Below are 104198 nucleotides of genomic sequence, written 5' to 3' on the forward strand. Positions count from 1 at the left end.
ATCACAAAAAATAATTTCTTCCCAAGCATGGGCATTCGATAACTCCAGGAATATTTATTTTTTTATTTTTGGTTTTGCTATTTTTATTGCCTTTGTAATTACATTTGTTTTATATTCACCTGCAGTGAAGAATGAGATTTTTCGGAGGAGGAAGCTACTCCAGAGAAATGAACACTTTCATGAATATTTCATTGTCCTCTTTTCCCATCTGAAAAAAAATTGAGAAAATACGAGAATATTATGTTGCATGGTGCATAAGCTTATAAAAGCTGGAGGAAAACACCGGAATTCAGTTGTTTACTTACTGCTGTTATTGACTGTAGCGATTTCGCGTTGAGATCGGATTAACTTTTTCTACTTTGAATTTTGTTCCGGCCAACGTTTCCGTAAAACGTCCAATATAACTACTGTAAGTTATTGCGATATTGTAGAAATATCTGTGAGGATATTTCAGCATTGTGGTTCATTTGCTGTAGTAAGAATAAAATTTGCAATTGAATCTTGAATGAAATGAACTTTTGACGTCCTTGGCTTTTTAAAACTAGCCCCGCCCAAGGAGGAGGGGACTGACGCCTCCAGAATGGGAACATTAGAAAGGACCGCAAAATGATCCACTTGACTAGACAGAAGTTGGTCATCCTTGTACACCTCTTTTTTTGTAACACAGGAGGAGGATGAAATAACGACATATCATAAAAACCCCCCAAGCAGCACTCGCTAACCTGAGTCTTCTGCACCCCCTTCTCCCCCTGCACGAATGCTCAGGACTTTTGAAATATGAAAAATTGAAAGTGAATTCATCACGCCACAGAATTCTGCATCGCTTCTCGGCCTTTTGGCTAAGATCAAAGTGTAGTATCTGTTCTTATAAGCTTAATCTGACGTTTTATTTTGTTTTTATTTTTTAGATGTGCAGACCATGCTGATGGAGTAGTTTACTCGTCTGGTGGACGGAGCTGAAAGCGGAGCCGAGGTGGACCCTACGTAATTTTTGCTTTCTTTCTCTCTCTCTCTCTCTCTCTCTCCCCTGTCATTGACGCTTGATGGTTCGAACACGTTCTTTACTTGCGTTTAATGGGGCCCTTTCACCTGTGAGCGTGCAGGTTGCCTGTGAGCGAGCAGGTTCTTTCCCGTCTACACTGAATATACTGCTTGCAGTATATTACGGTGCTGGGCGGTGCCTAACTTTCTCTTCACCTTTATTACTGCTTCGGCTGTTTTGCAGTCGTTTCTAGTGAGAAATGGTTTCTTTTCTATCTCTTCTCGCTTTTCATTTCAGAAATACTCCGTTTACTGTGTGTTTCCTGTTTTGATAAGCCCTCAAATTTCCTTTCCGCTACCTCACTCTTTTGGGTGGGCGTGGCTTCTTCTTTGCTCTTTCCTTCCTTTTCTTTTTGCTCTTTCCCTTCTTTTTTTCTTTCCTCATCTTTTTTTTTCCTATTTCTCGTTGTTATTTTCCTTTCCCCTTCCTCCTCTTTTTTTTTTCCACCAAAGCTCCAATCGAAGCTCCTCCCACTGCCTCGCTTTGATCTTGCCTCTTCAGCTGAAATTTGCCTCTGTTTTTGTTTGCTTTGCCTTTGCTTGCCTTTTAGCTCTGAAATCCAGCGATGCCAGGACCTTCGTCTACACCGTGCCTGCCACTTCCTGAAAGACCGCCACGGATTCCCTCCCCTACGACTCCAGGACTTCCTGAGATGCCATCCACTTTTCAGCTAGCGCCAACTGCCTCACCTCTCCGGGACTCTACACCACGGCCCGTGGCCTCTCTCCTGGCTGCCTCTCCTTCTCCTGTTGGACCACTGTCTACGTCGGGTACCTCTCCTGCTGCTAGTTCGTCTGCCCGGCCTTTACCTGCTCGTCATGTTGCTGCTGTGGTTACACCTCTTGGTCCTCCGCTACTAAGGAATGGTCACATGAGACAACTCCTGGCACGGATTACCGCCAAGTCGCCTCCACCCGTTCGCTCCTCTCCTGATGGACTGCCTTCTGGTTCGCCTCCTGCCTCCACCATCGATGTGTCTCCTGGCCAGAGTTCTTCCCGCGCCTGCTTGAAGGACGACAGAGATCCCTCTGACAAGCGTCGACGCTTCTCGTCGTTCCCTTGCTATGTCTGTGGGCACATCTTTTCCAAAAGGAAGCGCCTCCAGAAACATGCGCTGACACACGGCTCCTCGTCTGACAGTCCTCGACGTGTGAATGCTGATCACACACAGGACCTACCACCTGACCCACCTGCTGAATCTCCGGTATGCCACCATACTCGTGCTCGCATCGCTGCCGGCCATGCCTGTGCTTCGATATCTGCTCCGCCGACTACACCTGGAAGAACGTATGCCGAGATTCTTGCTGATTCGTCGAATCCTTTGCCTGTGCCGTCTCCGCTCCAGTCCAGACCTGTAAGTCCTCTGCCATCGGATGTCTCTCCTGCTCTGCTGCCTGCCACCACCATGTGTTCGCCGAGGAGCGACTCTGTTAAGCCTAGTCATGTGCCCCAGTCTCTCTCTGGCCAGCATCCCGCTGCTGCACCGTCCCTGGACTCCTCTGTTTCCACCGATGATGTACCTGCTGCCATTAGACCGCCAGATGTTCTGCCCTCCCTTCCTGACGTGCCGATGATCACCGAGAGACCTGCGGATGTTCCTCATTCTGCTGTCTTCCCTGAGACCACGTGCCGCAAGGACCGGACTGTCCACCTGGTATTCCCTGTCTCGGACACGCTGCATTGCACTGAGACCAGCTGCATCCGGACGTTCCATGCACGGCAGTGGTCCCAACTACGCCACTCACTCTGCCGCCACCTACACTACTCTCATGGAGTGGATGTCTCTAGCACTACTAATTGGTGCGCTCACTGTCGGCAGTCCATCGCTACGAAGGTATCTGCACACTCCTGCTTTCGGGACCACCCTGTCATCATCACATCTGGCATCGCTCACCGCTGGATGTGCACTACCTGTGATTTCTCCTGCCAGACCAGAGGTGGCTTCCTGAACCACCAGGCCCGTCACCGTCGGGAGCGCCAGCGCCAGGCCCCTGCTCAGGTCCAACCTCCGGAGCGTACTACCTCTTCACGTCGACGCCGTCGCCCACAGACGTCGCCTGCTGTCAGCGTGCCTCCAGAACCTGCTTTGCCGATTCTGCCTCATCCGTCTGCTACGCCACCTGATGCCGCTCGTGTCCCCAGTGCTTCTCCTGCCTCGGGTAACCCTGCTGCCTCTTGCCGCCCACCGGATGACATCGCCGCTGTTCCTTCGTCTGCTGCTAGTTCCTCTCCGCCTGGATCTTCACCTCCAGTGTCGCTGCCTCTCAACATCAGCCCTGCAGTTGACATTGCTGCCGACTCTGACGACGAGCTTCCGCCTGAGGACCCCACCACTGCTGACGTTCCTGCTGAGGATAACTTCCCTCTACTCTCCTTCCGACCTCGTCTGCTCTCCATCCTCAATCACGGTCCTTCGCCTAACTGGAGGGAATTTGAAGAGCTGCTTGAAGAAATCTCCTCCTTTGCGCATGAGTTCCTCAAGCTCCCTCCTCGTACATCTGGGTCTGCCCGCCGCCCTCCGCGTCCTGCTCCATCAGATACGAAGTCGCTGCAACGCCTCTACCGCAGAAACAGAAGAAAAGCTCTTCGTGTCATCACTGCTGGTGACTCCCCTTCCTCTCCCTTTGATGCTGAGTCTGTGTATCACTTCTTCTCCGCTCCGCCTCCTCTCGCCAACATTGACACCTCCATCTATGATGCCTCTGTACGCCCCGAGTTCGAAGTGGACTGCTCACAGTTCTCTCCTGCGGAAGTGTGCAATCGTCTGCGTGCTGCTGAGAACTCGGCACCCGGCCCTGACCGCCTGACCTCTCATCACTGGCGGACCCTTGATCCAGAAAGTAAAGTTCTGACGGTCATCTTCAACACCTGCTTAAAGGCCCGACGTGTCCCGGACGCCTGGAAGAACACCTCGTCGATCTTGATTCATAAGAAGGGAGACCAGCAAGAGATCACCAACTGGAGGCCCATTGCCCTCAGCTCGACGATCGCCAAGCTCTTCTCTGGATTCCTTGCGCGCAGGCTCACTGAGTGGATCCTGGAGTTTAACATCCTATCTCCCTCACAGAAAGGCTTCCTCCCCTACGACGGGGTGTTCGAGCACAACTTTGCTCTTGAAGAGCGTATTAGATCTGCTAAGAGCAAGAAGGCGGATGTCTGCATCGCCTCGCTGGACCTGTCCAATGCTTTTGGCTCGGTCCCGCATTGCGCCATCCTCGCCGCCCTCCGAGCTTGTGGTGCTGGTCAAGCTCTGGTTGACATTTTTCGCTCCTTTTACTCCGACTCCGTCACTGAGTTCCTCTGCCCAGATGGCCCCTCTGCCCCTGTTGCCATCACAAGTGGTGTCAGGCAAGGGTGTCCGCTGAGTGGACTGCTTTTCAACATTGCCTTGGACCCAATTATACGTGCCATCCAGTCATCTTCCGTCTCTCACAACATCTTGGCCTACGCGGATGACCTGCTGCTCCTCGCCGACTCCCCTGCCTTGCTTCAGGAGCACATTGACAAAGTTGTGGACCTTGCGAGCAAGATCTCTCTGACCTTCAACCCACTTAAGTGCTTCTCCTTGCACATCTCTGGACGACAGCCCGTGGGCACGCGCGCCTCCTCCTTCAAGATTGGAGACACGCCATTTCGTCACCTTTTGGACGGAGACCATGGGCTTTTTCTCGGAAAACCCATTGGATTCCAGCTTCCACCGGACAACAATGCTCTCCATGGGTACTTGCGAACTTCCAACGCCATCCTGACTTCAAAGTTAGCTCCTTGGCAGCGGATTGATGCACTCAAGTCCTTCTTCTTCCCAGCACTCATGTTTGACATGAGGACCCGCCGTCTTCGTAAAGGTGACTGGGCTCGTATTGACGACTTTGCACGCCCCCTACTGAAGGAGACCCTTAACATCCCTCCTGAAGCTGCAAATGAGTACCTGTACGGGGCCTCATCTGCTGCATGTCTTGGGATCCCGCTGGCCAAGGAAGACTCCGACATCGCCCGCGTGGACGGCGTGTTCAAGCTTCTATCCTCACGTGACCAGGGTGTCAAAGCCCTCGCATGGGATGACTTCAGCCGGTTCCTCGCTGCTAGGATTCGCCACGTGCCCTCTACTGAAGAGATGGCTGCCTTCCTGTCTGCCTCGGACTCAGGCCCGTTTCATGGCACCTGCAACACCTCGTCTTCTGCCTGGTCTGCCGCCCGTGCTGCCTCACGCCGCCTTGGTGTTCGCTGGACCATTGACAGTGACCACTCCATCTCCCTCTGCCTCAATGATTGTGTTCTTGGCCCATCTAAGAGGCACCTGGTTTTCCACACACTGAGAAATGCTCTCAGAGCTGATCGTGCATCCAAGCTCAGTGCCTATCCCAATCAAGGGAAGGCTATTGAGTGTGCTGCGGCGTCGAAGGCCAGCTGTCACTTCTTCCGTGAGGGGACTTTCACAAGGTTTGCGGACTGGAGGTTTATCCACCGGGCCAGACTCAACCTTGTCCCGCTCAATGCCGCTAGACGAAGATTCCGAGGACAACGCGGATGCCGCCGCTGCAACCATCCTGCCGAGACCCTTCCACATGTCGTGTGCCACTGCATGCGGTACAGTCGTCTGTTCCAGCAGAGGCACAATGCCATTGTGGAAAGGATCAAGAAAGCTGCACGAGGACGCTGGACTATTGCCAGTGAAAACCAGAACCTCGCTGACCTTCCCCTCCGTCCCGACCTTGTCCTTACACGTGATGATTCTGCACTTATCATCGATGTGACAGTGGCCTTTGACAATAGGCTCCAGGCCTTTGACAGTGCTCGACGGGAAAAGGAATTGAAGTACACACCGACTGCCGAGGTTCTCCGTCAGCGGTACAGCTAAGTTAGAGTTGAAGCAATCGTGGCCGGAGCCCTGGGTGCCTGGGACACTAAAAATGACCGTGTGATGCGCCGCCTCTGCTCGGACAAATATACCAAGACGTTAAGGAAACTTGTGGTCAGTGACACCATTCGCGCGTCCCGCGACATTTACGTGGAGCACCTCACTGGTGAGCGACAAGTTCCATGGCAATACCGGCAAAATCCGCGACAGCACACAACCGAAGCTCCGCTCTGATCACTCCCAGATGTAGCCGTGACTTCCCTACAGTCAGTCCTCCACGTTTATTCATTCATTCATTTATTAGTCTAATCCCAGTGACTCTCTATGCCATCAACGACATAATCCAGTGACTCTCTATGCCTGAGACGACATATACCTTTGACTAGCTGATGTATGGCAATGTACTATTTCACACGTTATGTATATACCTGTAAATATTCCTTTGTCCATCAAAAATTTCATAAACTCATTTGTAAATAAAATGTAGAAGAAAAAACCGCACTGCGTGCATTATTGGGTTACTTGTGCTGGTGACTTCAATATCTCTGTAAATAGCACATATCATTTCCTGAATAAAACGTTTTACTCTGTTCTTATCAGCTTAATATCTGATACGACGTCGACATGACGTCAAGATATTAAACTAATTTTTGCAGATAGGCTTGTGGTTAGGAATTTATTCCGCCCTCGCCACGGGTTGGCCTGCTATGGCACTACTTGCAGGATACGGCCCACAATATATCCAAAAAGCAGAAACTTCACTCACCCACTGCATCCTCAGGAAAACGTCCTTTTAAAATGGCCCCTTCAAATTTCAGAAAACCGAAGGTCTGACAACATCATACCTTTGTACGAGTGTGCGGCGACCTGCCTTTTTTAACTTGCTATTGCTCGGGCCCCTCGTTCTTTTCCTCGGAATGGGAACATTCTGGAGCCTCGGGTTTAACCCTCGTTCTTTTCAGTGTCAAGTTCTGGTTTCTGTAAATACGAAGTTTTATTCGTATTTACAGAAATCCCATAAAATCCACATTTTTTTCCCGTACTGTTAACAACTTACTCATTCTGTCTGACTGATTGAAGGAAGATCGGCCTCGAAATATCACTCAAATTTCATTTGCAGTAACATTTTTGTCTCATTTCATGTAAGTTTGAGAGAATTCCTATTCACATTTGCCAGATCTTTCCCACTACAGCGCGCGTATACGCATTGCTTCTTTCAACACACGAGCCTTTTTATTGTAAATAACTCTCAAAAGGGTGTAAAATGTTTGTAGGCACACTGCAGCAACAAAGATTTTTCTGTCTGTTTCCTAATGTTTTGTTTGTTTTGTTTGTCTCTGTATGATTTCTAAACGCCAGCTAATTGTAATGGTCTACAATTATTGTTAAGGATTGTTGTATTTATGTTTTTATTCATTCATTCATTTATTTTGTTGGCACATTAATATTAACAAACGGGAAAATGCCAATAGATGGCTGCACTATGCAGGAAGCAGTTTATTCTGAGTTTTGAGATGGCTTGCCCGCCACTAGTGTGGAAGTGTAGAATACAAAGTAATCATTAATTGTAAATTAAGAAGTACTGTTTTATTGTACATATTACAAATTAATTTGTAAAGTGTTTTTTGTAATTTTTCTGTTTGTTTAATTAAGTTCCTAATATTTCACTCTGTGTTTTCAAGTGCAACGTTTGAACTGAAGAGAGAGAGAGAGTATCTCTGAGTTGGAAACCATGTGCTGGACTGTGCATGTCGAGTTTGTGTCAATCAAACTCTGGCATTATGTAATGCAGTTTTGGCTGATAAATTTTACTGTCTCAATATTTGTTTAATCACAAAAAATAATTTCTTCCCAAGCATGGGCATTCGATAACTCCAGGAATATTTATTTATTTATTTTTGGTTTTGCTATTTTTATTGCCTTTGTAATTACATTTGTTTTATATTCACCTGCAGTGAAGAATGAGATTTTTCGGAGGAGGAAGCTACTCCAGAGAAATGAACACTTTCATGAATATTTCATTGTCCTCTTTTCCCATCTGAAAAAAAATTGAGAAAATACGAGAATATTATGTTGCATGGTGCATAAGCTTATAAAAGCTGGAGGAAAACACCGGAATTCAGTTGTTTACTTACTGCTGTTATTGACTGTAGCGATTTCGCGTTGAGATCGGATTAACTTTTTCTACTTTGAATTTTGTTCCGGCCAACGTTTCCGTAAAACGTCCAATATAACTACTGTAAGTTATTGCGATATTGTAGAAATATCTGTGAGGATATTTCAGCATTGTGGTTCATTTGCTGTAGTAAGAATAAAATTTGCAATTGAATCTTGAATGAAATGAACTTTTGACGTCCTTGGCTTTTTAAAACTAGCCCCGCCCAAGGAGGAGGGGACTGACGCCTCCAGAATGGGAACATTAGAAAGGACCGCAAAATGATCCACTTGACTAGACAGAAATTGGTCATCCTTGTACACCTCTTTTTTTGTAACACAGGAGGAGGATGAAATAACGACATATCATAAAAACCCCCCAAGCAGCACTCGCTAACCTGAGTGTTCTGCACCCCCTTCTCCCTCTGCACGAATGCTCAGGACTTTTGAAATATGAAAAATTGAAAGTGAATTCATCACGCCAGAGAATTCTGCATCGCTTCTCGGCCTTTTGGCTAAGATCAAAGTGTAGTAAATCGGTCGAGTTGCCGATACTTTTTCATCTTTTTTGGTCACTTCTTACTGTTTTTACAGTTAGACTGGTGGCTAAAGATGTTTCCTGTTTCTAGGCCTCGCCCACCGCCGAGGCCCCGCCCACCGCCTGGAGTTCGGAGCCCTGGAAGACGCTCACCGCCTCCTGAAGCCAGTTTTGGAGTCCTGGATGCCGGAGCAGGTTCCCATACGGTGCATGGAGTCCCTGGAGACGTTCCTGTTGTAGCTGTTGACCGTGGAGTGCCTGTCGTTCCCGCTGGAGGTCCTGTTGCTGGATCCATTGGAACCTGTTCCCGTGCTGTTCATGGAGTCCCTGGAGCAGCTGTTGACAATGGAGTGCCCGCCGTTCCCGCTGGAGCTATCCCTGGATCCAATGGAGTCGTCCCTCTTGCTCCGGGATCAGCCGCTGATGCTTCCCAAGCCATCCCTGGATCTATTGGAGCCTCTCCTGGTGCGCCTGATGCAGAAGCTGAGGCCCCCGGATTGTCTGAGGCCATTCCTGCCTACCCTGGAGCTTCTGAAGACATCCCTGTGACGGCCGGAGCCTTCCCGGTTGCATCTGTCCCTGGATTGATCCAATCCGTTCCGGCTACTTCCCAAGTCGCCGCTGCAGACCATGGATCCTCCGATGGAAACTCTTGTGTCGTCGCTGGAGACCCACCGAGAGTACCTTCACCAGAGATCTTCCCCGATGTCACATGCCGGAATGAAGCGACGGTCTACCTTGTCTTCCCATTGACTGATACACTGGCTTGTACAGAATCCAGCTGCAATAGGACTTTTCATGCCAGGCAATGGTCAACGCTGCGACACTCCCTGTGTCGTCACCTGGAGTATGCCCATGGAATTGCGATTTCCACCAGAAAGAACTGGTGCGCCCACTGCCGATGTTCCATTGCCACACGTGTGTCGAGACACCAGTGCTTCAGAGAGCTCCCCGTTATCCTGCCATCAGGGATCACTCATCGATGGAGGTGCAATATTTGCGACTTCTCTTGCCAGACGCGTGGGGGTTTTTTGAATCACCAAGCCCGCCATAGACGTGAAAGACAACGGCAGATGACTCCATCCGTCCCTCCTCCTGAACGCCCCCGACGAAGACGAGTAAGATGGACGACCCCTGCTCCGTTACCTCCTGATGCTTCGCTACAGTCTTCAATGAGGCCTCCTTCCATGCCTCCTCACCCTGATCCTGCAACGACCGCCAGTGGCCTTACTGTGGAAATTACGCTACCTAGAGATGATGCTCCCACGGCGGTAGTTTGCGACACGCCCTCTGCAGCTACCTTGTCTGATGGTCGTGCTAGGTCTACACCTCCGGAGGAAAGTGATCACCCTGTACGGCCTCACAGTGCTGGTTCTCCTACCACCTCGGTTGACTCTACCCCTGATGCCTCACAAGCACCACCGCCTGAGGACGCTGGTGATGATGGAGCCCTTGACTTCGCCGACGACGTTCCCGCCTTCTCCGCAGAGCCGCAAGATAGTTCGCCTTTGGACTGCTTCCACGAAAGACTAGATGCTCTCAGTGATGTGGATCCTAGCACCCTTTGGAATGATTTTCTTGCCCTGCTGGATGACATCTACAAGACAACTGCCGTTACCGTGCGACTGCCACCTGCATCTGATGCCCCGCCCAGTGGACGCAATGCACCTTCTTCCTGCAATGTTCCCAAGTTTCTGCAAAAGCTCTACAGGAGAAATCGACGCAGAGCGGTCCGGTTACTGACAGAAGGCGAGTCTAATAAGTGCGCCATCAGCAGACAAGAACTACAGGACTATTTCATCGCCTCCCAGAGACGTTCACACATCGACATTTCACTCTTCACTGCAAGTGAGTCTCCTCCTCCCTCCTTGGACCTTACACCATTCTCCGCCTCCGAAGTGGCGAGACGGCTATATGCTTTTGAGAACTCGGCCCCGGGACCGGATCGATTGACCTACAACCATTGGAAGTCAGTTGATCCGGAGTGTACGGTGCTTGCCAAGATCTTCAACGTCTGCTTACGGGCCAGACGGATTCCTGAGAACTGGAAAGCCACACGCACCTTGCTACTATACAAAAAAGGCGACCCTAGTGCTCCTGAGAACTGGAGACCCATCTGCCTAAGCACCACCATCGCCAAATTGTTTTGTGGTTGCCTTGCGCGGCGATTCACCGACTGGCTGATGTCCAACGAGATTCTCTCCACTTGCCAGAAGGGCTTCCTCCCGTTTGACGGCGTATTTGAGCATAACTACGTTGTCCAACAACGGATTCAGCTAGCAAGGACTTCCAAAACTGACATCTGCCTGGCTTCTCTGGATCTCAGTAATGCATTTTGATCCCTGCCTCATGAGGCCATCTTCGCTGCACTCGATACTGCGGGAGCTGGAACTGCATTCATCGACCTCATCCGGGACCTTTACACTAACTCCTCAACTTGCATCTTCACTCAAGAAGGCCTTACAGATCCTATCTTCTTTGAATGTGGAGTACGACAGGGATGCCCACTAAGTGGTCTACTTTTCAACCTGACGATTAACCCGATTCTACAAGTCATCCAAGCACAGAGTCCTACCCACCGTGTTCTAGCGTATGCGGATGACATTCTACTCCTGGCTTCATCACCGGAAGAATTGCAAATACAGCTTGACCTGGCGGTCACCCTCATCAAGAAACTCGGCCTCTCCCTAAATCCAAGGAAGTGTTTCGCCCTTCACTTGTCTGGACGCCAACCTGTTGAGACAAGAGACTCTACCTTCCACATCAATGGTGTACGGATCAAGACTCTTGGTGACGGAGAAGAAGGTGAATTCTTGGGCAAACCCGTCGGATTCCAACTTCCTCCGGATAACAACGCACTAAACACCTATCTCCAAAAATGTGACCAGCTGCTACGATCGAAGCTTGCGCCATGGCAGCGTCTCGATGCCCTTAAGGCCTTCGCCTTTCCTGCCATGAACTTAGACATGCGAATGGCTCGCTTGAAAAAGACAGACTGGGCCAAGATCGACGCTCACATTCGTCCCTTAATTAAAGAGACTCTAAATCTTCCACCTGAGGCCTCAAACGACTACATTTACGGTGATAACAAAGCTGCTTGCCTAGGCATTCCCCTAGCCGCCGAAAACTCTGATATTGCTAGGATAGACGGGGCCTTCAAGCTACTTACCTCCAGCGATCCTGCGATCCAACTCCTCGCCTGGGAAGATCTGAAGTGCCTCGTCTCGAGAAGGACGTCCATCACTGCCACGCCCCATGTGTTAGCTGCCTTTCTGTCTGGATCCGACGAAGACTTTCTCCGCACCACGTCCAATCCCATCTCTTCAGTTTGGACTGCTGCTAGAAGTGCATCACGTCGCCTGCATGTCACCTGGGAAATCGCCGACAACAACACCGTGTCACTCATCCACGAGGGTATTACTCTCCCACAAGGAAAACGCCACCTCATTTTCAAGACCCTCAGAACTACTCTCAAAAAGGCAAGGACCACCAAATTGCTTTCCTACCCAAATCAAGGAAAAGCGATGGAATGTGCAGCAGCAGCTAAGGCCAGTTCGCATTTCTTCAGTACTGGCTCATTCAATTTTACTGTCTCAATATTTGCCGACTGGCGCTTCGTACATCTTGCAAGGTTAAACCTTGTGCCTTTAAATGGTACGCGACGCACGAACAACGGCTCTAAAGGCTGCCGCCGGTGCAACAACAACTTGGAGACTCTTCCTCACGTCCTCTGCCACTGCATGAGGTACAGCCGCTCTTTTCAAGCCCGCCACAACGCAGTGGTAGAGAGGATCAAGAAGGCCGCAGCTGGGAGATGGGCAGTACTCACAGAGAACCAGATCCTACATGGACACGCCCTCCGACCGGATCTCATCCTTGTTCGAGACGACTCGTGCCTCGTTCTGGACGTCACGGTTCCATTTGATAATCGACGTGCCGCCTTCGACGCTGCAAGAAGGGAAAAGATTGAAAAATATCGCCCTCTTGTTAACACTCTTCGCCGGAACTACTCTGATGTCCGTGTCGACGCCATCATCGTTGGGGCATTAGGGTCTTGGGACCCGAGCAATGATCGTGTTGTGAACCGCCTCTGCTCCAGAAAGTACGCCTCCCTGATGCGCAAGTTGATCGTGAGCGATACCATCAGCTTTTCACGCGATATTTACGTAGAACACCTCACAAACGTTCCTCAGGTGCGCCAACAAAGACACGCCCCTACTGCGGAAGCTCAACGCCCGAATGATTCTGAACAACGTTCAAATCCAGTGCAGACTCCAGAAGGAAATGAATAGGTGGGCATTCAAGAGTGGACTTCTCCCCGACATTTGGACTATTTCATATGAGTTAAAAAGGAATCGCTTTTTAGGTGTAATTGAACTTTAAAAAGAACATTTGCTTTGCGGTTATCCAATTTTGTAGCAGTGTGATGCGAAGTACAGTTGTAATGTTTTGCGGGTGCATTGAATATGAAAATATCTTCTTATGTAAATATCGTGAAAAGAATATGTAAAATCACTATGTGAAAATGATGGTTGCTTCTGTATATACTTATGTAAATAGCTGTAAACATCCTCTAGACTCAATAAAAAGTTTTTCTGTTCTTATCAGCTTAATATCTGATACGACGTCGACATGACGTCAAGATATTAAACTAATTTTTGCAGATAGGCTTGTGGTTAGGAATTTATTCCGCCCTCGCCACGGGTTGGCCTGCTATGGCACTACTTGCAGGATACGGCCCACAATATATCCAAAAAGCAGAAACTTCACTCACCCACTGCATCCTCAGGAAAACGTCCTTTTAAAATGGCCCCTTCAAATTTCAGAAAACCGAAGGTCTGACAACATCATACCTTTGTACGAGTGTGCGGCGACCTGCCTTTTTTTAACTTGCTATTGCTCGGGCCCCTCGTTCTTTTCCTCGGAATGGGAACATTCTGGAGCCTCCGGTTTAACCCTCGTTCTTTTCAGTGTCAAGTTCTGGTTTCTGTAAATACGAAGTTTTATTCGTATTTACAGAAATCCCATAAAATCCACATTTTTTTCCCCGTACTGTTAACAACTTACTCATTCTGTCTGACTGATTGAAGGAAGATCGGCCTCGAAATATCACTCAAATTTCATTTGCAGTAACATTTTTGTCTCATTTCATGTAAGTTTGAGAGAATTCCTATTCACATTTGCCAGATCTTTCCCACTACAGCGCGCGTATACACATTGCTTCTTTCAACACACGAGCCTTTTTATTGTAAATAACTCTCAAAAGGGTGTAAAATGTTTGTAGGCACACTGCAGCAACAAAGATTTTTCTGTCTGTTTCCTAACGTTTTGTTTGTTTTGTTTGTCTCTGTATGATTTCTAAACGCCAGCTAATTGTAATGGTCTACAATTATTGTTAAGGATTGTTGTATTTATGTTTTTATTCATTCATTCATTTATTTTGTTGGCACATTAATATTAACAAACAGGAAAATGCCAATAGATGGCTGCACTATGCAGGAAGCAGTTTATTCTGAGTTTTGAGATGGCTTGCCCGCCACTAGTGTGGAAGTGTAGAATACAAAGTAATCATTAATTGTAAATTAAAAAGTACTGTTTTATTGTACATATTACAAATAAATTTGTAAAGTGTTTTTTGTAATTTTTCTGTTTGTTTAATTGTTTTAAGTTCCTAATATTTCACTCTGTGTTTTCAAGTGCAACGTTTGAACTGAAGAGAGAGAGAGAGTATCTCTGAGTTGGAAACCATGTGCTGGACTGTGCATGTCGAGTTTGTGTCAATCAAACTCTGGCATTATGTAATGCAGTTTTGGCTGATAAATTTTACTGTCTCAATATTTGTTTAATCACAAAAAATAATTTCTTCCCAAGCATGGGCATTCGATAACTCCAGGAATATTTATTTATTTATTTTTCGTTTTGCTATTTTTATTGCCTTTGTAATTACATTTGTTTTATATTCACCTGCAGTGAAGAATGAGATTTTTCGGAGGAGGAAGCTACTCCAGAGAAATGAACACTTTCATGAATATTTCATTGTCCTCTTTTCCCATCTGAAAAAAAATTGAGAAAATACGAGAATATTATGTTGCATGGTGCATAAGCTTATAAAAGCTGGAGGAAAACACCGGAATTCAGTTGTTTACTTACTGCTGTTATTGACTGTAGCGATTTCGCGTTGAGATCGGATTAACTTTTTCTACTTTGAATTTTGTTCCGGCCAACGTTTCCGTAAAACGTCCAATATAACTACTGTAAGTTATTGCGATATTGTAGAAATATCTGTGAGGATATTTCAGCATTGTGGTTCATTTGCTGTAGTAAGAATAAAATTTGCAATTGAATCTTGAATGAAATGAACTTTTGACGTCCTTGGCTTTTTAAAACTAGCCCCGCCCAAGGAGGAGGGGACTGACGCCTCCAGAATGGGAACATTAGAAAGGACCGCAAAATGATCCACTTGACTAGACAGAAATTGGTCATCCTTGTACACCTCTTTTTTTGTAACACAGGAGGAGGATGAAATAACGACATATCATAAAAACCCCCCAAGCAGCACTCGCTAACCTGAGTCTTCTGCACCCCCTTCTCCCCCTGCACGAATGCTCAGGACTTTTGAAATATGAAAAATTCAAAGTGAATTCATCACGCCAGAGGATTCTGCATCGCTTCTCGGCCTTTTGGCTAAGATCAAAGTGTAGTAAATCGGTCGAGTTGCCGATACTTTTTCATCTTTTTTGGTCACTTCTTACTGTTTTTACAGGTAGACTGGTGGCTAAAGATGTTTCCTGTTTCTAGGCCTCGCCCACCGCCGAGGCCCCGCCCACCGCCTGGAGTTCGGAGCCCTGGAAGACGCTCACCGCCTCCTGAAGCCAGTTTTGGAGTCCTGGATGCCGGAGCAGGTTCCCATACGGTGCATGGAGTCCCTGGAGACGTTCCTGTTGTAGCTGTTGACCGTGGAGTGCCTGCCGTTCCCGCTGGAGGTCCTGTTGCTGGATCCATTGGAACCTGTTCCCGTGCTGTTCATGGAGTCCCTGGAGCAGCTGTTGACCATGGAGTGCCCGCCGTTCCCGCTGGAGCTATCCCTGGATCCAATGGAGTCGTCCCTCTTGCTCCGGGATCAGCCGCTGATGCTTCCCAAGCCATCCCTGGATCTATTGGAGCCTCTCCTGGTGCGCCTGATGCAGAAGCTGAGGCCCCCGGATTGTCTGAGGCCATTCCTGCCTACCCTGGAGCTTCTGAAGACATCCCTGTGACGGCCGGAGCCTTCCCGGTTGCATCTGTCCCTGGATTGATCCAATCCGTTCCGGCTACTTCCCAAGTCGCCGCTGCAGACCATGGATCCTCCGATGGAAACTCTTGTGTCGTCGCTGGATCTGCCGGAGCTATTCCTGCCCTTGGAGCGAGTGCCTCTCCCGAAATTGCCACTGGAGGTTCCAGAGCTGTTCCTGCATCTTCTAGTGCCGCTGCTCATCCTGGAGTCGCCGCTGTGGTCCCTAGTGCCACGCCTTGCCTGCCCGGAGCCGGCTCTTCTGCCAGGAGTGTGCCCACCTACTACTACGGGAGTATCGCCACTAGTGAAGCCACGCCCACCGGGTCGTCCTCCTTGCCCAGACACGTGCCAGCTTTCGTTACACCCTCTGGACCGCCCCTTTCCAAAGGTGGACACTTACGCCAACTGTTGGATAGAATTCAAGCCAAGACTTCTGGCTGCACACGGCTCCTACCTGTGGTCACTTGTCAACCTAGTGAACGAAGGACACCAGAGGGTTCATCACTCGCCGAGTCTGCTCACACGTCCTCCTCTGCCAAGGACACGCCCACCACACCCCAGTCTACATTCGCATGCTACGTCTGCGGATTGGAGTGTACGAGCAGAAGGGGCCTCAGAAGGCATACAAGGACGCACGTGCAGGAGAAAGACAGTCAGCTCCACCCACCTCCTGACAGAAGGGTAGCTGCGAGCATTCCTGGGTCATTGATCTCGCCCGTATGTCATCATACACGGGCTCGGACGGCGGCTGGTCATGCCTGCTCATCGAACACACTCACGATCTCACCCCCACGCACTTACGCTGAAGCTCTTTCTTCGCCATCCATGAGAGTGAGTTCTGCTCATCCTGCTTCAACCGGTCCTCTCTGCGCAGTGATCACCTCCACCGCGGGGACGGAGTCTCTGACGTCCAACGTACCTGCTAAATCCAAGGTGTTTCCTGCGGAGAACACAAGGAACTTGCTGCCACCTTCGGAGACGTCAATCCCGTCGACACCATACTCCACCCTCCCGGCCAGGAATTCTACTCCCACCGTCATACCTGGACCAAAGACTAATGCTTCCACACCTCAACTGGCGTCTGCCGTCACCTGCCCGGATTGTGGTCGCTCCTGCCTGAATAAGAAACAGCTGCGGCCCCATCGTCACCTCCGTCACAGACAGGCTCCGCCTCCCACCTCTCCTGGAGACGATGACTTTACCTCCTCAACTCCTGAGACACTGACTGACGCCGCTTCTTCACCGCCCGCTGCTCCTGCACCAGGCCCCGTCCACACGGACTGCACTGCCTCTGGCTCAACAGACGCTGCTCCTCAACCTGCTTTAACTGCCACTGTCCCGGTGACCACTTCGCCTAGTAAAGACCTACCTGGTGAATCCGATGTCGCACCTCAAGTACCCTGCCAGACACGCTTGGATACTACCTCCAGCGCTGGAGACACGACTGATGCGGACGTCCTCATCCTATGCCTCACTCCCTCAGAAAGGACTGATCTGCTCTCTACTGAATTGCCCGCACCAGACAGCAATGTAATACGCTCACATGCTGCTACGACTTCTACTGAGCAAATTGCACCTGGCCCACGTCCTAGCAGGCCATTGCAGAACCTGTCAGTGAGGGAGCCTTTGCCTATGCCCACTCATGTGGAGAATCATGAGTCCTGCCCAGAGACATCCTGCCGACGTGACTCTATTGTCCATCTACTCTTCCCGATGCAAGACACACTCCACTGCACCGAAAGGGACTGCCATAGGACATTCCATTCGAAACGCTGGACCCAACTCCGCCACTCGCTCTGCAGACACCTCTTGTACACACATGGCATAGATGTTGCCAGCACTCGGAACTGGTGTGCACACTGCCTATTGCCCATCGCCGTTAAGGTCTCGACCCATCAATGCTTTAGAGACCGTCCCGTAGTCGTCGAATCGGGCATTCAACATCGTTGGAGATGTACCCAGTGCGACTTCTCATGCCAAACACGGGGTGGATTCCTTAACCACCAAGCACGCCACCGACGTGAACGGCAGCGCTTACTCCAGCCACCTCTAGTGACGCCTCTCCTTCCCTCCACCTCGGCAAGACGACAGGCACGGACTGCACGATTCCGTACATCTCGCCAAGATGATGCTAGAACTGATGGACCTTCCACTGCCTACCAATCGACAAGTGCAACAGACCCTAATACCTTGCCCTATCAAGAGGATGCCGCACCTCCAGGAACAGACATGAGGACTACCCCACAGGTTGATGCGCCTTTGACTGACAATCTGGGAACCAACCCTTCCTTTGAAGAACACTTCCCGGAGTCGTCCTTCCCGGATTCGCCTTCACCTACCGGTCCTACAGTTACACCCGACTCACCGGTTCCAGAAGCCGTATCGGATGATGCCAAGAGATCTCCACTGGGTGGTGTAGAAATACAAGTCACGTCCCCCCTAGAACACTTCGTAGAACGACTGGAAGAGTTGTCCGACCCGATGACCACTGAGCAGTGGGATGCCTTTTCCACGTTACTTGACGAGATCTTGATGGCCGCCGCGAGTGCAGTTCGTCTTCCTCCCGCTAGCGAGGATGTAACTGAAAACAACAACAATTCCGCCAAGATACGTGATGACCCAAAGTTGCTCCAGAAACTCTACCGTCGTAACCGACGCAGAGCGGTCCGACTCATTTGCGGGGATGATTCACAGATGCCCAATTGGAAGACAGGATATACAAGATCACTTTGCTGCTGCCCTATGCAACAACCGAGTTGACACCTCAGTGTACACCTCACCATCCCCTCTCCCCAGAGAACTTGACCTCTCTCCATTTTCTCCTGCAGAGATCGCAAGGAAACTCTATTCAGCTGAAAACTCGGCACCCGGACACGATCGACTCTCATACAACCATTGGAAGGCCGTTGATCCGGACTGTACAGTACTCGCAGCCATCTTCAACATCTGCTTGAAAGCTAGGAAAGTCCCTGCAGCTTGGAAAGACTCTCGTACTATCCTGCTACCCAAAGGGGGTGACCCGCATAACATCAAAAACTGGCGTCCTATCTCGCTGAGTGTTACGATTGCCAAGCTGTTCTGTGGTTGCCTGGCACGAGGGTTCACTTCTTGGCTCATCGACAACTGCATCCTCTCCCCGTCACAGAAGGGATTTCTACCCTTCGACGGGGTGTTTGAAAATAACTTCGTTGTTCAGCAGAGAATCCAGCTAGCACGGACCAGCCAATCTGACATCTGCCTGGCGTCATTGGACCTATCCAATGCCTTCGGATCCGTGCCCCACGATGCAATTTTTGCTGCGCTTCGAGCCTCTGGATTTGGGAATCATTTCACCGAGCTGATACAGGAGCTGTACACGGATGCGTCCACACGCGTCTTCACAGAGGAAGGCCCCACGGATCCAATTCCAATTGACATCGAAGTACGTCAGGGTTGCCCCCTAAGTGGGCTGTTGTTCAACTTGACCATCAACCCGATACTTGTCGCAGTCCAAGGGCAAAGTCCTCTACACCGCATGCTGGCGTATGCCGACGACCTACTGCTACTCGCGCCCTCCCCTGCGGAGCTGCAAACACAACTCAATCTGACGCACAACCTGGTTGGAAAGCTTGGCCTCTACATCAACCCCAGAAAATGCTTCTCCCTACATATCTCCGGAGCTCGCCCAACGGGTGTCCGCCACTCTCAGTTCTCGATCGACGGCACTGCCATCAGGTGTCTTCGTGAGGGTGAAGGTGAGGAATTTTTGGGGAAACCAATTGGATTCAAACAACCACCGGACATCGAGGCACTCAATACTTACCTACAGAAATGCGAGATGATCCTGAATTCGCCACTTGCTCCCTGGCAGCGCATTGACGCGCACAAATCCTTTGTGTTTCCATCAATGGATTTTGATATGAGGACGGCCCGGTTGAAGAAAACCGACTGGGCAAAAATTGACTCACATGTGCGCCCGCTACTAAAGAGGACTCTCAACCTACCTCCCGAGGCGGCAAATGAATATCTTTACGGCGCGAAGGAATCTGCATGCTTTGGTATCCCGCTGGCTGCCGAAAGCTCAGATATAGCAAGGATTGACAGCGCTTTCAAGTTGCTCACTTCATTGGACCCTGGGATACAACAGCTCGCTTGGGAGGACCTTACGCGACTTGTAAGTGGACGACTGAAAAGGGTTCCTTCCTTCTCTGAGATTGCAACTTTCCTTTCGGGATGTGACGAAGACTTTCCCAGGAGCACCTCCAACCCAATTTCATCAGTTTGGTCCGCGGCCAGAAGCGCAGCCCGTCGCCTAAAAGTCACGTGGACAATTTCTGACGACCACACTGTGGAGATCTCTCATGACGGTACCACCATAACAGCCGGCAAGCGACGCCTTGTATTCCGCACCCTGCGGAATGCCATCAAGAAATCCCGCGCAGAGAAACTCATCACTTATCCCAACCAGGGCAAGGCGATGGAATGCGCAGCGGCTGCCAAAGCAAGCTCTCACTTTTTCCGGAACGGGGCATTTACACGATTCGCCGACTGGCGATTTATACATCGTGCAAGGCTAAACCTCGTCCCCCTGAACGGTGTTCGTCGCAATGTGAATGGCTCCCGTGGCTGCAGAAGATGCAACTTTGAGCTCGAGACCCTCCCGCATGTCCTCTGCCACTGCATGAGATACAGCCGTCTCTACCAAGCGAGGCACAATGCAGTGGTAGAGAGGATTAAAAAGGCAGCCAGTGGAAGGTGGCAGCTCCTCTCCGAGAACCGGCCAGTCAGAGGACTCCCGCTACTATCATTCTTCTGTAAAGTGGCCAAAAATATTGTTCAATAAAAAACATCTGTTCTTATCAGCTTAATATCTGATACGACGTCGACATGACGTCAAGATATTAAACTAATTTTTGCAGATAGGCTTGTGGTTAGGAATTTATTCCGCCCTCGCCACGGGTTGGCCTGCTATGGCACTACTTGCAGGATACGGCCCACAATATATCCAAAAAGCAGAAACTTCACTCACCCACTGCATCCTCAGGAAAATGTCCTTTTAAAATGGCCCCTTCAAATTTCAGAAAACCGAAGGTCTGACAACATCATACCTTTGTACGAGTGTGCGGCGACCTGCCTTTTTTTTAACTTGCTATTGCTCGGGCCCCTCGTTCTTTTCCTCGGAATGGGAACATTCTGGAGCCTCGGGTTTAACCCTCGTTCTTTTCAGTGTCAAGTTCTTGTTTCTGTAAATACGAAGTTTTATTCGTATTTACAGAAATCCCATAAAATCCACATTTTTTCCCCGTACTGTTAACAACTTACTCATTCTGTCTGACTGATTGAAGGAAGATCGGCCTCGAAATATCACTCAAATTTCATTTGGAGTAACATTTTTGTCTCATTTCATGTAAGTTTGAGAGAATTCCTATTCACATTTGCCAGATCTTTCCCACTACAACGCGCGTATACACATTGCTTCTTTCAACACACGAGCCTTTTTATTGTAAATAACTCTCAAAAGGGTGTAAAATGTTTGTAGGCACACTGCAGCAACAAAGATTTTTCTGTCTGTTTCCTAATGTTTTGTTTGTCTCTGTATGATTTCTAAACGCCAGCTAATTGTAATGGTCTACAATTATTGTTAAGGATTGTTGTATTTATGTTTTTATTCATTCATTCATTTATTTTGTTGGTACATTAATATTAACAAACGGGAAAATGCCAATAGATGGCTGCACTATGCAGGAAGCAGTTTATTCTGAGTTTTGAGATGGCTTGCCCGCCACTAGTGTGGAAGTGTAGAATACAAAGTAATCATTAATTGTAAATTAAAAAGTACTGTTTTATTGTACATATTACAAATTAATTTGTAAAGTGTTTTTTGTAATTTTTCTGTTTGTTTAATTGTTTTAGGTTCCTAATATTTCACTCTGTGTTTTCAAGTGCAACGTTTGAACTGAAGAGAGAGAGAGAGTATCTCTGAGTTGGAAACCATGTGCTCGACTGTGCATGTCGAGTTTGTGTCAATCAAACTCTGGCATTATGTAATGCAGTTTTGGCTGATAAATTTTACTGTCTCAATATTTGTTTAATCACAAAAAATAATTTCTTCCCAAGCATGGGCATTCGATAACTCCAGGAATATTTATTTATTTATTTTTGGTTTTGCTATTTTTATTGCCTTTGTAATTACATTTGTTTTATATTCACCTGCAGTGACAATGAGATTTTTCGGAGGAGGAAGCTACTCCAGAGAAATGAACACTTTCATGAATATTTCATTGTCCTCTTTTCCCATCTGAAAAAAAATTGGGAAAATACGAGAATATTATGTTGCATGGTGCATAAGCTTATAAAAGCTGGAGGAAAACACCGGAATTCAGTTGTTTACTTACTGCTGTTATTGACTGTAGCGATTTCGCGTTGAGATCGGATTAACTTTTTCTACTTTGAATTTTGTTCCGGCCAACGTTTCCGTAAAACGTCCAATATAACTACTGTAAGTTATTGCGATATTGTAGAAATATCTGTGAGGATATTTCAGCATTGTGGTTCATTTGCTGTAGTAAGAATAAAATTTGCAATTGAATCTTGAATGAAATGAACTTTTGACGTCCTTGGCTTTTTAAAACTAGCCCCGCCGAAGGAGGAGGGGACTGACGCCTCCAGAATGGGAACATTAGGAAGGACCGCAAAATGATCCACTTGACTAGACAGAAATTGGTCATCCTTGTACACCTCTTTTTTTGTAACACAGGAGGAGGATGAAATAACGACATATCATAAAAACCCCCCAAGCAGCACTCGCTAACCTGTGTCTTCTGCACCCCCTTCTCCCCCTGCACGAATGCTCAGGACTTTTGAAATATGAAAAATTGAAAGTGAATTCATCACGCCAGAGAATTCTGCATCGCTTCTCGGCCTTTTGGCTAAGATCAAAGTGTAGTATCTGTTCTTATCAGCTTAATCGGTGGGCTAGTTGCTTGTGTCCCTGTGACAGCCTCATAGCACCGGTTGAGCAGATTGAACGCCGAAGGCCGAGTCGCCTTCTATTAATTTTGTCGGTTTGATCTTTTTTCAGATCCAGAGTGGTGGATATTCTGAAGAACGGATGAGTTCGCCGCCCCGCCTTGCTGCCCGGCCAAGGCCCCGCCCACCTCCAGCTGTGAGGAGACCCGGTTCCTGTTCTCCGCCTGCTGTTCCAGAGGATCCAGTTCCAAGCCCGGAGTTCCTGAGGAAGAATCCGATGTCCAAGGTTCCTGAGGACGATGCTGCCCTAAGCAGGTTCCTGCCCATGATGTCTGGAGCCACGAGAGGAGGAGCCTGCAATGCCAAGGACCCTGCTGGTCGCCGTGTGGAGGTTCCCGGTGCCGCCGAAGATGGTGCCAGCCCTGAAGGGCTACCACAGGCCTGGATTGACGCTGCCGCTGCCAGTGGAAGATTCCAGTCTCCCAAGTTCACCCCTGGATACCGGGATCCTGTCTCCGCCACTAGGGAGGATGGAGCCGTCACCAGAGGACCTACGCATCCAAGGATGAAGACTGCCGCAGCTAAAGGATGTCCGCTCACGTCAAGCGACTTTGCTGGACACAGAGATGCAAGCCACGCCCAGACCGCCGCACCAATCTCCGGACACCAACAAAGCTCTCAAGGAATGCGCAAGCCTGAAGCTGGCCCAAGCAACGTCCCTCCTGTGTTGGGCACGCCCACCCCGTCTTCACAGATGCGCCACGTAGCTGCTTTCGTTACTCCTACGGGTCCACCGTTGACTAAGTGTGGCCATTTAAGACAACACCTGGACCGCATCACTGCTGTTGTCCCGGCACGCACTGCTCTACAGCCTGGTGCTTCATGTTCTACGCCCGGCACAGCTGAGAAAGGATTGCAAGCCACACCTACCTCAGCACCCTCCACCTCGCCTGCTCAGCTCGACAATGCACAAGGTTCCGGCTCCAATCGTGCCATGCTCAGAGACGAAAGGGACCCATCTGGCCGCTTTGTGTATTTCCCGTGCTATGTATGTGGATACGTCTTCAAGAAGAGGAAGCGTCTACTGAAACACGCCTTGACCCATGGTTCTGACACTAATGAATACCAACCAGCTCCGTTGAAGCACACGCCTATCGCCATTCCCTCTATCTCCCCTGTGTGCCACCATACTAGAGCTAGGACTGCAGCGGGCCACGCCTGTGCCTCTTCCTCGACTGGTATCTCGTCGAAAGGAAGGTCGTATGCTGATGTAGCTGCTTCCACTCCCACAGCCCTCTCAGCCGCGCCGTGCACCTCTACGAGTACGCATAAGCTCCCAGCGACTACGACTGCTCCTGTTAGGCCTTCGCTCCTGGATGCTGAGGAACGCCACAACGCTCCCGCCTACTCTCCTGGGACTACTGATGGCCGTGATTCTTCTACTGACGATACGTACATCTCCCTGGATCTGATGTCTCCACTCTCTGCCTCTCCTGCGTCTCCGGTGTTGCACAGCTCCCGACTTCAGACTGCCGCGAGCCACGCCCACAGTTCGTCCTCTGCCGTTTCCTCGCCGCCTGAGATAATGGATGCCGAAAGAACTGCCACCTCTCCCACTGCCTGTTGTGTCTCTACGCCGCCGTCAGCCTCGTCTACAAGATCTGGTGTTACAACTGCTCCTTGCACCCGTGCAGTCACGCCTCCTGAGTTAGGTTCAGTTCCACCTTCACAGAGTCCATCACCTGCTGTAGAGTCCCCTGCGGTTCCCTCACCTAATAGTGAACTGCAGCCTTTCATGCCATCTCCGGAGATTACGCTGCCCAGCTCAGCTGTCGACCCACCGAGAGTACCTTCACCAGAGATCTTCCCCGATGTCACATGCCGGAATGAAGCGACGGTCCACCTTGTCTTCCCATTGACTGATACACTGGCTTGTACAGAATCCAGCTGCAATAGGACTTTTCATGCCAGGCAATGGTCAACGCTGCGACACTCCCTGTGTCGTCACCTGGAGTATGCCCATGGAATTGCGATTTCCACCACAAAGAACTGGTGCGCCCACTGCCGATGTTCCATTGCCACACGTGTGTCGAGACACCAGTGCTTCAGAGAGCTCCCCGTTATCCTGCCATCAGGGATCACTCATCGATGGAGGTGCAATATTTGCGACTTCTCCTGCCAGACACGTGGTGGTTTTTTGAATCACCAAGCCCGCCATAGACGTGAAAGACAACGGCAGATGACTCCATCCGTCCCTCCTCCTGAACGCCCCCGACGAAGACGAGTGAGATGGACGACCCCTGCTCCGTTACCTCCTGATGCTTCGCTACAGTCTTCAATGAGGCCTCCTTCCATGCCTCCTCACCCTGATCCTGCAACGACCGCCAGTGGCCTTACTGTGGAAATTACGCTACCTAGAGATGATGCTCCCACGGCGGTAGTTTGCGACACGCCCTCTGCAGTTACCTTGTCTGATGGTCGTGCTAGGTCTACACCTCCGGAGGAAAGTGATCACCCTGTACGGCCTCACAGTGCTGGTTCTCCTACCACCTCGGTTGACTCTACCCCTGATGCCTCACAAGCACCACCGCCTGAGGACGCTGGTGATGATGGAGCCCTTGACTTCGCCGACGACGTTCCCGCCTTCTCCGCAGAGCCGCAAGATAGTTCGCCTTTGGACTGCTTCCACGAAAGACTAGATGCTCTCAGTGATGTGGATCCTAGCACCCTTTGGAATGATTTTCTTGCCCTGCTGGATGACATCTACAAGACAACTGCCGTTACCGTGCGACTGCCACCTGCATCTGATGCCCCGCCCAGTGGACGCAATGCACCTTCTTCCTGCAATGTTCCCAAGTTTCTGCAAAAGCTCTACAGGAGAAATCGACGCAGAGCGGTCCGGTTACTGACAGAAGGCGAGTCTAATAAGTGCGCCATCAGCAGACAAGAACTACAGGACTATTTCATCGCCTCCCAGAGACGTTCACACATCGACATTTCACTCTTCACTGCAAGTGAGTCTCCTCCTCCCTCCTTGGACCTTACACCATTCTCCGCCTCCGAAGTGGCGAGACGGCTATATGCTTTTGAGAACTCGGCCCCGGGACCGGATCGATTGACCTACAACCATTGGAAGTCAGTTGATCCGGAGTGTACGGTGCTTGCCAAGATCTTCAACGTCTGCTTACGGGCCAGACGGATTCCTGAGAACTGGAAAGCCACACGCACCTTGCTACTATACAAAAAAGGCGACCCTAGTGCTCCTGAGAACTGGAGACCCATCTGCCTAAGCACCACCATCGCCAAATTGTTTTGTGGTTGCCTTGCGCGGCGATTCACCGACTGGCTGATGTCCAACGAGATTCTCTCCACTTGCCAGAAGGGCTTCCTCCCGTTTGACGGCGTATTTGAGCATAACTACGTTGTCCAACAACGGATTCAGCTAGCAAGGACTTCCAAAACTGACATCTGCCTGGCTTCTCTGGATCTCAGTAATGCATTTTGATCCCTGCCTCATGAGGCCATCTTCGCTGCACTCGATACTGCGGGAGCTGGAACTGCATTCATCGACCTCATCCGGGACCTTTACACTAACTCCTCAACTTGCATCTTCACTCAAGAAGGCCTTACAGATCCTATCTTCTTTGAATGTGGAGTACGACAGGGATGCCCACTAAGTGGTCTACTTTTCAACCTGACGATTAACCCGATTCTACAAGTCATCCAAGCACAGAGTCCTACCCACCGTGTTCTAGCGTATGCGGATGACATTCTACTCCTGGCTTCATCACCGGAAGAATTGCAAATACAGCTTGACCTGGCGGTCACCCTCATCAAGAAACTCGGCCTCTCCCTAAATTCAAGGAAGTGTTTCGCCCTTCACTTGTCTGGACGCCAACCAGTTGGGACAAGAGACTCTACCTTCCACATCAATGGTGTACGGATCAAGACTCTTGGTGACGGAGAAGAAGGTGAGTTCTTGGGCAAACCCGTCGGATTCCAACTTCCTCCGGATAACAACGCACTAAACACCTATCTCCAAAAATGTGACCAGCTGCTACGATCGAAGCTTGCGCCATGGCAGCGTCTCGATGCCCTTAAGGCCTTCGCCTTTCCTGCCATGAACTTTGACATGCGAATAGCTCGCTTGAAAAAGACAGACTGGGCCAAGATCGACGCTCACATTCGTCCCTTAATTAAAGAGACTCTAAATCTTCCACCTGAGGCCTCAAACGACTACATTTACGGTGATAACAAAGCTGCCTGCCTAGGCATTCCCCTAGCCGCCGAAAACTCTGATATTGCTAGGATAGACGGGGCCTTCAAGCTACTTACCTCTAGCGATCCTGCGATCCAACTCCTCGCCTGGGAAGATCTGAAGTGCCTCGTCTCGAGAAGGACGTCCATCACTGCCACGCCCCATGTGTTAGCTGCCTTTCTGTCTGGATCCGACGAAGACTTTCTCCGCACCACGTCCAATCCCATCTCTTCAGTTTTGACTGCTGCTAGAAGTGCATCACGTCGCCTGCATGTCACCACGGGAAATCGCCGACAACAACACCGTGTCACTCATCCACGAGGGTATTACTCTCCCACAAGGAAAACGCCACCTCATTTTCAAGACCCTCAGAACTACTCTCAAAAAGGCAAGGACCACCAAATTGCTTTCCTACCCAAATCAAGGAAAAGCGATGGAATGTGCAGCAGCAGCTAAGGCCAGTTCGCATTTCTTCAGTACTGGCTCATTCAATTTTACTGTCTCAATATTTGCCGACTGGCGCTTCGTACATCTTGCAAGGTTAAACCTTGTGCCTTTAAATGGTACGCGACGCACGAACAACGGCTCTAAAGGCTGCCGCCGGTGCAACAACAACTTGGAGACTCTTCCTCACGTCCTCTGCCACTGCATGAGGTACAGCCGCTCTTTTCAAGCCCGCCACAACGCAGTGGTAGAGAGGATCAAGAAGGCCGCAGCTGGGAGATGGGCAGTACTCACAGAGAACCAGATCCTACATGGACACGCCCTCCGACCGGATCTCATCCTTGTTCGAGACGACTCGTGCCTCGTTCTGGACGTCACGGTTCCATTTGATAATCGACGTGCCGCCTTCGACGCTGCAAGAAGGGAAAAGATTGAAAAATATCGCCCTCTTGTTAACACTCTTCGCCGGAACTACTCTGATGTCCGTGTCGACGCCATCATCGTTGGGGCATTAGGGTCTTGGGACCCGAGCAATGATCGTGTTGTGAACCGCCTCTGCTCCAGAAAGTACGCCTCCCTGATGCGCAAGTTGATCGTGAGCGATACCATCAGCTTTTCACGCGATATTTACGTAGAACACCTCACAAACGTTCCTCAGGTGCGCCAACAAAGACACGCCCCTACTGCGGAAGCTCAACGCCCGAATGATTCTGAACAACGTTCAAATCCAGTGCAGACTCCAGAAGGAAATGAATAGGTGGGCATTCAAGAGTGGACTTCTCCCCGACATTTGGACTATTTCATATGAGTTAAAAAGGAATCGCTTTTTAGGTGTAATTGAACTTTAAAAAGAACATTTGCTTTGCGGTTATCCAATTTTGTAGCAGTGTGATGCGAAGTACAGTTGTAATGTTTTGCGGGTGCATTGAATATGAAAATATCTTCTTATGTAAATATCGTGAAATGAATATGTAAAATCACTATGTGAAAATGATGGTTGCTTCTGTATATACTTATGTAAATAGCTGTAAACATCCTCTAGACTCAATAAAAAGTTTTTCTGTTCTTATCAGCTTAATATCTGATACGACGTCGACATGACGTCAAGATATTAAACTAATTTTTGCAGATAGGCTTGTGGTTAGGAATTTATTCCGCCCTCGCCACGGGTTGGCCTGCTATGGCACTACTTGCAGGATACGGCCCACAATATATCCAAAAAGCAGAAACTTCACTCACCCACTGCATCCTCAGGAAAACGTCCTTTTAAAATGGCCCCTTCAAATTTCAGAAAACCGAAGGTCTGACAACATCATACCTTTGTACAAGTGTGCGGCGACCTGCCTTTTTTTTAACTTGCTATTGCTCGGGCCCCTCGTTCTTTTCCTCGGAATGGGAACATTCTGGAGCCTCGGGTTTAACCCTCGTTCTTTTCAGTGTCAAGTTCTGGTTTCTGTAAATACGAAGTTTTATTCGTATTTACAGAAATCCCATAAAATCCACATTTTTTTTCCCGTACTGTTAACAACTTACTCATTCTGTCTGACTGATTGAAGGAAGATCGGCCTCGAAATATCACTCAAATTTCATTTGCGGTAACATTTTTGTCTCATTTCATGTAAGTTTGAGAGAATTCCTATTCACATTTGCCAGATCTTTCCCACTACAGCGCGCGTATACACATTGCTTCTTTCAACACACGAGCCTTTTTATTGTAAATAACTCTCAAAAGGGTGTAAAATGTTTGTAGGCACACTGCAGCAACAAAGATTTTTCTGTCTGTTTCCTAATGTTTTGTTTGTTTTGTTTGTCTCTGTATGATTTCTAAACGCCAGCTAATTGTAATGGTCTACAATTATTGTTAAGGATTGTTGTATTTATGTTTTTATTCATTCATTCATTTATTTTGTTGGCACATTAATATTAACAAACGGGAAAATGCCAATAGATGGCTGCACTATGCAGGAAGCAGTTTATTCTGAGTTTTGAGATGGCTTGCCCGCCACTAGTGTGGAAGCGTAGATTACAAAGTAATCATTAATTGTAAATTAAAAAGTACTGTTTTATTGTACATATTACAAATTAATTTGTAAAGTGTTTTTTGTAATTTTTCTGTTTGTTTAATTGTTTTAAGTTCCTAATATTTCACTCTGTGTTTTCAAATGCAACGTTTGAACTGAAGAGAGAGAGAGAGTATCTCTGAGTTGGAAACCATGTGCTGGACTGTGCATGCCGAGTTTGTGTCAATCAAACTCTGGTATTATGTAATGCAGTTTTGGCTGATAAATTTTACTGTCTCAATATTTGTTTAATCACAAAAAATAATTTCTTCCCAAGCATGGGCATTCGATAACTCCAGGAATATTTATTTATTTATTTTTGGTTTTGCTATTTTTATTGCCTTTGTAATTACATTTGTTTTATATTCACCTGCAGTGAAGAATGAGATTTTTCGGAGGAGGAAGCTACTCCAGAGAAATGAACACTTTCATGAATATTTCATTGTCCTCTTTTCCCATCTGAAAAAAAATTGAGAAAATACGAGAATATTATGTTGCATGGTGCATAAGCTTATAAAAGCTGGAGGAAAACACCGGAATTCAGTTGTTTACTTACTGCTGTTATTGACTGTAGCGATTTCGCGTTGAGATCGGATTAACTTTTTCTACTTTGAATTTTGTTCCGGCCAACGTTTCCGTAAAACGTCCAATATAACTACTGTAAGTTATTGCGATATTGTAGAAATATCTGTGAGGATATTTCAGCATTGTGGTTCATTTGCTGTAGTAAGAATAAAATTTGCAATTGAATCTTGAATGAAATGAACTTTTGACGTCCTTGGCTTTTTAAAACTAGCCCCGCCGAAGGAGGAGGGGACTGACGCCTCCAGAATGGGAACATTAGAAAGGACCGCAAAATGATCCACTTGACTAGACAGAAATTGGTCATCCTTGTACACCTCTTTTTTTTGTAACACAGGAGGAGGATGAAATAACGACATATCATAAAAACCCCCCAAGCAGCACTCGCTAACCTGAGTCTTCTGCACCCCCTTCTCCCCCTGCACGAATGCTCAGGACTTTTGAAATATGAAAAATTGAAAGTGAATTCATCACGCCACAGAATTCTGCATCGCTTCTCGGCCTTTTGGCTAAGATCAAAGTGTAGTAAATCGGTCGAGTTGCCGATACTTTTTCATCTTTTTTGGTCACTTCTTACTGTTTTTACAGGTAGACTAGTGGCTAAAGATGTTTCCTGTTTCTAGGCCTCGCCCACCGCCGAGGCCCCGCCCACCGCCTGGAGTTCGGAGCCCTGGAAGACGCTCACCGCCTCCTGAAGCCAGTTTTGGAGTCCTGGATGCCGGAGCAGGTTCCCATACGGTGCATGGAGTCCCTGGAGACGTTCCTGTTGTAGCTGTTGACCGTGGAGTGCCTGCCGTTCCGGCTGGAGGTCCTGTTGCTGGATCCATTGGAACCTGTTCCCGTGCTGTTCATGGAGTCCCTGGAGCAGCTGTTGACCATGGAGTGCCCGCCGTTCCCGCTGGAGCTATCCCTGGATCCAATGGAGTCGTCCCTCTTGCTCCGGGATCAGCCGCTGATGCTTCCCAAGCCATCCCTGGATCTATTGGAGCCTCTCCTGGTGCGCCTGATGCAGAAGCTGAGGCCCCCGGATTGTCTGAGGCCATTCCTGCCTACCCTGGAGCTTCTGAAGACATCCCTGTGACGGCCGGAGCCTTCCCGGTTGCATCTGTCCCTGGATTGATCCAATCCGTTCCGGCTACTTCCCAAGTCGCCGCTGCAGACCATGGATCCTCCGATGGAAACTCTTGTGTCGTCGCTGGATCTGCCGGAGCTATTCCTGCCCTTGGAGCGAGTGCCTCTCCCGAAATTGCCACTGGAGGTTCCAGAGCTGTTCCTGCATCTTCTAGTGCCGCTGCTCATCCTGGAGTCGCCGCTGTGGTCCCTAGTGCCACGCCTTGCCTGCCCGGAGCCGGCTCTTCTGCCAGGAGTGTGCCCACCTACTACTACGGGAGTATCGCCACTAGTGAAGCAACGCCCACCGGGTCGTCCTCCTTGCCCAGACACGTGCCAGCTTTCGTTACACCCTCTGGACCGCCCCTTTCCAAAGGTGGACACTTACGCCAACTGTTGGATAGAATTCAAGCCAAGACTTCTGGCTGCACACGGCTCCTACCTGTGGTCACTTGTCAACCTAGTGAACGAAGGACACCAGAGGGTTCATCACTCGCCGAGTCTGCTCACACGTCCTCCTCTGCCAAGGACACGCCCACCACACCCCAGTCTACATTCGCATGCTACGTCTGCGGATTGGAGTGTACGAGCAGAAAGGGCCTCAGAAGGCATACAAGGACGCACGTGCAGGAGAAAGACAGTCAGCTCCACCCACCTCCTGACAGAAGGGTAGCTGCGAGCATTCCTGGGTCATTGATCTCGCCCGTATGTCATCATACACGGGCTCGGACGGCGGCTGGTCATGCCTGCTCATCGAACACACTCACGATCTCACCCCCACGCACTTACGCTGAAGCTCTTTCTTCGCCATCCATGAGAGTGAGTTCTGCTCATCCTGCTTCAACCGGTCCTCTCTGCGCAGTGATCACCTCCCCCGCGGGGACGGAGTCTCTGACGTCCAACGTACCTGCTAAATCCAAGGTGTTTCCTGCGGAGAACACAAGGAACTTGCTGCCACCTTCGGAGACGTCAATCCCGTCGACACCATACTCCACCCTCCCGGCCAGGAATTCTACTCCCACCGTCATACCTGGACCAAAGACTAATGCTTCCACACCTCAACTGGCGTCTGCCGTCACCTGCCCGGATTGTGGTCGCTCCTGCCTGAATAAGAAACAGCTGCGGTCCCATCGTCACCTCCGTCACAGACAGGCTCCGCCTCCCACCTCTCCTGGAGACGATGACTTTACCTCCTCAACTCCTGAGACACTGACTGACGCCGCTTCTTCACCGCCCGCTGCTCCTGCACCAGGCCCGGCCACACGGACTGCACTGCCTCTGGCTCAACAGACGCTGCTCCTCAACCTGCTTTAACTGCCACTGTCCCGGTGACCACTTCGCCTAGTAAAGACCTACCTGGTGAATCCGATGTCGCACCTCAAGTACCCTGCCAGACACGCTTGGATACTACCTCCAGCGCTGGAGACACGACTGATGCGGACGTCCTCATCCTATGCCTCACTCCCTCAGAAAGGACTGATCTGCTCTCTACTGAATTGCCCGCACCAGACAGCAATGTAATACGCTCACATGCTGCTACGACTTCTACTGAGCAAATTGCACCTGGCCCACGTCCTAGCAGGCCATTGCAGAACCTGTCAGTGAGGGAGCCTTTGCCTATGCCCACTCATGTGGAGAATCATGAGTCCTGCCCAGAGACATCCTGCCGACGTGACTCTATTGTCCATCTACTCTTCCCGATGCAAGACACACTCCACTGCACCGAAAGGGACTGCCATAGGACATTCCATTCGAAACGCTGGACCCAACTCCGCCACTCGCTCTGCAGACACCTCTTGTACACACATGGCATAGATGTTGCTAGCACTCGGAACTGGTGTGCACACTGCCTATTGCCCATCGCCGTTAAGGTCTCGACCCATCAATGCTTTAGAGACCGGCCCGTAGTCGTCGAATCGGGCATTCAACATCGTTGGAGATGTACCCAGTGCGACTTCTCATGCCAAACACGGGGTGGATTCCTTAACCACCAAGCACGCCACCGACGTGAACGGCAGCGCTTACTCCAGCCACCTCTAGTGACGCCTCTCCTTCCCTCCACCTCGGCAAGACGACAGGCACGGACTGCACGATTCCGTACATCTCGCCAAGATGATGCTAGAACTGATGGACCTTCCACTGCCTACCAATCGACAAGTGCAACAGACCCTAATACCTTGCCCTATCAAGAGGATGCCGCACCTCCAGGAACAGACATGAGGACTACCCCACAGGTTGATGCGCCTTTGACTGACAATCTGGGAACCAACCCTTCCTTTGAAGAACACTCCCCGGAGCCGTCCTTCCCGGATTCGCCTTCACTTACCGGTCCTACAGTTACACCCGACTCACCGGTTCCAGAAGCCGTATCGGATGATGCCGAGAGATTTCCACTGGGTGGTGTAGAAATACAAGTCACGTCCCCCCTTGAACACTTCGTAGAACGACTGGAAGAGTTTTCCGACCCGATGACCACTGAGGAGTGGGATGCCTTTTCCACGTTACTTGACGAGATCTTGATGGCCGCCGCGAGTGCAGTTCGTCTTCCTCCCGCTAGCGAGGATGTAACTGGAAACAACAACAATTCCGCCAAGATACGTGATGACCCAAAGTTGCTCCAGAAACTCTACCGTCGTAAACGACGCAGAGCGGTCCGACTGATTTGCGGGGATGATTCACAGAGATGCCCAATTGGAAGACAGGATATACAAGATCACTTTGCTGCTGCCCTATGCAACAACCGAGTTGACACCTCAGTGTACACCTCACCATCCCCTCTCCCCAGAGAACTTGACCTCTCTCCATTTTCTCCTGCAGAGATCGCAAGGAACTCTATTCAGCTGAAAACTCGGCACCCGGACACGATCGACTCTCATACAACCATTGGAAGGCCGTTGATCCGGACTGTACAGTACTCGCAGCCATCTTCAACATCTGCTTGAAAGCTAGGAAAGTCCCTGCAGCTTGGAAAGACTCTCGTACTATCCTGTTACCCAAAGGGGGTGACCCGCATAACATCAAAAACTGGCGTCCTATCTCGCTGAGTGTTACGATTGCCAAGCTGTTCTGTGGTTGCCTGGCACAACGGTTCACTTCTTGGCTCATCGACAACTGCATCCTCTCCCCGTCACAGAAGGGATTTCTACCCTTCGACGGGGTGTTTGAAAATAACTTCGTTGTTCAGCAGAGAATCCAGCTAGCACGGACCAGCCAATCTGACATCTGCCTGGCGTCATTGGACCTATCCAATGCCTTCGGATCCGTGCCCCACGATGCAATTTTTGCTGCGCTTCGAGCCTCTGGAGTTGGGAATCATTTCACCGAGCTGATACAGGAGCTGTACACGGATGCGTCCACACGCGTCTTCACAGAGGAAGGCCCCACGGATCCAATTCCAATTGACATCGGAGTACGTCAGGGTTGCCCCCTAAGTGGGCTGTTGTTCAACTTGACCATCAACCCGATACTTGTCGCAGTCCAAGGGCAAAGTCCTCTACACCGCATACTGGCGTATGCCGACGACCTACTGCTACTCGCGCCCTCCCCTGCGGAGCTGCAAACTCAACTCAATCTGACGCACAACCTGGTTGGAAAGCTTGGCCTCTACATCAACCGCAGAAAATGCTTCTCCCTACATATCTCCGGAGCTCGCCCAACGGGTGTCCGCCACTCTCAGTTCTCGATCGACGGCACTGCCATCAGGTGTCTTCGTGAGGGTGAAGGTGAGGAATTTTCGGGGAAAACAATTGGATTCAACCAACCACCGGACATCGAGGCACTCAATACTTACCTACAGAAATGCGAGATGATCCTGAATTCGCCACTTGCTCCCTGGCAGCGCATTGACGCGCTCAAATCCTTTGTGTTTCCATCAATGGATTTTGATATGAGGACGGCCCGGTTGAAGAAAACCGACTGGGCAAAGATTGACTCACATGTGCGCCCGCTACTAAAGAGGACTCTCAACCTACCTCCCGAGGCGGCAAATGAATATCTTTACGGCGCGAAGGAATCTGCATGCTTTGGTATCCCGCTGGCTGCCGAAAGCTCAGATATAGCAAGGATTGACAGCGCTTTCAAGTTGCTCACTTCATTGGACCCTGGGATACAACAGCTCGCTTGGGAGGACCTTACGCGACTTGTAAGTGGACGACTGAAAAGGGTTCCTTCCTTCTCTGAGATTGCAGCTTTCCTTTCGGGATGTGACGAAGACTTTCCCAGGAGCACCTCCAACCCAATTTCATCAGTTTGGTCCGCGGCCAGAAGCGCAGCCCGTCGCCTAAAAGTCACGTGGACAATTTCTGACGACCACACTGTGGAGATCTCTCATGACGGTACCACCATAACAGCCGGCAAGCGACGCCTTGTATTCCGCACCCTGCGGAATGCCATCAAGAAATCCCGCGCAGAGAAACTCATCACTTATCCCAACCAGGGCAAGGCGATGGAATGCGCACCGGCTGCCAAAGCAAACTCTCATTTTTTCCGGAACGGGGCATTTACACGATTCGCCGACTGGCGATTTATACATCGTGCAAGGCTAAACCTCGTCCCCCTGAACGGTGTTCGTCGCAATGTGAATGGCTCCCGTGGCTGCAGAAGATGCAACTTTGAGCTCGAGACCCTCCCGCATGTCCTCTGCCACTGCATGAGATACAGCCGTCTCTACCAAGCGAGGCACAATGCAGTGGTAGAGAGGATTAAAAAGGCAGCCAGTGGAAGGTGGCAGCTCCTCTCCGAGAACCGGCCAGTCAGAGGACTCCCGCTACACCCGGACATCATCCTAACAAGAGACAACGCATGCCTCATCCTAGACATAACAGTTGCTTTTGACAACCGTCGGTCTTCATTTGATGCTGCTCGCCGAGAGAAGATGAACAAGTACCGTCCGCTAATCGAAGCACTGAAATCTACATACAACGATGTGCGCGTAGAAGCAATTGTAATCGGAGCACTAGGATCATGGGATCCAAACAACGATAAAGTTCTCAGCAGGATCTGCAGCAGGAAGTACGCATCACTTATGCGAAAGCTCATCGTAAGTGAAACAATAAGTAAATCAAGGGATATCAATGTGGAGCATCTCACGGACGTCAGACAGGAGAACTGGTAAATTTAACATGGACTCAATGAACTATCCGATTAAGTGTTCACAAAGTACAAACCCCCGAAATATGTAAGTAGAAAGAAAAACCTAGTATGTTGTACATAAGTGCTTGGTTCTGAAAATAGTTGTTGTACATATCTGCTTCGCTCTGTAAATAATTGTAAATAGAAAATTAATGTATAATAGAATTGTAAAATGATATTTCTGCCACGCAAATATCATTCTTCTGTAAAGTGGCCAAAAATATTGTTCAATAAAAAACATCTGTTCTTATCAGCTTAATATCTGATACGACGTCGACATGACGTCAAGATATTAAACTAATTTTTGCAGATAGGCTTGTGGTTAGGAATTTATTCCGCCCTCGCCACGGGTTGGCCTGCTATGGCACTACTTGCAGGATACGGCCCACAATATATCCAAAAAGCAGAAACTTCACTCACCCACTGCATCCTCAGGAAAACGTCCTTTTAAAATGGCCCCTTCAAATTTCAGAAAACCGAAGGTCTGACAACATCATACCTTTGTACGAGTGTGCGGCGACCTGCCTTTTTTTTAACTTGCTATTGCTCGGGCCCCTCGTTCTTTTCCTCGGAATGGGAACATTCTGGAGCCTCGGGTTTAACCCTCGTTCTTTTCAGTGTCAAGTTCTGGTTTCTGTAAATACGAAGTTTTATTCGTATTTACAGAAATCCCATAAAATCCACATTTTTTTTCCCGTACTGTTAACAACTTACTCATTCTGTCTGACTGATTGAAGGAAGATCGGCCTCGAAATATCACTCAAATTTCATTTGCAGTAACATTTTTGTCTCATTTCATGTAAGTTTGAGAGAATTCCTATTCACATTTGCCAGATCTTTCCCACTACAGCGCGCGTATACACATTGCTTCTTTCAACACACGAGCCTTTTTATTGTAAATAACTCTCAAAAGGGTGTAAAATGTTTGTAGGCACACTGCAGCAACAAAGATTTTTCTGTCTGTTTCCTAATGTTTTGTTTGTTTTGTTTGTCTCTGTATGATTTCTAAACGCCAGCTAATTGTAATGGTCTACAATTATTGTTAAGCATTGTTGTATTTATGTTTTTATTCATTCATTCATTTATTTTGTTGGCACATTAATATTAACAAACGGGAAAATGCCAATAGATGGCTGCACTATGCAGGAAGCAGTTTATTCTGAGTTTTGAGATGGCTTGCCCGCCACTAGTGTGGAAGTGTAGAATACAAAGTAATCATTAATTGTAAATTAAGAAGTACTGTTTTATTGTACATATTACAAATTAATTTGTAAAGTGTTTTTTGTAATTTTTCTGTTTGTTTAATTGTTTTAAGTTCCTAATATTTCACTCTGTGTTTTCAAGTGCAACGTTTGAACTGAAGAGAGAGAGAGAGTATCTCTGAGTTGGAAACCATGTGCTGGACTGTGCATGTCGAGTTTGTGTCAATCAAACTCTGGCATTATGTAATGCAGTTTTGGCTGATAAATTTTACTGTCTCAATATTTGTTTAATCACAAAAAATAATTTCTTCCCAAGCATGGGCATTCGATAACTCCAGGAATATTTATTTATTTATTTTTGGTTTTGCTATTTTTATTGCCTTTGTAATTACATTTGTTTTATATTCACCTGCAGTGAAGAATGAGATTTTTTGGAGGAGGAAGCTACGCCAGAGAAATGAACACTTTCATGAATATTTCATTGTCCTCTTTTCCCATCTGAAAAAAAATTGAGAAAATACGAGAATATTATGTTGCATGGTGCATAAGCTTATAAAAGCTGGAGGAAAACACCGGAATTCAGTTGTTTACTTACTGCTGTTATTGACTGTAGCGATTTCGCGTTGAGATCAGATTAACTTTTTCTACTTTGAATTTTGTTCCGGCCAACGTTTCCGTAAAACGTCCAATATAACTACTGTAAGTTATTGCGATATTGTAGAAATATCTGTGAGGATATTTCAGCATTGTGGTTCATTTGCTGTAGTAAGAATAAAATTTGCAATTGAATCTTGAATGAAATGAACTTTTAACGTCCTTGGCTTTTTAAAACTAGCCCCGCCCAAGGAGGAGGAGACTGACGCGTCCAGAATGGGAACATTAGAAAGGACCGCAAAATGATCCACTTGACTAGACAGAAATTGGTCATCCTTGTACACCTCTTTTTTTGTAACACAGGAGGAGGATGAAATAACGACATATCATAAAAACCCCCCAAGCAGCACTCGCTAACCTGAGTCTTCTGCACCCCCTTCTCCCCCTGCACGAATGCTCAGGACTTTTGAAATATGAAAAATTGAAAGTGAATTCATCACGCCAGAGAATTCTGCATCGCTTCTCGGCCTTTTGGCTAAGATCAAAGTGTAGTAAATCGGTCGAGTTGCCGATACTTTTTCATCTTTTTTGGTCACTTCTTACTGTTTTTACAGGTAGACTGGTGGCTAAAGATGTTTCCTGTTTCTAGGCCTCGCCCACCGCCGAGGCCCCGCCCACCGCCTGCAGTTCGGAGCCCTGGAAGACGCTCACCGCCTCCTGAAGCCAGTTTTGGAGTCCTGGATGCCGGAGCAGGTTCCCATACGGTGCATGGAGTCCCTGGAGACGTTCCTGTTGTAGCTGTTGACCATGGAGTGCCTGCCGTTCCCGCTGGAGGTCCTGTTGCCGGATCCATTGGAACCTGTTCCCGTGCTGTTCATGGAGTCCCTGGAGCAGCTGTTGACCATGGAGTGCCCGCCGTTCCCGCTGGAGCTATCCCTGGATCCAATGGAGTCGTGCCTCTTGCTCCGGGATCAGCCGCTGATGCTTCCCAAGCCATCCCTGGATCTATTGGAGCCTCTCCTGGTGCGCCTGATGCAGAAGCTGAGGCCCCGGATTGTCTGAGGCCATTCCTGCCTACCCTGGAGCTTCTGAAGACATCCCTGTGACGGTCGGAGCCTTCCCGGTTGCATCTGTCCCTGGATTGATCCAATCCGTTCCGGCTACTTCCCAAGTCGCCGCTGCAGACCATGGATCCTCCGATGGAAACTCTTGTGTCGTCGCTGGATCTGCCGGAGCTATTCCTGCCCTTGGAGCGAGTGCCTCTCCCGAAATTGCCACTGGAGGTTCCAGAGCTGTTCCTGCATCTTCTAGTGCCGCTGCTCATCCTGGAGTCGCCGCTGTGGTCCCTAGTGCCACGCCTTGCCTGCCCGGAGCCGGCTCTTCTGCCAGGAGTGTGCCCACCTACTACTACGGGAGTATCGCCACTAGTGAAGCAACGCCCACCGGGTCGTCCTCCTTGTCCAGACACGTGCCAGCTTTCGTTACACCCTCTGGACCGCCCCTTTCCAAAGGTGGACACTTACGCCAACTGTTGGATAGAATTCAAGCCAAGACTTCTGGCTGCACACGGCTCCTACCTGTGGTCACTTGTCAACCTAGTGAACGAAGGACACCAGAGGGTTCATCACTCGCCGAGTCTGCTCACACGTCCTCCTCTGCCAAGGACACGCCCACCACACCCCAGTCTACATTCGCATGCTACGTCTGCGGATTGGAGTGTACGAGCAGAAAGGGCCTCAGAAGGCATACAAGGACGCACGTGCAGGAGAAAGACAGTCAGCTCCACCCACCTCCTGACAGAAGGGTAGCTGCGAGCATTCCTGGGTCATTGATCTCGCCCGTATGTCATCATACACGGGCTCGGACGGCGGCTGGTCATGCCTGCTCATCGAACACACTCACGATCTCACCCCCACGCACTTACGCTGAAGCTCTTTCTTCGCCATCCATGAGAGTGAGTTCTGCTCATCCTGCTTCAACCGGTCCTCTCTGCGCAGTGATCACCTCCCCCGCGGGGACGGAGTCTCTGACGTCCAACGTACCTGCTAAATCCAAGGTGTTTCCTGCGGAGAACACAAGGAACTTGCTGCCACCTTCGGAGACGTCAATCCCGTCGACACCATACTCCACCCTCCCGGCCAGGAATTCTACTCCCACCGTCATACCTGGACCAAAGACTAATGCTTCCACACCTCAACTGGCGTCTGCCGTCACCTGCCCGGATTGTGGTCGCTCCTGCCTGAATAAGAAACAGCTGCGGTCCCATCGTCACCTCCGTCACAGACAGGCTCCGCCTCCCACCTCTCCTGGAGACGATGACTTTACCTCCTCAACTCCTGAGACACTGACTGACGCCGCTTCTTCACCGCCCGCTGCTCCTGCACCAGGCCCCGTCCACACGGACTGCACTGCCTCTGGCTCAACAGACGCTGCTCCTCAACCTGCTTTAACTGCCACTGTCCCGGTGACCACTTCGCCTAGTAAAGACCTACCTGGTGAATCCGATGTCGCACCTCAAGTACCCTGCCAGACACGCTTGGATACTACCTCCAGCGCTGGAGACACGACTGATGCGGACGTCCTCATCCTATGCCTCACTCCCTCAGAAAGGACTGATCTGCTCTCTACTGAATTGCCCGCACCAGACAGCAATGTAATACGCTCACATGCTGCTACGACTTCTACTGAGCAAATTGCACCTGGCCCACGTCCTAGCAGGCCATTGCAGAACCTGTCAGTGAGGGAGCCTTTGCCTATGCCCACTCATGTGGAGAATCATGAGTCCTGCCCAGAGACATCCTGCCGACGTGACTCTATTGTCCATCTACTCTTCCCGATGCAAGACACACTCCACTGCACCGAAAGGGACTGCCATAGGACATTCCATTCGAAACGCTGGACCCAACTCCGCCACTCGCTCTGCAGACACCTCTTGTACACACATGGCATAGATGTTGCTAGCACTCGGAACTGGTGTGCACACTGCCTATTGCCCATCGCCGTTAAGGTCTCGACCCATCAATGCTTTAGAGACCGGCCCGTAGTCGTCGAATCGGGCATTCAACATCGTTGGAGATGTACCCAGTGCGATTTCTCATGCCAAACACGGGGTGGATTCCTTAACCACCAAGCACGCCACCGACGTGAACGGCAGCGCTTACTCCAGCCACCTCTAGTGACGCCTCTCCTTCCCTCCACCTCGGCAAGACGACAGGCACGGACTGCACGATTCCGTACATCTCGCCAAGATGATGCTAGAACTGATGGACCTTCCACTGCCTACCAATCGACAAGTGCAACAGACCCTAATACCTTGCCCTATCAAGAGGATGCCGCACCTCCAGGAACAGACATGAGGACTACCCCACAGGTTGATGCGCCTTTGACTGACAATCTGGGAACCAACCCTTCCTTTGAAGAACACTCCCCGGAGCCGTCCTTCCCGGATTCGCCTTCATCTACCGGTCCTACAGTTACACCCGACTCACCGGTTCCAGAAGCCGTATCGGATGATGCCGAGAGATCTCCACTGGGTGGTGTAGAAATACAAGTCACGTCCCCCCTTGAACACTTCGTAGAACGACTGGAAGAGTTTTCCGACCCGATGACCACTGAGGAGTGGGATGCCTTTTCCACGTTACTTGACGAGATCTTGATGGCCGCCGCGAGTGCAGTTCGTCTTCCTCCCGCTAGCGAGGATGTAACTGGAAACAACAACAATTCCGCCAAGATACGTGATGACCCAAAGTTGCTCCAGAAACTCTACCGTCGTAACCGACGCAGAGCGGTCCGACTGATTTGCGGGGATGATTCACAGAGATGCCCAATTGGAAGACAGGATATACAAGATCACTTTGCTGCTGCCCTATGCAACAACCGAGTTGACACCTCAGTGTACACCTCACCATCCCCTCTCCCCAGAGAACTTGACCTCTCTCCATTTTCTCCTGCAGAGATCGCAAGGAACTCTATTCAGCTGAAAACTCGGCACCCGGACACGATCGACTCTCATACAACCATTGGAAGGCCGTTGATCCGGACTGTACAGTACTCGCAGCCATCTTCAACATCTGCTTGAAAGCTAGGAAAGTCCCTGCAGCTTGGAAAGACTCTCGTACTATCCTGTTACCCAAAGGGGGTGACCCGCATAACATCAAAAACTGGCGTCCTATCTCGCTGAGTGTTACGATTGCCAAGCTGTTCTGTGGTTGCCTGGCACAACGGTTCACTTCTTGGCTCATCGACAACTGCATCCTCTCCCCGTCACAGAAGGGATTTCTACCCTTCGACGGGGTGTTTGAAAATAACTTCGTTGTTCAGCAGAGAATCCAGCTAGCACGGACCAGCCAATCTGACATCTGCCTGGCGTCATTGGACCTATCCAATGCCTTCGGATCCGTGCCCCACGATGCAATTTTTGCTGCGCTTCGAGCCTCTGGAGTTGGGAATCATTTCACCGAGCTGATACAGGAGCTGTACACGGATGCGTCCACACGCGTCTTCACAGAGGAAGGCCCCACGGATCCAATTCCAATTGACATCGGAGTACGTCAGGGTTGCCCCCTAAGTGGGCTGTTGTTCAACTTGACCATCAACCCGATACTTGTCGCAGTCCAAGGGCAAAGTCCTCTACACCGCATACTGGCGTATGCCGACGACCTACTGCTACTCGCGCCCTCCCCTGCGGAGCTGCAAACTCAACTCAATCTGACGCACAACCTGGTTGGAAAGCTTGGCCTCTACATCAACCGCAGAAAATGCTTCTCCCTACATATCCCCGGAGCTCGCCCAACGGGTGTCCGCCACTCTCAGTTCTCGATCGACGGCACTGCCATCAGGTGTCTTCGTGAGGGTGAAGGTGAGGAATTTTTGGGGAAAACAATTGGATTCAACCAACCACCGGACATCGAGGCACTCAATACTTACCTACAGAAATGCGAGATGATCCTGAATTCGCCACTTGCTCCCTGGCAGCGCATTGACGCGCTCAAATCCTTTGTGTTTCCATCAATGGATTTTGATATGAGGACGGCCCGGTTGAAGAAAACCGACTGGGCAAAGATTGACTCACATGTGCGCCCGCTACTAAAGAGGACTCTCAACCTACCTCCCGAGGCGGCAAATGAATATCTTTACGGCGCGAAGGAATCTGCATGCTTTGGTATCCCGCTGGCTGCCGAAAGCTCAGATATAGCAAGGATTGACAGCGCTTTCAAGTTGCTCACTTCATTGGACCCTGGGATACAACAGCTCGCTTGGGAGGACCTTACGCGACTTGTAAGTGGACGACTGAAAAGGGTTCCTTCCTTCTCTGAGATTGCAGCTTTCCTTTCGGGATGTGACGAAGACTTTCCCAGGAGCACCTCCAACCCAATTTCATCAGTTTGGTCCGCGGCCAGAAGCGCAGCCCGTCGCCTAAAAGTCACGTGGACAATTTCTGACGACCACACTGTGGAGATCTCTCATGACGGTACCACCATAACAGCCGGCAAGCGACGCCTTGTATTCCGCACCCTGCGGAATGCCATCAAGAAATCCCGCGCAGAGAAACTCATCACTTATCCCAACCAGGGCAAGGCGATGGAATGCGCAGCGGCTGCCAAAGCAAACTCTCATTTTTTCCGGAACGGGGCATTTACACGATTCGCCGACTGGCGATTTATACATCGTGCAAGGCTAAACCTCGTCCCCCTGAACGGTGTTCGTCGCAATGTGAATGGCTCCCGTGGCTGCAGAAGATGCAACTTTGAGCTCGAGACCCTCCCGCATGTCCTCTGCCACTGCATGAGATACAGCCGTCTCTACCAAGCGAGGCACAATGCAGTGGTAGAGAGGATTAAAAAGGCAGCCAGTGGAAGGTGGCAGCTCCTCTCCGAGAACCGGCCAGTCAGAGAACTCCCGCTACGCCCGGACATCATCCTAACAAGAGACAACGCATGCCTCATCCTAGACATAACAGTTGCTTTTGACAACCGTCGGTCTTCATTTGATGCTGCTCGCCGAGAGAAGATGAACAAGTACCGTCCGCTAATCGAAGCACTGAAATCTACATACAACGATGTGCGCGTAGAAGCAATTGTAATCGGAGCACTAGGATCATGGGATCCAAACAACGATAAAGTTCTCAGCAGGATCTGCAGCAGGAAGTACGCATCACTTATGCGAAAGCTCATCGTAAGTGAAACAATAAGTAAATCAAGGGATATCAATGTGGAGCATCTCACGGACGTCAGACAGGAGAACTGGTAAATTTAACATGGACTCAATGAACTATCCGATTAAGTGTTCACAAAGTACAAACCCCCGAAATATGTAAGTAGAAAGAAAAACCTAGTATGTTGTACATAAGTGCTTGGTTCTGAAAATAGTTGTTGTACATATCTGCTTCGCTCTGTAAATAATTGTAAATAGAAAATTTATGTATAATAGAATTGTAAAATGATATTTCTGCCACGGAAATATCATTCTTCTGTAAAGTGGCCAAAAATATTGTTCAATAAAAAACATCTGTTCTTATCAGCTTAATATCTGATACGACGTCGACATGACGTCAAGATATTAAACTAATTTTTGCAGATAGGCTTGTGGTTAGGAATTTATTCCGCCCTCGCCACGGGTTGGCCTGCTATGGCACTACTTGCAGGATACGGCCCACAATATATCCAAAAAGCAGAAACTTCACTCACCCACTGCATCCTCAGGAAAACGTCCTTTTAAAATGGCCCCTTCAAATTTCAGAAAACCGAAGGTCTGACAACATCATACTTTTGTACGAGTGTGCGGCGACCTGCCTTTTTTTAACTTGCTATTGCTCGGGCCCCTCGTTCTTTTCCTCGGAATGGGAACATTCTGGAGCCTCGGGTTTAACCCTCGTTCTTTTCAGTGTCAAGTTCTGGTTTCTGTAAATACGAAGTTTTATTCGTATTTACAGAAATCCCATAAAATCCACATTTTTTTTCCCGTACTGTTAACAACTTACTCATTCTGTCTGACTGATTGAAGGAAGATCGGCCTCGAAATATCACTCAAATTTCATTTGCAGTAACATTTTTGTCTCATTTCATGTAAGTTTGAGAGAATTCCTATTCACATTTGCCAGATCTTTCCCACTACAGCGCGCGTATACACATTGCTTCTTTCAACACACGAGCCTTTTTATTGTAAATAACTCTCAAAAGGGTGTAAAATGTTTGTAGGCACACTGCAGCAACAAAGATTTTTCTGTCTGTTTCCTAATGTTTTGTTTGTTTTGTTTGTCTCTGTATGATTTCTAAACGCCAGCTAATTGTAATGGTCTACAATTATTGTTAAGGATTGTTGTATTTATGTTTTTATTCATTCATTCATTTATTTTGTTGGCACATTAATATTAACAAACGGGAAAATGCCAATAGATGGCTGCACTATGCAGGAAGCAGTTTATTCTGAGTTTTGAGATGGCTTGCCCGCCACTAGTGTGGAAGTGTAGAATACAAAGTAATCATTAATTGTAAATTAAGAAGTACTGTTTTATTGTACATATTACAAATTAATTTGTAAAGTGTTTTTTGTAATTTTTCTGTTTGTTTAATTGTTTTAAGTTCCTAATATTTCACTCTGTGTTTTCAAGTGCAACGTTTGAACTGAAGAGAGAGAGAGAGTATCTCTGAGTTGGAAACCATGTGCTGGACTGTGCATGTCGAGTTTGTGTCAATCAAACTCTGGCATTATGTAATGCAGTTTTGGCTGATAAATTTTACTGTCTCAATATTTGTTTAATCACAAAAAATAATTTCTTCCCAAGCATGGGCATTCGATAACTCCAGGAATATTTATTTATTTATTTTTTGTTTTGCTATTTTTATTGCCTTTGTAATTACATTTGTTTTATATTCACCTGCAGTGAAGAATGAGATTTTTTGGAGGAGGAAGCTACGCCAGAGAAATGAACACTTTCATGAATATTTCATTGTCCTCTTTTCCCATCTGAAAAAAAATTGAGAAAATACGAGAATATTATGTTGCATGGTGCATAAGCTTATAAAAGCTGGAGGAAAACACCGGAATTCAGTTGTTTACTTACTGCTGTTATTGACTGTAGCGATTTCGCGTTGAGATCAGATTAACTTTTTCTACTTTGAATTTTGTTCCGGCCAACGTTTCCGTAAAACGTCCAATATAACTACTGTAAGTTACTGCGATATTGTAGAAATATCTGTGAGGATATTTCAGCATTGTGGTTCATTTGCTGTAGTAAGAATAAAATTTGCAATTGAATCTTGAATGAAATGAACTTTTAACGTCCTTGGCTTTTTAAAACTAGCCCCGCCGAAGGAGGAGGAGACTGACGCGTCCAGAATGGGAACATTAGAAAGGACCGCAAAATGATCCACTTGACTAGACAGAAATTGGTCATCCTTGTACACCTCTTTTTTTGTAACACAGGAGGAGGATGAAATAACGACATATCATAAAAACCCCCCAAGCAGCACTCGCTAACCTGAGTCTTCTGCACCCCCTTCTCCCCCTGCACGAATGCTCAGGACTTTTGAAATATGAAAAATTGAAAGTGAATTCATCACGCCAGAGAATTCTGCATCGCTTCTCGGCCTTTTGGCTAAGATCAAAGTGTAGTAAATCGGTCGAGTTGCCGATACTTTTTCATCTTTTTTGGTCACTTCTTACTGTTTTTACAGGTAGACTGGTGGCTAAAGATGTTTCCTGTTTCTAGGCCTCGCCCACCGCCGAGGCCCCGCCCACCGCCTGCAGTTCGGAGCCCTGGAAGACGCTCACCGCCTCCTGAAGCCAGTTTTGGAGTCCTGGATGCCGGAGCAGGTTCCCATACGGTGCATGGAGTCCCTGGAGACGTTCCTGTTGTAGCTGTTGACCGTGGAGTGCCTGCCGTTCCCGCTGGAGGTCCTGTTGCCGGATCCATTGGAACCTGTTCCCGTGCTGTTCATGGAGTCCCTGGAGCAGCTGTTGACCATGGAGTGCCCGCCGTTCCCGCTGGAGCTATCCCTGGATCCAATGGAGTCGTCCCTCTTGCTCCGGGATCAGCCGCTGATGCTTCCCAAGCCATCCCTGGATCTATTGGAGCCTCTCCGGGTGCGCCTGATGCAGAAGCTGAGGCCCCCGGATTGTCTGAGGCCATTCCTGCCTACCCTGGAGCTTCTGAAGACATCCCTGTGACGGCCGGAGCCTTCCCGGTTGCATCTGTCCCTGGATTGATCCAATCCGTTCCGGCTACTTCCCAAGTCGCCGCTGCAGACCATCGATCCTCCGATGGAAACTCTTGTGTCGTCGCTGGATCTGCCGGAGCTATTCCTGCCCTTGGAGCGAGTGCCTCTCCCGAAATTGCCACTGGAGGTTCCAGAGCTGTTCCTGCATCTTCTAGTGCCACTGCTCATCCTGGAGTCGCCGCTGTGGTCCCTAGTGCCACGCCTTGCCTGTCCGGAGCCGGCTCGTCTGCCAGGAGTGTGCCCACCTACTACTACGGGAGTATCGCCACTAGTGAAGCCACGCCCACCGGGTCGTCCTCCTTGCCCAGACATGTGCCAGCTTTCGTTACACCCTCTGGACCGCCCCTTTCCAAAGGTGGACACTTACGCCAACTGTTGGATAGAATTCAAGCCAAGACTTCTGGCTGCACACCGCTCCTACCTGTGGTCACTTGTCAACCTAGTGAACGAAGGACACCAGAGGGTTCATCACTCGCCAAGTCTGCTCACACGTCCTTATCTGCCAAGGACACGCCCACCACACCCCAGTCTACATTCGCATGCTACGTCTGCGGATTGGAGTGTACGAGCAGAAGGGGCCTCAGAAGGCATACAAGGACGCACGTGCAGGAGAAAGACAGTCAGCTCCACCCACCTCCTGACAGAAGGGTAGCTGCGAGCATTCCTGGGTCATTGATCTCGCCCGTATGTCATCATACACGGGCTCGGACTACGGCTGGTCATGCCTGCTCATCGAACACACTCACGATCTCACCCCCACGCACTTACGCTGAAGCTCTTTCTTCGCCATCCATGAGAGTGAGTTCTGCTCATCCTGCTTCAACCGGTCCTCTCTGCGCAGTGATCACCTCCACCGCGGGGACGGAGTCTCTGACGTCCAACGTACCTGCTAAATCCAAGGTGTTTCCTGCGGAGAACACAAGGAACTTGCTGCCACCTTCGGAGACGTCAATCCCGTCGACACCATACTTCACCCTCCCGGCCAGGAATTCTACTCCCACCGTCATACCTGGACCAAAGACTAATGCTTCCACACCTCAACTGGCGTCTGCCGTCACCTGCCCGGATTGTGGTCGCTCCTGCCTGAATAAGAAACAGCTGCGGTCCCATCGTCACCTCCGTCACAGACAGGTTCCGCCTCCTACCTCTCCTGGAGACGATGACTTTACCTCCTCAACTCCTGAGACACTGACTGACGCCGCTTCTTCACCGCCCGCTGCTCCTGCACCAGGCCCCGTCCACACGGACTGCACTGCCTCTGGCTCAACAGACGCTGCTCCTCAACCTGCTTTAACTGCCACTGTCCCGGTGACCACTTCGCCTAGTAAAGACCTACCTGGTGAATCCGATGTCGCACCTCAAGTACCCTGCCAGACACGCTTGGATACTACCTCCAGCGCTGGAGACACGACTGATGCGGACGTCCTCATCCTATGCCTCACTCCCTCAGAAAGGACTGATCTGCTCTCTACTGAATTGCCCGCACCAGACAGCAATGTAATACGCTCACATGCTGCTACGACTTCTACTGAGCAAATTGCACCTGGCCCACGTCCTAGCAGGCCATTGCAGAACCTGTCAGTGAGGGAGCCTTTGCCTATGCCCACTCATGTGGAGAATCATGAGTCCTGCCCAGAGACATCCTGCCGACGTGACTCTATTGTCCATCTAGTCTTCCCGATGCAAGACACACTCCACTGCACCGAAAGGGACTGCCATAGGACATTCCATTCGAAACGCTGGACCCAACTCCGCCACTCGCTCTGCAGACACCTCTTGTACACACATGGCATAGATGTTGCTAGCACTCGGAACTGGTGTGCACACTGCCTATTGCCCATCGCCGTTAAGGTCTCGACCCATCAATGCTTTAGAGACCGGCCCGTAGTCGTCGAATCGGGCATTCAACATCGTTGGAGATGTACCCAGTGCGACTTCTCATGCCAAACACGGGGTGGATTCCTTAACCACCAAGCACGCCACCGACGTGAACGACAGCGCTTACTCCAGCCACCTCTAGTGACGCCTCTCCTTCCCTCCACCTCGGCAAGACGACAGGCACGGACTGCACGATTCCGTACATCTCGCCAAGATGATGCTAGAACTGATGGACCTTCCACTGCCTACCAATCGACAAGTGCAACAGACCCTAATACCTTGCCCTATCAAGAGGATGCCGCACCTCCAGGAACAGACATGAGGACTACCCCACAGGTTGATGCGCCTTTGACTGACAATCTGGGAACCAACCCTTCCTTTGAAGAACACTCCCCAGAGCCGTCCTTCCCGGATTCGCTTTCACCTACCGGTCCTACAGTTACACCCGACTCACCGGTTCCAGAAGCCGTATCGGATGATGCCGAGAGATCTCCACTGGGTGGTGTAGAAATACAAGTCACGTCCCCCCTTGAACACTTCGTAGAACGACTGGAAGAGTTTTCCGACCCGATGACCACTGAGGAGTGGGATGCCTTTTCCACGTTACTTGACGAGATCTTGATGGCCGCCGCGAGTGCAGTTCGTCTTCCTCCCGCTAGCGAGGATGTAACTGGAAACAACAACAATTCCGCCAAGATACGTGATGACCCAAAGTTGCTCCAGAAACTCTACCGTCGTAACCGACGCAGAGCGGTCCGACTGATTTGCGGGGATGATTCACAGAGATGCCCAATTGGAAGACAGGATATACAAGATCACTTTGCTGCTGCCCTATGCAACAACCGAGTTGACACCTCAGTGTACACCTCACCATCCCCTCTCCCCAGAGAACTTGACCTCTCTCCATTTTCTCCTGCAGAGATCGCAAGGAACTCTATTCAACTGAAAACTCGGCACCCGGAGACGATCGACTCTCATACAACCATTGGAAGGCCGTTGATCCGGACTGTACAGTACTCGCAGCCATCTTCAACATCTGCTTGAAAGCTAGGAAAGTCCCTGCAGCTTGGAAAGACTCTCGTACTATCCTGTTACCCAAAGGGGGTGACCCGCATAACATCAAAAACTGGCGTCCTATCTCGCTGAGTGTTACGATTGCCAAGCTGTTCTGTGGTTGCCTGGCACGACGGTTCACTTCTTGGCTCATCGACAACTGCATCCTCTCCCCGTCACAGAAGGGATTTCTACCCTTCGACGGGGTGTTTGAAAATAACTTCGTTGTTCAGCAGAGAATCCAGCTAGCACGGACCAGCCAATCTGACATCTGCCTGGCGTCATTGGACCTATCCAATGCCTTCGGATCCGTGCCCCACGATGCAATTTTTGCTGCGCTTCGAGCCTCTGGAGTTGGGAATCATTTCACCGAGCTGATACAGGAGCTGTACACGGATGCGTCCACACGCGTCTTCACAGAGGAAGGCCCCACGGATCCAATTCCAATTGACATCGGAGTACGTCAGGGTTGCCCCCTAAGTGGGCTGTTGTTCAACTTGACCATCAACCCGATACTTGTCGCAGTCCAAGGGCAAAGTCCTCTACACCGCATACTGGCGTATGCCGACGACCTACTGCTACTCGCGCCCTCCCCTGCGGAGCTGCAAACACAACTCAATCTGACGCACAACCTGGTTGGAAAGCTTGGCCTCTACATCAACCCCAGAAAATGCTTCTCCCTACATATCTCCGGAGCTCGCCCAACGGGTGTCCGCCACTCTCAGTTCTCGATCGACGGCACTGCCATCAGGTGTCTTCGTGAGGGTGAAGGTGAGGAATTTTTGGGGAAACCAATTGGATTCAACCAACCACCGGACATCGAGGCACTCAATACTTACCTACAGAAATGCGAGATGATCCTGAATTCGCCACTTGCTCCCTGGCAGCGCATTGACGCGCTCAAATCCTTTGTGTTTCCATCAATGGATTTTGATATGAGGACGGCCCGGTTGAAGAAAACCGACTGGGCAAAGATTGACTCACATGTGCGCCCGCTACTAAAGAGGACTCTAGACCTACCTCCCGAGGCGGCAAATGAATATCTTTACGGCGCGAAGGAATCTGCATGCTTTGGTATCCCGCTGGCTGCCGAAAGCTCAGATATAGCAAGGATTGACAGCGCTTTCAAGTTGCTCACTTCATTGGACCCTGGGATACAACAGCTCGCTTGGGAGGACCTTACGCGACTTGTAAGTGGACGACTGAAAAGGGTTCCTTCCTTCTCTGAGATTGCAGCTTTCCTTTCGGGATGTGACGAAGACTTTCCCAGGAGCACCTCCAACCGAATTTCATCAGTTTGGTCCGCGGCCAGAAGCGCAGCCCGTCGCCTAAAAGTCACGTGGACAATTTCTGACGACCACACTGTGGAGATCTCTCATGACGGTACCACCATAACAGCCGGCAAGCGACGCCTTGTATTCCGCACCCTGCGGAATGCCATCAAGAAATCCCGCGCAGAGAAACTCATCACTTATCCCAACCAGGGCAAGGCGATGGAATGCGCAGCGGCTGCCAAAGCAAGCTCTCATTTTTTCCGGAACGGGGCATTTACACGATTCGCCGACTGGCGATTTATACATCGTGCAAGGCTAAACCTCGTCCCCCTGAACGGTGTTCGTCGGAATGTGAATGGCTCCCGTGGCTGCAGAAGGTGCAACTTTGAGCTCGAGACCCTCCCGCATGTCCTCTGCCACTGCGTGAAATACAGCCGTCTCTACCAAGCGAGGCACAATGCAGTGGTAGAGAGGATTAAAAAGGCAGCCAGTGGAAGGTGGCAGCTCCTCTCCGAGAACCGGCCAGTCAGAGGACTCCCGCTACGCCCGGACATCATCCTAACAAGAGACAACGCATGCCTCATCCTAGACATAACAGTTGCTTTTGACAACCGTCGGTCTTCATTTGATGCTGCTCGCCGAGAGAAGATGAACAAGTACCGTCCGCTAATCGAAGCACTGAAATCTACATACAACGATGTGCGCGTAGAAGCAATTGTAATCGGAGCACTAGGATCATGGGATCCAAACAACGATAAAGTTCTCAGCAGGATCTGCAGCAGGAAGTACGCATCACTTATGCGAAAGCTCATCGTAAGTGAAACAATAAGTAAATCAAGGGATATCTATGTGGAGCATCTCACGGACGTCAGACAGGAGAACTGGTAAATTTAACATGGACTCACTGAACTATCCGATTAAGTGTTCACAAAGTACAAACCCCCGAAATATGTAAGTAGAAAGAAAAACCTAGTATGTTGTACATAAGTGCTTGGTTCTGAAAATAGTTGTTGTACATATCTGCTTCGCTCTCTAAATAATTGTAAATAGAAAATTAATGTATAATAGAATTGTAAAATGATATTTCTGCCACGCAAATATCATTCTTTTGTAAAGTGGCCAAAAATATTGTTCAATAAAAAACATCTGTTCTTATCAGCTTAATCTGATGTCTTATTTTGTTCTTTTTTCAGATTTCCAGACACCATGCTGATGGAATAGTTTACTCGTCTGGTGGACGGAGCTGAAAGCGGAGTCGAGGTGGATCCTACGTAAGTTTTGCTTTCTTTCTCTCTGTCTCTCCCCTCCCATTGACGCTTGATGGTTCGAATACGTTCTTTACTTGCGTTCAATGGGGCCCTTTCACCTGTGAGCGTGCAGGTTGCCTGTGAGCGAGCAGGTTCTTTCCCGTCTACACTGTTTATACTGCTTGCAGTATATTTCGGTGCTGGGCGGGGCCTAACTTTTTCTTCTCCCTTCTTACTGCTTCGGCTGTTTTTCAGTCGTCCCTAGTGAGAAATGGTTTCTTTTCTATGTCTTCTCGCTTTTTATTTCAGAAATACTCCGTTTACGGTGTCTTTTCTGTTTTGATAAGCCCTGAAACTTCCTTTCCGCTGCCTCACTCAGCCGGGTGGGCGTGGCTTCGACTTTACTCTCTCCCTACTTTTCCTTCCTTCTTCTTTTGCTCTTTCCCTCGTTTTCCTCCTTCTTCTTTTGCTCTTCCCTCCTTTTCTTTTCCTCGTTCTTATCTTCCTTTCTTGGGTCCACCAAAAGCCGAAATTGAAGCTCCCCCCGCTGCCTCACTTTGATCTTGCCAATTGGATAATTTGCTAGTTATTTGTGTTACTGTTTCTTTAGTTTTTTCAGCTATGTCTGATCCTGCGTCAGCGCATCAGATCATTTTGCCAGAGAGGCCGCCTCGCCTTCCTTCTCCGACTACTCCTGGTCTCCCTCCGATGCCATCTGTCCTTGGTGGACTGCCACAGAGTGCTGGATGCCCCGATGGATCGCTGGACACGACGCCACGCAGACCTCTGAGCCATTTGCCCGCTTCTGGTCACTCCTCCGTGATGACAACGCGGTCTGGTAGTCTTCACCCTGCTCCTGCTCCACGTCGCCACATCTCTGCCGCTGCTGTTCCCTCTGGTCCTCCTCTGCTGAGAAGTGGTTCCCTGTGCCAGATGCTCTCCATCATCTCTGCCAGGACGTCTGCCTCCTCTCGCATCTGCAATGATGTCTTCGCTTCCCGCTCCCGGACTTCGCCTCCTTCGGAAACGCTCACTGCACCGCTCGTGCCTCTTACTTCGGCTCCATCCTTACCTTCTCCTGGCTCCATCCCTGCTACCAGTGCCCCTTCTTCAGATTCCCCAGTGTGTCACCACACAAGATCACGTGCTGCTGCTGGACACTCCTGCTCGCACACTTCTCCGACCAAGTCTCCTGTTGCTGCTGACACGCTGGTTGCTCGATCTGCCACATCTACTTCTCCTTCGGGTAGTCCTACAGTTCGTTCGCCGTCCTCTGCGATCTCTGCAGATGAAACTCCTAGTGCTTCCTCCTCTCCTGTTCCTGCTCCTGCAACTTCTGGCGACAGAGCGTCTCTCCTGCTTTCCGACGAATCTGCTTCTAGGCGGGGGTCTCCTTCACGCCCGGATTCTGGTATTTCTCCTCCTGCTGCTGTGCCCGCGTCTCCTGGTGTCTCCACTTGCTCTTCTCCGGTTGACTGTCCAACGTGTGGTAAGTCGTTCCTCAACAAGAGACAGCTACGCTTTCACCGCTTCCGCCGTCATCGCCTTGCTCCTCCTCCCGCCTCTCCTGGTGCTGCTGACTTCTCTTCCACTGGCCATCCGCAGCTCCCGTCTACTTCTCTTCAAGCCTCACCGCCTCCTTCCAATGCTCCATCTTCAGGCGCTCCTATTCCTTCTACTACGTGCCGCGAGGGTACCACGCTCCATCTCGTCTTTCCTGTAAGCGATGTCTTCACGTGCACAGAGCCCAATTGCAGCCTCCTGTTCCGCTCCAACTCCTGGTCCTGCATGAAGAGATCCCTCACCAGACACCTTCTCCAGGAACATCTGACCCCCATTTCTTCATGAAATGGTGGAGCCTTTGCAACTCCCGGCTTGCCAACAAGGTTTCTGTCCATGCCTGTTTCCGCACCTCGCCTCCCGTCATCTCCACTGGTGGCTCTTTCCGCTGGAAGTGTACAGTTTGTCCGTTCTCGTGTCCTTCCCGGAAAGGGTTATTCAACCACTCCGAATTCCACCGGCGTGCTGAGAGGAACTCTTCTATTGACCACAACATTCATCTTCCTGCTCCTGTGCCTCAGCGACAGCGCCGTAGACAGCCGCACCCTCCACCTGGTGCCTCTTCTTCACCCGCTGACGTGTCCTCCAGATCTCCGGCTACGTCCGCTCCAGCTCCTCCTGTGACTTCTTTGGACGCTCCTTCTTCACCTGCTCCAGTCCCATCTCCTTGCTCTTCCGATTCGTCTCCCGCTGTATCGGCCTCTCACTCGCTGCCACCTTCTCCTCCCGACGTCTCCAGGGCTACTCCTGATGCTCCTCGTTCAGGGCTTCTTCATCCCTCTTCGGCCGCGCATCCTGCTCCTGTGTCGACTTCTGCCTCACCTGCTGCCTCCTCCTCCCGTGCTGTTGTTCCCCCTGATTGCCTCGTCTCTGCATCTCCTCCCTCCTCTTCGTCACCTGCTGATGACACACAATCTTCTGCCGTCTTCCCCACTTCCGAGTTTCCTGATGTCGACCTTCATGAGGTTGTCCCCGTTGTGGCCGCTGATGACCCTGCTCGTATTCCTCCTGCAGACGTAATTCCGGTCACTGAGCCTCCTCTCCTGAACTTCTGGGATTCCCTGCATAGCTTTTCTTCTGGGACTACTGACGATGATGCTTGGGACTCCTTTGAGGCCTGCCTTCTGAACGTCACGGAGTCTGCCTCAGAAATTGTCAAGCTCCCTCCTCCTTCTCCTCCTGTGCCTGGTTCTCCGCGCCCGGTCAACACCTCTAATCCTCGGGTCATTCAACGTTTATACCGGAGAAATCGTCGCAGAGCCATCCGTCTCCTTTCCTCTGACAGCTCTCCTCCTTGCTCCATTCCTGCAGAAGAGATCGCCCTCGAATTCTCCTCAAGGTACTCCGCCAGAGACTCTGACTCATCTATCTTCACTACCTGTATCCCGGAACGTCCTCCTCTCGATTTGTCTTTTTTCTCTCCTGCCGAGGTTCTTGCCAAGCTTCGCTCCTGTGAGAACTCTGCGCCCGGCCCTGACCGCCTCTCGTATGCCCACTGGCGAGAGGCTGATCCAGACTGCAAGATCTTGAGTGAGATATTCAACATCTGTCTTCGCTTCCGGCGTGTTCCGTCCTCATGGAAATCTTCCCGTTCGTTCCTCATCTTCAAGAAAGGGGACCCGTCGGTGATTGAAAACTGGAGGCCAATTGCCCTCAGTTCTTCAATTGCTCGCCTTTTCTCTGGATGTCTAGCGAAACGTCTCACGCACTGGTTATGTGACAACGAGATTCTCCACCCCTCACAGAAAGGATTCATGCCGCACGATGGGGTTCTTGAGCACAACTTCATCGTCCAGCAGCGGTTCCAGCTTGCCCGTAGGACGAAGTCTGAGCTCTGTCTGGCCTCTCTCGACATTGCCAACGCCTTCGGCTCGGTCCCGCACTCTGCGATCTTCACTGCACTACTCACGTCTGGTGTCGGGGAGGACTTCGTCTCCTTAATCCAAGACCTCTACAGGAATTCCTCTACCTGCTTCCTCTCTTCCGACGGTGTTTCTGGCCCTGTTGACATCAATGCCGGTGTTCGTCAGGGGTGTCCCTTGAGCGGCCTCCTGTTTAACCTGGCCATTGATCCTGTTCTCCGCTCTGTTGGCTCTTCTCCTTCCTCGCCTCGTGTCCTCGCCTTCGCCGATGACGTCCTCCTGCTCGCTCCTTCTCTTTACGTTCTTCAGGATGACCTGGATCGCATTTCTGACGTCTTCTCTCGTCTTGGTCTTCAGCTTAATCCCGGTAAATGCCACACACTTCACCCTGATGCTTCTCGCCCTGCTAGAGTGCGTCCGACCGTCTTCTACCTGGATGGCATCCCTATCCACGCCCTTGGTGATGGTGATCACTTCCGTTTCCTCGGGAAACCCGTGGGCTTCCACCTTCCACCTCTCCGTGCGCAGCTACGTGATTTCTTGATCCTGGCTAAGAAGATTATGGACTCGAAGCTCGCTCCGTGGCAACGCCTGGATGCAATGAAGACTTTCTTATTTTCCCTCTCTCCTCTTCTTCATGAGGACTTCGCAGCACGCTAAGGGAGACTGGAAGAAGATTGACGATTTTCTGCGTCCTGCCCTCAAGAAGACCCTGAATCTTCCTCCCGAGGCATCTAACAATTATCTTTATGGCCTTTCCGGCAAAGGTGCCCTTGGCATTCCACTCGCTGCGGAGGATTCAGACATCGCTGCCGTCGACTCTGCCTTCAAGCTGCTCTGCGCTAGAGATCCCTTTGTTCGTGCTTCCGCCTGGGATGATCTGACCTCCTTCGTCCGTGCACGCATCGGATTCGCTCCTTCTTCTGAGTTAGTGGCACAGTTCCTGTCTGCTTCGGACGAGGCTCCCTTTGCCGCCTCTTGCAATTCCATCTCCTCTACGTGGTCTGCCGCAAGGTCCGCATCTCGGCGCCTCAAGATTGTTTGGACTATCGATGCTGGTGGGTCTCCCTCCATTTCCTGTGGTCCTAACACCATCTTCCCGAGCCAGAAGCACACCATCTTCCGGGCTTTCCGGACCCTAAGACGGGTTACCCGTATTAGTGACCTGTCCCTCCTCCCGAACCAGGGTAAGGCCATGGAATGTGTTGCCGTCTCGCGCTCGAGCTCGCACTTCTTCAGAGAGGGGTCCTTCACGCGCTTCGCGGACTGGAGATTTGTTCACCGTGCCAGGCTGAACCTGGTACCTCTCAATTGCTGCAAGCCCTGGGACCGTTCACGCCGTGGATGACGCCGTTGCAATTTCAGTGAAGAAACGCTCCCACATGTCCTTAACCACTGTATGCGTTATTCTTCCATTTTCCAGCGGCGTCACAATGCTGTGGTTGAACGGCTGAAGAAGGCCGCGAGTGGGCGCTGGGATGTGCTCTTCTGCAACCAAGTCTTCCCTGGTACTTCTCTCCGCCCCGATCTGGTTCTTCGCAAAGGCTCCTCCGCTCTGGTAATCGACGTCACCATCCCGTTCGAGAATAGGCTTGCTGCTTTTTCTTCCGCCAGAGAGGAGAAGATTTCCAAGTACCGTCCGGTTGCTGAGCTGCTCAGGAAAGACTACACCGATGTTCAGATTCATCCCATCATCATTGGTTCTCTCCGCTCTTGGGACGACAAGAACGATAGAGTGCTACGCAGGCTGTGCAGCAACAAATACGGAAACCTTTTGAAGAAACTCGCAGTTAGCGAAACTATTAAATTTTCTAGGGACGTGTATGTTGAGCACCTCACTGGGGTAAAACAGTCCTAATTAGGCACTGTTGGACTCAGTGACAGCTTGTCAGGATGCGGTCATGGGACAACTCTTGTATAAAGGACTTTCACAGTTATGCAAATTTTGTAAATATTGTAAATATGTACATATCTCTCACAACAAATAAATATGAAACCTAAAATCGCACTGTGTGCGTTGTTGGTATAGCATGCCATGGTCTTACCAACACTATGTAAAATGGCAAGAAACATTTGTTAATAAAAATTTTCTGTTCTTATCAGCTTAATATCTGATACGACGTCGACATGACGTCAAGATATTAAACTAATCTTTGCAGATAGGCTTGTGGTTAGGAATTTATTCCGCCCTCGCCACGGGTTGGCCTGCTATGGCACTACTTGCAGGATACGGCCCACAATATATCCAAAAAGCAGAAACTTCACTCACCCACTGCATCCTCAGGAAAACGTCCTTTTAAAATGGCCCCTTCAAATTTCAGAAAACCGAAGGTCTGACAACATCATACCTTTGTACGAGTGTGCGGCGACCTGCCTTTTTTTTAACTTGCTATTGCTCGAGCCCCTCGTTCTTTTCCTCGGAATGGGAACATTCTGGAGCCTCGGGTTTAACCCTCGTTCTTTTCAGTGTCAAGTTCTGGTTTCTGTAAATACGAAGTTTTATTCGTATTTACAGAAATCCCATAAAATCCACATTTTTTTCCCCGTACTGTTAACAACTTACTCATTCTGTCTGACTGATTGAAGGAAGATCGGCCTCGAAATATCACTCAAATTTCATTTGCAGTAACATTTTTGTCTAATTTCATGTAAGTTTGAGAGAATTCCTATTCACATTTGCCAGATCTTTCCCACTACAGCGCGCGTATACACATTGCTTCTTTCAACACACGAGCCTTTTTATTGTAAATAACTCTCAAAAGGGTGTAAAATGTTTGTAGGCACACTGCAGCAACAAAGTTTTTTCTGTCTGTTTCCTAATGTTTTGTTTGTTTTGTTTGTCTCTGTATGATTTCTAAACGCCAGCTAATTGTAATGGTCTACAATTATTGTTAAGGATTGTTGTATTTATGTTTTTATTCATTCATTCATTTATTTTGTTGGCACATTAATATTAACAAACGGGAAAATGCCAATAGATGGCTGCACTATGCAGGAAGCAGTTTATTCTGAGTTTTGAGATGGCTTGCCCGCCACTAGTGTGGAAGTGTAGAATACAAAGTAATCATTAATTGTAAATTAAAAAGTACTGTTTTATTGTACATATTACAAATTAATTTGTAAAGTGTTTTTTGTAATTTTTCTGTTTGTTTAATTGTTTTAAGTTCCTAATATTTCACTCTGTGTTTTCAAGTGCAACGTTTGAACTGAAGAGAGAGAGAGAGTATCTCTGAGTTGGAAACCATGTGCTGGACTGTGCATGTCGAGTTTGTGTCAATCAAACTCTGGCATTATGTAATGCAGTTTTGGCTGATAAATTTTACTGTCTCAATATTTGTTTAATCACAAAAAATAATTTCTTCCCAAGCATGGGCATTCGATAACTCCAGGAATATTTATTTATTTATTTTTGGTTTTGCTATTTTTATTGCCTTTGTAATTACATTTGTTTTATATTCACCTGCAGTGAAGAATGAGATTTTTCTGAGGAGGAAGCTACTCCAGAGAAATGAACACTTTCATGAATATTTCATTGTCCTCTTTTCCCATCTGAAAAAAAATTGAGAAAATACGAGAATATTATGTTGCATGGTGCATAAGCTTATAAAAGCTGGAGGAAAACACCGGAATTCAGTTGTTTACTTACTGCTGTTATTGACTGTAGCGATTTCGCGTTGAGATCGGATTAACTTTTTCTACTTTGAATTTTGTTCCGGCCAACGTTTCCGTAAAACGTCCAATATAACTACTGTAAGTTATTGCGATATTGTAGAAATATCTGTGAGGATATTTCAGCATTGTGGTTCATTTGCTGTAGTAAGAATAAAATTTGCAATTGAATCTTGAATGAAATGAACTTTTAACGTCCTTGGCTTTTTAAAACTAGCCCCGCCCAAGGAGGAGGAGACTGACGCCTCCAGAATGGGAACATTAGAAAGGACCGCAAAATGATCCACTTGACTAGACAGAAATTGGTCATCCTTGTACACCTCTTTTTTTGTAACACAGGAGGAGGATGAAATAACGACATATCATAAAAACCCCCCAAGCAGCACTCGCTAACCTGAGTCTTCTGCACCCCCTTCTCCCCCTGCACGAATGCTCAGGACTTTTGAAATATGAAAAATTGAAAGTGAATTCATCACGCCAGAGAATTCTGCATCGCTTCTCGGCCTTTTGGCTAAGATCAAAGTGTAGTAAATCGGTCGAGTTGCCGATACTTTTTCATCTTTTTTGGTCACTTCTTACTGTTTTTACAGGTAGACTGGTGGCTAAAGATGTTTCCTGTTTCTAGGCCTCGCCCACCGCCGAGGCCCCGCCCACCGCCTGGAGTTCGGAGCCCTGGAAGACGCTCACCGCCTCCTGAAGACAGTTTTGGAGTCCTGGATGCCGGAGCAGGTTCCCATACGGTGCATGGAGTCCCTGGAGACGTTCCTGTTGTAGCTGTTGACCGTGGAGTGCCTGCCGTTCCCGCTGGAGGTCCTGTTGCTGGATCCATTGGAACCTGTTCCCGTGCTGTTCATGGAGTCCCTGGAGGAGCTGTTGACCATGGAGTGCCCGCCGTTCCCGCTGGAGCTATCCCTGGATCCAATGGAGTCGTCCCTCTTGCTCCGGGATCAGCCGCTGATGCTTCCCAAGCCATCCCTGGATCTATTGGAGCCTCTCCTGGTGCGCCTGATGCAGAAGCTGAGGCCCCCGGATTGTCTGAGGCCATTCCTGCCTACCCTGGAGCTTCTGAAGACATCCCTGTGACGGCCGGAGCCTTCCCGGTTGCATCTGTCCCTGGATTGATCCAATCCGTTCCGGCTACTTCCCAAGTCGCCGCTGCAGACCATGGATCCTCCGATGGAAACTCTTGTGTCGTCGCTGGATCTGCCGGAGCTATTCCTGCCCTTGGAGCGAGTGCCTCTCCCGAAATTGCCACTGGAGGTTCCAGAGCTGTTCCTGCATCTTCTAGTGCCACTGCTCATCCTGGAGTCGCCGCTGTGGTCCCTAGTGCCACGCCTTGCCTGCCCGGAGCCGGCTCGTCTGCCAGGAGTGTGCCCACCTACTACTACGGGAGTATCGCCACTAGTGAAGCCACGCCCACCGGGTCGTCCTCCTTGCCCAGACACGTGCCAGCTTTCGTTACACCCTCTGGACCGCCCCTTTCCAAAGGTGGACACTTACGCCAACTGTTGGATAGAATTCAAGCCAAGACTTCTGGCTGCACACCGCTCCTACCTGTGGTCACTTGTCAACCTAGTGAACGAAGGACACCAGAGGGTTCATCACTCGCCAAGTCTGCTCACACGTCCTCCTCTGCCAAGGACACGCCCACCACACCCCAGTCTACATTCGCATGCTACGTCTGCGGATTGGAGTGTACGAGCAGAAGGGGCCTCAGAAGGCATACAAGGACGCACGTGCAGGAGAAAGACAGTCAGCTCCACCCACCTCCTGACAGAAGGGTAGCTGCGAGCATTCCTGGGTCATTGATCTCGCCCGTATGTCATCATACACGGGCTCGGACGGCGGCTGGTCATGCCTGCTCATCGAACACACTCACGATCTCACCCCCACGCACTTACGCTGAAGCTCTTTCTTCGCCATCCATGAGAGAGAGTTCTGCTCATCCTGCTTCAACCGGTCCTCTCTGCGCAGTGATCACCTCCACCGCGGGGACGGAGTCTCTGACGTCCAACGTACCTGCTAAATCCAAGGTGTTTCCTGCGGAGAACACAAGGAACTTGCTGCCACCTTCGGAGACGTCAATCCCGTCGACACCATACTTCACCCTCCCGGCCAGGAATTCTACTCCCACCGTCATACCTGGACCAAAGACTAATGCTTCCACACCTCAACTGGCGTTTGCCGTCACCTGCCCGGATAGTGGTTGCTCCTGCCTGAATAAGAAACAGCTGCGGTCCCATCGTCACCTCCGTCACAGACAGGCTCCGCCTCCCACCTCTCCTGGAGACGATGACTTTACTTCCTCAACTCCTGAGACACTGACTGACGCCGCTTCTTCACCGCCCGCTGCTCCTGCACCAGGCCCCGTCCACACGGACTGCACTGCCTCTGGCTCAACAGACGCTGCTCCTCAACCTGCTTTAACTGCCACTGTCCCGGTGACCACTTCGCCTAGTAAAGACCTACCTGGTGAATCCGATGTCGCACCTCAAGTACCCTGCCAGACACGCTTGGATACTACCTCCAGCGCTGGAGACACGACTGATGCGGACGTCCTCATCCTATGCCTCACTCCCTCAGAAAGGACTGATCTGCTCTCTACTGAATTGCCCGCACCAGACAGCAATGTAATACGCTCACATGCTGCTACGACTTCTACTGAGCAAATTGCACCTGGCCCACGTCCTAGCAGGCCATTGCAGAACCTGTCAGTGAGGGAGCCTTTGCCTATGCCCACTCATGTGGAGAATCATGAGTCCTGCTCAGAGACATCCTGCCGACGTGACTCTATTGTCCATCTACTCTTCCCGATGCAAGACACACTCCACTGCACCGAAAGGGACTGCCATAGGACATTCCATTCGAAACGCTGGACCCAACTCCGCCACTCGCTCTGCAGACACCTCTTGTACACACATGGCATAGATGTTGCTAGCACTCGGAACTGGTGTGCACACTGCCTATTGCCCATCGCCGTTAAGGTCTCGACCCATCAATGCTTTAGAGACCGGCCCGTAGTCGTCGAATCGGGCATTCAACATCGTTGGAGATGTACCCAGTGCGACTTCTCATGCCAAACACGGGGTGGATTCCTTAACCACCAAGCACGCCACCGACGTGAACGGCAGCGCTTACTCCAGCCACCTCTAGTGACGCCTCTCCTTCCCTCCACCTCGGCAAGACGACAGGCACGGACTGCACGATTCCGTACATCTCGCCAAGATGATGCTAGAACTGATGGACCTTCCACTGCCTACCAATCGACAAGTGCAACAGACCCTAATACCTTGCCCTATCAAGAGGATGCCGCACCTCCAGGAACAGACATGAGGACTACCCCACAGGTTGATGCGCCTTTGACTGACAATCTGGGAACCAACCCTTCCTTTGAAGAACACTCCCCGGAGCCGTCCTTCCCGGATTCGCCTTCACCTACCGGTCCTACAGTTACACCCGACTCACCGGTTACAGAAGCCGTATCGGATGATGCCGAGAGATCTCCACTGCGTGGTGTAGAAATACAAGTCACGTCCCCCCTTGAACACTTCGTAGAACGACTGGAAGAGTTTTCCGACCCGATGACCACTGAGCAGTGGGATGCCTTTTCCACGTTACTTGACGAGATCTTGATGGCCGCCGCGAGTGCAGTTCGTCTTCCTCCCGCTAGCGAGGATGTAACTGGAAACAACAACAATTCCGCCAAGATACGTGATGACCCAAAGTTGCTCCAGAAACTCTACCGTCGTAACCGACGCAGAGCGGTCCGACTGATTTGCGGGGATGATTCACAGAGATGCCCAATTGGAAGACAGGATATACAAGATCACTTTGCTGCTGCCCTATGCAACAACCGAGTTGACACCTCAGTGTACACCTCACCATCCCCTCTCCCCAGAGAACTTGACCTCTCTCCATTTTCTCCTGCAGAGATCGCAAGGAAACTCTATTCAGCTGAAAACTCGGCACCCGGACACGATCGACTCTCATACAACCATTGGAAGGCCGTTGATCCGGACTGTACAGTACTCGCAGCCATCTTCAACATCTGCTTGAAAGCTAGGAAAGTCCCTGCAGCTTGGAAAGACTCTCGTACTATCCTGTTACCCAAAGGGGGTGACCCGCATAACATCAAAAACTGGCGTCCTATCTCGCTGAGTGTTACGATTGCCAAGCTGTTCTGTGGTTGCCTGGCACGACGGTTCACTTCTTGGCTCATCGACAACTGCATCCTCTCCCCGTCACAGAAGGGATTTCTACCCTTCGACGGGGTGTTTGAAAATAACTTCGTTGTTCAGCAGAGAATCCAGCTAGCACGGACCAGCCAATCTGACACCTGCCTGGCGTCATTGGACCTATCCAATGCCTTCGGATCCGTGCCCCACGATGCAATTTTTGCTGCGCTTCGAGCCTCTGGAGTTGGGAATCATTTCACCGAGCTGATACAGGAGCTGTACACGGATGCGTCCACACGCGTCTTCACAGAGGAAGGCCCCACGGATCCAATTCCAATTGACATCGGCGTACGTCAGGGTTGCCCCCTAAGTGGGCTGTTGTTCAACTTGACCATCAACCCGATACTTGTCGCAGTCCAAGGGCAAAGTCCTCTACACCGCATACTGGCGTATGCCGACGACCTACTGCTACTCGCGCCCTCCCCTGCGGAGCTGCAAACTCAACTCAATCTGACGCACAACCTGGTTGGAAAGCTTGGCCTCTACATCAACCCCAGAAAATGCTTCTCCCTACATATCTCCGGAGCTCGCCCAACGGGTGTCCGCCACTCTCAGTTCTCGATCGACGGCACTGCCATCAGGTGTCTTCGTGAGGGTGAAGGTGAGGAATTTTTGGGGAAACCAATTGGATTCAACCAACCACCGGACATCGAGGCACTCAATACTTACCTACAGAAATGCGAGATGATCCTGAATTCGCCACTTGCTCCCTGGCAGCGCATTGACGCGCACAAATCCTTTGTGTTTCCATCAATGGATTTTGATATGAGGACGGCCCGGTTGAAGAAAACCGACTGGGCAAAAATTGACTCACATGTGCGCCCGCTACTAAAGAGGACTCTCAACCTACCTCCCGAGGCGGCAAATGAATATCTTTACGGCGCGAAGGAATCTGCATGCTTTGGTATCCCGCTGGCTGCCGAAAGCTCAGATATAGCAAGGATTGACAGCGCTTTCAAGTTGCTCACTTCATTGGACCCTGGGATACAACAGCTCGCTTGGGAGGACCTTACGCGACTTGTAAGTGGACGACTGAAAAGGGTTCCTTCCTTCTCTGAGATTGCAGCTTTCCTTTCGGGATGTGACGAAGACTTTCCCAGGAGCACCTCCAACCCAATTTCATCAGTTTGGTCCGCGGCCAGAAGCGCAGCCCGTCGCCTAAAAGTCACGTGGACAAATTCTGACGACCACACTGTGGAGATCTCTCATGACGGTACCACCATAACAGCCGGCAAGCGACGCCTTGTATTCCGCACCCTGCGGAATGCCATCAAGAAATCCCGCGCAGAGAAACTCATCACTTATCCCAACCAGGGCAAGGCGATGGAATGCGCAGCGGCTGCCAAAGCAAGCTCTCACATTTTCCGGAACGGGGCATTTACACGATTCGCCGACTGGCGATTTATACATCGTGCAAGGCTAAACCTCGTCCCCCTGAACGGTGTTCGTCGCAATGTGAATGGCTCCCGTGGCTGCAGAAGATGCAACTTTGAGCTCGACACCCTCCCGCATGTCCTCTGCCACTGCATGAGATACAGCCGTCTCTACCAAGCGAGGCACAATGCAGTGGTAGAGAGGATTAAAAAGGCAGCCAGTGGAAGGTGGCAGCTCCTCTCCGAGAACCGGCCAGTCAGAGGACTCCCGCTACGCCCGGACATCATACTAACAAGAGACAACGCATGCCTCATCCTAGACATAACAGTTGCTTTTGACAACCGTCGGTCTTCATTTGATGCTGCTCGCCGAGAGAAGATGAACAAGTACCGTCCGCTAATCGAAGCACTGAAGTCTACATACAACGATGTGCGCGTAGAAGCAATTGTAATCGGAGCACTAGGATCATGGGATCCAAACAACGATAAAGTTCTCAGCAGGATCTGCAGCAGGAAGTACGCATCACTTATGCGAAAGCTCATCGTAAGTGAAACAATAAGTAAATCAAGGGATATCTATGTGGAGCATCTCACGGACGTCAGACAGGAGAACTGGTAAATTTAACATGGACTCACTGAACTATCCGATTAAGTGTTCACAAAGTACAAACCCCCGAAATATGTAAGTAGAAAGAAAAACCTAGTATGTTGTACATAAGTGCTTGGTTCTGAAAATAGTTGTTGTACATATCTGCTTCGCTCTGTAAATAATTGTAAATAGAAAATTAATGTATAATAGAATTGTAAAATGATATTTCTGCCACGCAAATATCATTCTTCTGTAAAGTGGCCAAAAATATTGTTCAATAAAAAACATCTGTTCTTATCAGCTTAATATCTGATACGACGTCGACATGACGTCAAGATATTAAACTAATTTTTGCAGATAGGCTTGTGGTTAGGAATTTATTCCGCCCTCGCCACGGGTTGGCCTGCTATGGCACTACTTGCAGGATACGGCCCACAATATATCCAAAAAGCAGAAACTTCACTCACCCACTGCATCCTCAGGAAAACGTCCTTTTAAAATGGCCCCTTCAAATTTCAGAAAACCGAAGGTCTGACAACATCATACCTTTGTACGAGTGTGCGGCGACCTGCCTTTTTTTAACTTGCTATTGCTCGGGCCCCTCGTTCTTTTCCTCGGAATGGGAACATTCTGGAGCCTCGGGTTTAACCCTCGTTCTTTTCAGTGTCAAGTTCTGGTTTCTGTAAATACGAAGTTTTATTCGTATTTACAGAAATCCCATAAAATCCACATTTTTTTCCCCATACTGTTAACAACTTACTCATTCTGTCTGACTGATTGAAGGAAGATCGGCCTCGAAATATCACTCAAATTTCATTTGCAGTAACATTTTTGTCTCATTTCATGTAAGTTTGAGAGAATTCCTATTCACATTTGCCAGATCTTTCCCACTACAGCGCGCGTATACACATTGCTTCTTTCAACACACGAGCCTTTTTATTGTAAATAACTCTCAAAAGGGTGTAAAATGTTTGTAGGCACACTGCAGCAACAAAGATTTTTCTGTCTGTTTCCTAATGTTTTGTTTGTTTTGTTTGTATCTGTATGATTTCTAAACGCCAGCTAATTGTAATGGTCTACAATTATTGTTAAGGATTGTTGTATTTATGTTTTTATTCATTCATTCATTTATTTTGTTGGCACATTAATATTAACAAACGGGAAAATGCCAATAGATGGCTGCACTATGCAGGAAGCAGTTTATTCTGAGTTTTGAGATGGCTTGCCCGCCACTAGTGTGGAAGTGTAGAATACAAAGTAATCATTAATTGTAAATTAAAAAGTACTGTTTTATTGTACATATTACAAATGAATTTGTAAAGTGCTTTTTGTAATTTTTCTGTTTGTTTAATTGTTTTAAGTTCCTAATATTTCACTCTGTGTTTTCAAGTGCAACGTTTGAACTGAAGAGAGAGAGAGAGTATCTCTGAGTTGGAAACCATGTGCTGGACTGTGCATGTCGAGTTTGTGTCAATCAAACTCTGGCATTATGTAATGCAGTTTTGGCTGATAAATTTTACTGTCTCAATATTTGTTTAATCACAAAAAACAATTTCTTCCCAAGCATGGGCATTCGATAACTCCAGGAATATTTATTTATTTATTTTTGGTTTTGCTATTTTTATTGCCTTTGTAATTACATTTGTTTTATATTCACCTGCAGTGAAGAATGAGATTTTTCGGAGGAGGAAGCTACTCCAGAGAAATGAACACTTTCATGAATATTTCATTGTCCTCTTTTCCCATCTGAAAAAAAATTGAGAAAATACGAGAATATTATGTTGCATGGTGCATAAGCTTATAAAAGCTGGAGGAAAACACCGGAATTCAGTTGTTTACTTACTGCTGTTATTGACTGTAGCGATTTCGCGTTGAGATCGGATTAACTTTTTCTACTGTGAATTTTGTTCCGGCCAACGTTTCCGTAAAACGTCCAATATAACTACTGTTAAGTTATTGCGATATTGTAGAAATATCTGTGAGGATATTTCAGCATTGTGGTTCATTTGCTGTAGTAAGAATAAAATTTGCAATTGAATCTTGAATGAAATGAACTTTTGACGTCCTTGGCTTTTTAAAACTAGCCCCGCCCAAGGAGGAGGGGACTGACGCCTCCAGAATGGGAACATTAGAAAGGACCGCAAAATGATCCACTTGACTAGACAGAAATTGGTCATCCTTGTACGCCTCTTTTTTTGTAACACAGGAGGAGGATGAAATAACGACATATCATAAAAACCCCCCAAGCAGCACTCGCTAACCTGAGTCTTCTGCACCCCCTTCTCCCCCTGCACGAATGCTCAGGACTTTTGAAATATGAAAAATTGAAAGTGAATTCATCACGCCAGAGAATTCTGCATCGCTTCTCGGCCTTTTGGCTAAGATCAAAGTGTAGTATCTGTTCTTATCAGCTTAATCTGACGTCTTATATTGTTCTTTTTTCAGATTTCCAGACACTATGCTGATGGAATAGTTTACTCGTCTGGTGGACGGAGCTGAAAGCGGAGTCGAGGTGGATCCTACGTAAGTTTTGCTTTCTTTCTCTCTCTCCCTCCCCTCCCATTGACGCTTGATGGTTCGAATACGTTCTTTACTTGCGTTCAATGGGGCCTTTTCACCTGTGATCGTGCAGGTTGCCTGTGAGCGAGCAGGTTCTTTCCCGTCTACACTGATTATACTGCTTGCAGTATATTTCGGTGCTGGGCGGGGCCTAACTTTTTCTTCTCCCTTCTTACTGCTTCGGCTGTTTTTCAGTCGTCCCTAGTGAGAAATGGTTTCTTTTCTATGTCTTCTCGCTTTTCATTTCAGAAATACTCCGTTTACGGTGTCTTTTCTGTTTTGATAAGCCCTGAAACTTCCTTTCCGCTGCCTCACTCGTCCGGGTGGGCGTGGCTTCGACTTTACTCTCTCCCTACTTTTCCTTCCTTCTTCTTTTGCTCTTTCCCTCGTTTTCCTCCTTCTTCTTTGGCTCTTCCCTCCTTTTCTTTTCCTCGTTCTTATCTTCCTTTCTTGGGTCCACCAAAAGCCCCAATTGAAGCTCCCCCCGCTGCCTCACTTTGATCTTGCCAATTGGATAATTTGCTAGTTACTTGTGTTACTGTTTCTTTAGTTTTTTCAGCTATGTCTGATGCTGCGTCAGCGCATCAGATCATTTTGCCAGAGAGGCCGCCTCGCCTTCCTTCTCCGACTACTCCTGGTCTCCCTCCGATGCCAGCTGTCCTTGGTGGACTGCCACAGAGTGCTGGATGACCCGATGGATCGCTGGACACGACGCCACGCAGACCTCTGAGCCATTTGCCCGCTTCTGGTCACTCCTCCGTGATGACAACGCGGTCTGGTAGTCTTCACCCTGCTCCTGCTCCACGTCGCCACATCTCTGCCGCTGCTGTTCCCTCTGGTCCTCCTCTGCTGAGAAGTGGTTTCCTGTGCCAGATGCTCTCCATCATCTCTGCCAGGACGTCTGCCTCCTCTCGCATCTGCAATGATGTCTTCGCTTCCCGCTCCCGGAATTCGCCTCCTTCGGAAACGCTCACTGCACCGCTCGTGCCTCTTACTTCGGCTCCATCCTTACCTTCTCCTGGCTCCATCCCTGCTACCAGTGCCCCTTCTTCAGATTCCCCAGTGTGTCACCACACAAGATCACGTGCTGCTGCTGGACACTCCTGCTCGCACACTTCTCCGACCAAGTCTCCTGTTGCTGCCAACACGCGGGTTGCTCGATCTGCCACATCTACTTCTCCTTCGGGTAGTCCTACAGTTCGTTCGCCGTCCTCTGCGATCTCTGCTGATGAAACTCCTAGTGCTTCCTCCTCTCCTGTTCCTGCTCCTGCAACTTTTGGCGACAGAGCGTCTCTCCTGCTTTCCGACGAATCTGCTTCTAGGCGGGGGTCTCCTTCACGCCCGGATTCTGGTATTTCTCCTATTGCTGCTGTGCCCGCGTCTCCTGGTGTCTCCACTTGCTCTTCTCCGGTTGACTGTCCAACGTGTGGTAAGTCGTTCCTCAACAAGAGACAGCTACGCTTTCACCGCTTCCGCCGTCATCGCCTTGCTCCTCCTCCCGCCTCTCCTGGTGCTGCTGACTTCTCTTCCACTGGCCATCCGCAGCTCCCGTCTACTTCTCTTCAAGCCTCACCGCCTCCTTCCAATGCTCCATCTTCAGGCGCTCCTATTCCTTCTACTACGTGCCGCGAGGGTACCACGCTCCATCTCGTCTTTCCTGTAAGCGATGTCTTCACGTGCACAGAGCCCAATTGCAGCCTCCTGTTCCACTCCAACTCCTGGTCCTGCATGAAGAGATCCCTCACCAGACAGCTTCTCCAGGAACATCTGACCCCCATTTCTTCATGCATGAAATGGTGCAGCCTTTGCAACTCCCGGCTTGCCAACAAGGTTTCTGTCCATGCCTGTTTCCGCACCTCGCCTCCCGTCATCTCCACTGGTGGCTCTTTCCGCTGGAAGTGTACAGTTTGTCCGTTCTCGTGTCCTTCCCGGAAAGGGTTATTCAACCACTCCGAATTCCACCGGCGTGCTGAGAGGAACTCTTCTATTGACCACAACATTCATCTTCCTGCTCCTGTGCCTCAGCGACAGCGCCGTAGACAGCCGCACCCTCCACCTGGTGCCTCTTCTTCACCCGCTGACGTGTCCTCCAGATCTCCGGCTACGTCCGCTCCAGCTCCTCCTGTGACTTCTTTGGACGCTCCTTCTTCACCTGCTCCAGTCCCATCTCCTTGCTCTTCCGATTCGTCTCCCGCTGTATCGGCCTCTCACTCGCTGCCACCTTCTCCTCCCGACGTCTCCAGGGCTACTCCTGATGCTCCTCGTTCAGGGCTTCTTCATCCCTCTTCGGCCGCTCATCCTGCTCCTGTGTCGACTTCTGCCTCACCTGCTGCCTCCTCCTCCCGTGCTGTTGTTCCCCCTGATTGCCTCGTCTCTGCATCTCCTCCCTCCTCTTCGTCATCTGCTGATGACACACAATCTTCTGCCGTCTTCCCCACTTCCGAGTTTCCTGATGTCGACCTTCATGAGGTTGTCCCCGTTGTGGCCGCTGATGACCCTGCTCGTATTCCTCCTGCAGACGTAATTCCGGTCACTGAGCCTCCTCTCCTGAACTTCTGGGATTCCCTGCATAGCTTTTCTTCTGGGACTACTGACGATGATGCTTGGGACTCCTTTGAGGCCTGCCTTCTGAACGTCACGGAGTCTGCCTCAGAAATTGTCAAGCTCCCTCCTCCTTCTCCTCCTGTGCCTGGTTCTCCGCGCCCGGTCAACACCTCTAATCCTCGGGTCATTCAACGTTTATACCGGAGAAATCGTCGCAGAGCCATCCGTCTCCTTTCCTCTGACAGCTCTCCTCCTTGCTCCATTCCTGCAGAAGAGATCGCCCTCGAATTCTCCTCAAGGTACTCCGCCAGAGACTCTGACTCATCTATCTTCACTACCTGTATCCCGGAACGTCCTCCTCTCGATTTGTCTTTTTTCTCTCCTGCCGAGGTTCTTGCCAAGCTTCGCTCCTGTGAGAACTCTGCGCCCGGCCCTGACCGCCTCTCGTATGCCCACTGGCGAGAGGCTGATCCAGACTGCAAGATCTTGAGTGAGATATTCAACATCTGTCTTCGCTTCCGGCGTGTTCCGTCCTCATGGAAATCTTCCCGTTCGTTCCTCATCTTCAAGAAAGGGGACCCGTCGGTGATTGACAACTGGAGGCCAATTGCCCTCAGTTCTTCAATTGCTCGCCTTTTCTCTGGATGTCTAGCGAAACGTCTCACGCACTGGTTATGTGACAACGAGATTCTCCACCCCTCACAGAAAGGATTCATGCCGCACGATGGGGTTCTTGAGCACAACTTCATCGTCCAGCAGCGGTTCCAGCTTGCCCGTAGGACGAAGTCTGAGCTCTGTCTGGCCTCTCTCGACATTGCCAACGCCTTCGGCTCGGTCCCGCACTCTGCGATCTTCACTGCACTACTCACGTCTGGTGTCGGGGAGGACTTCGTCTCCTTAATCCAAGACCTCTACAGGAATTCCTCTACCTGCTTCCTCTCTTCCGACGGTGTTTCTGGCCCTGTTGACATCAATGCCGGTGTTCGTCAGGGGTGTCCCTTGAGCGGCCTCCTGTTTAACCTGGCCATTGATCCTGTTCTCCGCTCTGTTGGCTCTTCTCCTTCCTCGCCTCGTGTCCTCGCCTTCGCCGATGACGTCCTCCTGCTCGCTCCTTCTCTTTACGTTCTTCAGGATGACCTGGATCGCATTTCTGACGTCTTCTCTCGTCTTGGTCTTCAGCTTAATCCCGGTAAATGCCACACACTTCACCCTGATGCTTCTCGCCCTGCTAGAGTGCGTCCGACCGTCTTCTACCTGGATGGCATCCCTATCCACGCCCTTGGTGATGGTGATCACTTCCGTTTCCTCGGGAAACCCGTGGGCTTCCACCTTCCACCTCTCCGTGCGCAGCTACGTGATTTCTTGATCCTGGCTAAGAAGATTATGGACTCGAAGCTCGCTCCGTGGCAACGCCTGGATGCAATGAAGACTTTCTTTTTTTCCCTCTCTCCTCTTCTTCATGAGGACTTCGCAGCACGCTAAGGGAGACTGGAAGAAGATTGACGATTTTCTGCGTCCTGCCCTCAAGAAGACCCTGAATCTTCCTCCCGAGGCATCTAACAATTATCTTTATGGCCTTTCCGGCAAAGGTGCCCTTGGCATTCCACTCGCTGCGGAGGATTCAGACATCGCTGCCGTCGACTCTGCCTTCAAGCTGCTCTGCGCTAGAGATCCCTTTGTTCGTGCTTCCGCCTGGGATGATCTGACCTCCTTCGTCCGTGCACGCATCGGATTCGCTCCTTCTTCTGAGTTAGTGGCACAGTTCCTGTCTGCTTCGGACGAGGCTCCCTTTGCCGCCTCTTGCAATTCCATCTCCTCTACGTGGTCTGCCGCAAGGTCCGCATCTCGGCGCCTCAAGATTGTTTGGACTATCGATGCTGGTGGGTCTCCCTCCATTTCCTGTGGTCCTAACACTATCTTCCCGAGCCAGAAGCACACCATCTTCCGGGCTTTCCGGACCCTAAGACGGGTTACCCGTATTAGTGACCTGTCCCTCCTCCCGAACCAGGGTAAGGCCATGGAATGTGTTGCCGTCTCGCGCTCGAGCTCGCACTTCTTCAGAGAGGGGTCCTTCACGCGCTTCGCGGACTGGAGATTTGTTCACCGTGCCAGGCTGAACCTGGTACCTCTCAATGCCTGCAAGCCCTGGGACCGTTCACGCCGTGGATGTCGCCGTTGCAATTTCAGTGAAGAAACGCTCCCACATGTCCTCAACCACTGTATGCGTTATTCTTCCATTTTCCAGCGGCGTCACAATGCTGTGGTTGAACGGCTGAAGAAGGCCGCGAGTGGGCGCTGGGATGTGCTCTTCTGCAACCAAGTCTTCCCTGGTACTTCTCTCCGCCCCGATCTGGTTCTTCGCAAAGGCTCCTCCGCTCTGGTAATCGACGTCACCATCCCGTTCGAGAATAGGCTTGCTGCTTTTTCTTCCGCCAGAGAGGAGAAGATTTCCAAGTACCGTCCGGTTGCTGAGCTGCTCAGGAAAGACTACACCGATGTTCAGATTCATCCCATCATCATTGGTTCTCTCCGCTCTTGGGACGACAAGAACGATAGAGTGCTACGCAGGCTGTGCAGCAACAAATACGGAAACCTTTTGAAGAAACTCGCAGTTAGCGAAACTATTAAATTTTCTAGGGACGTGTATGTTGAGCACCTCACTGGGGTAAAACAGTCCTAATTAGGCACTGTTGGACTCAGTGACAGCTTGTCAGGATGCGGTCATGGGACAACTCTTGTATAAAGGACTTTCACAGTTATGCAAATTTTGTAAATATTGTAAATATGTACATATCTCTCACAACAAATAAATATGAAACCTAAAATCGCACTGTGTGCGTTGTTGGTATAGCATGCCATGGTCTTACCAACACTATGTAAAATGGCAAGAAACATTTGTTAATAAAAATTTTCTGTTCTTATCAGCTTAATATCTGATACGACGTCGACATGACGTCAAGATATTAAACTAATCTTTGCAGATAGTCTTGTGGTTAGGAATTTATTCCGCCCTCGCCACGGGTTGGCCTGCTATGGCACTACTTGCAGGATACGGCCCACAATATATCCAAAAAGCAGAAACTTCACTCACCCACTGCATCCTCAGGAAAACGTCCTTTTAAAATGGCCCCTTCAAATTTCAGAAAACCGAAGGTCTGACAACATCATACCTTTGTACGAGTGTGCGGCGACCTGCCTTTTTTTTAACTTGCTATTGCTCGAGCCCCTCGTTCTTTTCCTCGGAATGGGAACATTCTGGAGCCTCGGGTTTAACCCTCGTTCTTTTCAGTGTCAAGTTCTGGTTTCTGTAAATACGAAGTTTTATTCGTATTTACAGAAATCCCATAAAATCCACATTTTTTTCCCCGTACTGTTAACAACTTACTCATTCTGTCTGACTGATTGAAGGAAGATCGGCCTCGAAATATCACTCAAATTTCATTTGCAGTAACATTTTTGTCTCATTTCATGTAAGTTTGAGAGAATTCCTATTCACATTTGCCAGATCTTTCCCACTACAGCGCGCGTATACACATTGCTTCTTTCAACACACGAGCCTTTTTATTGTAAATAACTCTCAAAAGGGTGTAAAATGTTTGTAGGCACACTGCAGCAACAAAGTTTTTTCTGTCTGTTTCCTAATGTTTTGTTTGTTTTGTTTGTCTCTGTATGATTTCTAAACGCCAGCTAATTGTAATGGTCTACAATTATTGTTAAGGATTGTTGTATTTATGTTTTTATTCATTCATTCATTTATTTTGTTGGCACATTAATATTAACAAACGGGAAAATGCCAATAGATGGCTGCACTATGCAGGAAGCAGTTTATTCTGAGTTTTGAGATGGCTTGCCCGCCACTAGTGTGGAAGTGTAGAATACAAAGTAATCATTAATTGTAAATTAAAAAGTACTGTTTTATTGTACATATTACAAATTAATTTGTAAAGTGTTTTTTGTAATTTTTCTGTTTGTTTAATTGTTTTAAGTTCCTAATATTTCACTCTGTGTTTTCAAGTGCAACGTTTGAACTGAAGAGAGAGAGAGAGTATCTCTGAGTTGGAAACCATGTGCTGGACTGTGCATGTCGAGTTTGTGTCAATCAAACTCTGGCATTATGTAATGCAGTTTTGGCTGATAAATTTTACTGTCTCAATATTTGTTTAATCACAAAAAATAATTTCTTCCCAAGCATGGGCATTCGATAACTCCAGGAATATTTATTTATTTATTTTTGGTTTTGCTATTTTTATTGCCTTTGTAATTACATTTGTTTTATATTCACCTGCAGTGAAGAATGAGATTTTTCTGAGGAGGAAGCTACTCCAGAGAAATGAACACTTTCATGAATATTTCATTGTCCTCTTTTCCCATCTGAAAAAAAATTGAGAAAATACGAGAAAATTATGTTGCATGGTGCATAAGCTTATAAAAGCTGGAGGAAAACACCGGAATTCAGTTGTTTACTTACTGCTGTTATTGACTGTAGCGATTTCGCGTTGAGATCGGATTAACTTTTTCTACTTTGAATTTTGTTCCGGCCAACGTTTCCGTAAAACGTCCAATATAACTACTGTAAGTTATTGCGATATTGTAGAAATATCTGTGAGGATATTTCAGCATTGTGGTTCATTTGCTGTAGTAAGAATAAAATTTGCAATTGAATCTTGAATGAAATGAACTTTTAACGTCCTTGGCTTTTTAAAACTAGCCCCGCCCAAGGAGGAGGAGACTGACGCCTCCAGAATGGGAACATTAGAAAGGACCGCAAAATGATCCACTTGACTAGACAGAAATTGGTCATCCTTGTACACCTCTTTTTTTGTAACACAGGAGGAGGATGAAATAACGACATATCATAAAAACCCCCCAAGCAGCACTCGCTAACCTGAGTCTTCTGCACCCCCTTCTCCCCCTGCACGAATGCTCAGGACTTTTGAAATATGAAAAATTGAAAGTGAATTCATCACGCCAGAGAATTCTGCATCGCTTCTCGGCCTTTTGGCTAAGATCAAAGTGTAGTAAATCGGTCGAGTTGCCGATACTTTTTCATCTTTTTTGGTCACTTCTTACTGTTTTTACAGGTAGACTGGTGGCTAAAGATGTTTCCTGTTTCTAGGCCTCGCCCACCGCCGAGGCCCCGCCCACCGCCTGGAGTTCGGAGCCCTGGAAGACGCTCACCGCCTCCTGAAGACAGTTTTGGAGTCCTGGATGCCGGAGCAGGTTCCCATACGGTGCATGGAGTCCCTGGAGACGTTCCTGTTGTAGCTGTTGACCGTGGAGTGCCTGCCGTTCCCGCTGGAGGTCCTGTTGCTGGATCCATTGGAACCTGTTCCCGTGCTGTTCATGGAGTCCCTGGAGCAGCTGTTGACCATGGAGTGCCCGCCGTTCCCGCTGGAGCTATCCCTGGATCCAATGGAGTCGTCCCTCTTGCTCCGGGATCAGCCGCTGATGCTTCCCAAGCCATCCCTGGATCTATTGGAGCCTCTCCTGGTGCGCCTGATGCAGAAGCTGAGGCCCCCGGATTGTCTGAGGCCATTCCTGCCTACCCTGGAGCTTCTGAAGACATCCCTGTGACGGCCGGAGCCTTCCCGGTTGCATCTGTCCCTGGATTGATCCAATCCGTTCCGGCTACTTCCCAAGTCGCCGCTGCAGACCATGGATCCTCCGATGGAAACTCTTGTGTCGTCGCTGGATCTGCCGGAGCTATTCCTGCCCTTGGAGCGAGTGCCTCTCCCGAAATTGCCACTGGAGGTTCCAGAGCTGTTCCTGCATCTTCTAGTGCCACTGCTCATCCTGGAGTCGCCGCTGTGGTCCCTAGTGCCACGCCTTGCCTGCCCGGAGCCGGCTCGTCTGCCAGGAGTGTGCCCACCTACTACTACGGGAGTATCGCCACTAGTGAAGCCACGCCCACCGGGTCGTCCTCCTTGCCCAGACACGTGCCAGCTTTCGTTACACCCTCTGGACCGCCCCTTTCCAAAGGTGGACACTTACGCCAACTGTTGGATAGAATTCAAGCCAAGACTTCTGGCTGCACACCGCTCCTACCTGTGGTCACTTGTCAACCTAGTGAACGAAGGACACCAGAGGGTTCATCACTCGCCAAGTCTGCTCACACGTCCTCCTCTGCCAAGGACACGCCCACCACACCCCAGTCTACATTCGCATGCTACGTCTGCGGATTGGAGTGTACGAGCAGAAGGGGCCTCAGAAGGCATACAAGGACGCACGTGCAGGAGAAAGACAGTCAGCTCCACCCACCTCCTGACAGAAGGGTAGCTGCGAGCATTCCTGGGTCATTGATCTCGCCCGTATGTCATCATACACGGGCTCGGACGGCGACTGGTCATGCCTGCTCATCGAACACACTCACGATCTCACCCCCACGCACTTACGCTGAAGCTCTTTCTTCGCCATCCATGAGAGAGAGTTCTGCTCATCCTGCTTCAACCGGTCCTCTCTGCGCAGTGATCACCTCCACCGCGGGGACGGAGTCTCTGACGTCCAACGTACCTGCTAAATCCAAGGTGTTTCCTGCGGAGAACACAAGGAACTTGCTGCCACCTTCGAAGACGTCAATCCCGTCGACACCATACTTCACCCTCCCGGCCAGGAATTCTACTCCCACCGTCATACCTGGACCAAAGACTAATGCTTCCACACCTCAACTGGCGTTTGCCGTCACCTGCCCGGATAGTGGTTGCTCCTGCCTGAATAAGAAACAGCTGCGGTCCCATCGTCACCTCCGTCACAGACAGGCTCCGCCTCCCACCTCTCCTGGAGACGATGACTTTACTTCCTCAACTCCTGAGACACTGACTGACGCCGCTTCTTCACCGCCCGCTGCTCCTGCACCAGGCCCCGTCCACACGGACTGCACTGCCTCTGGCTCAACAGACGCTGCTCCTCAACCTGCTTTAACTGCCACTGTCCCGGTGACCACTTCGCCTAGTAAAGACCTACCTGGTGAATCCGATGTCGCACCTCAAGTACCCTGCCAGACACGCTTGGATACTACCTCCAGCGCTGGAGACACGACTGATGCGGACGTCCTCATCCTATGCCTCACTCCCTCAGAAAGGACTGATCTGCTCTCTACTGAATTGCCCGCACCAGACAGCAATGTAATACGCTCACATGCTGCTACGACTTCTACTGAGCAAATTGCACCTGGCCCACGTCCTAGCAGGCCATTGCAGAACCTGTCAGTGAGGGAGCCTTTGCCTATGCCCACTCATGTGGAGAATCATGAGTCCTGCTCAGAGACATCCTGCCGACGTGACTCTATTGTCCATCTACTCTTCCCGATGCAAGACACACTCCACTGCACCGAAAGGGACTGCCATAGGACATTCCATTCGAAACGCTGGACCCAACTCCGCCACTCGCTCTGCAGACACCTCTTGTACACACATGGCATAGATGTTGCTAGCACTCGGAACTGGTGTGCACACTGCCTATTGCCCATCGCCGTTAAGGTCTCGACCCATCAATGCTTTAGAGACCGGCCCGTAGTCGTCGAATCGGGCATTCAACATCGTTGGAGATGTACCCAGTGCGACTTCTCATGCCAAACACGGGGTGGATTCCTTAACCACCAAGCACGCCACCGACGTGAACGGCAGCGCTTACTCCAGCCACCTCTAGTGACGCCTCTCCTTCCCTCCACCTCGGCAAGACGACAGGCACGGACTGCACGATTCCGTACATCTCGCCAAGATGATGCTAGAACTGATGGACCTTCCACTGCCTACCAATCGACAAGTGCAACAGACCCTAATACCTTGCCCTATCAAGAGGATGCCGCACCTCCAGGAACAGACATGAGGACTACCCCACAGGTTGATGCGCCTTTGACTGACAATCTGGGAACCAACCCTTCCTTTGAAGAACACTCCCCGGAGCCGTCCTTCCCGGATTCGCCTTCACCTACCGGTCCTACAGTTACACCCGACTCACCGGTTACAGAAGCCGTATCGGATGATGCCGAGAGATCTCCACTGCGTGGTGTAGAAATACAAGTCACGTCCCCCCTTGAACACTTCGTAGAACGACTGGAAGAGTTTTCCGACCCGATGACCACTGAGCAGTGGGATGCCTTTTCCACGTTACTTGACGAGATCTTGATGGCCGCCGCGAGTGCAGTTCGTCTTCCTCCCGCTAGCGAGGATGTAACTGGAAACAACAACAATTCCGCCAAGATACGTGATGACCCAAAGTTGCTCCAGAAACTCTACCGTCGTAACCGACGCAGAGCGGTCCGACTGATTTGCGGGGATGATTCACAGAGATGCCCAATTGGAAGACAGGATATACAAGATCACTTTGCTGCTGCCCTATGCAACAACCGAGTTGACACCTCAGTGTACACCTCACCATCCCCTCTCCCCAGAGAACTTGACCTCTCTCCATTTTCTCCTGCAGAGATCGCAAGGAAACTCTATTCAGCTGAAAACTCGGCACCCGGACACGATCGACTCTCATACAACCATTGGAAGGCCGTTGATCCGGACTGTACAGTACTCGCAGCCATCTTCAACATCTGCTTGAAAGCTAGGAAAGTCCCTGCAGCTTGGAAAGACTCTCGTACTATCCTGTTACCCAAAGGGGGTGACCCGCATAACATCAAAAACTGGCGTCCTATCTCGCTGAGTGTTACGATTGCCAAGCTGTTCTGTGGTTGCCTGGCACGACGGTTCACTTCTTGGCTCATCGACAACTGCATCCTCTCCCCGTCACAGAAGGGATTTCTACCCTTCGACGGGGTGTTTGAAAATAACTTCGTTGTTCAGCAGAGAATCCAGCTAGCACGGACCAGCCAATCTGACACCTGCCTGGCGTCATTGGACCTATCCAATGCCTTCGGATCCGTGCCCCACGATGCAATTTTTGCTGCGCTTCGAGCCTCTGGAGTTGGGAATCATTTCACCGAGCTGATACAGGAGCTGTACACGGATGCGTCCACACGCGTCTTCACAGAGGAAGGCCCCACGGATCCAATTCCAATTGACATCGGCGTACGTCAGGGTTGCCCCCTAAGTGGGCTGTTGTTCAACTTGACCATCAACCCGATACTTGTCGCAGTCCAAGGGCAAAGTCCTCTACACCGCATACTGGCGTATGCCGACGACCTACTGCTACTCGCGCCCTCCCCTGCGGAGCTGCAAACTCAACTCAATCTGACGCACAACCTGGTTGGAAAGCTTGGCCTCTACATCAACCCCAGAAAATGCTTCTCCCTACATATCTCCGGAGCTCGCCCAACGGGTGTCCGCCACTCTCAGTTCTCGATCGACGGCACTGCCATCAGGTGTCTTCGTGAGGGTGAAGGTGAGGAATTTTTGGGGAAACCAATTGGATTCAACCAACCACCGGACATCGAGGCACTCAATACTTACCTACAGAAATGCGAGATGATCCTGAATTCGCCACTTGCTCCCTGGCAGCGCATTGACGCGCTCAAATCCTTTGTGTTTCCATCAATGGATTTTGATATGAAGACGGCCCGGTTGAAGAAAACCGACTGGGCAAAGATTGACTCACATGTGCGCCCGCTACTAAAGAGGACTCTCAACCTACCTCCCGAGGCGGCAAATGAATATCTTTACGGCGCGAAGGAATCTGCATGCTTTGGTATCCCGCTGGCTGCCGAAAGCTCAGATATAGCAAGGATTGACAGCGCTTTCAAGTTGCTCACTTCATTGGACCCTGGGATACAACAGCTCGCTTGGGAGGACCTTACGCGACTTGTAAGTGGACGACTGAAAAGGGTTCCTTCCTTCTCTGAGATTGCAGCTTTCCTTTCGGGATGTGACGAAGACTTTCCCAGGAGCACCTCCAACCCAATTTCATCAGTTTGGTCCGCGGCCAGAAGCGCAGCCCGTCGCCTAAAAGTCACGTGGACAATTTCTGACGACCACACTGTGGAGATCTCTCATGACGGTACCACCATAACAGCCGGCAAGCGACGCCTTGTATTCCGCACCCTGCGGAATGCCATCAAGAAATCCCGCGCAGAGAAACTCATCACTTATCCCAACCAGGGCAAGGCGATGGAATGCGCAGCGGCTGCCAAAGCAAGCTCTCACATTTTCCGGAACGGGGCATTTACACGATTCGCCGACTGGCGATTTATACATCGTGCAAGGCTAAACCTCGTCCCCCTGAACGGTGTTCGTCGCAATGTGAATGGCTCCCGTGGCTGCAGAAGATGCAACTTTGAGCTCGAGACCCTCCCGCATGTCCTCTGCCACTGCATGAGATACAGCCGTCTCTACCAAGCGAGGCACAATGCAGTGGTAGAGAGGATTAAAAAGGCAGCCAGTGGAAGGTGGCAGCTCCTCTCCGAGAACCGGCCAGTCAGAGGACTCCCGCTACGCCCGGACATCATACTAACAAGAGACAACGCATGCCTCATCCTAGACATAACAGTTGCTTTTGACAACCGTCGGTCTTCATTTGATGCTGCTCGCCGAGAGAAGATGAACAAGTACCGTCCGCTAATCGAAGCACTGAAGTCTACATACAACGATGTGCGCGTAGAAGCAATTGTAATCGGAGCACTAGGATCATGGGATCCAAACAACGATAAAGTTCTCAGCAGGATCTGCAGCAGGAAGTACGCATCACTTATGCGAAAGCTCATCGTAAGTGAAACAATAAGTAAATCAAGGGATATCTATGTGGAGCATCTCACGGACGTCAGACAGGAGAACTGGTAAATTTAACATGGACTCACTGAACTATCCGATTAAGTGTTCACAAAGTACAAACCCCCGAAATATGTAAGTAGAAAGAAAAACCTAGTATGTTGTACATAAGTGCTTGGTTCTGAAAATAGTTGTTGTACATATCTGCTTCGCTCTGTAAATAATTGTAAATAGAAAATTAATGTATAATAGAATTGTAAAATGATATTTCTGCCACGCAAATATCATTCTTCTGTAAAGTGGCCAAAAATATTGTTCAATAAAAAACATCTGTTCTTATCAGCTTAATATCTGATACGACGTCGACATGACGTCAAGATATTAAACTAATTTTTGCAGATAGGCTTGTGGTTAGGAATTTATTCCGCCCTCGCCACGGGTTGGCCTGCTATGGCACTACTTGCAGGATACGGCCCACAATATATCCAAAAAGCAGAAACTTCACTCACCCACTGCATCCTCAGGAAAACGTCCTTTTAAAATGGCCCCTTCAAATTTCAGAAAACCGAAGGTCTGACAACATCATACCTTTGTACGAGTGTGCGGCGACCTGCCTTTTTTTAACTTGCTATTGCTCGGGCCCCTCGTTCTTTTCCTCGGAATGGGAACATTCTGGAGCCTCGGGTTTAACCCTCGTTCTTTTCAGCGTCAAGTTCTGGTTTCTGTAAATACGAAGTTTTATTCGTATTTACAGAAATCCCATAAAATCCACATTTTTTTCCCCATACTGTTAACAACTTACTCATTCTGTCTGACTGATTGAAGGAAGATCGGCCTCGAAATATCACTCAAATTTCATTTGCAGTAACATTTTTGTCTCATTTCATGTAAGTTTGAGAGAATTCCTATTCACATTTGCCAGATCTTTCCCACTACAGCGCGCGTATACACATTGCTTCTTTCAACACACGAGCCTTTTTATTGTAAATAACTCTCAAAAGGGTGTAAAATGTTTGTAGGCACACTGCAGCAACAAAGATTTTTCTGTCTGTTTCCTAATGTTTTGTTTGTTTTGTTTGTATCTGTATGATTTCTAAACGCCAGCTAATTGTAATGGTCTACAATTATTGTTAAGGATTGTTGTATTTATGTTTTTATTCATTCATTCATTTATTTTGTTGGCACATTAATATTAACAAACGGGAAAATGCCAATAGATGGCTGCACTATGCAGGAAGCAGTTTATTCTGAGTTTTGAGATGGCTTGCCCGCCACTAGTGTGGAAGTGTAGAATACAAAGTAATCATTAATTGTAAATTAAAAAGTACTGTTTTATTGTACATATTACAAATGAATTTGTAAAGTGTTTTTTGTAATTTTTCTGTTTGTTTAATTGTTTTAAGTTCCTAATATTTCACTCTGTGTTTTCAAGTGCAACGTTTGAACTGAAGAGAGAGAGAGAGTATCTCTGAGTTGGAAACCATGTGCTGGACTGTGCATGTCGAGTTTGTGTCAATCAAACTCTGGCATTATGTAATGCAGTTTTGGCTGATAAATTTTACTGTCTCAATATTTGTTTAATCACAAAAAACAATTTCTTCCCAAGCATGGGCATTCGATAACTCCAGGAATATTTATTTATTTATTTTTGGTTTTGCTATTTTTATTGCCTTTGTAATTACATTTGTTTTATATTCACCTGCAGTGAAGAATGAGATTTTTCGGAGGAGGAAGCTACTCCAGAGAAATGAACACTTTCATGAATATTTCATTGTCCTCTTTTCCCATCTGAAAAAAAATTGAGAAAATACGAGAATATTATGTTGCATGGTGCATAAGCTTATAAAAGCTGGAGGAAAACACCGGAATTCAGTTGTTTACTTACTGCTGTTATTGACTGTAGCGATTTCGCGTTGAGATCGGATTAACTTTTTCTACTTTGAATTTTGTTCCGGCCAACGTTTCCGTAAAACGTCCAATATAACTACTGTTAAGTTATTGCGATATTGTAGAAATATCTGTGAGGATATTTCAGCATTGTGGTTCATTTGCTGTAGTAAGAATAAAATTTGCAATTGAATCTTGAATGAAATGAACTTTTGACGTCCTTGGCTTTTTAAAACTAGCCCCGCCCAAGGAGGAGGGGACTGACGCCTCCAGAATGGGAACATTAGAAAGGACCGCAAAATGATCCACTTGACTAGACAGAAATTGGTCATCCTTGTACGCCTCTTTTTTTGTAACACAGGAGGAGGATGAAATAACGACATATCATAAAAACCCCCCAAGCAGCACTCGCTAACCTGAGTCTTCTGCACCCCCTTCTCCCCCTGCACGAATGCTCAGGACTTTTGAAATATGAAAAATTGAAAGTGAATTCATCACGCCAGAGAATTCTGCATCGCTTCTCGGCCTTTTGGCTAAGATCAAAGTGTAGTATCTGTTCTTATCAGCTTAATCTGACGTCTTATTTTGTTCTTTTTTCAGATTTCCAGACACTATGCTGATGGAATAGTTTACTCGTCTGGTGGACGGAGCTGAAAGCGGAGTCGAGGTGGATCCTACGTAAGTTTTGCTTTCTTTCTCTCTCTCCCTCCCCTCCCATTGACGCTTGATGGTTCGAATACGTTCTTTACTTGCGTTCAATGGGGCCTTTTCACCTGTGATCGTGCAGGTTGCCTGTGAGCGAGCAGGTTCTTTCCCGTCTACACTGATTATACTGCTTGCAGTATATTTTGGTGCTGGGCGGGGCCTAACTTTTTCTTCTCCCTTCTTACTGCTTCGGTGTAATCGGAGCACTAGGATCATGGGATCCAAACAACGATAAAGTTCTCAGCAGGATCTGCAGCAGGAAGTACGCATCACTTATGCGAAAGCTCATCGTAAGTGAAACAATAAGTAAATCAAGGGATATCTATGTGGAGCATCTCACGGACGTCAGACAGGAGAACTGGTAAATTTAACATGGACTCACTGAACTATCCGATTAAGTGTTCACAAAGTACAAACCCCCGAAATATGTAAGTAGAAAGAAAAACCTAGTATGTTGTACATAAGTGCTTGGTTCTGAAAATAGTTGTTGTACATATCTGCTTCGCTCTGTAAATAATTGTAAATAGAAAATTAATGTATAATAGAATTGTAAAATGATATTTCTGCCACGCAAATATCATTCTTCTGTAAAGTGGCCAAAAATATTGTTCAATAAAAAACATCTGTTCTTATCAGCTTAATATCTGATACGACGTCGACATGACGTCAAGATATTAAACTAATTTTTGCAGATAGGCTTGTGGTTAGGAATTTATTCCGCCCTCGCCACGGGTTGGCCTGCTATGGCACTACTTGCAGGATACGGCCCACAATATATCCAAAAAGCAGAAACTTCACTCACCCACTGCATCCTCAGGAAAACGTCCTTTTAAAATGGCCCCTTCAAATTTCAGAAAACCGAAGGTCTGACAACATCATACCTTTGTACGAGTGTGCGGCGACCTGCATTTTTTTAACTTGCTATTGCTCGGGCCCCTCGTTCTTTTCCTCGGAATGGGAACATTCTGGAGCCTCGGGTTTAACCCTCGTTCTTTTCAGTGTCAAGTTCTGGTTTCTGTAAATACGAAGTTTTATTCGTATTTACAGAAATCCCATAAAATCCACATTTTTTTCCCCATACTGTTAACAACTTACTCATTCTGTCTGACTGATTGAAGGAAGATCGGCCTCGAAATATCACTCAAATTTCATTTGCAGTAACATTTTTGTCTCATTTCATGTAAGTTTGAGAGAATTCCTATTCACATTTGCCAGATCTTTCCCACTACAGCGCGCGTATACACATTGCTTCTTTCAACACACGAGCCTTTTTATTGTAAATAACTCTCAAAAGGGTGTAAAATGTTTGTAGGCACACTGCAGCAACAAAGATTTTTCTGTCTGTTTCCTAATGTTTTGTTTGTCTCTGTATGATTTCTAAACGCCAGCTAATTGTAATGGTCTACAATTATTGTTAAGGATTGTTGTATTTATGTTTTTATTCATTCATTCATTTATTTTGTTGGCACATTAATATTAACAAACGGGAAAATGCCAATACATGGCTGCACTATGCAGGAAGCAGTTTATTCTGAGTTTTGAGATGGCTTGCCCGCCACTAGTGTGGAAGTGTAGAATACAAAGTAATCATTAATTGTAAATTAAAAAGTACTGTTTTATTGTACATATTACAAATGAATTTGTAAAGTGTTTTTTGTAATTTTTCTGTTTGTTTAATTGTTTTAAGTTCCTAATATTTCACTCTGTGTTTTCAAGTGCAACGTTTGAACTGAAGAGAGAGAGAGAGAGTATCTCTGAGTTGGAAACCATGTGCTGGACTGTGCATGTCGAGTTTGTGTCAATCAAACTCTGGCATTATGTAATGCAGTTTTGGCTGATAAATTTTACTGTCTCAATATTTGTTTAATCACAAAAAACAATTTCTTCCCAAGCATGGGCATTCGATAACTCCAGGAATATTTATTTATTTATTTTTGGTTTTGCTATTTTTATTGCCTTTGTAATTACATTTGTTTTATATTCACCTGCAGTGAAGAATGAGATTTTTCGGAGGAGGAAGCTACTCCAGAGAAATGAACACTTTCATGAATATTTCATTGTCCTCTTTTCCCATCTGAAAAAAAATTGAGAAAATACGAGAATATTATGTTGCATGGTGCATAAGCTTATAAAAGCTGGAGGAAAACACCGGAATTCAGTTGTTTACTTACTGCTGTTATTGACTGTAGCGATTTCGCGTTGAGATCGGATTAACTTTTTCTACTTTGAATTTTGTTCCGGCCAACGTTTCCGTAAAACGTCCAATATAACTACTGTTAAGTTATTGCGATATTGTAGAAATATCTGTGAGGATATTTCAGCATTGTGGTTCATTTGCTGTAGTAAGAATAAAATTTGCAATTGAATCTTGAATGAAATGAACTTTTGACGTCCTTGGCTTTTTAAAACTAGCCCCGCCCAAGGAGGAGGGGACTGACGCCTCCAGAATGGGAACATTAGAAAGGACCGCAAAATGATCCACTTGACTAGACAGAAATTGGTCATCCTTGTACGCCTCTTTTTTTGTAACACAGGAGGAGGATGAAATAACGACATATCATAAAAACCCCCCAAGCAGCACTCGCTAACCTGAGTCTTCTGCACCCCCTTCTCCCCCTGCACGAATGCTCAGGACTTTTGAAATATGAAAAATTGAAAGTGAATTCATCACGCCAGAGAATTCTGCATCGCTTCTCGGCCTTTTGGCTAAGATCAAAGTGTAGTATCTGTTCTTATCAGCTTAATCTGACGTCTTATTTTGTTCTTTTTTCAGATTTCCAGACACTATGCTGATGGAATAGTTTACTCGTCTGGTGGACGGAGCTGAAAGCGGAGTCGAGGTGGATCCTACGTAAGTTTTGCTTTCTTTCTCTCTCTCCCTCCCCTCCCATTGACGCTTGATGGTTCGAATACGTTCTTTACTTGCGTTCAATGGGGCCTTTTCACCTGTGATCGTGCAGGTTGCCTGTGAGCGAGCAGGTTCTTTCCCGTCTACACTGATTATACTGCTTGCAGTATATTTTGGTGCTGGGCGGGGCCTAACTTTTTCTTCTCCCTTCTTACTGCTTCGGCTGTTTTTCAGTCGTCCCTAGTGAGAAATGGTTTCTTTTCTGTCTTCTCGCTTTTCATTTCAGAAATACTCCGTTTACGGTGTCTTTTCTGTTTTGATAAGCCCTGAAACTTCCTTTCCGCTGCCTCACTCGTCCGGGTGGGCGTGGCTTCGACTTTACTCTCTCCCTACTTTTCCTTCCTTCTTCTTTTGCTCTTTCCCTCGTTTTCCTCCTTCTTCTTTGGCTCTTCCCTCCTTTTCTTTTCCTCGTTCTTATCTTCCTTTCTTGGGTCCACCAAAAGCCCCAATTGAAGCTCCCCCCGCTGCCTCACTTTGATCTTGCCAATTGGATAATTTGCTAGTTACTTGTGTTACTGTTTCTTTAGTTTTTTCAGCTATGTCTGATGCTGCGTCAGCGCATCAGATCATTTTGCCAGAGAGGCCGCCTCGCCTTCCTTCTCCGACTACTCCTGGTCTCCCTCCGATGCCAGCTGTCCTTGGTGGACTGCCACAGAGTGCTGGATGCCCCGATGGATCGCTGGACACGACGCCACGCAGACCTCTGAGCCATTTGCCCGCTTCTGGTCACTCCTCCGTGATGACAACGCGGTCTGGTAGTCTTCACCCTGCTCCTGCTCCACGTCGCCACATCTCTGCCGCTGCTGTTCCCTCTGGTCCTCCTCTGCTGAGAAGTGGTTTCCTGTGCCAGATGCTCTCCATCATCTCTGCCAGGACGTCTGCCTCCTCTCGCATCTGCAATGATGTCTTCGCTTCCCGCTCCCGGAATTCGCCTCCTTCGGAAACGCTCACTGCACCGCTCGTGCCTCTTACTTCGGCTCCATCCTTACCTTCTCCTGGCTCCATCCCTGCTACCAGTGCCCCTTCTTCAGAATCCCCAGTGTGTCACCACACAAGATCACGTGCTGCTGCTGGACACTCCTGCTCGCACACTTCTCCGACCAAGTCTCCTGTTGCTGCCAACACGCGGGTTGCTCGATCTGCCACATCTACTTCTCCTTCGGGTAGTCCTACAGTTCGTTCGCCGTCCTCTGCGATCTCTGCTGATGAAACTCCTAGTGCTTCCTCCTCTCCTGTTCCTGCTCCTGCAACTTCTGGCGACTGAGCGTCTCTCCTGCTTTCCGACGAATCTGCTTCTAGGCGGGGGTCTCCTTCACGCCCGGATTCTGGTATTTCTCCTATTGCTGCTGTGCCCGCGTCTCCTGGTGTCTCCACTTGCTCTTCTCCGGTTGACTGTCCAACGTGTGGTAAGTCGTTCCTCAACAAGAGACAGCTACGCTTTCACCGCTTCCGCCGTCATCGCCTTGCTCCTCCTCCCGCCTCTCCTGGTGCTGCTGACTTTACTTCCACTGGCCATCCGCAGCTCCCGTCTACTTCTCTTCAAACCTCACCGCCTCCTTCCAATGCTCCATCTTCAGGCGCTCCTATTCCTTCTACTACGTGCCGCGAGGGTACCACGCTCCATCTCGTCTTTCCTGTAAGCGATGTCTTCACGTGCACAGAGCCCAATTGCAGCCTCCTGTTCCGCTCCAACTCCTGGTCCTGCATGAAGACATCCCTCACCAGACACCTTCTCCAGGAACATCTGACCCCCATTTCTTCATGCAAGAAATGGTGCAGCCTTTGCAACTCCCGGCTTGCCAACAAGGTTTCTGTCCATGCCTGTTTCCGCACCTCGCCTCCCGTCATCTCCACTGGTGGCTCTTTCCGCTGGAAGTGTACAGTTTGTCCGTTCTCGTGTCCTTCCCGGAAAGGGTTATTCAACCACTCCGAATTCCACCGGCGTGCTGAGAGGAACTCTTCTATTGACCACAACATTCATCTTCCTGCTCCTGTGCCTCAGCGACAGCGCCGTAGACAGCCGCACCCTCCACCTGGTGCCTCTTCTTCACCCGCTGACGTGTCCTCCAGATCTCCGGCTACGTCCGCTCCAGCTCCTCCTGTGACTTCTTTGGACGCTCCTTCTTCACCTGCTCCAGTCCCATCTCCTTGCTCTTCCGATTCGTCTCCTGCTGTATCGGCCTCTCACTCCCTGCCACCTTCTCCTCCCGACGTCTCCAGGGCTACTCCTGATGCTCCTCGTCCAGGGCTTCTTCATCCCTCTTCGGCCGCTCATCCTGCTCCTGTGTCGACTTCTGCCTCACCTGCTGCCTCCTCCTCCCGTGCTGTTGTTCCCCCTGATTGCCTCGTCTCTGCATCTCCTCCCTCCTCTTCGTCATCTGCTGATGACACACAATCTTCTGCCGTCTTCCCCACTTCCGAGTTTCCTGATGTCGACCTTCATGAGGTTGTCCCCGTTGTGGCCGCTGATGACCCTGCTCGTATTCCTCCTGCAGACGAAATTCCGGTCACTGAGCCTCCTCTCCTGAACTTCTGGGATTCCCTGCATAGCTTTTCTTCTGGGACTACTGACGATGATGCTTGGGACTCCTTTGAGGCCTGCCTTCTGAACGTCACGGAGTCTGACTCAGAAATTGTCAAGCTCCCTCCTCCTTCTCCTCCTGTGCCTGGTTCTCCGCGCCCGGTCAACACCTCTAATCCTCGGGTCATTCAACGTTTATACCGGAGAAATCGTCGCAGAGCCATCCGTCTCCTTTCCTCTGACAGCTCTCCTCCTTGCTCCATTCCTGCAGAAGAGATCGCCCTCGAATTCTCCTCAAGGTACTCCGCCAGAGACTCTGACTCATCTATCTTCACTACCTGTATCCCGGAACGTCCTCCTCTCGATTTGTCTCCTTTCTCTCCTGCCGAGGTTCTTGCCAAGCTTCGCTCCTGTGAGAACTCTGCGCCCGGCCCTGACCGCCTCTCGTATGCCCACTGGCGAGAGGCTGATCCAGACTGCAAGATCTTGAGTGAGATATTCAACATCTGTCTTCGCTTCCGGCGTGTTGCGTCCTCATGGAAATCTTCCCGTTCGTTCCTCATCTTCAAGAAAGGGGACCCATCGCTGATTGACAACTGGAGGCCAATTGCCCTCAGTTCTTCAATTGCTCGCCTTTTCTCTGGATGTCTAGCGAAACGTCTCACGCACTGGTTATGTGACAACGAGATTCTCCACCCCTCACAGAAAGGATTCATGCCGCACGATGGGGTTCTTGAGCACAACTTCATCGTCCAGCAGCGGTTCCAGCTTGCCCGTAGGACGAAGTCTGAGCTCTGTCTGGCCTCTCTCGACATTGCCAACGCCTTTGGCTCGGTCCCGCACTCTGCGATCTTCACTGCACTACTCACGTCTGGTGTCGGGGAGGACTTCGTCTCCTTAATCCAAGACCTCTACAGGAATTCCTCTACCTGCTTCCTCTCTTCCGACGGTGTTTCTGGCCCTGTTGACATCAATGCCGGTGTTCGTCAGGGGTGTCCCTTGAGCGGCCTCCTGTTTAACCTGGCCATTGATCCTGTTCTCCGCTCTGTTGGCTCTTCTCCTTCCTCGCCTCGTGTCCTCGCCTTCGCCGATGACGTCCTCCTGCTCGCTCCTTCTCCCTACGTTTTTCAGGATGACCTGGATCGCATTTCTGACGTCTTCTCTCGTCTTGGTCTTCAGCTTAATCCCGGTAAATGCCACACACTTCACCCTGATGCTTCTCGCCCTGCTAGAGTGCGTTCGACCGTCTTCTACCTGGATGGCATCCCTATCCACGCCCTTGGTGATGGTGATCACTTCCGTTTCCTCGGGAAACCCGTGGGCTTCCACCTTCCACCTGTCCGTGTGCAGCTACGTGATTTCTTGATCCTGGCTAAGAAGATTATGGACTCGAAGCTCGCTCCGTGGCAACGCCTGGATGCAATGAAGACTTTCTTTTTTCCCTCTCTCCTCTTCTTCATGAGGACTTCGCAGCACGCTAAGGGAGACTGGAAGAAGATTGACGATTTTCTGCGTCCTGCCCTCAAGAAGACCCTGAATCTTCCTCCCGAGGCATCTAACAATTATCTTTATGGCCTTTCCGGCAAAGGTGCCCTTGGCATTCCACTCGCTGCGGAGGATTCAGACATCTCTGCCGTCGACTCTGCCTTCAAGCTGCTCTGCGCTAGAGATCCCTTTGTTCGTGCTTCCGCCTGGGATGATCTGACCTCCTTCGTCCGTGCACGCATCGGATTCGCTCCTTCTCCTGAGTTAGTGGCACAGTTCCTGTCTGCTTCGGACGAGGCTCCCTTTGCCGCCTCTTGCAATTCCATCTCCTCTACGTGGTCTGCCGCAAGGTCCGCATCTCGGCGCCTCAAGATTGTTTGGACTATCGATGCTGGTGGGTCTCCCTCCATTTCCTGTGGTCCTAACACCATCTTCCCGAGCCAGAAGCACACCATCTTCCGGGCTTTCCGGACCGTATGACGGGCTACCCGTATTAGTGACCTGTCCCTCCTCCCGAACCAGGGTAAGGCCATGGAATGTGTTGCCGTCTCGCGCTCGAGCTCGCACTTCTTCAGAGAGGGGTCCTTCACGCGCTTCGCGGACTGGAGATTTGTTCACCGTGCCAGGCTGAACCTGGTACCTCTCAATGCCTGCAAGCCCTGGGACCGTTCACGCCGTGGATGTCGCCGTTGCAATTTCAGTGAAGAAACGCTCCCACATGTCCTCAACCACTGTATGCGTTATTCTTCCATTTTCCAGCGGCGTCACAATGCTGTGGTTGAACGGCTGAAGAAGGCCGCGAGTGGGCGCTGGGATGTGCCCTTCTGCAACCAAGTCTTCCCTGGTTCTTCTCTCCGCCCCGATCTGGTTCTTCGCAAAGGCTCCTCCGCTCTGGTAATCGACGTCACCATCCCGTTCGAGAATAGGCTTGCTGCTTTTTCTTCCGCCAGAGAGGAGAAGATTTCCAAGTACCGTCCGGTTGCTGAGCTGCTCAGGAAAGACTACACCGATGTTCAGATTCATCCCATCATCATTGGATCTCTCGGCTCTTGGGACGACAAGAACGATAGAGTGCTACGCAGGCTGTGCAGCAACAAATACGGAAACCTTTTGAAGAAACTCGCAGTTAGCGAAACTATTAAATTTTCTAGGGACGTGTATGTTGAGCAACTCACTGGGGTAAAACAGTCCTAATTAAGCACTGTTGGACTCAGTGACAGCTTGTCAGGATGCGGTCATGGGACAACTCTTGTATAAAGGACTTTCACAGTTATGCAAATTTTGTAAATATTGTAAATATGTACATATTTCTCACAACAAATAAATATGAAACCTAAAATCGCACTGTGTGCGTTGTTGGTATAGCATGCCATGGTCTTACCAACACTATGTAAAATGGCAAGAAACATTTGTTAATAAAAATTTTCTGTTCTTATCAGCTTAATATCTGATACGACGTCGACATGACGTCAAGATATTAAACTAATTTTTGCAGATAGGCTTGTGGTTAGGAATTTATACCGCCCTCGCCACGGGTTGGCCTGCTATGGCACTACTTGCAGGATACGGCCCACAATATATCCAAAAAGCAGAAACTTCACTCACCCACTGCATCCTCAGGAAAACGTCCTTTTAAAATGGCCTCTTCAAATTTCAGAAAACCGAAGGTCTGACAACATCATACCTTTGTACGAGTGTGCGGCGACCTGCCTTTTTTTAACTTGCTATTGCTCGGGCCCCTCGTTCTTTTCCTCGGAATGGGAACATTCTGGAGCCTCGGGTTTAACCCTCGTTCTTTTCAGTGTCAAGTTCTGGTTTCTGTAAATACGAAGTTTTATTCGTATTTACAGAAATCCCATAAAATCCACATTTTTTTTCCCGTACTGTTAACAACTTACTCATTCTGTCTGACTGATTGAAGGAAGATCGGCCTCGAAATATCACTCAAATTTCATTTGCAGTAACATTTTTGTCTCATTTCATGTAAGTTTGAGAGAATTCCTATTCACATTTGCCAGATCTTTCCCACTACAGCGCGCGTATACACATTGCTTCTTTCAACACACGAGCCTTTTTATTGTAAATAACTCTCAAAAGGGTGTAAAATGTTTGTAGGCACACTGCAGCAACAAAGATTTTTCTGTCTGTTTCCTAATGTTTTGTTTGTCTCTGTATGATTTCTAAACGCCAGCTAATTGTAATGGTCTACAATTATTGTTAAGGTTTGTTGTATTTATGTTTTTATTCATTCATTCATTTATTTTGTTGGCACATTAATATTAACAAACGGGAAAATGCCAATAGATGGCTGCACTATGCAGGAAGCAGTTTATTCTGAGTTTTGAGATGGATTGCCCGCCACTAGTGTGGAAGTGTAGAATACAAAGTAATCATTAATTGTAAATTAAAAAGTACTGTTTTATTGTACATATTACAAATTAATTTGTAAAGTGTTTTTTGTAATTTTTCTGTTTGTTTAATTGTTTTAAGTTCCTAATATTTCACTCTGTGTTTTCAAGTGCAACGTTTGAACTGAAGAGAGAGAGTATCTCTGAGTTGGAAACCATGTGCTGGACTGTGCATGTCGAGTTTGTGTCAATCAAACTCTGGCATTATGTAATGCAGTTTTGGCTGATAAATTTTACTGTCTCAATATTTGTTTAATCACAAAAAATAATTTCTTCCCAAGCATGGGCATTCGATAACTCCAGGAATATTTATTTATTTATTTTTGGTTTTGCTATTTTTATTGCCTTTGTAATTACATTTGTTTTATATTCACCTGCAGTGAAGAATGAGATTTTTCGGAGGAGGAAGCTACTCCAGAGAAATGAACACTTTCATGAATATTTCATTGTCCTCTTTTCCCATCTGAAAAAAAATTGAGAAAATACGAGAATATTATGTTGCATGGTGCATAAGCTTATAAAAGCTGGAGGAAAACACCGGAATTCAGTTGTTTACTTACTGCTGTTATTGACTGTAGCGATTTCGCGTTGAGATCGGATTAACTTTTTCTACTTTGAATTTTGTTCCGGCCAACGTTTCCGTAAAACGTCCAATATAACTACTGTAAGTTATTGCGATATTGTAGAAATATCTGTGAGGATATTTCAGCATTGTGGTTCATTTGCTGTAGTAAGAATAAAATTTGCAATTGAATTTTGAATGAAATGAACTTTTGACGTCCTTGGCTTTTTAAAACTAGCCCCGCCCAAGGAGGAGGGGACTGACGCCTCCAGAATGGGAACATTAGAAAGGACCGCAAAATGATCCACTTGACTAGACAGAAATTGGTCATCCTTGTACACCTCATTTTTTGTAACACAGGAGGAGGATGAAATAACGACATATCATAAAAACCCCCCAAGCAGCACTCGCTAACCTGAGTCTTCTGCACCCCCTTCTCCCCCTGCACGAATGCTCAGGACTTTTGAAATATGAAAAATTGAAAGTGAATTCATCACGCCAGAGAATTCTGCATCGCTTCTCGGCCTTTTGGCTAAGATCAAAGTGTAGTATCTGTTCTTATCAGCTTAATCTGACGTCTTATTTTGTTCTTTTTTCAGATTTCCAGACACCATGCTGATGGAATAGTTTACTCGTCTGGTGGACGGAGCTGAAAGCGGAGTCGAGGTGGATCCTACGTAAGTTTTGCTTTCTTTCTCTCTCTCTCTCCTCTTCCATTGACGCTTGATGGTTCGAATACGTTCTTTACTTGCGTTCAATGGGGCCCTTTCACCTGTGAGCGTGCAGGTTGCCTGTGAGCGAGCAGGTTCTTTCCCGTCTACACTGTTTATACTGCTTGCAGTATATTTCGGTGCTGCGCGGGGCCTAACTTTTTCTTCTCCCTTCTTACTGCTTCGGCTGTTTTTCAGTCGTCCCTAGTGAGAAATGGTTTCTTTTCTGTCTTCTCGCTTTTCATTTCAGAAATACTCCGTTTACGGTGTCTTTCCTGTTTTGATAAGCCCTGAAACTTCCTTTCCGCTGCCTCACTCGTCCGGGTGGGCGTGGCTTCGACTTTACTCTCTCCCTACTTTTCCTTCCTTCTTCTTTTGCTCTTTCCCTCGTTTTCCTCCTTCTTCTTTGGCTCTTCCCTCCTTTTCTTTTCCTCGTTCTTATCTTCCTTTCTTGGGTCCACCAAAAGCCCCAATTGAAGCTCCCCCGCTGCCTCACTTTGATCTTGCCAATTGGATAATTTGCTAGTTATTTGTGTTACTGTTTCTTTAGTTTTTTCAGCTATGTCTGATCCTGCGTCAGCGCATCAGATCATTTTGCCAGAGAGGCCGCCTCGCCTTCCTTCTCCGACTACTCCTGGTCTCCCTCCGATGCCAGCTGTCCTTGGTGGACTGCCACAGAGTGCTGGATGCCCCGATGGATCGCTGGACACGACGCCACGCAGACCTCTGAGCCATTTGCCCGCTTCTGGTCACTCCTCCGTGATGACAACGCGGTCTGGTAGTCTTCACCCTGCTCCTGCTCCACGTCGCCACATCTCTGCCGCTGCTGTTCCCTCTGGTCCTCCTCTGCTGAGAAGTGGTTCCCTGTGCCATATGCTCTCCATCATCTCTGCCAGGACGTCTGCCTCCTCTCGCATCTGCAATGATGTCTTCGCTTCCCGCTCCCGGACTTCGCCTCCTTCGGAAACGCTCACTGCACCGCTCGTGCCTCTTACTTCGGCTCCATCCTTACCTTCTCCTGGCTCCATCCCTGCTACCAGTGCCCCTTCTTCAGATTCCCCAGTGTGTCACCACACAAGATCACGTGCTGCTGCTGGACACTCCTGCTCGCACACTTCTCCGACCATGTCTCCTGTTGCTGCTGACACGCTGGTTGCTCGATCTGCCACATCTACTTCTCCTTCGGGTAGTCCTACAGTTCGTTCGCCGTCCTCTGCGATCTCTGCTGATGAAACTCCTAGTGCTTCCTCCTCTCCTGTTCCTGCTCCTGCAACTTCTGGCGACAGAGCGTCTCTCCTGCTTTCCGACGAATCTGCTTCTAGGCGGGGGTCTCCTTCACGCCCGGATTCTGGTATTTCTCCTATTGCTGCTGTGCCCGCGTCTCCTGGTGTCTCCACTTGCTCTTCTCCGGTTGACTGTCCAACGTGTGGTAAGTCGTTCCTCAACAAGAGACAGCTACGCTTTCACCGCTTCCGCCGTCATCGCCTTGCTCATCCTCCCGCCCCTCCTGGTGCTGCTGACTTCTCTTCCACTGGCCATCCGCAGCTCCCGTCTACTTCTCTTCAAGCCTCACCGCCTCCTTCCAATGCTCCATCTTCAGGCGCTCCTATTCCTTCTACTACGTGCCGCGAGGGTACCACGCTCCATCTCGTCTTTCCTGTAAGCGATGTCTTCAGGTGCACAGAGCCCAATTGCAGCCTCCTGTTCCGCTCCAACTCCTGGTCCTGCATGAAGAGATCCCTCACCAGACACCTTCTCCAGGAACATCTGACCCCCATTTCTTCATGCATGAAATGGTGCAGCCTTTGCAACTCCCGGCTTGCCAACAAGGTTTCTGTCCATGCCTGTTTCCGCAACTCGCCTCCCGTCATCTCCACTGGTGGCTCTTTCCGCTGGAAGTGTACAGTTTGTCCGTTCTCGTGTCCTTCCCGGAAAGGGTTATTCAACCACTCCGAATTCCACCGGCGTGCTGAGAGGAACTCTTCTATTGACCACAACATTCATCTTCCTGCTCCTGTGCCTCAGCGACAGCGCCGTAGACAGCCGCACCCTCCACCTGGTGCCTCTTCACCCGCTGACGTGTCCTCCAGATCTCCGGCTACGTCCGCTCCAGCTCCTCCTGTGACTTCTGTGGACGCTCCTTCTTCACCTGCTCCAGTCCCATCTCCTTGCTCTTCCGATTCGTCTCCTGCTGTATCGGCCTCTCACTCCCTGCCACCTTCTCCTCCCGACGTCTCCAGGGCTACTCCTGATGCTCCTCGTCCAGGGCTTCTTCATCCCTCTTCGGCCGCTCATCCTGCTCCTGTGTCGACTTCTGCCTCACCTGCTGCCTCCTCCTCCCGTGCTGTTGTTCCCCCTGATTGCCTCGTCTCTGCATCTCCTCCCTCCTCTTCGTCACCTGCTGATGACACACAATCTTCTGCCGTCTTCCCCACTTCCGAGTTTCCTGATGTCGACCTTCATGAGGTTGTCCCCGTTGTGGCCGCTGATGACCCTGCTCGTATTCCTCCTGCAGACGTAATTCCGGTCACTGAGCCTCCTCTCCTGAACTTCTGGGATTCCCTGCATAGCTTTTCTTCTGGGACTACTGACGATGATGCTTGGGACTCCTTTGAGGCCTGCCTTCTGAACGTCACGGAGTCTGCCTCAGAAATTGTCAAGCTCCCTCCTCCTTCTCCTCCTGTGCCTGGTTCTCCGCGCCCGGTCAACACCTCTAATCCTCGGGTCATTCAACGTTTATACCGGAGAAATCGTCGCAGAGCCATCCGTCTCCTTTCCTCTGACAGCTCTCCTCCTTGCTCCATTCCTGCAGAAGAGATCGCCCTCGAATTCTCCTCAAGGTACTCCGCCAGAGACTCTGACTCATCTATCTTCACTACCTGTATCCCGGAACGTCCTCCTCTCGATTTGTCTTTTTTCTCTCCTGCCGAGGTTCTTGCCAAGCTTCGCTCCTGTGAGAACTCTGCGCCCGGCCCTGACCGCCTCTCGTATGCCCACTGGCGAGAGGCTGATCCAGACTGCAAGATCTTGAGTGAGATATTCAACATCTGTCTTCGCTTCCGGCGTGTTCCGTCCTCATGGAAATCTTCCCGTTCGTTCCTCATCTTCAAGAAAGGGGACCCGTCGGTGATTGACAACTGGAGGCCAATTGCCCTCAGTTCTTCAATTGCTCGCCTTTTCTCTGGATGTCTAGCGAAACGTCTCACGCACTGGTTATGTGACAACGAGATTCTCCTCCCCTCACAGAAAGGATTCATGCCGCACGATGGGGTTCTTGAGCACAACTTCATCGTCCAGCAGCGGTTCCAGCTTGCCCGTAGGACGAAGTCTGAGCTCTGTTTGGCCTCTCTCGACATTGCCAACGCCTTCGGCTCGGTCCCGCACTCTGCGATCTTCACTGCACTACTCACGTCTGGTGTCGGGAAGGACTTCGTCTCCTTAATCCAAGACCTCTACAGGAATTCCTCTACCTGCTTCCTCTCTTCCGACGGTGTTCCCTCAGGGGGCTCACTTTTGTGAGTACGGGTGTGGCAATCCCGAGGTACCCTAGCCCTTCAGGGGATCATCTTCTTGGTGAGACGGGTGTCACGATCCTGGAGCCCCAGTGATCTATCCTCTTTTCCGTCTCCTCTCCTCTTGGCTAGATCTTTTTCCCTTCCCTTCTCCCTTGTGGTTTCTCTCTACGGAGTTTGGGGCTCGTCACGAGAGGCTGGAACAGACCTTGTTTCTAGTTTTCAAGTGGGGAGAAAACTGCCCACGTGTTTGCCGTGCGTGGAGACCCGTGTCGCTGGAAAGGAGGGTCCTGGTAGTTGAGGGGCGAGGTACTGTCCCCAACACACTGCTTTGGCCTCTGCTTCAGCTAAACGGGAGGCACCTTAGTCGTCCTCACGGGTGTCAATCGGCTGGTCACTAGTCCTTGTGTCAGTGGCTTGGGGTCAAGCTCTCGGGAGTACCTGCTTTCGGGAAAGCCGACTGTGGGGCTTCAGTTTGCGTATAGGTCCGGCTAGCCCTAACACAGGAATCTGTGTTCCCTTGTTGGGCTCCGTGGTGGGCGGGGCCGTCGGACCCGAATCTTTATTCTTTCACTATGGCTTCTCATATTTACTTAATAAAAGATTTCGAGGTAACTCCAGTCACTCAAGTCAATCCTGTCACTCAAGTCACTCAACCTAGTTCTGAAACTTCTACTCCTAAACCAGTCACTCAACCTAGTTCTGAAACATCTACTGTTAAACCAGTCATTCAACCTATTTCTGAAACGTCTACTGCTAAACCACTCACTCAACCACTCACTCAACCTCTCACTCAACCTACTTCTGAAAAGTCTACTGCAAAAAAATTACGTACAGATACAAATGAAAAAAATCATAACAATATTCCCCGTTTCCTAGTCATCTCTAGTCCTTCTGGCGAAATGCATAAGATGTCTCCTTTCGTAATAAACAAATACATCCAGTCCTGTATTGGTGAGCCGAGAAATATAAAGCGTCTCCGCTCCGGAGACCTGCTTATTGATACAACCTCAGCCACCCAGTCTGCTTCTTTACTTCAGATAACTAAACTTGGGCAAGCGAATGTGACTGTAACACCACATAAGTCACTCAACTATTGTCGGGGTGTAATCTCAGAATTCGACCTTCTGTATGTTTCTGAAGAAGAGATCGCTTCTGAGCTCTCCGAACAAAATGTCTGCGGTGTAAGGCGGATCAAGATGCGTAAAGAAGGTAAGTTGATAGACACGAAACACGTGATCCTTACCTTCAACACGCCTGATCTGCCTAAGAATATTAAGGCCGGATATCTAAATATTCCTGTAAGACCTTATATTCCAAACCCTATGCGATGTTTCCAATGCCAGCGTTTCGGCCATTCTAAGACGTCTTGTCGTGGCAGCCTTACATGCGCCCGATGCTCACAGATTGGCCACGATTCTGAAAATTGTACGGCTGCGCCTCTTTGTATAAATTGCAAGGGTGAGCACCCAGCATTTTCACGCCTCTGCCCAAAATGGAAATTGGAAAAAGAAGTGCAGACAGCAAAGTTTACGAGGAACATCTCATATGCCGAAGCCAGAAGATTAGTCCAGAGCTCACAGCTTCGACCAAATACATCATACGCCAGTGCTGTAAAATCATCTCGTACAGTCGCCACCCAAACATCAATAGGCACACAGACCCTAGCAAATAAAACCCATCCGTCTACATCCAACAAGCAAAAAGAAAATGCAACCCATATAGTACAAAAGAAAGAAACAGTTATTCAAAGTAAGCCCAAAACTTCTACACAGAAAATATCCAATAAAAATAGAAGTCACAGCAATAGCTCTTTTGATGAGATGATTTCTGAATCTGCGGATTCAGACTTTATGGAAGTAGAAGAGGGTCTAGAAGTTCCCAGGCATCTACTTCCACGAAAAACAAAAGAACAGCACAGAAAAAACAAAAACCATTCATAATGGCCACCCTTATGTCATGGAACTGTCGCGGTTTCCACCGAAATTTCCTTGACATCAAATCTATAATAAATGTGTATCATCCTGTGTGCTTAGCAATACAGGAAACAAATTTGAAACCTGAACACCATGCAAAACTTCGGAGGTTTTCTTTCGTCAGGAAGGATAACATTGCAGGTGAGCGTGCCAGTGGAGGTGTAGGTCTCCTCTCCTCACTGGATTATCCCTCAAATGTACTTCCTTTGACGACATCCCTCCAAGTTGTCGCTACTGAAATAAATTTTGATATTATTGTTTCATTTGTTTCTTTGTATTTGCCTCCAAATGAGCACATTTATCAGCAAGATTTAAATAATCTAATAGAGCAGCTGCCTGAGCCTTTTATCATAATAGGAGATTTTAACGGCCATAGTCCACTCTGGGGAAGTAAAGATACAAATTGCCGAGGAAGACAAATAGAGCAGATGATCGAAGATCATAGCCTTTGTCTCCTAAATAATGGGCAAGATACGTACTTCCATGAGCCTTCAAGGACATTCCACGCTCTCGATCTTGCCATCTGTTCACCATCTCTGTTGCCATTTTGCACTTTTAGTGTCGGAAATGACCTGTACAACAGCGATCATTATCCTATTTTTGTGTCTCTTGCACGAAGAGGAGCAAACCCCGTGTCGAGAGTCCCTCGTTTTATCCTGGACAGGGCAGACTGGGAACTCTTCTCTTCCGTTGCAGAGCTGACAGAGGAAATGGTAGAAGGTGTGCATATCGATGACGCTGTTGAAGCTGTTACTAATACTATTATTCAGGCAGCTATGCTTTCGATTCCTAGAACATCAGGAAAAACACAAAAATATTCGAAACCATGGTGGAATCGCGACTGTCATGAAGCACTGAAAAAACAGAAAAAAGCATGGGGTATTTTTCGTAGATATCCTACTCTGCGAAACCTCATAGCTTTTAAAAGAGCCAAAGCAAATGCACGGAAAGTAAGAAGGCAGAGCCAGAGGGATTCCTGGATTTCATATGTGTCCTCAATAACATCCTCTACACCTAGTAAGCGGGTTTGGGAAAGAGTTCGAAAAGCATGCGGAATGTACAAAGACCACTCACTTTCCTTTCTGGAAAAAGATGGCCGAGGGATTAGCTCCATAGAAGAAATTGCAAATACAATTGGTGAGACATTTGCTGCCGTTTCTTCCAGCCGAAATTACTCACCTGCATTTCTTTCTATCAAGCAACGCTCTGAGAAAAATCCCATCGCTTTCAACTCTTCCAACTTTGAGCCGTACAATAGAGACTTTACTATGGTTGAACTAAAGAGAGCTTTGTTGCAGACACATAGGTCTTGTCCGGGTCTGGATGGCGTGTATTATGAAATGCTAAAGCATCTGTCTTGTAAGTCACTGAGTGCCCTTCTCACACTTTACAATAGAGTGTGGAAGGAGCGTACATTTCCCAGTGCATGGAGGAGAGCTATTGTCATTCCTATTGCGAAGCCAGGGAAAGACCCGAGGAATCCCTCGAACTATCGGCCAATTGCCCTTACCAGCTGTGTTTGCAAACTGTTTGAAAAGATGGTAAACAGCCGCCTAGTCTACTTCTTCGAAAAGAATGATATTATATCGCCTTATCAGAGTGGTTTTCGAAAGGGAAGAACAACTGTAGATAACATGCTCCTCTTAGAGACATCTATTCGAAAAGCATTTGTAAGAAGAAGCCACCTTGTCTCGATATTCTTCGACATTGAAAAAGCTTATGATAAGGCATGGAGATACGGTATACTCCGGGATCTTCACGAGAGTGGCTTGCGCGGCAACCTACCAATTTTCATTCAAAATTTCTTGAACACTAGAACTTTTCAAGTAAGAATTGGCTCTGTTTTTTCGGATGTTTTTGAACAGGAAGAGGGTGTGCCTCAAGGCTGTGTGCTCAGTGTAACCCTGTTTAGTTTAAAAATAAATTCTGTACTAAAAGAACTTCCTCCCACCATCTTGGGATCTCTATATGTTGATGATCTGCAGATTAGCTGTCGAGGAGCAGACATGAGATATGTAGAGAGGCAACTGCAGATGGCTCTGATTAAGATCCAAGAATGGTCAGACAAACAGGGATTTAACTTTTCGAAACAGAAAACTGTCTGCGTGCACTTTTGTAGGAAGCGAGGTCTCCATCCTGAACCTGAGTTATACTTGAATGGTACAATTATTCCAGTTGCGCCTGAAGTAAAATTTTTAGGAGTGACGTTCGACCGAAAATTGACTTTCCTTTCTCATGTTTTAAACCTGAGAAAGAAGTGTCTAAAAACACTAAATATTTTAAAAGTGTTGGCGAACACCTCCTGGGGTGCAGAGCGTTGCTCCATGCTTCGCATTTACAGAGCGCTTATCCGCTCTAAACTGGACTATGGCTCAGTTGTGTATGGATCCGCTCGCTCATCTGTTTTGTTAAAACTGGATCCTGTTCACCATCAAGGTCTGCGGATTTGTTCAGGAGCTTTCAGGACTTCTCCTGTGCAGAGCCTATATGTTGACTGTAACGAACCATCACTTCATTTGAGGCGTGAGCAATTGTCCCTTTTGCAATATTTTAATACTCTATCTCAACCTGAACATCCCAATAAGCTGTGCTTACTTGATAATGAGTGTAACACATTATTTGAAACACGTCCATCCTGTGTTCCTACTTTCCCTTTAAGAGTTCGCCCTGTCATTGAGGAACTCTCCCTCTCTGATATGCACCCCCAAGCAGTACAGAATTTTGAAATTCCACCTTGGGAAAATTCACGGATCCAGCTTCTTGATGTTTTTAAATATCACGTAAAGGCGAGCACTAACGAGATCGTTTACAGACAACTTTTCGCTGAGCACAGGCACAAATATAGCAGTTATTATCCGATATACACAGATGGATCAAAGTCAAATGATCATGTCGGGATGGCTTTTGTATTTGAAAATTACATAGAGGGCAGATGCCTGCACCATGCTTTCTCTGTCCTAACATCTGAACTAACTGCAATATATTATGCTCTTTTGTACATCTCAAAGCTCTGCCACAAAAAGTTCATAGTTTACACAGACTCGTATAGTGCTCTTAAATCCTTGGAAGCTTTTCCCAACGCTCAGAATCCTGTGGTAGTGGATGTTCTCAAAATTCATAGAAATTTAATGATACGAGGATATGAAATCCTGTACTGCTGGGTTCCCGGGCATACGGGAATAAAGGGAAACGAGCTTGCAGACATCGCTGCAAAATCTGCTGTCGAACTGTCCAGTCGCCTTATCCCTTTTAGAGACATCTGCTGTGTCATCAAGGGAAAGATACGAAAAAAATGGCAGCAAATTTGGGATGTTCAGCATCACAACAAGTTGAGAAACATCAAACCTAGAATTGAGCATTGGGATTTTGCTGGAAATCGTAAAGAGGACGTTCTTTTGACTCGACTCAGAATTGGTCATACCAGAGTCACACATAGCTATCTTCTTAAAGCTGAAAATGAGCCTGTTTTTTTAATTGTAATGTTTGTTTATCTGTTCGTCATATTTTAATTGAGTGTCAATGTTTTAATAGTCTTCGCCAGAAATATTTTAATAGCTGTGACTTACCTCTCGACCGTTTAATCGGAAGAGAGGTCAATTCTAATTTATTTTATTATTTAAAAGA

At 48.8% G+C, this 104198-nt stretch overlaps 3 protein-coding genes, 2 non-coding genes and 23 pseudogenes across 5 annotated transcripts; all 28 read left to right on the forward strand.

The window, feature by feature from the left end:
* The first annotated feature begins 819 nt into the window (after positions 1 to 819).
* LOC146994582 (U2 spliceosomal RNA) lies at positions 820 to 984 on the forward strand (annotated as a pseudogene).
* A 368-nt stretch (positions 985 to 1352) lies between these two features.
* On the forward strand, positions 1353 to 6472 carry LOC146994583 (uncharacterized). Its single transcript, XM_085826212.1, has one exon. It carries the CDS (start codon positions 1608 to 1610, stop codon positions 5898 to 5900), a length of 4293 nt encoding a protein of 1430 aa, XP_085682338.1. The 5' UTR covers positions 1353 to 1607; the 3' UTR covers positions 5901 to 6472.
* LOC146994584 (U2 spliceosomal RNA) lies at positions 6459 to 6640 on the forward strand (annotated as a pseudogene).
* Positions 6641 to 8549: 1909 nt separating this feature from the next.
* On the forward strand, positions 8550 to 8699 carry LOC146994585 (U2 spliceosomal RNA; annotated as a pseudogene).
* A 2244-nt stretch (positions 8700 to 10943) lies between these two features.
* LOC146994586 (uncharacterized) lies at positions 10944 to 13160 on the forward strand. Its single transcript, XM_085826503.1, has one exon. It carries the CDS (start codon positions 11547 to 11549, stop codon positions 12882 to 12884), a length of 1338 nt encoding a protein of 445 aa, XP_085682629.1. The 5' UTR covers positions 10944 to 11546; the 3' UTR covers positions 12885 to 13160.
* Positions 13149 to 13340, forward strand: LOC146994587 (U2 spliceosomal RNA). The gene has a single exon (XR_015044306.1). It is a non-coding gene; the product is annotated as a U2 spliceosomal RNA (small nuclear RNA).
* A 1916-nt stretch (positions 13341 to 15256) lies between these two features.
* Positions 15257 to 15406, forward strand: LOC146994588 (U2 spliceosomal RNA; annotated as a pseudogene).
* A 5267-nt stretch (positions 15407 to 20673) lies between these two features.
* Positions 20674 to 20847, forward strand: LOC146994589 (U2 spliceosomal RNA; annotated as a pseudogene).
* Positions 20848 to 22753: 1906 nt separating this feature from the next.
* Positions 22754 to 22920, forward strand: LOC118180142 (U2 spliceosomal RNA; annotated as a pseudogene).
* A 5616-nt stretch (positions 22921 to 28536) lies between these two features.
* Positions 28537 to 28728, forward strand: LOC146994590 (U2 spliceosomal RNA). The gene has a single exon (XR_015044307.1). It is a non-coding gene; the product is annotated as a U2 spliceosomal RNA (small nuclear RNA).
* Positions 28729 to 30646: 1918 nt separating this feature from the next.
* Positions 30647 to 30796, forward strand: LOC118180145 (U2 spliceosomal RNA; annotated as a pseudogene).
* A 5821-nt stretch (positions 30797 to 36617) lies between these two features.
* Positions 36618 to 36791, forward strand: LOC146994591 (U2 spliceosomal RNA; annotated as a pseudogene).
* A 1917-nt stretch (positions 36792 to 38708) lies between these two features.
* On the forward strand, positions 38709 to 38858 carry LOC146994592 (U2 spliceosomal RNA; annotated as a pseudogene).
* A 5821-nt stretch (positions 38859 to 44679) lies between these two features.
* On the forward strand, positions 44680 to 44853 carry LOC146994593 (U2 spliceosomal RNA; annotated as a pseudogene).
* A 1916-nt stretch (positions 44854 to 46769) lies between these two features.
* Positions 46770 to 46919, forward strand: LOC118179695 (U2 spliceosomal RNA; annotated as a pseudogene).
* A 6485-nt stretch (positions 46920 to 53404) lies between these two features.
* Positions 53405 to 55118, forward strand: LOC146994594 (uncharacterized). The gene has a single exon (XM_085826504.1). It carries the CDS (start codon positions 53485 to 53487, stop codon positions 54709 to 54711), a length of 1227 nt encoding a protein of 408 aa, XP_085682630.1. The 5' UTR covers positions 53405 to 53484; the 3' UTR covers positions 54712 to 55118.
* A 3234-nt stretch (positions 55119 to 58352) lies between these two features.
* On the forward strand, positions 58353 to 58528 carry LOC146994595 (U2 spliceosomal RNA; annotated as a pseudogene).
* Positions 58529 to 60445: 1917 nt separating this feature from the next.
* On the forward strand, positions 60446 to 60595 carry LOC146994596 (U2 spliceosomal RNA; annotated as a pseudogene).
* A 5823-nt stretch (positions 60596 to 66418) lies between these two features.
* On the forward strand, positions 66419 to 66592 carry LOC146994597 (U2 spliceosomal RNA; annotated as a pseudogene).
* Positions 66593 to 68509: 1917 nt separating this feature from the next.
* LOC146994598 (U2 spliceosomal RNA) lies at positions 68510 to 68611 on the forward strand (annotated as a pseudogene).
* A 5532-nt stretch (positions 68612 to 74143) lies between these two features.
* Positions 74144 to 74319, forward strand: LOC146994599 (U2 spliceosomal RNA; annotated as a pseudogene).
* Positions 74320 to 76236: 1917 nt separating this feature from the next.
* On the forward strand, positions 76237 to 76386 carry LOC146994600 (U2 spliceosomal RNA; annotated as a pseudogene).
* Positions 76387 to 82209: 5823 nt separating this feature from the next.
* On the forward strand, positions 82210 to 82383 carry LOC146994601 (U2 spliceosomal RNA; annotated as a pseudogene).
* A 1917-nt stretch (positions 82384 to 84300) lies between these two features.
* On the forward strand, positions 84301 to 84402 carry LOC146994602 (U2 spliceosomal RNA; annotated as a pseudogene).
* Positions 84403 to 85094: 692 nt separating this feature from the next.
* On the forward strand, positions 85095 to 85268 carry LOC146994603 (U2 spliceosomal RNA; annotated as a pseudogene).
* A 1910-nt stretch (positions 85269 to 87178) lies between these two features.
* LOC146994604 (U2 spliceosomal RNA) lies at positions 87179 to 87280 on the forward strand (annotated as a pseudogene).
* Positions 87281 to 92809: 5529 nt separating this feature from the next.
* On the forward strand, positions 92810 to 92985 carry LOC146994605 (U2 spliceosomal RNA; annotated as a pseudogene).
* A 1903-nt stretch (positions 92986 to 94888) lies between these two features.
* LOC146994606 (U2 spliceosomal RNA) lies at positions 94889 to 94990 on the forward strand (annotated as a pseudogene).
* The last annotated feature ends 9208 nt before the right edge of the window (positions 94991 to 104198 follow it).

This window comes from Stegodyphus dumicola, chromosome 11, assembly GCF_044657685.1.
Source record: "Stegodyphus dumicola isolate Sdum_Otavi_A_Nest chromosome 11, ASM4465768v1".
NCBI classification, from domain to species: Eukaryota; Metazoa; Arthropoda; class Arachnida; order Araneae; family Eresidae; genus Stegodyphus; species Stegodyphus dumicola.

What these genes read in the sequence shown, in the direction of transcription:
- LOC146994583 (XM_085826212.1), top strand. Translation starts at nt 1,608, where the DNA reads ATGCCAGGACCTTCGTCTACACCGTGCCTGCCACTTCCTGAAAGACCG.
- LOC146994586 (XM_085826503.1), top strand. Translation starts at nt 11,547, where the DNA reads ATGAACTTAGACATGCGAATGGCTCGCTTGAAAAAGACAGACTGGGCC.
- LOC146994594 (XM_085826504.1), top strand. Translation starts at nt 53,485, where the DNA reads ATGTCTGATCCTGCGTCAGCGCATCAGATCATTTTGCCAGAGAGGCCG.